Source organism: Pan paniscus, chromosome 17 (genome assembly GCF_029289425.2).
Source record: "Pan paniscus chromosome 17, NHGRI_mPanPan1-v2.0_pri, whole genome shotgun sequence".
NCBI lineage: Eukaryota > Metazoa > Chordata > Mammalia > Primates > Hominidae > Pan > Pan paniscus.
This window is the reverse complement of record NC_073266.2, coordinates 43,437,658-43,561,313: the sequence shown is the minus strand read 5'-3', so window position 1 is coordinate 43,561,313 and position 123,656 is coordinate 43,437,658. Positions and strand designations below refer to the sequence as shown.

The following is a 123,656-nucleotide window of genomic DNA, read 5'->3' as shown; positions in this document are numbered from 1 at the left end:
GCATTGTTTATTTTTATAGTTAACAAAAACCATAAGAAACAGTTTAATGCCTAGAAGCTGCAAGCGATTGCAGTTTTGATAGTTTGGACCAAATCTCCCATTGAAAACAACTAGAAATACTTGTCTAAGATATATTTTTTAAATGTATATGCTGACTGTAAAGAACTAACAAGGAATGAGGGTTTGTGGTGCCAAGATAAAGAAAAGTAGGAAAACCCAGAAGGTTAAGTGAGGAGTAAAGCAGACCTTTCATAGACCTTTGGAATTCAAAGCCTATTATGGTATAGGGGTGATGGTAAATGTCTAAGTTTTTGTTTAGAACCCAAAGAGCCACAGCCCAGAAGTAGGATTGAACCAAAAATAGATCTATTCTACACTTGGCTGTGGTCTCTGCACAGATCAGCCTCTACTCACTCATGCACCTTGCTCTGCTTCTTCTCTGACCACGTGTGACAAACCCAGTATGGCTGAGATTGATAAATTCAGTAAGTAAAAATTGAAGAGAACAAAAACAAGACTAAAATCCACTGCCTTCCAAAGAAATGATTATACAGGAGAGACAATTATGCAAATAGTAATGAGGACTGTGCTGCCAATATACGCTACATCCCACAAGCATTGCCTTCTTATTTTACTCCTTTTAGCTGTTTTACTTTATAAGATGCAGAGAAGTGGGACTGAGTTTAAATGACTGTGCTACTACTCTTCACATCAAAGAATCAAGAACTATTGAAAACAAAGTCTATACCTGCCTCTCCTATCTGCCTGTCTGACTGGCAGGGAGCAAAATGAACTTCCTTCAGTATTGGTGAAGGAAGAAGCAGGGTGGGATGATGTTGAAATCTAGAGTAAAAACTGTCCAAGGTGTCCTGTAATGCTGAAAAATGCAGTTTAATCAGAGTGCCTTTAAAAAATGATTTTAGTTATTTGTATACACAATTTCTTAAATAAAATTTAGCCTCTTCGAAAAAAAATAGACCTATTCTCATGGGTACTAATAATACCCAGTTTTAAATAATCTCAATCCATAATTGGAATAAAGCCGTAGTTTTCAAACTGTGGCCCACACATTTTTGGAGGTGCTCAAAAACCTTTCAAGGGATTGACAATGAGAAAACTATAGTAAAAATATTAAGACAGTACTTGCCCTTTTCACTGTGCAGATATTTGCATTGACAGTGCAAAAGCAATGATGGGTAAAGCTACTGAAACCTTAATATAACTCAAGGCAGTAGCATTAAACTTATTCTATGGGTTCAGTATTCCTTATCCAAAATGCTTGGGACCAGAAATGTTTCAGATTTTGGATTTTTTACATATTTTGGAATAATTGTATATACATAATGAAATATATTGGGAATAAGACCCAAGTTTAAACACGAAATTCATTTTTATTATGCTTTATAAACATAGCTTGAAGGTAATTTTATAAAATATTTTAAAATAATTTTGTGCATAAAACAAATGTTGTGTATATTGAGCCATAAGAAAGCAAAGATGTCATTATTTCAGACTGGACAATCTGGTTGTTTGACACCCCCAGCATTCCTGACTGAATTTATATGCTACTGATGAGCAATCATTTTCTTACACGTATTCACATAAAAGTAATTAACAATAAACAATATGACATACCATTAATACAGTGAAAAAATAACGCTTTCAGGGCAATGAATCAGCACAGTATCATTACCAGAATGCCCATTAGTTGTCAAACAACAGCAACAACAAACAACAACAGGCTTTCAATCTCCACCTGCTATGCTCTGATTTGACTGAAAGGTTACAATGCACTGTAATTTTTTTTTTTAAGTGAGAAGAAACGTCAGAAGCAGTTCAGGGACCAGGAAGTGGGTCCTCTAGGAATAAGGAGGCATTCTGCTGGATGCTTTTTAAAAAGGTTTCCTCCAGAGTCATCTGCCTCATTAATAACTGTTTTTGTGTTAGAAGTCTCTCTTTGATTTTATAAACGGACATGACTTCTTGTTCTGTTATGAATGCATCTGCTTTAGTTCTTCAATAAGCCCATTACACATTTTCACCATGTTGTCTACAGGCACTTTTTCTTTAGTGTTAACGACATCACCTTCTTCGTCACTGTTATCACAGTCACCTTGATTCAGAACCATTTAGCATTTATCATTAGCCAATGAATGAACATCTGGAGCCTCGTTATCAATGTTAAAAACTTCTTTGATATCCACTTCTTCCAGCTAAGTGACTGTATTAGGCTGTTCTTGCATTGCTATAAAGAAATACCCGAGCAGGATAATTTATAAAGAAAAGAGGTTTAATTGGCCTAGGTTCTGTGTAGGAAGCTGTATTAGGATTCTCTAGAGGGACAGAACTAATACATATATTATATATATATATAACATATATATGTATATGTGTATATATATGTATATATGAGTTTATTAAGTATTAACTCACATGATCACAAGGTCCCACAATAGGCCATCTGCAGGCTGACGAGCAAGGAGAGCCAGTATGAGTTCCAGAACTGAAGAACTTGAAGTCTGATGTTCAAGAACAGGAAGCATCCAGCATGGGAGAAAGATGTAGGCTGGGAGGCTAGGCCAGTTCCTCTTTTCACATTTTTCTGCCTGCTTAGCTTATATTCTAGCCATGCTGGCAGGTGATTAGATTGTACCCATCCAGATTAAGGGTGGGTCTGCCTTTCCCAACCCACTGACTCAAATGTTAACCTCCTTTGGCAACACCCTCACAGACACACCCAGGATCAATACTTTGTATCCTTCAATCCAATTAAGTTGACACTCAGTATTAACCATCACAGAAGCATAACAGCTTCTGCTTCTGGGGAGGCCTGAGGAAGCTTCCAATCATGGTGGCAGGCAAAGGAGGAGCAGGCATCTCACATAAGAAGAGCAGGGGCAAGAGAGAGTGAGGAGGGAGGTGCCACACACTTTTAAATGACTAGATCTCGTGAGAACTCGCTGTCATGAGAGCAGCACCTAGGGGATGGTGCTAAACTATTCATGAAGGAGCCACCCTCATGATTCAGTCACCTCCCACCAGGCCCCACCTCCAAATTACGATTTGACATGAGATTTGGCTGGGACACAGATCCAAACCATACCAGTGATGGACTCTGAAGATGTATTTTTGCATATCTAAGGAGGGCAGATGTCATTTTTTTCCTCACTTGACATATGAAATCCTTCAAAGTCACTATTTTGTTCATCATCATGACTGAACATAGTCACAGGCCACAGGTTGTGCCAGGCATGCACAACTGTGTCTTCAGTTACTGTTCCTAGCGTCGGCAACAGCGTGTATGGCATCCTTTATGCTAAACTCCTTTGAAAACCTTCCTAACCCATGACTCTGTTCACTGCTGCTGGCATGCTGCTCAAGAAAGTGTTTTTAAAATATGTATATTTCACTGGTCTAAGGATACCCTGGTCAAATGGCTGAATTAATGAAGTCACATTTGCAGGAAAATACATAGCATAAATACTATTATTATTACTATGTTTTTTGAGACAGAGTCTCTGTTGTCCAGGCTGGAGTGCAGTGGCGCAATTTCAGCTCACTGCAACCTCCACCTCCTGGGTTCAAGTGATTCTCCTGCTGCCTCAGCCTCTCAGATAGCTGTGATTACAGGCATGCACCACTATGCCGGGCTAATTTTTGTATTTTTAGTAGAGACGAGGTTTCGCCATATTGGCCAGGCTGGTCTTGATCTCCTGACCTCAGGCGATCCACCTGCCTTGGCCTCTCAAACTGCTGGGATTACAGGTGTGAGCCACTGCGCCTGGCTATACATATTTTTTAAGAGAATTTCAGCTGGAGGATGAGCAGAACTGTTGTCAAAGAGTAAAAAAACTTTCAGTTGTCATTCAGTGTAGTTTGCCTGCAGTGAGCATGAGCTGCTGGTACAAAATGTTTGTAAAACCAATCTGAAGAGATGTCTCTGGTGATCCATGACTTTTTCTTAGCATAATAATGGACTGGTAAGAGTTCACTCCTTGAAAACAGCAAGAATGCAAGTTTTTGTCTATCACGTCAAGTTTATATTTATATATGTCTGCTACATTAGCACATCCCAACACAGTTATTCGTCCTTGACATCCTTAATTCTTTTAGGGGCTGTTTCATCAGCTATAATCAGGTTCTTTCTGGTGCAGTAATGCCAAAACAATGATGTTTTATCAGCATTATAGACTTGTTCTGGGATAAGATTTTCATCAGCAGTAACTCTGGGATAAGATTTTTATCAGCAATGACTTTGGCAAAGTTGTGAATGATTTTTTCCACTGCTTTGTGGTCATCAGATACTTTATCACCACAGAACTTTAAAATTTTAATGCCATGTTGTTTCTTAAATTTCTGCAACCAGCTTGTTGAGTATTCACAGTCCTCCTCAGTTTTCAGTTCATCATGATAGATCTTTGCTTGTTTCCTGATCAGCATACCATTAAGACGCATGTGTTTACTGCCACACCAGTGGATCCACTCTTTCAATACATAATTGTGATCCTCATTTTTAGCTTTATGTAGCATTTTTCTATTTTTGTTTAACTTCTGTTAATCATTTTCAGCATAAAACCTCAACAGTTTATTTTTCTGTTTCTTCAGGTCATAGATAGTGGTCATTCCAACACCATACTCTTGTAATTCATTTAACACTTACACAGCTGTCCAGTTTTTCCAACGGTTTGACTTTTTATGCTATAGATAAACACAAATGCTTTCTTTTTTTTTTTTGACATTTTCTGTAATATTTTTGTACCACAGAGGAGAGAATAAGCAAAAAACAAAAACAAAAACCAGTGGGTAATACACATAGATCTTGGCCCATGTAGAGCACGGTGGGGTACCTGGTATTGGTGCATCTGGCCTGCATATGTGCAATTTTATTATTATTTGTGATCGTGCTTGGGTGGGGAATCTGGGCGTGTGTGGAAAAAATATAGCTGAAGGGGGCTGAGAGGAATTTTTTCCATTGGAAACACTGAATAAACTGTATTGTGCACTGTGTTTTGATTGCAACTTGTCATATGAAGCCAGGTGTGGAATTTTCCACTTGTGGCATCACATCAGTACTCAAAATGTTTCAGATTTTGGAGCACTTCAGATTTTGTATTTTTGGATTAGGGTATTCCACCTTTAATACACATTATATTCTTTACCACTTTTTCATTTTCATGAAAAAAAGCCAATTTAATTCTAGAAGGTCATTGTATACATAGTAAATTATTATATTCGGTTTTGACTTTGAGTAACTATTTTTTTTGATATTCAGAATGACAAAATGAGAAGTACACATAAAGCACTTCTGCTGCTGCCTTCAAAGTAAGATGGTTAGCTTGAAGAAAAAGTAGTTGTGTGAATCTTTGCGTTGCTAGCTGAACCATCTCCCTTTCTCGTGGAACACTATTTGTACTTTAAAGAATGATGGACAGGCTGTTCATGGTGGCTCACGCCTGTAATCCCAGCATCTTGGGAGGCCAGGGTGGAGGATTTCCTGAAGCCAGGAGTTTAAGGCCAGCTTGGGCAACAAAGTGAGACCTCATCTCTACATAAAATTTTTTTTAAATTAGGTATGCATCTGTAGTTGCAGCTACTTGGAAAGATTGCTTGATCCCAGGAGTTCAAGGCTGCAGTAAGCTATGATTGTGCCACTGCACTGTAGCCTGTCTGAGAGAGTGAAACCCTATCTCTAAAAAAAATTAATAATTTAAAAAATGAACAAATTTTGGTTATTTAGAGTTAGATACTTATGCAGACATTTGAAAATGAACAAAGTGAGCTTGTCACTTAAAAAAGAAACAAAACAGGTCTTATCAGTTTCCTAGGATAAAATTCAAGTTTTTAGTAAGAAAGTTTTGAAGAGTTTTATTCATCATGATGAGGCTTGACAACTTCTGAATACTTACTTTACTTTAGAGATCTGATTGATACTGATATTTATAAATGTGATTTTCGATATAGTACATTTAGAAGATATGCATAACTCTCTGAATCAGTATTTTCCAATAACCAAAGCATGATACACACTTATGCATCATAAGTTAAAGAGACATTCACATAGATAGAACAATGTATTTTAATTTTTTTTTTTTTTTTTTTGAGATAGAGTCTCACTCTATTGCCCAGGATGGAATGCAGTGGCGTGATCTCGGCTCGCTGCAACCTCTGCTTCCCAGGTTCAAGCAATTCTCCTGCCTCAGCCTCCCAAGTAGCTGGGATTACAGGCACATGCCACCACACCTGGCTAATTTTTGTATTATTTAGTAGAGATGGGGTTTCACCGTGTTGGACAGGCTGGTCTTGAACTCCTGACCTCAGGTAATCTGCCTGCCTTGGCCTCCCAAAGTGCTGGGATTAGAGGCATGAGTCATCGCACCCAGCCAGAACAATGTATTTTAATGTAAAAAAGTACTAAAAGTTCATAGATATCCTTTTACATTACACATTTCTTTGTATTTCCAACTTTTATTTTAAGTTCAGGGGTATGTGTGCTGGATGTGCAGATTTGTTACCTAGGTAAATGTGTGCCATGGTGGTTTGCTGCACAGATCATCCCATCACCCACATATTAAGCCCAGCATCCACTAGCTGTTCTGATTTTCTCATGATCCTCTCCCTCCTCCCAACTCTCAACCTTCCAATAGGCCCCAGTGTATGTTGTTCCCCGCAATGTGTCCATGTGTTCTCATCATTTAGCTCCCACTTATAAGTGAGAACATGTGGTATTTGGTTTTCTGTTCCTGCATTAGTTTGCTAAGGATAATGGCCTCTGGCTCCATCCATGTCCCTGTAAAGGACATGATCTCATTCCTTTTTATGGCTGCATAGTATTCCATAGTGTATATATACCACATTTTCTTTATTCAATCTATTATTGTTGGGCATTAGGTTGATTCCATGCCTTTGCTATTGTGAATAGTGCTGCAATGAACATACACATGCTTGTGTCTTTATGATAGAATGATTTACATTTCTTTGGGCATATACCCAGTAATGGGATTGCTGGGTTGAATACTATTTCTGTCTCTAGATCTTTGAGGAATTGCCACACTGTCTTCCACAATGGTTGAATTAATTTACATGTCCCAACAACAGTGTAAAAACATTCCTTTTTCTAGCTAGCAGTCTATTTTATTAATTTTTTCAAAAAACTAGCTCCTGGATTTCTTGATTTTTTGAAGGTTTTTTTTGTGTCTGGATCTCCATCAGTTCAGCTCTTACCTTGATTTTTTTTTTTTAATCTTCTGCTAGCTTTGGGGTTTGTTTGCTCTTGGTTAGCTAGTTTTTTTAGTTGCAATGTTAGGTTATCAACTTGAGATCTTTTTAACTTTTTGATGTGGGCATTTAGTCCTATACATTTCCCTCTTAACACTGCTTTAGCTGCGTCCCAGAGATTCTGATACGTTGTGTCTTTGTTCTTATTAGTTTCAAAGAACTTGATTTCTGCCTTAATTTCATTACTTACCCAAAAGTCATTCAGGAGCAGCTTGTTTAATTTCCATGTAGTTGTAAGGTTTTGAGTGAATTTCTTAATCTTGGGTTCTAATTTGATTCTGGTGTGGTCCAAGAGACTGTTTGTTATGATTTCGGTTCTTTTACATTTGCTGAGGAGTGTTTTATTTCCGATTATGTGATCAATTTTAGAGTAAGTGCCATATGGTGATGAGAAGAATGTATATTCTGTTGTTTTGGGTTAGAGAGTCCTCCAGATATCTATCAGGTCCATTTGATCCAGAGCTGAGATCAGGACCTGAGTATCTTTGTAAATTTTCTGTCTTGTTGATCTGTCTAATATTGTCAGTGGGGTGTTAAAGTGTCCCACTATTATTGTGTGGGAGATAAAGTCTCTGAAGGTCTCTAAGAACTTGCTTTATGAATCTGGGTGCTCTTGTATTAGGTGCATATATATATTTAGGATAGTTAGGTCTTCTTGTTGAATTGAACCATTTATCATTATGTAATGCCGTTGTTTATCTTGTTTGATCTCTAAAGTCTGTTTTGTGAGAAACTAGGATTGCAACCCCTGCTCTTTTTTTTTTTTTTTCTTTTTTTTTCTTGTCATCATGATGCTAGCTGGTTATTTTGCAGACTTCTTCATGCGGTTGCCTCACGGTGTCACTGGTCTGTGTACTTCAGTATGTTTTTGTAGTGGCTGATAACAGTTTTTCCCTTCCATATTTAGTCCTTCGGAGCCTCTTGTAAGGCAGGTCTGGTGGTAATAAATTCCCTCAGCATTTGCTTGTCTGAAAAGGATCTTATTTCTCCTTTGCTTCTAAAGCTTAGTTCGGTCAGATATGAAATTCTGGGCTGGAGTTTTTTTTTGGAGACAGGGTCTCGCCGTGTTGCCCAGGCTAGAGTGCAGTGGCGCAATCTCAGCTCACTGCAACCTCCGCCTCCCAGGTTCAAGCAATTCTCCCACTTCAGCCTCCCGAGTAGCTGGGAGTACAGGCAGTGTGCCACCATGCCCGGCTAATTTTTGTATTTTTTGGTAGAGACAGGCTTTCACCATTTTGGCCAGATTGGTCTCAAACTCCTGGCCTCAAGTGATCTGCCCGCCTCAGCTTCCCAAAGTGCTGGGATTACAGATGTAAGCCACCTCACCTGGCCTGGAATTTCTTTTCTTTAAGAATGTTGAATATTTGCCCCCAATCCCTTCTGGCTTGTAGGATTTGTGCTAAGAGAGGTCCACTGTTAGTCTGATGGGCTTCCCTTTGTAGATGACCCAGCCTTTCTCTCTGGCTGCCCTTAACATTTTTTCTTTCATTTTGACCTTGGAGAATCTGACGATTGTGTACCTTGGGGATGATCTTCTCATGGAATATCTTACTGGGGTTCTCTGGATTTCCTGAATTTGAATTTTGGCCTGTCTAGCTAGGTTGGGGAAGTTCTCCTGGATGATATCATAAAATAGGTTTTCCATATTGATTCCATTCTTCCCATCTCTTTCAGGTACCCCAGTCAGTTGTAGATTTGGTCTCTTTACAAGCCCATATTTCTTGGAGGTTTTGTTCATTGCTTTTTATTCTTTTTTCTCTATTCTTGTCTACCTGTCATTTCAGAAAGACAGTCTTCAAGCTCTGAGATTCTTTTCTCCACTTGGTCTATTCTGCTGTTAATACTTGTAATTGCATTGTGAAGTTCTTGTAGTGTGTTTTTCAGCTCTATCGGGTCAGTTATGTTCCTCTCTATTCTGCCTATTTTGGCTGTCAGCTCTTGCATTGTTTTATCATGATTCTTGGCTTCCTTGCCTTCGGTTGCAACATGCTCCTTTAGCTCACTGAAGTTCATTTTTATCCACATTCTGAAGCCTGTTTCTGTCATTTCAGCCATCTCAGCCTCAGCCCAGTTCAGAACCCTTGCTGGGGAGGTGTTGTGGTCATTTGGATGAAAGAGGGCACTCTGGCTTTTTGAGTTTTAAGTGTGTTTTATGCTGATTCTTTCTCATCTTTGTGGGCTTATTGACTTTCAGTATTTAAGGTTGTTGACTTTTGGATGGGATTTTTGTGTTGTTGTTGTTGTTTGTTTATTTTTCTTTTAATAGTCTAGCCCCTTTTCTGTAGGGCTGCTGCAATTTACTGGTGGTCTGCTCCAGACCCTAGTCACCTTGGTTTTTCCAGTACCTGGAGGTATCACCAGTGAAGGCTATGAAACCATTGAGGTAGCAGCCTACCCCTTCCCTCTGGAAGCTTCATTGTAGAGGGGATACTGACCTGTTGTCCGCCCAAATGCACCTGTAGGAGGTTGCTGGAGACCCCGGTTGGGAGGTCTCACCCAGCCAGGAGGAACGAGATCAAGGATCTGTTTAAAGAAGCAGTCTGGCTGCATTTTGGTAGAACAGTTGTGCTGTGTTGGGGGATCCCTTCAGCCCCTGATCAGTTTGGGCTCTCTAAGAACTGCAGGCTGGATCAGCTGAGGTGTATAGCAGCAAAGGTAATGGCCCTCCTTGCCCTCCAGGCACTCCATCCCAGGGAGAAATTAGAACCTCTGTTCACTGTAGAACACTGGTGGGGGATAGCTGGAGGCCCCAGCTGGGAGGACCTGCCCAGTGAGGAAGAATGGATCAGGGTTTTTCTTAAAGAACCAGTCTGGCCATGCACTGAAAAAACAGCCGTGCTGTGCTGGGGAACCACCTATGCCTCAGTTGGCTTGGACCCTCCAAATCCTGCAGGCTGGAATAGCCAAGTTGCCCAAACAGCTAAGGTGGCAGCCTGTCCCGCCTCCCAGGTACTCCATCCCAGGGAGAAATCAAAACTCTGTCCATAGAATATAGGCAAGGGAGGCTGGAGGCCCCAGCTATGAGATCCTACCCAATGGGGAGGAATGGATCGGGGTCCCACTTAAGGAAGCAGCCTGGCTATACTTTGGGAAAACAGTTGTGCTGTGCTTGGGGGTCCCTTCCTGTCTGGACCATTTGGATGCCCCAAAGTTGGCAGGTTGGAATGGCTGTGTGGTCCAATCAACAAAGGTGGTGGCCCACCCCTTCCCCCAGGCACTCCATCCTAGCGAGAGATCAGAGCACTGTCTATAGAATATGGGTGGGGGTGGCTGAAGGCCCTGGCTAGGAGATCCTGCCCCATGAGGAGGAATTGGATCGGGGTCCTGCTTAAATAAGCAGTCTGGCCATGTTTTGGTAAAGCAGCTGTGCTATGTTGGGGGATCCCTTTCTTGTCTGGACCATTTGGACTCTCCAAAGCCCATAGGCATGCTGGAACGGTTGAGTCTCCAACAGCAAAGATGGCAGTCCGTCCCCAGCCCCCTACCTCTGCCCCCACCCAGTCCCGGCTCTGTTCTGTCTCAGGCAGGGGCTACCCTGTTGCCAGTGGCTGGCTGGAATTCCAAGCCAGTCAGTCATATGAAGTGCTGTGGAAGTGAGGGCCCCTGGATTCAGCCCTCTTCCTAGGGGTATGTACCGACCTCCTACCTTGCCTGAGTTGCAGTCATTTTTGCTGGAGATCCCAGGGCTGGAATATGTAAAGCTCCTGGGTCTTTGTGAGTGCCTGAGCAGTTGCTTTGCTGAGGCTCTAGACAGCTTTGTGTGTTGGACCCCCAGGCCCTAGTGGAGTGGGTTTACGAGGGGGTCTCCTCATCCAAGGGTTGCAAAGATCCATGAAAGAAGTGTGGTTTCCTGGGTCACACATTCACTCACCGCTTCCCTTGGCTGAGGCCAGGGGTTCACTTGGCTCTGTGTAGCTCCTGGGTAGGCTGTCACCTTGCCCTGCTTTTCTCTGTTCTCTGTGGGTCGAGTTGTTTCCCTGATCAGTCCCAATGTGAGTACCTGGATGTTTCAGTCGAAGGTGCTGTATTTACTCACCCCTTTCATTCCTCTCTGACACAGCAGGAGCATTGCCATCTTGGACAAACAGCACCATTTCAAGTTCCCTTTGATTAAAAAACTGCCTAAATCCGGCCCCAAACACATCAGCCTAATGGCTAATGTCAGCATGACCATAAACCACAAAGACATCTCCGACCAAAAATATTCCAACCCCGAGATAAATTCCCTTCCACCCAGAAACATTCCGAGCCTGCGATAAGCTCTTCCTCCTTAAACCCTTAAATACACTTAGTCTGTAAGAGAGATGCTCCTGACCTAAATCGGCCGGAAGCCCCTCTCAGGTTTATTCTCCAAAAGAAATCTGTCTTTGTCTGTTGAGCCATTTTCATGTTTCTTTCTGCTTTCTCTGACCCTGGTACTCTCCATGAGTGCCAAGCACGGTAGCTGCTTCTAATTGACTATCTTGACCCCACTGAAACTAGGTTATACATTTTAACTTAAAGAAACTACCACTTTTTGAGTGTTGGTCTAGTATCAAGGAATATCCAGTGATTTGAAATCATTGAATGATTGATCTGAAGTTATCTAAAAAGGCTATTTAAATAATACTCCTCTCTTTTCTAATATATATCTTTGTGAGGCTAGATTTTTTCCCCATATTTCAACTAAAGTAACATTTTAGCCATTTGAATATAGAAGCAGATATGAGAATTCAGCTGTATTCTATTAAGCTAGACATTGAAGAGATTTGCAATGTCACTCTTTTCACTATATTTTTTAATTTGGAAAATATAGGTTTTTTAATAGAAATATATTAAATATGCCAATATGTAATGAGTTTATTTTTTCATTAATTAATAAGTAAGATATCAGGCTGTGCGTGGTGGCTCACGCCTGTAATCTCAGCACTTTGGGAGGCTGAGGCAGACATTCAGACTGAGGTCTGACTTGAGGTTAGGAGTTCAAGACCACCTGAGCAAGATGGTGAAACCCTGTCTCTACTAAAAATACAAAAATTAGCTGGGTGTGGTGACAGACGCCTGTAATCCCAGCTACTCAGAAAGCCGAGGCAGGAGAATCGCTTCAAAGTGGCATGCAAAGGTTGCAGTGAGCTGAGATCACGCCACTGCACCCCAGCCTGGGTGACAGAGCGAAACTCTGTCTCAAAATAAAAAAATAAATAAAGTATCTTTTAATTTCTATTTTGGTAATATTGATAGAACCCATGAGGGGAAAAAAAAGCTACTTGAGGTCTTCAATAATTTTAAAGAGGCAAAGTGTTCTTGAGACCAAAAGCTTTAAAGCACTAGGATAAAGCATTGCTAGTGTCCCTGGATGACTAACTGCCTTCCAGAAGCAAAAGTAAATCCTCTGTACAGGAAAATAATATCATGCAGAGTCTCAAATAATTGTTGCAATTTTTCATATGCAATATGCTCTGCTCCATCAAAAATAGCCATGCACACAAAAGACATGTTATCACCAAACAACAAGAGAAACAATAGACAATAGAAAGAGATGAATATAAAGTTCAGATAATGAATTTATCAGATATATATTTGTAAAACAATTAAGATAATTATATTCAAGGGATTAAAGACAAGATAGAGATTTTCAGCAGGGACTAAAAGTGTCAATAAACAGTCCATTGGAAATTGTAGAAGTGAAAACTACATTAATGGAAATTGAGAGCTCAATGAATGGATTTTAAAATGGGTCAACCTAGTTGAAGAGAGAAGTGAAGAGCTAGATGATAGTTAAAAAAAAAAAACTGTATCAAAGCGGCCAGAGATAAAATGATAACACTGAAAAAAAAATATTGGATGTGTTGAAAAATCTAATGTATGTATAGTTGGGGTACCAGAAGAATAGAGATTTTAAAATAGAGTAGAAACAACATTAAAAGATACTTGGTTTAGAATTTTTTCAAAACTGACAAAAGAATAAAGCAACAGATTCAGGAAAAACTGTTACCACCAAGCAGAATAAAATTCACACTTAGAAAAACCACAATAAATCTGCTGTAAACCAAAGACAATGAGAAAATCTTAACACTATCCAAAGGAAAAAAATAGACATATTTCCAAAAAAGGAGCCACAATAGGGCTGTCAGATGATATCCAGGCGGTTACAGTGGAATTCTATCTTCAACTTGCTAAAATGAAATAAATGCAAACATGATATTCTGTATTTAATAATGTTCCAAATTACAAGGCAAAATTAAGGTATTTTTCAAAAGCAGAAACCAGTCACCGACAGACACTCAGTAAAGGAAACACAAAAGAATCTTCTTTAGACAGAAAAAAATGATCAAAGATGGAAGTTTGGAGATGCAAGAAGAAATGAAGAGCATTAAGGATAATGTACATGCACAAATTCAAATAAACATTAAATAAACTCATGGGTTTATAAGAGTATTAACATTTGTGACAAAATAATATGTAAATTTGGTAAGGGGGCAAATGGAGTTAAAATGTTCTAACCTCCTTTCATTATTGCAGTAAGTAGTAAAACTTCTAATTTATATTCAACTCAAGTGGTCCAGAAGGCATGTTGTAATCTCTGGGAAAACCACTAAGAGAATCATATAAGAACGTTGGCTGGGCGTGGTGGCTCACGATTGTAATCCCAGCACTTTGAGAGGCCGAGGCAGGCGGGTCACTTGAGGTGAGGAGTTCAAGACCAGCCTGGCCAATATGGTCAAACCCTGTCCTTACTAAAAATACAAAAATTAGCAGGGCGCAGTGGTGTGCGCCTATAGTCCCGACTACTCGGGAGGCTGAGACAGGAGAATCACTTGAACCCAGGAGGCGGAGGTTGCAGTGAGCTGAGATCATGCCATTGCACTCCAGCCTGGGCATCTCAGCGAGACTCTGTCTCAAAAAAAAAAAAAAAAAGAAAAGAAAAGAAAAAAAATGGGCCCAGTAGCTCACGCCTGTAATCCCAGCACTTAGGGAGGCTGAGGCGGGCAGATCACAAGGTCAGGAGTTCAATACCAGCCTGACCAACATGGTGAAACCCCTTCTCTACTAAAAATACAAAAAATTAGCCAGGCATGGTGGTGCACAATTGTAATCCCAGCTACTTAGGCTGAGGCAGGAGAATCACTTGAACCCGAGAGGCGAGGTTGCATGAACTGAGATTGCGCCACTGCATTCCAGCCTGGGTGACAGATCGAGACTCCATCTCAAAAAAAAAAAAAAAAAAGAATCGTATAGGAATGTATAATCATAAATAATAAAATAATCTAAAGAACACATGAGAAGAGAGATAAAGGAACAATAAGAGACTTGGATAATAGCCAATAGTATTATAGTGGATTTAAAGATGCTATATTAATATTTATATTCTCTATAATGGAATGAGTTTTTTTAAACTTATATTATAAGTTCACGGATACATGTGCAGGTTTGTTAAATAGGTAAACTCAAGTCATGGGGGGTTTTGTTGTAAGGTTATTTCATCACCCAGGTATTAAGCCTAGTACTCATTAGTTATTTTTCCAGATCTTCTCCCTCCTCCCACCCTTTACCCTCTGGTAGGCTCCAGTGTCATTCCCCTCTATGTGTGTATGTGTTCTCATCATTTAGCTTCCACTTATAAGCTTCCACTTATAAGTATTATAAATACATGTGGTATTTGGCTTTGTTGCTGCAAAGGGCATAATCTCATTCTTTTTTATGGCTCCATAGTATTTCATGGTGTATGTGTTTCACATTATCTTTCTTCTGTCTGTCATTGATGGGCATTTAGGTTGATTCCCTGTCATTTCTGCTGTGACTTCTGCTGCTATGAATATATATGTGCACATGTCTTTATGATTTATATTCCTTTAGGTATATAGCCATTCATGGGATTGCTGGGTCTAATGGTAGCTCTGTTCTTAGCTCTTTGATGAATTGCCACATTACTTTCCACAATGGTTGAACTAATTTCTACTCCCACCAACAGTGTATAAGCTCTCCTTTTTCTCCACAGCCTCGCCAGCACCTGTTATTTTTGACATTTTCACCATAGTCATTCTCACTGGTGTGAGATGGGATCTTATTGTGGTTTTGGTTTCCATTTATCTAATGATCAGTGATGTTGAACTTTTTAAAATTAAATTAAATTAATTAATTAATTTATTTATTTATTTTTGAGATGGAGTCTCGCTCTGCTGCCCAGACTGGAGTGCAGTGGCGAGATCTCGGCTCACTGCAAGCTCTGCCTCCCAGGTTCATGCCCTTCTCCTGCCTCAGCCTCCCAAGTAGCTGGGACTACAGGTGCCCGCCACCACGCCCGGCTAATTTTTTGTATTTTTTTAGTAGAGAGGAGGATTCACCGTGTTAGCCAGGATGGTCTCGATCTCCTGACCTTATGATCTGCCTGCCTCGGCCTCCCAAAGTGCTGGGATTACAGGCGTGAGCCACTGCACCTGGCCAGCGGTGAGCTTTTTTATACACTTGTTGGCTGCGTGTATGTCTCCTTTTGAAAACTGTCTGTTCATGTCCTTTGCCCACTTTTTAATGGGGTTGTTTTTTTCTTGTAAATTTAAGTTCCTCATAGATGCTGGATATTAGACTTTTGTCAGATGTGTTTATTGAACAGATATTTCTTTCCCCATTGTTTATTTTTGTCAGCTGTTGAAGACCAGATGGATGTTAGGTATGAGGCTTATTTCTGGGCTCTCTATTCTGTTTTATTGGTCCATGTGTCTGTTTTTGTACCAGTACTGTGCTATTTTGGTTACTGTAGCCCTGTGGTATAGGTTGAAGTTGGGTAGCATGATGCCTCCAGCTTTCAACAGTCAAGCTGAGAGCCAAATCAGGAATGCAATCCCATTCACAATTGCTATAAAAAGAATAAAATACCTAGGAATACCCCTAACCAAGTGTATTAGTCCATTTTCACATTGCTATAAAGAGCTACCTGGGACTGGGTAGTTTATAACGAAAAGAGGTTTAATTGACTCACAGTTTTTCAGGCTATAGAGGAGGCAAGACTGGGTGAGGCCTTGGGAAACTTACAGTCACGACAGAAGGCAAAGGGGGAAGCACACACGTATTCATGTGACAGGAGAGAGAGAGAGAGAAGGGGGGGATGCCACACATTTTTAAACCATGAGATCTCATGAGAACTCACTCACTATCACAAGAACAGCAAGGGGGAAATCCGCCCCCATGATCCAGTCACCTCTGACCAAGTCCTTCCTCCAAAAGTGGGAATTACAAATCAATATGAGATTTAGTTGGGGATACAGAGCCAAACCATATCATTCCACCCCAGCCCCCCTTAAACCTCATGTCCTTCTCATGTTTCAGAACACAATCATGCCTTCCCAACAGTTCCTCAATGTCTTAACTCATTCCAGCATGAATTCAAAAGTCCAAGTCCAAAGTCTCATATGAGACAAGGCAAGTCCCTTCCACTTATGAGCCTGTAAAATCAAAAACAATTTAGTTACTTCCAAGATACAACAGGGGTACAGGCATTGGGTAAATGCTCCCATTTCAAATGGGAGAATTGGCCAATATAAAGGGGCTACAGTCTCCATGGAAGTCTGAAACCCAGCAGGGCAGTCATTAAATCTTAAAGCTCTGAAATAATCTCCTTTGACTCCATGTCTGACATGCAAGGCATGCTGATACAAGGGGTGGGCTCCCAAGGCCTTGGGCAGCTCCACAAGCCTAGGTGACAGAGCAAGACTCCGTCTCAAACAAAACAAAACAACATTAAAGAGTAAAGAAACTTTGAAAGTAAAATGATGAAAAAGATACATCATGCAAACACTAAACAAAGAAAGCTAGTGTAACAAAGTAGACGTTGGATCAAGATGCATAGCAAGAGAAACTGAAGGACATTTTGTAATGATAAAAGGTTTAGTTTACTGGGATACCTAACAATTCCTAATTTGTACCTAGTTCCAATCCTTGTTGTAGGAGATTTTAACAAAGTTGTTTTTTTTGGTAATTGATAAAATAAGCAGACAAAAAATTAAAACCGTATAGAATATTTAAACAACCCAACTAATAAACTTGGCATCTCTTTCACTTCTGTCTATCTCTCTGTCTCACACACATATCCCAAACAACTGTGGACTAAACATACATTTTGAGCAAATGTGGAACATTTACAAAAATTGGATATATGGTAGACCATGAGGCAAGTTTTGCAAATTGTAAAGCATTAAATGCATATAGAATGTTTGCATCCCTTCCCCTCGTGCAGTTAAGCCAGGAATCAGTTACCAGCACCATAACTAGAAATTGTTTCATAACATTTATTTTTGAGACAGGGCCTTACTCTGCCACCCAGGCTGGAGTGCAGTGGTACAGTCAGATCTCACCATAGCCTCGAACTCTTGGGCATAAGTGATCCTCCCACCTCAGCCTCCCAAGTAGCTGGGACCACAGGCACATGCCACCATGCCCACTTAGTTGAAAAAAATGCTCATGGGCCCAAGCAATCCTCCTGTCTTGGCCTCCCAAAGTGATTATAGGCATGAGTCACCATGCCCAGCCCACAACATTTTCAAAGTGTATTTGAAAAATTTGTAATGTATTTTGAAATAACCAAGGGTCAAAGAAGAATTCACAATGGAAATTAGAAAATATTTTGAACTGGATCATAACAAAAATATAATGTATTAAAACTTGTGTGATGCAGCCAAAGCAATGATCAGGAAGAAGATGATTGCATTAAGTGCACACATTAGAAAAGAAGAAAAACTAAAAATCAATTACCTCAGTATCAATTTGAAGATGTTATATTAAACAATAAGATACTTGAGATTCAGGAAAATGTCAAAACCCATTTCAAGGAAGCTAAGAATCACAATAAAATGATGCAAGTGCTCATAGATGAAATAGTTATTATAAAAAAGAACCAAACTGATCTGATAGAGCTGAAAAACAGACTGTAAAAATTGCATAATGTATTGTAAGTACTAACAGCAGAATAGACCAAGCTGAAAAAAGAATCTCCAAGCTCAAAGACTGGCTCTCTGAAATAATTTACTCAGTTAAAAATAAAGGAAAAAGAGTAAAAGAGAATGAACAAAACCTCCAAGAAATACATGTTTATGTAATGAGACCAATTCTATGACTGATTGGCATCCCTGAAAGAGATGAGGAGAAAGCAAACTTGCTTGCAGCTTGGAAAACATATATTAGGATTTCATGTATGAAAACTCCCCCAACCTTTCTAGAGAGGCCAGCATTCAAATCCAGGAAGTGAAGAGAACACCCATGAGTTATTACACAAGAAGACCATTCCCAAGACACATGATCATCAGATTCTCCAAGACTGAAATACAAGAAAAAAATGTTAAAGGCAGCTAAAGAGAAGGAGCAAGTTACTTACAAAGGGAACCCCATCAGGCTAACAGTGGACCTTTCACCAGAAACACCACACCACAAGCCAGAAGAGATTAGTAGCCTATATTCAAAATTCTTAAAAAACAACAACAACAACAATAATTTTGTATCCAGCCAAACTATGCTTCATAAGTGAAGGAGAAATAAGATCCTTTTCATTCAAGTAGATGCTGAGGGAACTTGTTACCACCAGACCTGCCTTACAAGAGGTCCTGAAAGGAGCACCAAATATTGAAAGGAATGACCATTACCAGCCACTACAAAAATACACTGAAGTACACAGACCAGTGACACTATAATGCACAAACAAGTCTATATAATATTACCAGTTAACAACACAAGTGCCTTTTAATTGGGGCCTTTAGCCCATTTATATTCAAGATTAGTATTGATATGCACAGATTGAGCCTGCAGATTTGATCCTGTGGGCAGATTGCTTGAGCTTAGGAGTTCAAGACCAGTCTGGGCAACATGGTGAAACACCATCCCTACAAAAAAATAGAAAAATTAAGCTGGGCATTGTGGCATGTGCCTGTGGTCCCAGCTATTTGGGGGGCTGAGGTAGGAGCCTGGGAAGTCGAGGCTGCAGTGAGCTGTGATCTTACCACTGCATTCTAGCCTGGGTGGCAGAGCAAGACCCTCTCTCAAAAACAGACAAACAAACAACAAAAAAGGAAGACCCAATGTTATACTCTCTGCAAGAGACCTGTCTCACACACAATGATATCCCATTGGCTCAAAATAAAGGGATGGAGAAAAACTACCAAGCAAATGGAAATCATAAAAAAAGCAGGAGTTGCAACCGTAGTTTCAGACAAAATAGACTTTAAACCAAACATATCAAAGAAGACTAAGAAAGACATTACATAATGGTAAAGCATTGAATTCAACAAGAAGACCTAACTATCCTAAATATATATGCACCCAACACAGGAGTGACCAGATTCATAAAGCAAGTTCTTGGAGACCTACAAAGAGACTTTGATTCCCACACAAAAATGTTGGGAGACGTCAACACCCGACTGACAGTATTAGATCATTGAGTCAGAAAATTAAGAAAGATATTGAGGACCTGAAGTGAACACTTGATGAAATTGACCTAATAGACAGCTATAGAACTCTCCACCCCAAAACAACAGAATATACATTCTTCTCATTGCCACATAGGACATATTCTAAAATTGGCCACACAATTGTACGTAAAATAATACTCAGCAAATTCAAAAAAACTGAAATCATCCCAACCACACTCTTGGACAACAGCACAATAAAAACAGAAATTAATACTAAGAAAATGACTCAAAACCATACAATTATACGGAGATTAAACAACCTCCTCCTGAGTGAGTTTTGGCTGAACAATTAAGGCATAAATCAAGACATTCTTTGAAACTAATGAGAACAAAGATAAAGCATATCAGAATCTCTTGGACACAGCTAAGTCAGTGTTAAGAGAGAAGTTTATAGCACTAAACGCCCACATCAAACGGTTAGAAAGATCTCAAATTGGCAACCTAACATCACAACTAGAAGAACTAGAGAAGCAAGAGCAAACCAATGCCAAAGCTAGCAGAATATAAGAAATCACTAAAGTCAGAGCTGAACTGAAGCAAATTGATATATGAAAAACCACAGAAAAGATCAATGAATCCAGGAATTGGCTGTTTGAAAAAATTAGTAAGATCAATAGACTGCTGGGTAGACTGATGAAGAAAACAAGAGGGAAGATACAAATAAACACAATTAGAAATGATAAAGGGGACATTACCATTCATCCTACAGAAATACAAAAAGCATCAGACACTACTATGAACACCTCTAAACACACAAACTAGAAAACTTAGAAGAAATGGATAAATTCCTGGACACAAACAATCTTCCAAGAATGGACCAGTAAAAAATTGAATCCCTGAACAGATCAATAATAAGTTCCAAAATTGAATCAGTAATAAAAAGCCTATCAACAACAACAAAAAAAAAGCCCAAGATCAGAAGGATTCACAGCCAAATTCTACCTAATGTATAATGAAGAGCTGGTGCCTTTACTACTGAAACTATTCCAAAAAATTGAGGAGGAAGGACTCCTCCCCAACTCACCGTATGAAGCCAGCATTATCCTGAATACTAAAACCTGGCAGAGACATGGCAAAACAAAACAAAACAAACTTCAGGCCAATATCCTTGATGAAAATTCATGCAAATATCCTTAACAGAATACTAGCAAACCAAATCCAACAACACATCAAAAAACTAATCCATCACAATGAATTAGGCTTAATCCCTGGGATGCAAGGTTGGTTCAACATATGCAAATTGATAAATTTGATGAACCACAGAAAAAGAATTAAAAACAGTCAAGGCATGGTGGCTCATGCCTGTAATCACAGCACTTTGGGAGGCTGAGGCGGATGGATTACCTAAGGTCAGGAGTTCGAGACCAGCCTGGCCAACATGGTGAAATCCCATCTCTTCTAAAAATACAAAAAATTAGCTGGGTATGGTGGCAGACACCTGTAATCCCAGCTCTCAGAGGCTGAGGCAGGAGAATTGCTTGAACCTGGGAGGTGGAGTTTGCAGTGAGCTGAGATTGTGCCATTGCACTCCAGCCTGGGCAACAAGAGTGAAACTCCGTATCAAAAAATAAAATAAAATAAAAATAAAAAAAATTAAAAACAAATCATGATTAATCGATGCAGGAAAGGCTTTCTATAAAATTCATTATTCCTTTATGTCAAAAATCCTCAATAAGGTAGGTAGTAAAGGAACATACTTAAAAACAATAGCCATCTTGAGAAATCCACAGTGAATTGAATGGGCAAAATCTGGAAATATTTCCCCCTGAAAACCAGCAAAAGACAAGGATGCCCTCTTTTACCACTCCTGTTCAACATAGTATTGGAAGTCCTGGCCAGTGCAATCAGATAAGAGAAAGAAATAATAGGCATCCAAATAGGAAGAGAGGAAGTCAGAATACTCTTGTTTGTAGATGACATAATTTTTTTTTTTCTTTTTGTGATGGAGTCTCACTCTGTTGCCCAAGGCGGAATGCAGTGGCGCGATCTCAGCTCACTGCAACCTCTGCCTCCTGGTTTCAAGCGATTCTCCTGCCTCAGCTTCCCGAGTAGCTGGGACTACAGGTGTACACCACCATGCCCAGCTAATTTTTCTGTTTTTAGTATATTTGGGGTTTCACTATGTTGGCCAGACTGGTCCTGAACTCCTGACCTCGTGATCTGCCCACTTCGGCCTCCCTAAGTGCTGGGATTACAGGCGTGAGCTACCACACCTGGCCATATGATTCTATATCTAGAAAACCCCATATTCTCTGCCCAAAACCTACTTGATCTGATAAACAACTTCAGCAAAGTTTCAGGATACAAAATCAACATAGAAAAATCAATAGCATTTCTCCCAACAACATCCCAGCTGACAGCCAGATCAGAAATGTAATCCCAGTTACAATTGCCACAAACAGAATAAAATACCTAGGAATACAGCTAACCAGGGAGGTAAAAGATCTCTACAATGAGAATTAAAAAACACTACTGAAATCAGAAATGACACAAACAAATGGAAAAACATTTTGTGCTTATGGATTGGAAGAATCAATATTGTGAAAATGGCCATATTGCCAAAGCAATTTAGAGGATTCAGTGCTATTTCTTTCAAACTACCAGTGACATTCTTCACAGAATTAGAAAACAGATGGTGGCTCACACCTGTAATTCCAGCACTTTGGGAGGCCAAAGCCAGTGGGTTACTTGAACTCAGGAGTTTGAGAGCCTACCTGGGCAACATGGTGAAACCGTTTCTAAAAAAAAAAAAAAAAACCCACTATTTAAAAATTCAGATGGAACCAAAAAAGAACTCAAATAGCTAAGCCAATTGTAAGCAACAAGAGCAAAGCTGAGTTATCACATTATCCAACTTCAAACTATACTAAAGGGCCACAGTAACCAAAACAGCATGGTAGTGGTACAAAAACAGACACATAAACCAATGGAACAGAATAGAGAGCTCAGAAATAAGGTCACACACATACAACAATTTGGTCTTTGACAAAGCTGACAAAAACAAACAATGGGGAAAAAAAGAGTCCCTAGTCAATAAATGTTGCTGGGATAACTGGCTAGCCATATGGAGAAAATTGAAACTGGCCCTCTATCTTACATCACATACAAAAATCAACTCAAAATGGATTAAAGACTTAAATGTAAAACCTAAAACTTTAAAAATTCTGGCAGATAACCTAGAAAATACCATTCTGGACATAGGAATGGGGCAAAGATTTCATGATGAAGATGCCAAAAGCAATTGCAACAAAAACAAAGATTCACAATTAGGATCTAATTAAACTAAAGAGCTTCTTCACATGGAAAGAAACTATCAACAGTGTAAACAGACAACCTACAGAATGGGAGAAAATGTTTGCAAACTATGCATCCAATGAAGGACTAAGATCCAACATCTGTAAGGGACTTAAACTAATTTACAAGAAAACAACAAACAACCCGATTAACAAGTAGGCAAAGGACATGAACAGACACTTTTCAAAGGAAGAGATACATGTGACCAATAAGTGTATGAAAAATGCCCAAAATCACTAATCATTAGATAAATGCAAATCAAAACTGCAATGAGATACCATTTCACAACAACCAGAATGGCTGTTGTGAAAAAGTAAAAAATAAGAGGTACTGGCAAGTTGGTGGAGAAAAGGGAATGCTTATACACTGTTGTGGGAGTGTAAATTGGTTCAGCCATTGTGGAAAGCAGTATGGTGATTCCTCAAAGAACTTCAAACAGAACTGTCATTCAACCCAGCAATCCCATTATTGATTGTATACCCAATGGAATCTAAATTATTCTATCAGAAGGACACATGCAGATGTATATTCACTGTAGCACATCTTTTACAATAGCAAAGACATGGAAATGCTAATTAATGATAAATGCTCATTAGTGATAAACTGGATAAAGAAAATGTGGTACATGTAGACCATGGAATACTCTGCAGTCATAAAAAAGAATGAGATTATGTCCTTTGCAGTAATGTGGATGGAGCTGGAGGCCATTATCTTGAGCAATGTAACACAGGAACAGAAAACCAAATACCACATGTTCTCACTTACTAGTGGGAGCTATACGATGAGAACACATGGATACTAGGATGGGAACAACAGACACTGGGGCCTACCAGAGTATGAAAAGTGGGAGGAGGGAGACGGAATAGAAAGAAAAAATACCCATTGGGTACTATGTTTATTACACAGGTGATGAAATTATTTGCACACCAAACCACCATGATACACAGTTTACCTACATATCAAACCTGCACATGTACCTAAACAAAAGTTAAAAAAAAAAAGGAAGATACATTTGAAAGGACAAGAAACAAACTAAAAAACAAAAACCTCCCCAAACCCAGGATATTAAACCCAAGAAAAGTGGAAGAAATGAAATAATAAACATAAGGATCGGCTGGGCGTGGTGGCTCATGCCTGTAATCCCAGCACTTTGGGAGGCTGAGGCGGGTGGATCACCTGAGGTCAGGAGTTCAAGACCAGCCTGGCCAGCATTGTGAAACTCTGTCTCTACTAAAAATACAAAAATTAGCTCAGTGTGGGTGTGGCTGCACGTGTAATCCCAGCTACTCGGGAGGCTGAGGCAGGAGAATCGCTTGAACCTGGGAGGCGGATGTTGCAGTGAGCCAAGATCACGCCGTTGCACTCCAGCCTGGGTGACAATTTTATGGCTGACTACTACTTGATTGTTTATACACGTCACACATTTTTTGAGACTCTGTCTCAAAAAAACAAACAAATAAAGATAAGGGTAGATAAAATGAAATAAAAAGTGTACAATAGAGAATGATAAGAAAGCTGAAGTTTGGATTGTTGAAGTCTAGTCTTGAACTCCTGGGCTCAAGCCATCTGCCCACATCGGCCTCCCAAAATGCTGGAATTACAGGTGTGAGCCACCATACCTGGCCAATTTTAGCTCTTAAATATAGGTCTTTGTTTATATTTACATATGGTATTAGGTAAAAGTCACCTTCATTCTTGTGTACATGGGTATTCAGTTGCCCAGGACCATTTCTTGACAAGACTGTTCTTTCTCAATGGAATTATGTACAAGTGGTGGCTTTTTAAAAGGTGTATTCTGGTATGTAATCTGAAACCTTATCAGTGATTTTTGTGTGTGTGTATTCTGTTACATTAAAGTTCATTGGTCTGTTTTGTACTTGAAATAGTTTCAAGTACTTGAAATAGTACTTTGAATTGTTTTGTATTCATCTTTGTTTTTATTTTCTGAAGTTGTTCAGGTGATTTTAGGTCCCTTAACAGCTGCCAAATAACTCATAATAAGTTTGTTAATTTTTACAAAATAAAGCTTGCACTCTATCTCTACTATCTGACACGTGAGAACACAGCAAAAAGATGGCCATCTGTGAACCAGGAAGAGGGCTCTCTCCAGAATTCCATCATGCTGGATCTCAAAACTTCCAGCCTTCAGATTGTGAGAAATAAATTTCTAGTGTTTAAACTATATAGTCTATGGTATTCTGTTATAGTAACCTGAACTAAGAGAGAAATTTTCTACTGTGCCATTTAACCCTCTGTTGTTTCTTTAATATATTTTAAAAAGTCATTTTCTTTATGGTTTCCTTGGGAATAACAAATAACCTCTTAATTTATAAGAATCTAGTTTGGCTTACTACCAACTAAGTTTCAAAGCACACCTATGTGTGCTCCAGTGTAGCTTGTCTTTCTCCACTTCTTTGTACTCTTTTTGTCATACACATTACATCATTATACTTTATCAGCCCATCAGCATAGCTTTATAATTGTTGCTTCATGTAGTTGTCTTTTAATATGAGAAGAGGAGAGAGTTACAAACAAAAATATATTTATACTGCCTCTTATATTTATCTATGTAGTTATCTTTGCCAGTACTCTTTATTTCTTTGTATAGATTCAAGTTACTTTCTAGTATCATTTTAGTTTAGCATGAAGGGTTCCCTTTAGTATTTCTTTCATGACAGGTCTGCTAGTGATAAATCCTCACAGTTTTTGTTTATATGGAAATATCTTAATTTCTCCCTTTTTTTGAAGGATAGTTTTGCTGCGTATCAAATTCTTTGTTAACATTTTTTCTTTTTTTTGAGAAATATTGATTTTGATGAAACATAATTTAAACTCTAGGCATCCACCGTCTTTCAGCCTAACATTAGCAAAATTGTTGATATAAGGCACAGTTTTTTCCCCATACTTGTTACCTGCCTCTAGCTTTTTTAAAAAAAGGTTTATGGAAATCTTAAAGATGAAAATAGAAGTCGAAGGCTGGGTGCAGTGGCTCATACCTGTAATTCCAGCACTTTGCAAGTCTGAGGTGGTAGAATCACTTGAGGCCAGGAGTTCAAGAGCAGTTTGGACAACATAGTGAGGCCTCATCTCTATTTTATTTAAAAAAAAAAAAAGTTCAAGATTTTAAAATGTGTTTTAAAACTCCTACAAAACTTGTCAAAGTTGTTCCTTATTTTACAAAATAGCAACCAGTAAGGACAATAAAGGATATTAAAAACCATTACAACAGCATTTAAAACATGCAGTTTGTTTGATGTTTACCTTAAAAACATAAGTTGTTTTAAATAAAAAAGGAATTTACAAGCTCTAGAAAGAGGCTTCACATTTTATGGCAATTTTTCTTCTGCCATCTTTTAGTTGACGGTAAAGAATGAGGAATTTGCTTCTGCTCCTACTGTCACTGTTTCTCAGTTTATAAAAGGGATTTTTTTGCTTCTAATCTGTCTGGGGACATCTGGCTGGGTAGGGAGTCATAGGGGGTGGGTTGTATCATTTGGAGGAGGGGCCTTGCTTAAATTTTCTTTACTCCCCTCACATGGGGAGATGGGGGAAGATATTGAGAACCTGTACTTGTCTATATAATGTATGAGAGTTTATAACATCATTTCCTGATCTCCCCTGAGGACTCTACTGCAATCACTGGGAGGGATTTAGTTAAGTGTGGTCCTGTCCTTAAGTGTTAGTAATATTAGCCCTGACTATAATGATGACATCATCCCTACTAATATCATCATCATTGTGGAAAATACTCTAAAAGGACCCTGGCAGCAGACTCTAGCCCTTAATTGAGGCAAGAGAAATGTGTTTAGTAAATGTAAGTGTTACCAGTGGAGGGTCTTGACTATGAGTCATCCAGGTTCTTGGTGTGTTGGACAAAGAATTTGGACAAAATACCAAACAGAGCAATGGGAGACGAAAGCATAGATTTATTGAAGTGAAAGTACACTCCATAGGGTGGGAGCAGGCTTGAACAAGCCAAGAGCCCCAGTTGCAAATCTTCTGGGGTTTAAGTACCCGTTAGAGATTTGCTATTTTTTACTAAGTAATGAAGACTTGGCCCATGACCAGTCGGACTCTGAAGTGAAGTTATACCTTACGCAAATGAAAACTTGGCCCTCAACCAATCTGAGGCTGATGTGAAGGCTTGGCCCTGGACCAGTCAGAGACTGAAGTGAAGTTACGCCCTCTGCAGGTGAAGACTTGGCCTGCGACCAATTGGAGGCTGAAGTAAAGGCTTCCTGTCTCTAGACCCTATTCTCCTGCCTCACAAGAACATTTGTGTGTGTGTGTGTGTGTGGCACACACACACACATAATGTCATGTATATACATAATATATATACATTATATATATATACACATTATATATATATATATATGATTCCCTCTTATGCTAGTGCTAGAAGAAGCATCCTAGGTCCTTAAAATGTCCCTTAGCTACATGTCTGCCTACAACTGCATGCTCCTATAAACATGGAATAGCAGACATTTTGAAACCTAAAGTTTTGGAATAACTGTCCTGGGTGATCTTTCAGCATTAACCCAAATATTGGAGAGCTGTTGGCAGTTTTGTTCTGTCCCCTGAGATTTCTGATGAGAAGTCAGTTGTTAATCTTATTAAGAATCCTGGCCGGGCACGGTGGCTCATGCCTGTAATCCCAGCACTTTGGGAGGCCCAAGCGGGTGGATCACGAGGTCAGGAGATCAAGACCATCCTGGCTAACACGGTGAAACCCCGTCTTTACTAAAAATACAAAAGAAAATTAGCCGAGCATGCTGGCAGGTGCCTGTAGTCCCAGCTACTCGAGGCTGAGGCAGGAGAATGGTGTGAACCCAGGAAGCAGAGCTTGCAGTGAGCCGAGATTGCACCACTGCACTCCAGCCTGGATGACAGAGCGAGACTCCATCTCAAAAAATATATATATATATTTTTGTATGTAATGAGCTCTTTTCTTGCTTTCAAGGCTATTTCTTTGTCTTTCAACAGTTTGACCATGTTTAGGCATGGATCTCTTTTGGGTTTATTTTACTTGGAATTTGTTGCGCTTCTTGAATACACAGTTTAATTTTTAAAAATCAAATTTAGAAATTATGGGAATTATTTGTTCAAATAATCTTTCTTTTTCTCTTCTTTTTTCTTCTGGAACTCCCATAATGTGTATGCTGGTGGGCTTGATGGTGTCCTGCAGGTCTCTATGGTTCTAAATACGGTTAATTTTTAAAAATTGATACATAATGATTGCCCATATTTCTGGTTTACATATGGTATTTTGACACATGCATACAATGTATAATGATCAAATCTGGGTAAGTGGGATATCTATCACCTCAAGCATTTATCATTTCTTGTGTTGGGAACATTCCAAATCTCTTCTAGCTACTTTGAAATATACAATAAGCTATTGTTAAATGTATTTACCCTACTGTGTTATAGAACACTAGAACGTCTTCCTTTCCACTGTAATTTTGTACTCATTAGCCAACTTCTCTTCATTTTCCTCTATTTTCTTTTTTTAATTTTTTTTTGAGTTGGAGTCTCACTCTCTCCCCCCAGACTGGAGTGCAGTGGCGCGATCTTGGCTCACTGCAAGCTCTGCCTCCCAGGTTCACGCCATTCTCCTGCCTCAGCCTCCTGAGTAGCTGGGACTACAGGTGCCCGCCACCATGCCCTGCTAATTTTTTGTATTTTTAGTGGAGACAGAATTTCATCATGTTAGCAAGGATGGTCTCGATCTCCTGACCTCGTGATCCACCCGCCTGGGCCTCCCAAAGTGCTGGGATTACAGGCGTGAGCCACCACGCCCGGCCATTTTCCTCTCTTTTCTATGCTTCCCGGACCGTTGTAACTGGCATTCTACTCTGTACCTCTATGAGATTAATTTTTGTTTGTTTGTTTAGCTCTTACATGTGAATGAGAACAAGTGATACTTGTCTTTCTGTGCCTGGCTTATTTTATTTATTATAATGTCCTCCAATTCTATTCATGTTGTGTCAAAGGATAGGATTTCATTTTTTTATGGCTGAATACTGCTTGATTGTTTATACACACCACACTTTTTTTTTAATCCATTCATCCATTGATGGACACTTACATTGATTTCATATCTCAACTATTGTGAATAGTGCTGCAATAAATGTGGGAGTGCAGATATCTCCTCAACATACTGATTTTCTTTCTTTTGGAAATATACCCAGCAATAGGATTGGTGGATCAGATGGTAGTACTGTTTTTAGGTTTTTTTCGAGGAGCCGCCATACTTTTTTTCATAATGGCTGTACTAATTTACATTTCCCTCAGCAGTGTGTAAGTTTCCTTTCTCCACATCTTTACCACAATTATCTTTTGTCTTTTTGAAAATAGCCATTCTAACTGGGGTGAGATAATATCTCACTGTGATTCTGATTTACATTTCTTCAGTGATTAGTGGAGTTGATCAATTGCATGTATTCTTTTGAGAAATGCCTATCAGATCATTTGTTCATTTTAAAATTGGATTGTATTTGCTTTTTTGCTATTGAGTTCCTTATATATTCTGGTTATTAATCCCTTATCAGATGAATAGTTTGCAAATATTTTCTCCCATTCCTTAGGTTGACTCTTCACTCTTGATTGTTTTCTTTGCTGTGCAGAAGTTTTTTAGCTTGATATAATCCAATTTGTCTATTTTTGCTTTTGTTGCCTGTGTTTCAGGGGTCTTATCCAAAAAATCTTGGCCCGGCCGGGCGTGGTGGCTCATGCCTGTAATCCCAGCACTTTGGAAGGCTGAGGTGGGCGGATCACGAGGTCAGGAGTTTGAGACCAGCCTGGCAAACATGGTGAAACCCTGTCTCTACAAAAATTAGCTGGGCATGGTGGTGCACGTACCAGTAATCCCAGGTACTTGGGAGGCTGAGGCAGGAGAATTGCTTGAACCTGGGAGGCGGAGGTTGCAGTGAGCCGAGATCATGTCACTGCAATGCAGCCTGGGTAACAGAGTCTGTCTCAAAAAAAAAAAAAAATTAAAAAAAAAATCTTGCCCAGATCAGTGTTCTGAAGCGTTCCCCAATGTTTTCTTCTAGTAGTTTCATGTCTTACATTTAACTCTTTAATCCATTTTGATTTGACTTTGTATATGGTGAGAGATTGTGGTCTAGTTTCATTTTGCATGTGGTTATCCCGTTTTCCTAGTACATTTTATTCAAGATAATGTCCTTTTCCCAATGTATGTTTTTGGCACCTTTGTTGAAAATGAGTTCACTGTAGATATGTGGATTTATTTCTGGCTTCTCTATTCTGTTCCATCGGTCTATGCATCTGTTTTTATGTTAGTACCATGTCTCTTTTTATGTTAGTACCATGTCGTTTTGGCTACTATAGCTTTGTATTAATAGTATATTTTGTATTAATAGTATTAATAATACATTTTGTATTAATAGTATATTTTGAAGGCAGATAGTGGGATGCCTCCAGCTTTGGTTTTCTTTCTTTCGTTTCTTTCTTTTGGTTTCTTTCTTTGGTTTTCTTTCTTTTCTTTCAAAGCTTAAGATTGCTTTGAGTATTAAGGATCTTTTTGTGGTTTCATACAGTTTGTTTTCTATTTCTGTAAAGAATGTCACTGGTATTTTAATGGGGATTGCATTGAATCTATAGATCACTTTGGATAGTATGGACATTTTGACAATATTAATTCTTCTAATTCATTAGCATGGAATATCTTTTCATTTTTTGGTGTTCTCTTCAATTTCTTTCATCAGTGTTTTACAGTTTTCTTTGTAGATATTTTTTACTTCTTTGCTTAAATTTATTCTTATATTTTGTTTTGTTTGGTAACTATTGTGAATGGGATTGTTTTCTTGATTTCTTTTTCAGATTGTTCACTGCATATATAAATGCTACTTTTTTGTATGTTGATTTTGTATCCTGCAACTTTACTGTATTCGATCTTATATGTTTCTAAATATAAAATCATGGTTCTGCAAACAAGTATAATTTGACTTTTTCCTTTCCAATTTGGATGCCCTGTCTTTCTTTCTCTTGCGTAACTGCTCTGGCTAGGGTTTCCAGTACTATGTTAAATAGGAGTAGTGAAAGTGGACATCCTTGTCTTTTTCCAGATTGTAGAGGAAAGGCTTTCAATTTTTCCCTGTTTAGTATGATGTTAGCTGCAGGTTGGTCATATATGGCCTTTATTGTTTTGAGGTATGTTTCTTCTATACCCAGTTTGTTGGGTTTTTTTTTTTTTTCATGAAGGAAGGGATGTTGAATTTTATCACATGCTTTTTTAGTATCTATTGAAATGATAATATGGTTTTTGTCTTTGTTCTGTTAATGTGATATATCACATTTATTGACTCATGTATGTTGAACCATACTTGCATCCCTGGCTAAATGAAGTTAACTTTTTCCTAATTATTTTTTCTGTTTCTCACACTATATAATCTCATTTGACATATCTGCAGTTTACTGATTTTTTTTCTTCTAGTTCTAATCTGCTTTTGAACCTTTCTCATGAATTTTTTATTTCAGATTTTGTGCATTTCAATGATTTTTTTGTTTTTTGTGGTTTTTAATAATATTTATCTTAATATTTTTGGGGGTGAGAAACATTGTTTTCATGTTTTTCTTTAATTCTTAAGTTTTTTTCAGTTTATTAATCCTTTTGTGAAAAATCTATGCAGTCAGCACAGATGAAGTCATTAGTCATTGCAGAATCCATACTCCTACTGTTACCCAATCTCTAGCTCACTTTTTGCTGGCACCATTGGCCTCTGCAGTCCACCTGACTTTCTTCATTCTGTTCTTGCATTTCTTTTGCTGTTTTCTTAAGGTCTTTTTCTTCTCATACAGGCCATGTCTTGTAAGTCTATATTTGCGTTCATTTTTCTTTGCATAATCCAAAGAATTATAAAATCATGCCAAAGCCAGTTGTCTTGCCACCACTAAAATAGGTTCTGAATCCAAATTCAAAGATGACATCCAGTGTGGTATTGTACATTTTGGCTAGTTTCCCCCAAATTTCTGTCTTAGGTACTGTTGCCTTCCCAGGGTGAAGGACACTGATGCCCATTTGTTTCCTCTGAAGTAGTTGGTAGGTCATGAACTTCCTCGTTGAAATAGTTACTGTTTTGTTTGTGATGGCAGTCGATCCTTAGGCAGCCAGGAAGCAGGGGAAAAGTTTCTTTAATTCTTGAAACATCATTTCTTTTAGTTCTTTGAATATATTTACTATGGGTGATTTAAAGCCTTTGTATAGCAAGTCTAATATCTGGGCTTCCTCAGGGGCAGTTTCTATTGATTGCTTTTTCCCCTTGTTTACAAGCCACACTTTCCTGATTTTTTTGCCTGACAATTTTTTTGTTGACAAGCGTGCATTTTCATGGTACCATTAATATGGCAACTCATAGTCTTCCCTTTCCATCGTTTGTTGTTGCTCTTCGATTAGGACTTTGCTGTGATAATTATCTAAAGTCTATATGAAATTTCTACTTCATTAGCTAGTTATCAGGTGATGTGTGGGTTAAGACTTCTTTTTAAATGCCTTGAACCAATATATCTCTCTCCCTTTGCCAGGGCTTTATGTATATGTTGGGGCATAATTTCAATTCTCCATCAGTTAAAAACTCTGCTTTCATTTTAACTTCCTGCTTTCTCAGATCCTCAGGGTCAAACAAAAGTGAGAGATTAGGGCCTTTGCAGGTTGTACCTGGGCATGTGCACAATTCTGCGTATGCATGTGGCCTTTTACAGCTCCAAGAATATGACAGAACTTTTCAAAGCAAGTCTCCTGTGTACATCTCATTTCCCTAATTTTCCTTTTCAGTTTTTTTTTTAACTTATTATTATTTTTTTGAGACAAGGTCTTGCTCTGTTGCTCAGGCTGGAGTGCAGTGGTGCAATCCCAGCTCACTGCAGCTTTGATCACCTGGGCTCAAGAAGCCTTAGGCTCCTGAGTAGCTGGGACTACAGGCACATGCCCCCATGCCCAGCTAATTTTATTTTTTATTTTTAGTAGAGATAAGGTCTCACTCTGTTGCCCAGGCTAGTCTTGAACTCCCACGCTCAAGCAGTCATCCCACCTTGTCCTCCCAAAGTGCTAGGATTATAGGCATGAGTCACCGCACCTGGCCTCTTTTTCAGTTTTTGGACCAGTCTCTTGTTTACTCCAAATGGGATCTCTGTCTCAGGCAGCTGCAATGTTAAGCAATTGCCACTGTATATTCTTAGGTCAAGTAAAGACATGTCCTACGAATCTAGTTTTGTCAGAGACCTACCTGACAGGTCAACTAGTGACAGATCTCTGGGGATGCAGCTTTGTTGTTATTAATTCCAACACTGTTCTGTCCCCTCCAGTGACTGGTATACCGCTGATTTTTACAAGTACCATGTACTTGTAAGTTGTTGTGAGTCTGCTGGTTTTCAAGTATGCCATGGAGCTTGGCAGAGATGGATGAGTATAGGGCAAGTTAAAAAGTTACAAAGCTCACTATTCTTACTGAGATTCAGCCATTTTCTTAAATATACACTAGGCTTTGCAAGACTTTGGTTAATTTAGGATTTCCGCAAAAGTTTATAAAGACCTTTTTTTCCCCGTTTTCCTGTTGTTTTATGGAGGATTGGATTTACTGAGGCAAAGTTCTAACTTCAACATTTAGGAAGTGAGGCAGGAGAATAGGGTTTGGAAACAGGGAGCCTTCAGCCTCTGATTGGTCACAGGCCAAGTCTTCATTTGCAATAGGGTGTAACTTCACTTCAGCCTCTGATTGGTCAGAAGCTGAACCTTCACCTCAGCCTCTGATTGATCATGAGCCAAGTCTTCATTTACATAGGGTGTAACCTATAGGAAACCTCTAAAGGGTATTTAAACCCCAGAAGATTTGCAACCAGGGCTCTTAAGCTGCTTGCTCAAGCCTGCTCCCACTCTGTAGAGTGTACTTTCACTTCAATAAATCTGTGCTTTTGTTGTTTCATTCTTTCATTGCTTTGTTTGTGCATTTTGTTCAATTCTTTGTTCAACATGACAAGAACCTGGACAACTCCTAGTCAAGACCCTCCACCAGTATCAGAAGTGCTTCTCCCAATGTCTGCCTTTTTTTGTGTGTGTGTGAGATGGAGCCTTGCTCTGTCACCCAGGTTGGACTGCAGTGGTGTGATCTCTGCTCACTGCAACCTCTGCCTCCCAGGTTCAAGCGAGTCTCCTGCCTCAGCCTCCCGAGTAGCTGGGACTATAGGTGCATGCCACCACATGTGGCTAATTTTTTGTATTTTTAGTAGAGATGGGGTTTCACTGTGTTGGCCAGAATGGTCTCATCCCTGGACTTCATGATCCACCCACCTCAGCCTCCCAAAGTGCTGGGATTACAGGCATGCGCCACTGTGCCCAGCCATGTCTGCCTTTTAACTGGAGTCTTTTGACTATTTATTTTTAGTATATCAATAGCTTGGCTTGAAATCTATTATCTTACTTTTTTTGTATTTGTTTCATAAAAGTTTTTTTCCTATCCTTTCTTGAGTTATTTGAATACTTCTTAGTATTCTGTTTTATCTTCCTTATTGACTTAATAGTTATACCAGTTTTGTTTGTAAATATGATTATTTTAAAGTTTATTGATGCTAGGAAGTATCATGTTGGGGTCCCTGGAGGTCCTCTGTATCCTTTTAGAGGTCCAAGGGGTTAAAAATATTTTTGTAATGACAATAGAGGTTTTTTGTCTTTTAAAATTCATTTTCTCTTATGAGTGTACAATAGTTTTTCCAGAGTATACATGATGTGTGATGATCTCATTCCCCTGACAGCTAATGGAGTCTCTGCTTATGTTTAAAAGTTTCCAAGTTTTAATTTTTAATTAGGTAAATATTAAGAGATATTACCCAGCTAAACAAAAGGGCTTTGAGGCACATGATAATTTTTAAGGATGCAAAGTATTTCTGAGACCATAGAGTTTGAGAACCACTGTTCCTGGGTTTGCAATGTGCATATTGAACTTATTATAGTGTACTTATAAATAAAATTGTACCCAACAGTGCAATTTTATTTTCTTCTATGTTTTGTACTGGCTTTAGCATGAGTTTTATCTCTATAGGGTATAATCTCCACAATATTATATTATTTTTCTTTTAAGGAAAACATATAATAAATATAACTGTTAGGTTAGTTTAAGACACCATATTTTGTAATATATTTAATAATTTATCAATTTTTACTGCATAATGTCTAATTCAAACATAAATGTTATATTGGAAAACAACATTGTATTGGCTTCCTATTGCTCATCTAACAAATTACGACAAATTTAGTGGTTTAAAACAACACATATTTATTAATATCATAGTTTTGGAGGTCACATGTCTGAAATAGGCCTCACTGGGCGAAAGTCACAGTGTCAGCAAAGCCAGGAATGGCCGATTTAATCTTTCTCTCAAGAAACCCTCTAATTCTGACTCTTCAGCCTCACAGATTCCCATTTAAGGACACTTATGATTTCACTGGGCTCACCTGGATAATCCACATTAATCGCAGTATCTCAAAGTCAGTTCATTAACCATCTTAATTCCATCTAAAACCTTAATTCCACTTTGCCATGGAACCTAACATAATCACAGGTTCTGGATTAGGAGGTCGTCATTTTTAAGGTGATGAAATTATTCTGCCTACTACACGCATTCGTAGCGAAATTAGTTAACAGATAGTATATTATAATCCTCTCTATAAATTGTGAACTAGTTCAAGAACAGTAATATTCTTTTACTAAGTGCAGAATAACCGCATATCATGCCCAAGGGCACAGAACATGCTAAATGTGAAAAAAGAACATTTGATATTTAAGGTCAGCAGATTTCCCAAGGGTAGACTGCCCTATCAAGTACTTTGGATTATAGTCCTAAAATGTCAATTTTTCCTAATTATATTATTACATTGCAAATCTTGTCCTTGTTTAGTAATTTACAATATCCCATTAATTTTTACACATTTTATATGTTAAAATTGAGACAGTCTTAAAGGATCTAATGGAAGGTAATTGTTTAATTAAGGGATCTAATGTAAGGCACAGAGGCTAGTGCATAATAAATGCTAAATAAAAAAACATTATTTGTAATAGCTTTTTAGATATGGCAGCTGTTTTTCAGGAAGTCCAGTGAGATACAGAAATGACCTGTCCAGTATTATGCCATGGGTAGAAGAATTGGGAACTCCAAACCTATGCATCTTTCACAAAGAGTGAAAGCTTTCCATAGGAACTAATTTTTTTAAAAAGCAATACTTTTCTATATCATTAAACCCAAAAATATAATTGATTCAGTTCATAATTAATTCTATATTTGGTACTATAAGAGGAGATGAAAATGCCTCCAATAGGCTTTGTTATAGTCTACTTTGAATGAAATCTTCCATAGTATCAAAAATAAAAGTCCTTTACGGAGAATTGGGAAAGGTGATTTGTTCTTGCCTGAATAATGATTATATAAATATATAGATGTATGCTTCTTTCTTTACAGTCTTGAAATCTGTGGGAGCCACAACTCAAATTGACTCATCAAATGCCACAGGGACTGTGAACAGAAATATTTTGAAAGATATTACCTGAAGGGTTTTGCTCTGAGCCCAGTTATGAGCAGACAGGCTTGGTCTATGCCTTCTCAATGTATTCTAAGAATTTATGACAGCTCAGGGGCTTAAAATATCAGCACATTTGGTAGTGCAGATACTCTATTAATTCTAAAACAATACATATTAAAGAAATGCTTGTATGAAAGCAAGATTATTTTAGTTACCTATTCGTACATATTTTTTGTGGATTAAGATAATTTTTAATGCCATGATTATATAGTTTCACTAAATATTGAACATATTACAGGAGCACTTCACTTTGTCAATTCATAAAAATATATTTAAGGAATACACGGTCAGGTGTGGTAGCTCATGTCTGTTCTCCTAGCACTTTGGGAGGCCAAGGTGGGTGGATCGAGACCAGGAGTAAAGGAGTTCAAGAACAGCCTGAAAAAAATGGTGAAACCCTGTCTCTATCAAAAAATACAAAAATTACCCAGGCATGGCGGTGCATGCCTGTAGTCCCAGCTACTCAGGAGGCTGAGGTGAGAGGATCGTTTCAGCCTGGGAAGTCGAGGCTGCAATGAGCTGAAATTGTGCCACACTCCAGCCTGGGTGACAGAGTGAGACCCTGCCTCAAATATATATGTGTGCGTGTGTATGGGGGGCGGGGTGTATTTTAAGGAGTACAAATTTATATAAAACAGTTTAAAAATTGAAACAAAAAATCAAACATGAACAATTTTATTTTTTTAATCTTTGTTAAATCTGCCTACTTCATATTCATTAGTGTGAGTAATCAAGAATTAACTGTTCACACAGATTATTTTTCTTATTCTGACCCACTCTATATGTTCTTCAATTTAGGATTCCAAACTCCTTCTACCTCTTGGTTATGTGAGTTGGATTCCTTCTTTAGATGTCTCTCATTCAAGAGCAGTTTAAATAGTGGGACTGATTTTTTTGGTTGGGGAGATGGTTGCCTGAGTAGCTTACCTTTAAGTCCTTAGAGTCCTTTCCCAGTCTTAGGCCAACTTCCCATATTTGTTCTCCTTTTCTTCGTAACTAAATGCTAGGGACTGTTTATTCTCCTTCTACCAACTCTGCTGCCACTCTGTCTACCTTGGGATTCCTCTTAAAACTAGTGGTCAGGTGAGACGGGACTTATTATGTTCCCCTAAGTATCCCCTAGCTCAGGACTCTTACATTACAAAGGCCCCAAAATTTTAAGAAAGATCTTCCAGGCTTCAGTCTCAATCTTTCCTCTTTCCGAATTTTCTATTTTTCCAGGTCAGGCTAACTGATTGGATTGATTGGGTTTTAGCAAGGAAGCTTGAGGGTGAAGTAGTTCTTTTTAAGTATCCTCTCTCAAGGAGATCATTTGTATTTCTGGCTGGACTTATAGAACAATGCTTTTCAACTGATTTCATGTGATCAGACACAGAAAATAATGGTATCTTTATGGCATACATGGTGTCACAGAAAAGACTGTGGCTATCCATGCCTACAGGCTATGGGTTCTCTGGGCCCTACCCTGCTACTCTGAAGAAATAAACATCTCAGGCCAACTGTAACCTGTTTTCAGTGGATTTCCCTTTCTCACCTTTGGGGAGCTGTAATTTAAATAAAGAAGGTAACTAGCTCCAGGTGCCTCCCTGGAATAGAAGCCCCCTTGGACTACTTATTTTTTTGCTGGGATATGGAAATTAGACAAGTGTTCCTACTGGTTCATGTTGCCCTTTGAAGTTTCAGTGCTATCTGCCAAATGCACAGAACTGGAGCAGTAGGACTATTTACGATTCATGTTTCCTATTGAAATACTGTTCTTAGCTACTAAGTACTAAGGTACTTTTGTGTAAAGCATTGAGACATGACTCTGCATGCTAGGTGTTGAGTGCACAGTGATAGTGGTAGACAAGTATTGGTTTCCAAATTTGACAGAAGTTTTCCAATTTGGTGTGATTACCTTAAGTCCAGCTATACCAGAGTGTTTTCTTCAAGGCTTACAATAGTGAAAGATAACAATTAAATTTTTAAGAGTAATTACTGTCAGTAGGAGCATAAACTTTCTTCCCTTTATTCTTATGACAGCTTGAGTCTTCATCCTTTACGTCCCAGTTTAAATATAATCGGGAAGACTTTTCACACTAACTCATGTAAGTGTCCCTGTCATTCTGTTAGTTCCCCCCCCTTTTTTTTGGCTAGTTTTTCTTGGGACTTTGCATATATACATATTTGTTTGTTTCTGGTCTGTTAGTCCCACTAGTGTATAAGCTCCTTGAGAGGAGGTTCCATGTCCAGCTTATTCACAATCGTACCCTAGGTTTCCAGTATAAAGCCTAACAAACAATGCATTTAATCAATGAAATTCTTGACATTTTTGTGAAGAGCATTTATTTGATACTTGATTTTTCTTTCTTTCTTTTTTTTTTTTTTGAGACAGGGTCTTGCTGTGTCACCCAGGGTGGAGTGTGGTGGGGCAGTCATGGCTTACTGCAGTCTCCACCCCCTGGGCTCAAGTGATTCTTCCACCTCAGCCTCCTTAGTAGCTGGAACTACAGGTGCACACCACCATACCCAGCCAATTTTTAAAATTCTTGTAGAGACAGAGGTCTCACTTTGTTGCCCAGGCTGGTCTCAAACTCCTGGCCTCAAGTGATTAAATTTTTAAAATAATGTATTTTTTCTTTATTTTTCCAATTTATATAAAAAATGGAAATATTTTTTATTATTCATTAACGTTGGGTAACACTTTATATAAACTTTCCCTTTGTGTTATATGGAAGTCTAAATTTACAGAATACTTTAAAACCCCACGGCAACACAAAACCCACATTTGTCCGTGTTCCTTCCATAATTTGAAAACTTTGCCTTTTTCCCTTACACTGACTTGAAGCCTGGCAGCTTGGGCCTAATTTACAAGGCACTAAGTAAGTACTCTCTTAAAAAACAGAGAGTGAGGATGCCCTGTTTCACAACTTAATTCCAAAAAGCCAAGTCAGACGAAATCGACCCACTTTCCTGCTAAGGGTTTGTCCCAAGAGGCGAGCTCTTCTCTGTCCGCTCCAGCCAAGCTGGCCGATTGCCCCTGAGCACTGGACACAACCTTGGTGTCCCGGTTTCGGGTCAGGGTTACTTTCCAATTGTTAGGCACGACTTTGTGCGTGCGTGCGAGACTGTGGACTCGGAGGTGCGCATTTGGGGCGTAGCCGAGCCATTTAAACCAGCGAATCCGCGTTCACCTTGTCCTTCCACCTCTGCCCTATCTCGGCAGATGCTCCACGGATTTGCACGAACTCCCGAGTCTTGACCTTCCTCCCCTCTCCGGGCTGCCGGGACAACTCGGGGCGGCCACTTCTTGCCAGGAGGCGTAAGTAAGGATGAAGTTGGAAAAACTGAACTAGGTCTAGGGCACGCTCTGCAACACAGTCGGGGAGACGCTTCAGAGGGCCGGAGAGGGAGGCAAGTTGCAACGGCGCGAAGGGGGCGGGCCGGCTTGGGCCGCTCGCATTTCCTGTGACAGGGGCTGCCCCAGCCTCTCCTTCTCCCGCGGCGGCGGGACCATTTCCTGAATCGCTGAAGCGGAGGGAGGACTAGGGCGCGACTCTACCATTAGCGCAAAGGGCCAGGGGGTGCCCATAAGGAGAGCTCGGGGGATGCGAGGACGGTCAAGAAAGTTCGGCCAGGGCTAGGGGTCCCCCAGAGTGCGCAGAAGCGAGACATCCCTGGGCCAGAGTGCCTCCTTCAGGCCTGCCCCGCCGCCCGTCCGCTTGGCCCCGGAGCATCCCCCCTCCCCGCATTCCCGAGGTGGTTCAGCCCGAGAGGCCGGCGTCTCTCCCCCAGTTTGCCGTTCACCCGGAGCGCCCGGGACTTGCCGATAGTGGTGACGGCGGCAACATGTCTGTGGCTTTCGCGGCCCCGAGGCAGCGAGGCAAGGGGGAGATCACTCCCGCTGCGATTCAGAAGGTGAAACCGCGCGGGGTTGCGGATGCCAGGCCCTTCCCGCCTCTGGGAGAGACAGATGCGGGGGGAAGGGCCGGGCCCGGAGTCGACCGGGCCGGGCCAGGGGCCGAGGCGGAGGCGGGCCTGCTGGGAATCAGCAGTGTTTGGGAACACGGACTGCTGGCTGTGCCTGAGTGGGTGGCGGAAGAGGGTGAACCGGTTTTTCTCGGAGTCTTTCACGCATTTACGCGTTTTTCTACAGACACAAAAGCCCAAACAGCCGCCGCCTGATTTCTCTAGGGATGGGGCGGCGTTCGGGCTGCGGGGCGCGTGCGCCCGGCGGCGGCCGCTCAGGGAAGGGCGTGTGTCGGACCGGCGGCCCCGCGCGTTGCTCCGGAGTTACTTTGGCGTCGCCCCGCCCCGCGTGCCGCGGCTGCTTCGTGCGGACCCCACCGCGGGTCGCGGCAGGCAGAGGGGAAGTCGGAGCGCTGGTCGCCGCCCTGCAAACTCAGCCGAGTTTGGGAGCTCGCAGGAGGACTTGGGGAACGCTGGAGGGAACCTTAGTATAGAGTTTGAGGAGCGGGCAAGGAAGGTCCCCATGGACTCTGGGGTTATCCCCAGAGCCTCTTCTTCCCTTCTGCATCGCCGCCTATTCATTTATTCTGCAGCAAATATTTATTGAGCGCCTATTTTAGGCGCTGAGGCTACTGTGGTGAGTCATGGTCCTTGCCTTCCTGGAGCTTACAGTCTAATGGTGGAGACTGTCGTGACCAGTTAATGTAAGTCGTGATAAATACACAGGGAGCTGCCTCCTTTTTAAAGGATAGAGCTGCTGTAGTCGCTGCTGTGTTACTGCCAGTCGGAACACAAAGGTTTTTTATTGTGCTCTACCCCTTGTTGCCTACAAGCAAGGCAGCATTCTAAATTTTACTGACCTAGACTTTCAGAAGTTGCTGCTGTATTTAGCAGTTTACTTTAAATATTTTTGTTTTGTTTTATGCTGTGTAGCAAAGATCAAAATAGGAAAAAAGGTCAAGTTTTAGTACCACTCAGACCACGTAGATTATGCTAATCGGTTTTTGTTTACTGTCAGGTTCTTCGTAGTGTGGCTTTTGACATTTGCCCAACTGTTGCTTTATTTTATGAACAAACGGGCTTGGCAGTGCCTGGAAATGCAGTGCTTTCATATAGTGCTCTGAGTTAAGTCTGCAGCCTGGCAAACAGCTCCAAGTACGCACTCACGCAAAACTGCGTTTCTGGAGGGCTCACCTTTTTTATTTTTGTACACAGGAAAAGTCCAGAGTTTTTCTTTTTTTCTATAGTTTCTGTTACATAAGTCTGAAGATATTTATCATGGATAATGATTAATTCGGAGGATGCTGATCAGTTATTTTCCATTCTCAGCTGAACAGAAAAATGGGCTCTAAATTAATTGCCTTATTCTACAATGGGAGAGATTGATATTAGATGTGAGACAGATATTTTAATGGTGAAGTTCAATAGTTTGAGGAATATACTGGAGATAATAAGTTGTGAAATCATTAGGTTGAGGACTGGATTCGTGCTTTTTAAGGACTTTTTTTGGTCATCCAATGGTTCTATTTAAGAAATAACTGCATTTATTAGCAGATCATGTTAGTGGTTTTTTTTTTCCCCCAGTAAGTGAAGATTATGATTCATGTGCATAAAAAAGTGACAGTTAATGTTAAATGGATGTTCCTTTTATTTAGATTGCGTGATTATGGTATTGTGCTAATACTTTTGAATACTGGTAGGGTGGGGCAGGTTCTGGAGGAGCATCTCCTGAGTCCCTTGATCTTACAGCTGAATCAGCCCCTGAAAACTTAAGTGACTTGCTCAAAATGGCAAAACTGGCACTGAAACTAACTGGCCTTTTAATTGCTACAATCAGTACTCTTTCTTCAGCTCCACTTTACTTAGATGAATTATTTAACCCTCAAAGCCAAGATTGCTTTGAATGTTAAAAGATGATAGAATGATAAATCGGTATGTTTTTCCTCTTAAACTTTTGAGACAGCATAATTATGAAGTAAACTCATAAAGTCTGTAACAAATATACATGCATAGAAATTATTATGTTTAATTATTATCTCATAATTGGAGAGTCACAAAACCATGCTGTTATAAAACTTGGAAACTAACCAGCTACCTCATCAAGACTCCTGGGCTGAAGTTTTCATGTATTTATTTCATTCTGGAGAAGGACAGAATTTTTCTTTACTGTTCCAAAGCATTAGAATGATGAAAAACCAACTCGGACTCTTAACTTTTAGTCTTAATTGGCTAAAGCTTCTATTACAGATAGCAGAGGTAATTAAATGTTTGATATAAAAGAATTCAGATTTTCCCTTCTGGGCTTGTTTATTCAGAGGGAGAATAATTGGAATATTAAAACATTATTGATTAAACACGATATCATTCCAAAGGTGTAAAAATAAGATTTTTTTGCGGTGAGCTGTCATATATATTAAAAGGACCCAAGGGGATTTAATTTCTGTATAGATGAAACATTTCTAGAAATCTGAAGGGAAAAAACTCAGTTATTGAAAAGATTGTCCGTATGAACTGTGAATGGCATATTTTTACAAGAGATTTAAACAGTACGTAATGAAATTTTATGCAAGAGAGCTGCTGATACACTAATCTTGCTTTAAATTATATTTGTTATTAAAATGAATTTTAAAATACTTTGTAACAGCGGGTAGCAACATTAACAGAAAGTCATTTTAAGGAAATTTTGTTTTTTTTGTGTTTCCATGTTTGCTTAATGATTTATGATAGTAATGATTGTTTGCAGGGGACAGTATTTTGTTAAGGGATACGCTTTAGAGTTCTTGTACAAACAGTATTTACTAATGCCCTCCCTTTCTGAATTTTCTAGTTTTTTATTTTACTTGATGCACTAGTTTTATGCTAAACCTTTTCTAATTCTGTTTCAGATGTTGGATGACAATAACCATCTTATTCAGTGTATAATGGACTCTCAGAATAAAGGAAAGACCTCAGAGTGTTCTCAGTAAGATTGATAAGAAACTTTTTTTTATTCAGTTTTTTGTATTGGTTAATTTTTTACTTTTTACTAACAGCTTTATTGAGATATAATTCACATACCATACAATTCACCTATTTTAATGTGTACAATTCAATGTTTTTTAGTATATTCATAGAGTTGTGCTGGTATTACGTGAGTCAGTTTTACAGCATTTTTAACATTCCCAAAAGACACTGGGTATCCTTTGGCAGTCACTATCCCCCACCCCTCACCCCGTGACAACCACTAATCTACTCTCTGTGTGAATTTGCCTGTTGTGACATTTCATATAAATGGATTGATATACTATGTGGTCAGTTTTGACTCACATTTTTCACTTAGTGTAATACTTCCGAGGTTCATCCATGTTGAACCATGTTTCAGTACCTCATTCCTTTTTATTGGCAAGTATTTTTTTCCGTTATGCAGCTGTACCACATTTTATTTATCCATCGGTGATGGCCATTTGCATTGTTTGTACTTTTGACTAATTTTGAATAATACTGCTATGAACATTTGTGTACAAGCTTTTGTATGACTTGTCAATTTATAAAAGAAAACTTTCTTTGGGAGGAGATTGGGTATCACTTCGTTTCTTATACTTCTTACCCTGCATTATACAATAATGACTTCAAATATATGTATAGTCTTATCTGTGGGAAAGTTAGATCTTCATTTATATAGGGTATTGAGTTGCATCCATGTATGTGGTGAAAACAAAGCTTATATCTAATAAATAGAGAACTGATTGTCATTCATAAGGGCCAAACTTTCTTACTTTGAAGTGATGTATCTGAAGTAAATAATATGCCCTAATAGAATCTGATGTGGTAGAATAAGTTGAATATATTATCAAAAGTAATTAGAATAGAACAGCACTGTCCATTAGAAATATAAATGGGAGCCACATGTGTGATTTTTAAATTTTCTAGTAGACACAGTAAATGAGTAAAAAGCAGATGACATTAGTATTAGTAATACATTTTATTTAACCTATTATTTCCAAAATAGTATCATTTCATCATACAATTAGCATAAAGATATTGAGATATATTGCATTCTTTTCTTTGTTGTTCTAAATCTTGGAAACCTATTGTGTATCTTGCTTTAATAACACATCTCATTTTGGATTAGCCATATTTTACTGTGTGTAGTGGCTGCTATATTGGTCAACACAGCTGTAGAATACAGTTGACCCTTGGTAGCCATGGTGAATCGATTCCAGGACTCCCCATGGATACCAAAGTCCCAGATGCCCGTGTCCCTGATATAAAATGGTGTAGGATTTGCATATCACCTACTCACGTCCTCCTGTAAACTTTAAATATCCTCTAGATTGCTCATAATACCTAATACAATGTAAATACTCTGTAAATACTTGTTATACTATATTGTTTAGGGAATAATAAGAAAAAAGCCTACATGTTCAGTAACAACCATCCATTTTTTTTTTTTTTTCAGAATATTTTCAATGCATGGTTGGTTAAAGGATGTGGAATCTGTGGATACTGAGGGCTGACTATTTTATTCTCACCCTTGTTTTGGGATGCATCTGTCTTTCCTAGAGACTTCACTGGTGTATCCTCAGGCAGATAATTCCCACCAACCTTGGCCCTTGCTTTGTTTGGTTTTCACATTGTATTGGTCTCTTGCTGTCATTTGATTTACCCTCTATTTAATTCCAAGTTTCCATTACTTTTTCCCCTTTGTTTAAAAGTATTTTTAAATGTAAAAAGTCATATATGGTTATCATAAAAAAAAATTATAAAGTATAAGTTTGTGGAGATAAGTCACCTTTTACATGCCACTGTCTTATCTCCTTCCCCTCCTTAGGGGTAACTGCTTCTAATGCTTTAGTATGTATCCTTCCAAACATTTTTCTGTGTATTTACATATATGCATTCATATTTATGCATACACGTTTATAGATATTGTTGTTTTTAATATTTATGTAGGTTCAGTTTTAGAAATGGAGTTACTGGGTTAAAGACCATACTAAGTTGCCAAATTAGCCAGCAAAAAGATTGTATTGGTTTGCTTTCTCCCAGCCAGGTTTTTAGAGTCCTAGCTTTCAGCTACCCCTGTGAGCAGTGGATATTAGACATCTTTAAAATATTTTTGCATATCCAGTTGCTGAAAAGTGGTGTCTTAAAGAACTTTTTGTTTTGGCCAGGCACGATGGTTCATGCCTGAAATCCCAGCACTTTGGGAGGCTAAGGTGGGAGGATTGCTTTGACGACATGAGTTTGAGAACAGCCTGGGCAACAGTGATATCTGTTTCTACTTAACGCCGCCAACAAGAAAAAACAAAAAGCCTTTTTGTTTTGAAATAATTTCACACTTACAAAAATGTTTCAAAGATAGTACAAAGAATTCCCGTATGTGCTGCATTGAATTTTTCAAACGATAACATAGCCCACTTGCTTTTTTATTCATTTCTCCCCCATATTGTTTTTTAGAAACATTTGAGAGTAATTGCAGATATGAATCCCTCTTACTTTTAATAACCTCAGTGTGTATTTCCTAAAAACAAGCACATATTCTTAAATTACCAGAGTATAATTGTTAAAATCAAGAATGCAATACTATTATCTAATATTTAGGGCTTTTTTGAATTTTGCCAGTTGTCCTATTAGTGCATATTTTCTGGTCCAGGGTCCAGTACAGGATCTGGTGTTGTATTTGTCTTGTCTCCTAAGTATACTTTAATCTGGGGGTCTTTTAAAAATATTCCATGATTTCGACATTATTGAATAGTATAGACCGGTAGTTTTGTGGAATGTCCCTCATTTAGGATATGACTGGTGTTTCCCATGATTAAATTCACACTATACACTTTTAGCAAAAGTACCACTGACGTGATATTGTGTCCTTCACAGTGCATCCTCAGTAGCCATATGTTAGTAGTTTGTCCCAATATTGGTGATAACTTTGATGACTTAGTTAAGGTGGTATCTTAACTAAGGTGGTATCATAACTTTATGGTTTGTTCACCATAAAGTTGCTATTTCTTGTAATTCATATGTCTCTAATACCTTGAGGCACATTTACATTGTTTCTCATCATACTTCAACACACTAATTTTAGCATCCACTAAAAATCCAATGATTTGCCTAAAATAGTTATCACTTTAAGTGGTTACCAAATGATGACTAAATCTATCATTCCTTTTACTTTTACTTAAGTCCTACTGTGAGGAAGAAATTTGTTCTTCTCCTATTCCTTCATTCTTCACTTATTTATCTCTAAATGGACTTAAACATTATTACTGTATTCTCTAGGTTATAATCTCTTACTTTATTATTTATTTTCTTTAATTCTTCCAGATCTGGCCAGTGGGAGCCCCTCAAGCTGGCTTCTTGATATGTCTTCATTATTTTTTGAACATTTACTTATTTTCTTATACCACAAAATGTTCTAGGCTCATCCTGGTTTTTTTTTCCTGTGCAGGTGGGTAGTCACCCATTTCTCCAAGCCCTGGTTCTTTTTTTGGAGAATGATGTTTAGAAACTAAGATCTGAGTGCTAGGTTATCTTACTGTTCAATCTCTTGTATGTTTTGCATTTTATATGATTGTTTCCATTACATATATTATTGCTTAGATGAATCTTGTGCATATATTTGAGAATGTTCTTTAAAAAATTAACTAGCTGATCTACTTCTTTGGTTTAACTGTGGATAGTAAGGAGATCAATTCCTCAAGTCAGCCATGGAATGTTAAAGCTTAGAGGCACTTATTAGAATACAATCATGCGCTACCTAATGCTCTTTTGGTCAACAATAGACCGAAAGATTATAATACCATATTTGTACTATAATACCCATAAGATTATAATACCATCTTCCTACTGCACCTTTTCTATTTGGGTAATTGTAGATAAACAAATACTTACCATTCAGTTCAGTACAGCCAACAGTATTCAGTACAGTAAAAGGCTTTTCAGGTTTGTAGCCTAGGAGCAATAAGCTATACTGTATAGCCTAGGTATGTAGTAAGCTATACCATCTAGGTTTGTGTGAGTACTCTTGATGATGTTCGCACAACAACGATGAAATCACCTAACAACACATTTCTCAGAATGTATCCCCATTGTTAAGTGATGAATAACTGAAATTATTTTTACCTTTGGTTTTTAAGAACTCCACACAGAGCCAAGGGTAGTATATGTCACGGATAGTGTATGTTTAGGTCTAGAACCAACTGAGTCAGCAAAATTTTCAACTTTTTCAAATATATATATATATGATCATTTCCCTCATTCTCTACATATTGGATTCGATCTCATTTTCTCACATATACTTGGTGAACAATTTAAGCAAATAGGGCTTAAACTGACTTAGGGAGAATCTTAAATTCTGCCCTTTTTGGTGGATTTAATTTTATTCTTTTGTTCTTCAGATATTCTTCTTTCTCAAGTTGTCAGTATTGGTTTGTGAATAAAGAGAAAAACAACTCCTCCTCTCGACCTTAACAGGTGTTCTTGTTTCTCATTGTAGGAGAAGCAAAAGGAAAATAAAGAGAAACGTTAATACATGACAGCCATCTGGGAATTGATACTCCAATTTTAAATTAACAACTCCTTAAGATGTGATAACTTTGCCTGAAACTGTGTTTTTTTTAAATTAAAAATAACTATGTATTTTATGAAAGCAGTATGTGCAAATTAGAAAACAAAAATATGTAAAAATAAGAGAATGAATACCATATTCTTACTACCCAAAGACTTTTCAGTGGTAGTACCTTTGTGTATGTTGCTTTATCAACGCTATCTGCAGACACACACAAATTCAAATATTACACTCATGAGTCAGTGGTCTGAATCACTTGTGGAGCGCATGTGCCTGGACTCTCTTCCTTTAAATTCTGGTAACACATGTGAGAATGTGTTACTGATTCACTGTGATGTTTAATTTGAGCATTTTCTAAATCAACCTATGTTTGCTTAAATCATTTCTTATTTTTTGCATTTTAGGGTGAGTCCAAACTATTCCAGAGTTGCATAAATCTCAAACAACAAAAAAAATTAGTGTCGATCATTCATCGTAATTTAAAAGAGTTGTTTAAATCTGTAACTTTTATTCTATAAAGTGCATTCCCGTTGTCTAATAAATATTCATAGCTTCTAGGTAAGGTTTATTTTATAAAATGAAATTACTTCCAGCTTAATTTTGTAATTATGTCAACAAATAGAGTGTCCATTTTACTTTATTCAAAGTAATTGATGAGTTACTCTTAGTGGCCTCTGTGGGAGGTGAACTGGCTCTTTTAATAGGTTAATAATCATGAGTATTTGAGAATATTTGTCATATTTACCAGGACAGTACCATCATCAAAAATAAAATACTAAATATATTTTATAACAGCCCTTAGCTTATATACTCCTTTTTTTCCTCATATCAACATATACTCTTTTTTTTTTGTTTTGTTTTTCGAGACATAATCTCACTCTTTTGCCCAGGCTGGAGTGCAAGTGGTATGATAATGGCTCACTGCAGCCTCAACCTCCTGTTCTCAAGTGATCCTCCCACCTTAGCCTCCTAAGTAGCTGGGACTACAGGTGCGTGCCACCATGCTCAGCTAATTTTTCACTTTTTCATAGGGATAGGGTCTCACTTTGTTGCCCAGGCTTGTCTTGAACTCCTAGGCTTAAGCGATCCTCCTGCCTCAGCCTCCCAAAGTGCTGGGATTACAGGTGTGAGCCACTGTGCCCAGCACAACATATACTGTTTTAGGAATAAAACATTAAGAAAGTAAACTGTTTCAGTGAGAAACGTAACTATATATAGAATAAAAATATTCAAAGTTTCTGAGGAAAATATATTTAATATCATTTTTATTATCATTTCAATATTGTCACCTGAGTCCAGATTCTCCTAGAGTATTTGCTGATTGCTTTTTAGGTGACCTATATACAAAGTTATAAAATAATATGAGTACTACTTTTTTGTTAATGTTCATCTTTGAACCTTGAGTCATCTTAGAATATGTTTAATTGGGCTGAGTGTGGTGACTCACGCCTGTAATCCCAGCACTTTGAGAGGCCGAGGCGGGCAGATCACCTGAGATCAGGAGTTCAAGACCAGCCTGGCCAACATGGTGAAACCCCATCTCTACTAAAAGTACAAAAATTGGCTGGACGTGGTGGTGGATACCTGTAATCCCAACTGCTTGGGAGGCTGAGGCAGGAGAATCACTTGAACCTGGGAGGCGGAGATTACAAGTGAGCCAAGATCGCACCACTGCACTCCAGCCTAGCTGACAGTGAGATTCTGTCTCAAAAGAAAAAAGAATATACTTATTTGATGAATGCTATAAAATAATGCAATTTTACAGAAAATAAACATACTGAAGTTAGAAAAGGCCAATTAAAATTTTTCATTTTTACCTACCTCCTTATACGAGGGAAAATGACTTGGAGGTATTAGGGCAATTGGAGAAATTTGAATGAGTTCTGTGGATTAAATAGTAATGATATATCAATGTTAATTTCCCCATGATGGTTGTCCTGTTATATGAGGGAATAGCCTTGTTTTGGGAAAGCCAGTACTGAAGTATTAGGAGTAATGTATTACTGACTCACAAATGGTTTTGGAAAAAAGTGAGTGCATATGTATGTCTGTGTGTGTTGGTGTGTGTATTTAGAGATGATAGGAAAAGTGTGGTAAAATGCTAATCATTAGAGTATCTGGGAGAAAAAATATACAAGACTTTTTGCTATTGAAACTTTTCTGTAAGTTTAAAATTATTTCACAATTAAAAATTGAAAAGATTTGACAGTTGAGAGAAGGTCGGGCAAATGTCTTAAAATGAAACTACTTCATAAAAGATGCTGGGTTTATAGATTTTAAAACTGCAGGCAACTTCAGTGTCCTGCTTTAACTCCATTATTTTACATATGAGACCTTAAGAGTGTGGCAGATTAGATGTAATAGTAGTTTCACACTGGCTTTGTCAAGTACTAATCAACATGATACTAAAATTTTTTCTTGAAGGGTCATGAATAAACCACATCTGTTAGTATGGTTTGGTCAGTGGTCCTCAGCAAATCTCATGTCGTGCAACCATACTAATACTCAAGCAAAGGAAAACTTGAAGGCCTAGACTGAAATAGGTTATGTGTTCTAATTAAAAATGGCTGGTTGGTTTTTTAAAAAATGGCAAGATATGGAACACTATATTTTAAGTTCCTTCCTAGATCTCTACAGAATAATGAAATAGTTCCAGCTAGTGGTCCCTGTTAGTGCTGCTTGAAGAATTTCAACAACACAATTAACCATTATGTATAATTTAGTACAATATAATTATTACTTTGTCCATTTAATGTAAAGTTCACTATCAAAGATGTATCATGTCTCATTGGGCAACATAGCGTCCATGTGACGCAAAGCATTAAAAGCATGGCCTTGTTTGTGAAAGCGTTATTTTAAGGTCAGCAAGAAATAGTGTTTTTTCCTTTCTTATTAAAAAAAAAAAAAGCTGTGAAACCTGTTGTTTGTAACAGGAGAAAAATAAGTAGCAAAGAATATGCTAGGATTCGACTGGGTACAGTGGCTCACGCCTGTAATCCCAGCACTTTGAGAGTCTGAGGCTGGCTGATTGCTTGAGCTCAGGAGTTTGAGAGCAGCCTGGGCAACATGGTGAAACCCTGTCTATTAAAAATGCAAAATTTAGCACCGTGTGGTGGTATGTGCCTGTGGGCCCAGCTACTTGGGAGGCTGAGGCGGGAGGATTGCTTGAGCCCAGGAGGTCAAGGCTGCAGTGAGCCATGATTACGCCACTGCACGCTCCAGCCTGGGCGACAGAGTGAGACCTTGTCTCAAAAAAACAAACAAAACCAAAAACGAACAAAAGAAAAACTCGGATTCCTTTTATGGTGTCTATTTTAGAAAATGAATTAATTTGGAATCTGAATTAGAGCACTTTAGCTGAAAAAACTTATTTATATTATTTTAATTTGTATTTAGCATTTTTAGTAAATGAAATTTTAAGAAAGCCTAACAATTTGATGCAGGTTTTAAGTTTGTACTCATGGGGCTTGTATGGCTGCACTGAGACAAAACACTAGTGATTGGATCACTGCTAATTTTAATATGGCTTTGTCAGTTAATTTGTTAAAATTGTGAAGAGAAGCTTAGCTAAACTAATTCATAGGTAAGATTACAATAAGCATGTTTAACCACATAATGCTGATAATGAATTTGCTTTATTTTTTTAAAGTTAATCTTGAGTGTTGTTGGTGTTATAACATTTCCTCCATCTTTTGTTTTAGCATATCTCTTTTTTTCTGTAGTTGGAGATTGCCTATTCATTGCCTTCTCTATATGCTGTGTCCTGATAGATGGGTAGTATAAACACAGTGGGCATAAGTTGTTGGTCATTGCTACAGTAGTGAAAAGGAAAAAAAGGTGTGGTTCCCACCTCCTTTCCTAAATTTTAGCAGAACATATTGACTGTACTTGGGTTTGAGGTTTTTAGCAAAATGAAAATGGCAGAAGGAAAGGGATAAGCATATTTCTTTTTTTTCTTTTTGAGATGGAGTCTCACTCTGTTCCCCAGGCTGGAGTGCAGTGGCATGATCTCGGCTCACTGCAACCTCTGCCTTCTGGGTTCAGGCAGTTGTCCTGCCTCAGCCTCCTGAGTAGCTGGAATTACAGGAGTGTGCCACCATGCCCAGCTAATTTTTGTATTTTTAGGAGAGATGGGGTTTCACCATGTTGGCCAGGCTGGTCTTGAACTCCTGACCTCAATTGATCTGCCCACCTTGGGCTCCTAAAGGGCTGGGATTATAGGTGTGAGCCACTGTGCCCAGCTGAGATAAGCACATTTCACTGGATTCCTTTATTTAGTTCTTTTTAAAAAAAACTCAGTGTACTAGTATGGGCCTATTACATATGTCAGTTATTCCATGTGTACAAGTTATCAACCTCTCTAAACATTAGTTTCTCATCTGTAAAATGGAGAAAAGAGCTCCTGCCTCGTAGTATTGGTTTGTGGATTGAAATATATATGCATATAAAAAATTATAACACTAGCATACATGGCAAGATCTCTGAGCTCATTATATTTAAATATTTATTATTTGGAACTTTTGCAGTGTAGGAAAAATTGAAGTGCTATTGATGTTCGGGTAACAAATTTTTAATGAAACTTTAGAAATGATTATAGTGCTGTTTGTACTTAGGCAGGTAGGAAGAAAATTATTTTTTAATACTGATACTTGTTTTGTTTTAATAGGTATCAGCAGATGTTGCACACAAACTTGGTATACCTTGCTACAATAGCAGATTCTAATCAAAATATGCAGTCTCTTTTACCAGCAGTAAGTACCTTTAAAATCATGTGAAGTAGACAATCTTTATAGTTACATATGGTATGGCACATTTTTGTTGAATGATTTTTAAGTTTTGTTTAGTAAATCCTGCTTTACTCTGAGAACATGAAAGTATTCTATGTTATCTAAAAGCTTTGTTTTGCTTTTATATTTAATTTGAATTCACCTAAAATTGATTCTGTCCCTGAGAAGGTTATATTCGTTTACCTGTTTACCTACCTACCTATTTTAATTTTTAATTGCACAAGTAATTTGTTAATCTGAAGTGTTTCACAGCAAGTCCCAGACATCTTACAGTTTGACCAGTAAATACTGTATTTCCATATGCATCTCTGTCAGACAGGACTATTCTCATACCCAACTAAGTTAACCATAATTTCTTTCTGTCTTACAATATTCAATCTATTTTCAATTTTTATCTGTTATCTAAAACAAACCTAAATGTTTTACACTTGATCTTAGCCAAAAGGCCGAGCAGCGATTAAAAACTCTAAATTTTTAAACAGTTGTTTGCCTGAGAATCCAAACAAGGTACACGTAGTGCATTGGTTGATATGTGTCTTAGTCTCTTTTAATCTGTATCATTTTATCTTTTTAAATCTTCATTTATTTGTTAAAGGAACTGGGTCATATACTGTGTAGAATTTTTAACATTCTGCATTTGGCTAATTGTATTCTCATGGTCCTTTAACGTGTTCCTTTGTTTCTCTTATTTCATGTAAACTGGTAATTAGAGAGGCTTAATTAGTGAGGTTTAGATTTTTGGTAAGAGTATTTTGTTGGCGGTGCTTTGTATTTCCCATAATATCAGATCAGGAAGAACATGTTTGGTTGTTCCATTTTTAGTAATGTTAAGATTGATCAGTGGGTATACTTGATACCAGCCTGATCAATCCATTATAAAGTTCTCTGTCTACCTATCACTTAATGGTTTTAATGGTCATTGATGCTTGTGGACCAGATCCTGTATTTCACTTTGGGATCACAGAATGGTGAATTTCTAATTCTATAATCCCTCTTGCATTTATTAGCTGTAATTATTTTAAAAAGATAAACTTCCTTTCATTAAATATTTGGTTATCCTGAAACTAGAGAGTCCCCATAGGAAAGTCATGATAAATGCTTGATTCTGTCCCTTTATCAATTTTCAGAATGAGTGGGTCTCTAGCAACCTGTGTAGGTTACCATTTTAATATTTTTGTTTTTATTATCTGAATTTAATACATTTTTGGATTTTTAATGTTTAAATCCCTTGCAGTCATTCTTTGTTAAGTTGAAATTTTGTTTCTCTGATCAATGGAAGCCTCTTCATTTGGCTCCTGTGTTCCTCTGACATGACTCAAGTATTTCATAGCTTCTTTGTTTTTGTGATTTGCTGTATGCTACTTTATATAAAACATATAACAGTGTAATGGTACCAAAACTAACACTAACAATAAGATGCTTGTCCCTAAGATACATCCCACTGGGGATATTTTAATCAGTATATTTAGTTTTGAAGTTGAAATAGTTCTTCATGTGGCAGTTGTCATCAACTTGACTACCAGCTAGGTAGAATTTATTTTCGTGAATAATGTGAGGAATAGGTTCAGTTTCATTTGTTTCCATGTGGATGGTTTTTTGTCCCATTATTATTTCTTGGAAAAACAAGATATTTTGTCATGCAATCTATGTTGTATCAGGTGTCCGTATATATGTGGGTCTGTGTCTGATCTGTTTATATCGTTTCCTTGGTCTGTTTTTATGAATTCCACTCTCTTGTTATACTTAATCTTATTCCTTTTTTTTTTTTTTCCCAAGAATATCTTGGCTGTTGGTTCTTCGCATTTCCATATACACTTAAACATCAGTATGTCAGGTTATATACACATATACGTAATCCTGTAGGGATTTTCATTCAGATTACCTTGACTGTAAATCAATTTGGGAAGACTTGATATCTTTACAAAATTGAGTTTTCCAAATCGTGAGCATTGCATATATTTTCATTTATTTAGTTCTTTAATGTCTGTCAATGAAGTTTTATGATTTTTCCCTGTAGATGGTTTGCACATCTCTCATTGGGCTTATTGCTAGATATTTAATACTTTATATTTTTTGAGGCCATTTTAAATCGAATCTTTGTCTTTTAAGTTTTATTTTCTAGCTGCATTTGCTGTTTACATGGAAATGCAATTAATTTGAATCTCACATTCTTGTTCAACTCTTGCTTCTGAGTTTTTCTGTACATGCTTTCAGTTTTCTGTATTCATGATCATATCATTTGTGAATAATCAGTTTTGTTTCTTTCTTGTCAATCCTTACACCTTTTATTTCTTTTTCTTGCCTTACTTCTCTGGCTATGACCTCCATTACATTCCTGAATAGAAGTGGTGATAGAGGACATCCTTGTCTTGTTCCTGATCTCAAAGGGAAAGCTTTCACTGTTTGACCATTAAGTATGATGTTTGCTGTAGTGTTTCATAGATAACTTGTCAGATTAAGGAAGCTCCTTTCTGTTTCTGATGTGCTAAGTAAAAATTTATATCTTGAATGGATGTTAAATTTTATCAAGTAGTTTTATTGCATCGAATGAGATGATTAGAAGACTTTTTCTTCTTTAATCTGTTAATGTGGTAAAATATACTGATATACTTTTAATGCTCAGTCAGTCTTGCATTCTTGTAATTAACCTACTTGTTGATGACCCACTTGGTCATGATGTTTTTAAAGAAATTGCTATATTCAGTTTGTTAAAATTTTGGTTAGGATTTTTGCATCTTTGTTTGTGAGTGTGATTGACCTGTAATTTTTCTTTCTTATAATGCCTTCGTCTGGTTTTTATTTTGAGGCTATGCTAGCTTTATAAAAGGAGCTGGAGAATTTTCTACTTTTTCTTATCCAGAAGAATTTACATAATATTTCTATTTCTTTGTTAAATGATTGGTACAATTCTTTAGAAAAGCCATCTGAATCTGAAGTTTTCTTTGCAAGGAAGTTTTTATTTACTTCTTTAATTGTTATAGGACAATTTCTATATTTTAGAAATTGCCTATTTTGGTAAGTTGTGGTTTTTAGCATTTTAATAAATTTGAACATTAATTAGCATGAAAATAAAGTAAAAGCTCTTGAAATAATCTTGTTTTCCTAATGTCAACACTATCTGTAGTGATAATTTTCTTTTTAATGTCATTATTTGTGACTTCTGCTTTGAAATATTTTTTGATCATTCTTGCCAGATGTTTATTATGGGTTTTTTAAGTCTTTTCAAAGAATCAACTTTTGGTTTTGATTGTGCTCTGTTGCAGCATTTTTCAAACCTTTTGGTCTCAGAACCCTGTTACGTTCTTAAAAATTACTGAGGACTTAAAAGAACTTGATGTAGGTTATATTGTTAATATAAATTATAAATTTTTCTCAGTTGTGAAATTAAAACAAATCTAAAAAATTTGTTAAAAATAATAAACTTATTGCATGTTAATATAAATAACATTCTTTAAAGGAAAAATAACTATCTTTGTGAGATGAATGGCGTCATGTTACGTTTTTGCAAGTTTCTGTTAAATGTCTGGCTTAATAGAAGACACTATATTTTCACATCTACTTCTGCATTCAGTCTATTGTAGTATCTTGTTTCGGTTGTAGCAGAAAATGCAGTCTCACACAGACATGTAGTTAGAAAGGGGAAGAATATTTTAATAGCCTTTTCAGATTTTTGGGGATAACCTTGTTTGATATTACAGCAGATCTCAGTAAGTTTTTTTTTTTTTTTTAAGGTTAGTTGTGGTGTGGAATCTTAAATTGTATCATTACATTTTTCTTACTCTGGTACATTTAAGCCCATTGGTCTTTATTACACTTTGAATAGATTTTTACTCATATAATTTTATAACATCATGCTTTGGTGATTTGGAAAGTATAAGTTTACTGAGTTAAACAGTTCTTCCAAACATTAACATTTTTCTGTGTGATACCAAAGACTACATTGGTTAAAATCACCTCTAATCTCATCAGAAAAGTGCCTAAGTATGGGGATGCTGTCAAGCTCAAGGTCATAGATAAGTTTGCACATTCCAAGTTCTTGCTTGGAAATTCAAATGTGATCTCGGCAACAAATGTTATTAGTTGATTTTCTTGCTCACTATGTTTGTTTTTGAGAAAATGTCTGCCAAATACCCATGCCTAGATAATTACAGTTAACAATTGTTCTTTCAAGTAAAAATGGTATTCAGTGAAAACAGTGCCTAGTTCAGCTGGCAACTCAATCACAAACTGCTTTTTCTTGATTATTTTACTTTGTGACAGATAATGTTTTTTATTTTCCCATTTTGTCACTGAATATTTATTTACAAGACATGGAGAATTTACAAAATAATTTTTACTGCTTCATCAAGCACATTTTTAATTGAAACTATCTTTTTCTTTCTTCAACTGCAAGTGTGTGGCAGCCAGTAATACATTGACTAATAATAGTTTGATGTCATTGCCTTGATTCATAATGAGGTTCCAGCAATTATATCCACTATTGCTTTTGTACCATCATTATAAATGTGCACTTAGCATAAAAGGCAAACATCATCTTATGGAAATAGTTTTGCCCTTGGGCACCTCATGTATGTTTTTGTTTATGATTAATTTCTGATCTTTATGATTTTCTCCCTTTTACTTTCTTTTGGTATATTTTTTTCTGCTGAGTTTTAGATGAATGCCTCTTTCATCAATTTTCACCTTTCTAAGGATGCATTTAAAATGGACATAAGTTTTCCTCTAATCATAGTTCTGATATGTAGTATATTCATATTTATTTAATTCCAAATATTTTCTAATTTTCATAATTATTTTTTAATGCATTGGTTGATAAAAATACATTTCTTAATTTCCAAACATGGATATTTTATTTTCTTGATTTCTGGCTTTATTGCATTGTGGTTAAATAACATTTTACGATTTGAGTTCTTTGGAATTCCTTGAGATTTGTTTCAAGGTCCAGCATATGGTCAGTTTTTACAGATGTTCCATGTGTATTTAAAAAAAATATGTATTGTTTAGCCACTGAGAGCAGAGTTCTATATATGTCTATTAGGTTAGGTCAAGTGTGTTAATCTTGTTTGAATCCTCTGTAGCCTTAATGATTGTTGTTTTTTTAGTCTTTCCAATGTTTTGTTTGTTTGTTCTATCGATTACTGAGAGATGTATGTTTAAAATGTACAAGTCAAATTGTGGACTGACTGATTTTCCTTTTAGCTCTTTTAAGGTTTCTTTTTTTTTTTTTTGAGACGGAGTCTCGCTCTGTTGCCCAGGCTGGAGTGCAGTGGTGTGATCTCGGCTCACTGCAAGCTCCTCCTCTTGGGTTCACACCATTCTTCTACTTCAGCCTCCCTAGTAGCTGGGACTACAGGCGCCCGCCACTATGCCTGGCTAATTTTTTGTATTTTTAACAGAGAAGGGGTTTCACCTTGTCAGCCAGGATGGTCTCGATCTCCTGACCTCATGATCCGTCTGCCTTGGCCTCCCAAAGTGCTGCGTGCCGCCTGCAACATCATTGTGAATTATCCCTTCTTATCTTAGTAATGCTTTTAAAGTCTACTTTATCTGATATTAGCATAGCTAAATAAGCTTTCTTTGGTGTTTGCATGGTATTATCCTCCTTTCTGTTTTCTTGTGTTAGAGATACGATATTATGAGTAGGATGTAGATTTTTTTTTTTTTTAACTCAGTCTAGCAATGAAAGTGCTGGGATTACAGGTGTGAGCCACTGTGCCCGGCTAATAATTAATTTGTTTTTTATTATTCCTTTTTTTTCTTTCTAGTTGGGAAATCTTACATATTTACTATTCTTTTAGTGGTTACTGTATAGATTATAATATACATCCCAATCAAAGGACCATAAAATACTTCATTTCTGTTCCTTCCCTCAATGACCTTTTCGTTGTTGTTGTAATGTATTTTAAGTCTCTTTATGTTTCCACAAGTGGTTGTTATTACTTTTTTTTGAAGTCAGTATTCATTAGATCATCCACATAGTTACTTACCATTTCTGATGCTTTCTGTTCCTCCTTTCATTTATGACCTTCTAGCTTAGATCACTTTTTTTTTCACCTCCTAAAGAACATTCCTTAGTATTTCCTTTAGCACAGCTTTGCTGGTGAGACATACCTTCAGTATTTTTGTTTTGTTTTGGTCTGGGTCTGAAAATGCCTTTATTTCACCATCATTCTTTTTTTTTTCCTCTGGAGACAGCGTTTCACTCCGTCACCCAGGCCAGAGCGTAGGGGCATGATCATAGCTCACTGCAGCTTCGAACTTTTGGGCTCAAGAAATCTTCCTGCCATAGCCTCCTGAGAAGCTAGGACCACAGGCATACACCATCATGCCTGGCTGATTTTTGTATTTTTTGGAGAAATGGGATCTTATATCGCCCGGGCTAGTCTTAAACTCCTGGCCTCGAGTGATTCTCCTGCCTTGGCCTCCCAAAGTTCTGGGATTGTAGGCATGAGCCACCACACCTGGCTCACCATGATTCTTAGAAGATATTTTCCAAGGACAGATACTAGGTTAGTTGTTGTTTACTTAGCACATTACATTTATCCTTGCGTTGTTTTCTGTCTTGTATCTATTGAAAATTCAGATATCAATGTAATTGTTGATATTTTGAACATAATCTGCTTATTTGACTGCATTTAAGAGTTTTGCTTTGTCTAGGATTTTTAGTGGTTTTAGTATGTTTAGGTGTGGATTTCTGTTTTCTTTAATTTTTTTTTTTCTCACACTGTAGTTAGATATTGGAAGATTTCTTTCTAATTATCTTGCTTGGTGCCTGTTGGGATTTCTGACATCTGTAGGTTCATGTCTTTCATCAGTTTTGGGAGTTTTCAGTCATTATCTCTTCAAGCAAATAATTCTTCCATAAGACTCCAGTTAAACTTAGACTAGACCTTGTAACTGTATCTTTATGTTTCTTAATCCCTTCAGACTTTTCCAACCATTTATCATTCTAAGTATATTTTTTTCTGACCAGTTTTCCAGTTCATTTTTCACTGGGCCTAATCTGTTATACCTATCCCTTGAGTTCCTAATATATATTTTTCTATTTCTAGAATTTCTATAAGTTCTTTTTTAGATCTGCTCTGGCATTTTAAAAATATTTTCTGCTCTTTGCTGAGAGGATGTTACTAACTATAGTTTGAGATACTTGAGTCTGAAAAAGAACTATTATGTTTTAGGATGATTTTACTTAAGTTTTCTAGAATGGGGTTTTTCACTTCATTTCAGTTGAATGGGGTGGGAATTAGAAATGTGTTCATAATTATATATAAGTTTAACTTTCAGTTTTTTCCCATGTCATCTCAAGAGAAGAATTATTTATTTATAGTTCTATTTCGTGTGTTTGGAACTGGCCAAGATTGAGCACTAGCTAGAATCTAAAAGTCAAGAATCTAAACACTGAGAATAAAAGGAGAAAAATAACTTCTAATGCCAGCGCACTAACACTTAGGCATTTTACTTCTTAGTTTCAGCCTTGTGTCTTTTTTCTTAATGCCAAAGCATTATAACTTTATAATGGAACTACTCTTCACCTTACACATATTTTAACAGACTTGTTTTCTTAATTTTAAGCCAGGAGACAGCAAATAGCAAAAATGGGAGAAGTTGTTCTATAAGCAGACATATATACATGCAGTGTTACCTGACAGCCAAGATGGCATAGAAGTAGACATAAAATTTATAAAAAGCTGACAATTCAAAATGTGCACTACTCTGGCTCCATTTAGTGTAGATAGATCGGGTCCTATCTTGGTAAACCTTGCAGGCATCATTTAAATGTTGGTTCTCAGTTGGTGTTTACTTTCTGAAACAACAAACTATTGACATAATTATTTTCATAATTAGGAACCATTTTTAATTTATTTTTATAGGTTTGTGGGTACAAGTGCAGTTTTGTTACGTGGATTTCTTGTGTGGTGGTGAAGGCTGAGCTTTTAGTGTACCCATTACCCCCAGTAAGGAACACTGTACCCAATAGGTCATTTTTCAATCCTCATCCCCTCCCCGCACCTAGGAACAATTTTACCGGTAGAAAGTGTGACTATTTTTTTGTGTATGCAGATTTTTCCTTCTCAAACATACTTTGAAGAAATGGCATTTCTATGTTTTAATTTCATATTAGTTACTGTTAATTTATTTTTTATCATTTGCTAGTATTAGCATATACAAAGTGTAGGCACCATTTGTTTAGAAAAGAATTATGAGAGAACAATTTCATTCAAGAAAAGTTTTTATTCATTAATGTTTCTTTGAGAAAAACTTGGGGAGAAAATAGTTCTTTCTATTGTGGTAGTTCATTTTAAGGCTCACAGTCTGAAAATATTTCTGTATAATCAAACATTTTTAAGCTAGAAAGAACCTAGATAATCATATAGTCTAGTGTTTCTTAGCCTTGGCTACACATTAGAATTATGTGGAAAACTTTAAAAAACTTCCAGTAACTTAATCGATCTGGGCTGAGGGCCCTGTCACAGTATTTCTTTCTTTTTCTTTTTCTTTTTTTTTTACTTTGGTAGGTCTTTGTGGCAGACCTGTCGCAGTATTTCAAAAGCTTCTTAGGTAATTCTAATGTACAGTTAGGTATAAAGAACCTTAAATTTATCTGCCTTTCAAATGGAGTATCCAATGACATTTTGAGAATTTCAGAAAAATATTCTGAAAAAAATTCCTGTTCCTGTGGTGTCAGCTTCATTTGATACTGTTTAACATTAATCATTTTTATAATATGAGAAAGATAATACTTATTATATATTTTATTAGAATGCTGTAAAACAGTTCATGGTGTCCAACATGTAAAGGTACTCAGTGAATATTGGCGATGATGACGATAATAAAGATATAGGTACACATTGGAGGATATCAATGGAAAGGGGCATTAGATTCTGGAGTATTTGAAGTAGAACTAACAGGATTCAGTTACTGAGTAGATATAAAGTGTAGAAGAGAGTGTTTGGAGACTCAACTGATGGTGATGCCATCCACTAAGTTGAGTACATAAAAGCATGTCTTGATTTTAAAAGGCTGAAAGCTGATTGGAATTCCTTATCTTGTTTTTACTTAATTCATTATGAGTACTGCGTTTGAAATATCCCCAGTTTAGCCAAATATACTTCGTGAATTTTAAATTTATTTAAATATATACTTAAAATTTTTGTAAGTATCTTTACAAAGATATCTGTACAAAAAATAAAAGTCTGACCTGTTAATAAAAATTGATTGAGGCTATGTAGTCTTACATTTTATATATTGTTTGAAATTAAGTTGCATTTTTTTTGGTAACATCATATTTGACATTCTGAGCAGAGCCCTTGGGTAGCATGTGATTAGCTGTTTCTTCCACACGCTTTAGTAAAGATGATAATATTAGTCTTCAGGTTCAGCAACTGTCCTGGCAAAGCATCTGTTAAGGTACTTCTCTGACTAACATTTGATCTTACAGAGTTTCCTTTTTACAGGTGTGATTCAAGTAAGGTGAAGGAACACATGCTTAGAGCTGTGGAACATTTTGAAGATTAGCAGGTTGTATTACATTTGTAACATTTACTAAATTTTTAGCATAGGTAACTTTGTTATGGTTAGAACACCAAGGACTACAAAAAGCCATACAAAAACCTACTGTCACTTCTGTCTTCCACCTGCTTTTTATGCAATAAAAGCCAATATAAATATATACCTTGCTGTTTTCTACACAAGTAGAACTTGCCCTGTACCCTGTTCTGTACCTTGTTTTTTAATTACAGTAAAAAAAAGAAAGCATCTATATTCTCATTTAAAGTTATAGAAATAACTTTTCTTAAAATTTCGTATTTTAATAATGTTTTCAGTGTTTGATAAACAGGATAATGTTATCTTATTTCAGGGATCCCCAAACCCTAGGCCATGGACTGATATGGGTCTGTGGCCTGTTAGGAACTGGGCCGCAAAGCAGGAGGTTAGCAGCAGGTGAGAGAGCATTACTGCCTGAGCTCTGCCTTCTGTCAGATCAGTGGCAGCATTAGATTCTCAGGAAGGTGAACCCTATTGTGAACTGTGCATGCAAGGGATCTAAGTTGCATGCTCCTTATGATAATCTAATGCCTGATGATCTGAGGTGGAATAGTTTTATCCCGAAATCATCCCTCGCCTCCCCCTCCCACCATCCGGCCACCATCAGTGGAAAAATTGCCTTCTACAAAATCAGTCCCTGGTGCCAAAAAGGTTGGGGACCACTGGTCTTTTTGGTAAGCATGATAATACTATTTTCTCCTTTGAAACTTATTCTTTAGCTTCCATGATAGTTATCTTTTTCTCTCTCTGGCTGCTCAGCTCGTCATCTTTACCACGCCCATTAAATGTTGCTATTCCATTCTTGAACATTTTCTCGTTATATGCACTCTTCCTGGGAGATTTTATCCAAACTCATGGATTCCTATATTCTTGACTTCAGGTGTTCCATCTAAACATTGATGGTTGCCAAATACAGATCTTTTTTATGAGTATGAGCCATGAATCCAGCTTCCAATAGACATATCCATTTGGACATTCCACAGGCCTCTCAAAACAATATGGACAAAACTCATTTCTCCTCAGTTCCCCCTCTGTTGTTCCCTGCTGTAAAAAGGGGGAAAAAGTTCACAGCCAGTATTTTCATATTTTCTGTCTCAAGCAAGTAGTATTAAAAACACTTAGTTCTCTTAGTCATAAGCTTGGTGGTCATCTCAGAGTTTTCCCCTTTCTTTCACCTGCCATAGCTTGGTGTCCACGTGTTTTTCTTTCACTGGTACCTAGCATGGTGCTGCACAATTAAAGGTGTCTAGTTAAAACATTTTGATATTTAAAAACAGGAAGCAACACTGTGGGTGAAATGTCTCTGAAGTGTTATTTTTGTGAGTTTTAGTACAAATTAAGACATCAGTATCTTTCTGATATTGAGGTGAGGAAGGCTGTGTTGAGAATAAAAAGCAAAAGAGAAAAGTATAAAGAAAAATAATTGATTCCTTTAAGAATGTATAACAAAACTTTTTATATACCAAAAAATTCTATAATTGAAAGACAACTCAATAGTTATTTTACAGTATAACCTGCTGTTTTAGAAATACTTTGTATTCAGAGTACATTTGAAACAGCAGAAGATGTGATTACTTCTGCCGTTAAGGATTATGGAAAGTTCCACAAAGGCAGTATTCCTGTATTTCATAGATAATTTGTCTATGGGGGCACATTTTTCTGAATTGATACTATACGGAGCATTTTACCAACATCATTGCCTACCTTCTTTTTCAAATATCTTAGGAAAAAAAATCATGTTTACTGTTTGCTGGACAGTATATATAAAATTCAGAAGACTAATTGAGTCCAGATAGGTAAAGAGATTGAATATATCTTACTGTGAAGAACAGAAATGTGCGTGTGTGTGTGTGTGTGCGCACAAATTTCCAGAACTATATTAAAATCAGCGAAAGTAACTTGCAAAAATGCTAGGGAACTGAAAGACTGTCCCTTTGACATTAGGGATGACTCCATGGTTTTCAGAAGGACAACTGGAAAGATGGAATTACCATCACTGAAACTACGGATAAGGCGGCTTGAGGGTGAAGGGAAATATCAGAGATTTCATGTCTGATAGACTTCAAATGGAGATGTGAAGGTGGAGTAGGCAATTTTGATAATTAAAAAACATGAAAGTTGGCAGAATGATACTGCCTCCTGATTTAATTCTCAAAGTGTTCATACTGCAAAATCATTTTTCATTCAACAAATATTTATTGAGTACCTCTATTTGCTACTAGATGATTGGGGGCTCCAGTAATAAGCAAATATAATCATGGGCGCAGTCCTTACAGAACTTAAACCTGTAACGGGGAAGACATACCTTAAATCATTACACAAACACATTTGAAATTACAGCCGTAGTAAGTGTTATGAAGGAAGAATATCTGAAAATGTTGGAGCAGACAGTTGGGGACCTTATAATTCTGGTGCTCAGGGAAAAAGTGACATGAGGTGTAATTCACATGCAATAGAATTCATTCATTTTAAGTATATAGATAGATTAGTTTTGACAAATCCACGTAATCACCACTATAATCAAGATAACAATGTTTATCCCCAAGAGGTTTTCCAAATATCCCTTTTCTGCCCATTTTTAAATTAAGTTCTGTGTATGTAGACTGAAAAAAAGGGCTTAAAATTTTTAAATGATCATATATATATAAATATATATATATATGGATTTGTAGGCATTCTTTATATATTCTGGAACAAGTCTTTTGTTGGCTATATATATTGCAGATATCTTCTCCCAGTTTGAAAATTGTCTTTTTATTCTCTGTGGTGTCTGATGAACAGTTTCTAATTTAAATGAAGTCCAACTTACCAATATTTTGAAGGGATAATTCTGTATCCTGTTAAAGAAATATTTTCCTGTGTCATAGTCATGATAATATGAAGATACATGTATATTTTCTTGTATAAGTTAGTTTATTCATGATCCATTGCAAATTAAATTTGTATATAATCTGAGATAGGACTCAAGTTTCTTCTTTTCTCCATGTGATAGTTGATCCAGCACCATTTATTGGAAAGATCATTCTTTAACGATTAAATGTAAGTTGTTTCGTTGTGATAGTATATGTGGGTTGTTTCTTAATTCTCTGTTCTGTTGGTCTGTTTGTCTGTCGTTGTATTAATTATGTCTTATTTATTGTAGCTTGTGATAAATCTTTGTATATTCTAGTGTTCTTCCCCAAGATTTTCCTGGCCATTCTGGGTCCTTTGCATTTTCATGCAAAGTTTAGAATCGGCTTGTGAGTCTGCAAAAAGTCTGTGGAATTTTTATTGGGATTGCATGGAATCTTGAGGTCAACATCAGGGAATTTGATTATCCTCTACAATATTATTAATAAATCTTCCAGTCAACAAAGATGGCATATCCTTCCATTTTGTGAACTCTTTCTCTCAACAGTATTTCAGTGTAGAGGTATTGCACATTTGTTAGATTTATTCCTAGTGTTTTGAGTTTTTTTGGATGCTATTATGCCATCAGTTTTTAAATTTCACTTTCTAATTGTTTTTTGGAAATATATAGAAATATAGTTGATCTTTATACATTGACCTTAGTTATTATATTCACTTATTCTAATGGTTTATTATAGATTCTCTTAGGTTTTCTATGCACTTAATTATGTCATCAGCAAATAATGACAATTGTAAGTCTTCTTTTTAAATCATTATTTCTTTTTACTTTGTTTTCTATTTTCTTTTAGTCTTTATACCATTGATTTGTGTTGGCTTATTTATTTTGTTGAATAGAAATGGTGATGTATATTCTTGTCTTATTCCTGAATTCAAGGGGAAAGAATCCAGTATTTCATTAGTAAGATGACATTGGCTGTAAAATTTTTGTTTTAAGAGTGCTCCTTTTATTCTTAGTTTCTGAAAGATTTTATTGTGAGTAGGTATTGAATTTCATTAAGTTCTTTTTCTTTATCTGTTGAGATGATTATATGGATTTTACTTTGATGATTTGGTGAATTACACTGATTAATTTTCAAAAGTTAAATCAACTTACATTCCTGTAATAAATTTCATTGGTTATAATGTATTATCTTTTTAATAAGTCTGGATTTGATTTGCTAAAATTTTGTTTAACATTTTTGTGTCTGTGTTCATGAGAGATGTTTTGACCTGTCGTTTTCCTTATGTCCTTGTCAGGTTTTGGTAGTTTCATAAAGAATTGGGAACTGATCCCCTTCTTTTTGTTTTCTGGAACAAAAAATTGGTGTGAGGTATTATTTATTCTTAATGGTTTAGAAGAATTCTCTATTGAAGGTATCTGAGTCAGGAGATTACTTCAGGGAAGATTTTAAATGATGGATTCAGTTTCTCTAATAAATAGAGGATTGTTTCAGTTTTCTATTTCCTGTGTCAGTTTCTATAAGCTATGTTTTTCAAAGAAGTTGTCCATTTTACCTAAATTATTAAATACATTATCATAAAGTTGTTCTTAATATCTCATTTTCCTTTTACTGCCCATATTAATATCCCCTTATTTTCCTTTTACTGTCCATAGCATATGTACTGATGCCCCCCCTTTTAATTTTTCTAAAATTGGAATTTCTGTCTTTTCTTGATTATTTCTGCTAAGGGTTATTAATTATTAATATTCTCAAACAGCCAGCTTTTGGCTTAATTTTCTCTTAATGCTTTTTATTTCATTGAGTTTTGTTCTTGTTTACATTATTTCCTTCTTTGTACTACTTTGGGTTTGATTTGCCATCTTTAGCTACTGAAAATAAAGGATGATAGTGTTATTTTTCAACTTTCCTTCTTGTAAATACGCATTTTAAAGCTATAAATGGTCCTGTAAGCATAGCTTAAACTGCATCTCACAAATTTTGATATTACATTTTCATTACCAATTAAAAATATTTTAAAATTTCCATTGTGATTTCTTCTTTTATGAATAATTTTGTTACTGATTTCTTCTTATTATTATTTTTTTCTTTTTGGAGATGGAGTCTCGCTCTGTCGCCCAGGCTGAAGTGCAGTAGCATGGTCGGCTCACTGCCAGCTCCACCTCCCGCGTTCACACCATTGTCCTGCCTCAGCCTCCTGAGTAGCTGGGACTACAGGCGCCCGCCACCACGCCCGGCTAATTTTTTGTATTTTTAGTAGAGGCAGGGTTTCACCTTGTTAGCCAGGATGGTCTCGATCTCCTGACCTCGTGATCCACCCGCCTTGGCCTCCCAAACTGCTGGGATTACAGGCATGAACCACCGCACCCGGCCTACTGATTTCTAATTTAATTCCACTGTGCTCAGAAAATATATTTTATATGATTTCAATCTTTTGATATTTATTGACTTGCTTTATGGCCCAGTATGTGATTCAGTTCAGTCAACATTCCTTGAGTACTTGAGAACAATGTGTATTGAACAGTTATTGGATTCTGTAAATACAAATTAGTCAAACAAATTGGTTACTAGTAATGTCAAAATTTTTTTATATTCATAGGGTTTTTTTTCTTCTATAAATTACTGAGAGAAGTATCTTAAAATCTCCAACTGTTATTTTGGATTATTCTGTTTTTCCTTTTAGTTCTGTCAACTTTTACTTTATAAATTTTTGAAGCAGTGTTGTGAGATGTATACACATTTATGATTGTTAAACATTCCTGTTGAACTTTTATCGTAATAAAGCATCTCTGTTTATCCCTAATAATTTAAGCCAGCTATTCAGTATTAACGTAGCAACATCATCATACTGTTAATTAGTATTTGCATGATATCTTTTTCCATTTTTTTCTTTTAATATATCTGTTCCCTTGACTTTAAAGTAGTTGTGTTGTACACAGAATATAGTTGTGTGTTTTGAAATCCAATCTAATGTATTTGTTATTTAATTGGAATGATGGGTCCATTTACATTTAATGTAGAACATGATATAGTAGGATTTGTGTCTTACAAGGCAGATTTTTTTTTCTATTTGTTCCTTTCTTTAATCAAGCATAATTTTTTCTATTTGATTTTACATATAATTTTACAGTGTACATCTTTAATATGTGTGCATGTATTTTTAAGTAGTTGCCCTAGAGATTAAAATATTCTTCATTAAAATATTAAAATATTAGTTTATCAGGTTGTAGTCTAAATTTATACTTTTAACACTTGTTGAAAAATGCAAGAACCTTATAACGGTTTAATTTCATTTACCTCGCTGTCTTTTTCTTTTTTTAGACAGTCTTGCTCTGTTGCCCAGGCTGGAGTGTAGTGGTGTGATCTTAGGTCACTGCAACCTCCGTTTCCTGTGCTCAAGCATCTCTCCTGCCTCAGCCTCTCGAGTTAGCTGGGATTACAGGTGCCTGCCACCACGCCTGCTAATTTTTGTATTTTTAGTACAGATTGGGTTTCATCATGTTGGCCAGGCTGGCCTCGATCTCCTGGCCTCAAGGGATTCCCCCGCCTCGGCCTTCCAAAGTGCTGGGATTACAGGCATGACCCACCTCACCCGGCCTGACCTAGTCTTTTGTGTGTCTTGTCCTATACTTTATTTTTCTACATTTGTTTAAACCAGTAGAGTCATTATTACTGTTATTTTAAATGTTAATATATATTTATCCACATATACTTTTCCATTCCTCTTAACTAACTCCTCTAGTTCTATGCTTCCATGTGGGGTCATTTTCTTTTAGCTTGATATATTTTGTTCTCTTATAACAAGTGTTTTCTTAACTTTTGTTCATCTAAACTTATTTTTATTTCATCTTCATGTTAGAAGGTATTTTTTTCTTAGTGTGGAATTCTGGGCTGGTTGGTTGATTTTCTTTTTTTTTTGTCTTAGCACTTTACAGATGTCATTTTGTCATCTTCATTTTCTATTATTTCTGATGAAAAATTAGTTGTTAGTTTTATTGCTGTTCCCTTCCAGGTGATATGTCTTATTTTCACTGACTGCTTTTAAGATTTTTTCTGACTTTAGTTTTTAATACTTTGATATATCTGGGTTCAATTCATTACTTCATTAAATCTCTGTTTTGCTGTTTCTAAACTAATGATTTCTTAATTTCAATGATTATATTTTCCTTTTCTGGAATTGTCATTTGACTTTCTTACAGAATTACAGGGCTTTGCTGAAATTCTCCATCTGTCCTGTGTTTGTTTATTTATTTATTTTTTTTTTGAGATGGAGTCTCGCTCTGTGGCCCAGGCTGGAGTGCAGTGGCACGATCTCGGCTCACTGCAGCCTTCGCCTCCTGAGTTCTAGCAATTCTCCTGTCTCAGCCTCTCGAGTAGCTGGGCCTACAGGTGCACGCCAGCACGTCTGGCTAATTTTTTGTATTTTTAGTAGAGACAGGGTTTCACCGTGTTAGCCAGGATGGTCTCGATCTCCTTACCTCGTGATCCACCTGCCTCAGCCACCCAAAGTGCTGGGATTACAGGCGTGGGCCACTGTGTCCAGCCTTATTTATTTCTTGAACATACCAATCACAGTTATTTTAAGTCTTTAGTAACTCCATAATCTGTTTTTTTTTTTTTTTTTTTTTTTGAGACAAAGTTTTGCTCTGTCTCCCAGGCTGGAGTGCAGTGATGCGATCTCAGCTCACTGCAGCCTCCACCTGCCAGGTGCAAGCGATTCTCGTTTCTCAACCTCCCAAGTATCAGGGACTACAGGCACGTGCCACTGCGCCTGGCTGATTTTTTTTTTTTTTTTTTTTTTTTTTGGTATTTTTAGTAGAGACAGAGTTTCACCATGTTGGCCAGGCAGGTCTTGAGCTTCTGGCTTCGAGTGATCTGCCTGCCTTGGCCTCCCAAAGTGCTGGGATTACAGGCATGAGCCACCACATCTGGCCTGGAACTCCAAAATCTGAATGACTTAGGTGTCTTTTTAAATTTTCTGTTATTTCTCTTGGTTGTCCATTCTTTTTTTAATTGAGATACAGTTTATATAAGATTTACCATTTTAACCATTTTAAAGTACAGAATTCAGTGGTTTTTAGTATATTCACGATTATGTAAGCATCATAACTATCTAATTTCAGAATGTTTTCACTACCCTAATAAAGTGAAAACTGTTGGCAGTCAATCTCAATTCTCCCCCTCTCCCCATCCCTTGGCAACAGCAAATCTACTTTCTGTCTCTCTGAATTTGCCTAGTCTGGACATTTCTTATAAATAGAATCATAAAATTTATGTGGCCTTTTGTGTCCATCTTCTTTCACTTGGCATAATGTTTTCAAGGTGCATCCATGTTGTAGCATGTATAAGTATTTCTTCTTTGTGGCTGAATAATATTCCATTGTATTCATATGCCACGTTTTGTTTATCCATTCATCAGTAGGTGGACATTTGAGTTTTTTCCAGTTTTTAACTATTATGAATAATGCCACTGTGAACATTTGTGTAGAAATTTTGCGTGAATGTATGTTTTCAATTCTTTTTAGTATGTACCAGGAATGGAGTTGCTACATCATATGGTAACTGTTTAAGTTCTTGAGGAACTGTCAAACTCTTTTCCACAGTGGCTGTACCCTTTTACATTTCCACCAGCATATATGAGAGTTGCAATTTCTATACATTGTTCACAACACTTGTTATTTTTCTGGACTTTTAATTTTTATGTTATTGTAGCTATCAAAGTGGGTGTTGGTCATTTATTTTTGTTTTTTAGAAAGCCTTGCAATTTTTAAGAGTGTTAGACCTTGTAGTTGAACAATTATAGAAGCTCTAGTTTGTGTTACTTTGCTCCAAAGAGAATTAAGTTTTCCTTTGGTATGTGAAGTACTAGGAGGTTACCTTGAATCTATTAAAGGTTGGTTATAAGACTTTTTAGGGCTGATCTATTTCAATTTCGACCTTACTCTTAAGGAGTAGCTGGCCCTTCTGTAGTCTCATCAGGGAGTTGGAGTTATTTATGAAGGCTCCTCTAACTTGGTGGGGCCTACACTCCAGTCTTTGTCTCCATAGCAGTGAGCAGCAGCTGGAATCTCTGCTGAGCTCTTTAGCCTCCTACCTGCTATTTCGACTAGTTTTCTTGAATGTTTCCCCTCTTGTGGTCCTTTCTCTCTGGAAATTTATTCTTTAGTTTCCAGCTCTTTGATAGTCAAAAATTCTGATCCTTTTTTTTCCTTAGTCCAATTGGACTGCACTTTCTACTTGAGCTGTATTTCCCTGTTACTCAGCAAACTCAAGGAAAAAGCCAAGATAATTGTGGAGCTGGTCTTACATGCTTCCGTTCTTTCAGGAGTTGTAGCCCCTTCTGTTCCTCTTTGTGTAAGTCACTCTTTAGTGGCTTCAAACAGTTTTTACTTTTTGTCTAGATTTTATGAGTTTTATTTAGCTGAGGGTTAGTTTGATACAAGTTATTCTAGCATGGTGGTAACAGTAATGATGTTTTATTAGTTGAATTACAAGAAAATGACCTCACTATTAAGAGTGAGAACATGAATTTTTAACAGAAAATTTGGACAAGAATAGAGGAAGGAGGATTTCTGTTTTCAGACAGAAGAGGGCTAAGGTAGCCAGGTTTGAAGGATGATAAATAAGGATGATTAAAAGTTAGATAATATGACTCAAATTAGTGTTTTTTGTTTGTTTTTTTGTTTGTTTTGGTGAAAACTGAACAAGGTTTTTAAGTGTTTAAAGAATACAAGTTGGAGAAATAATATGAGAATTTAAGAGAAAATAAGAGCATTCATCTGGATTTAGTTGTGAAGAAATTAAAATTCTGATTTTAAAATGTGTGCTATTAGAGTAGACTTGTTTATTTCTGTAAATGTTAGTGATTATTAACCGTTTGGAGGTTTGAGTATTTAAATGTGATGGCCAAATAACAATGTGTATCTATTAAGTGTGCCAAAGAGAATTGTGTTCACAAAATGGAAAGGTATACAGTAACTGGCCATTTTTAAATGTAGGAGGAAGAGAACAACTGATAATACAGGAATGGACATTACATTTAGAACATCAGAGTACAGAAAGAAGGCAGAAATAGATTCCTAAAGAATAATGCCTCCCTCTCCTCCTACAAGATTAAAAATGGGGGATTGGAGCGAAACTAACCGTTTGCTTTCTCCACCAAAATATCCCTAAGAAGGGACCCAGGTGTGGCAGACCACCTCATATCTGTTTTTCCTTTTGCCCTTTTGTGAACTCTGAAGGTTAGTCAGTGGTTTTCTTCAAAATTGCATTAGGAAATTTGCCAAGGGCATCCTTTTGAGGCAGCTGTCTCTGTACCCTTGGAGGCCATCAGTAATGTTTCCTATCTATAGCAGTAGTCGGCACAAAAATGTTGAACTGTTGTCTTCATGTTTTAAAACATTCCTCTGCTGCCACTATCCTCCACCCCGAAATAGTGTAAAATATGGCACGTTTTGGGACTTAGAGTCCTTTCATCATTTTTTGTTACTGTACATTTTTAGGTAAAATCCATCATTAATAATAAGTATATCCAATACATCAATAATGAAAGGACATTTAATTTTTTTCACATAATTTAGATAATAATAGACACATTAGAAATGCTTAATATATAAATAAATGAGAATTTTTTGTATAGAATGTTAACATTTTAATTTTCACTACTGAGATTTTATAAAGTAAATATGCTTTAAAGTTTTGGGGGTTATTAACTATGTTCATGATGAAAATGCATTAGAAGAATTCGAAATGCATTTGTGTTTTTGTTCTTACTGCAATTTAGTAACATAAGCAACTCTTTTACCCTATGCATCTTTCGTATATTAGTCTGTTTCTCTTGTTTTACTAAACTGTCTTCTTTCAGCCACCCACACAGAATATGCCTATGGGTCCTGGAGGGATGAATCAGAGCGGCCCTCCCCCACCTCCACGCTCTCACAACATGCCTTCAGATGGAATGGTAGGTGGGGGTCCTCCTGCACCGCACATGCAGAACCAGATGAACGGCCAGATGCCTGGTAAGTTTTTCTCCTCTAAGACATTAACACCAGAGTTGCTTAGCAACTGAAACGACATGGGGGCTCAAGGGATACTAGATTGTTGATGACAAAACTGCTTTGAATGCCCCCGAGTACAAGCTCTCTTAGAGTTTGTTAGCTACAGAGCTACGTGACCTGTATTCAGTGTTTATCAGGCTGCCCTTGGGCTTTGATGTAGCTGACACACACCATTCCTCTGATGAACAGAACTGGCTAAATTTAGTCTGTCTGAAACTGCAATACAGTTGGCTTTAGAAGCTTTTTGGAAAAAAAGGCGTTGCACCATGGCTTAAGAATTAAAGTCTGTTTAAAAAAGATATTATAACATTTCCCTGAGTTTTTATTTACTTAAATATTGATTGATCTCAGAAACAGTATCACTGGGAAAAACACATGGGGAAAGAAAACAGTCTCTGAAGTGCTGGTGTATTTAGTATTTCCTTATTGATATTGAAGCTGAATCTAAATTTTTTTAATACATAGGTTTATAGCATAACATAAATATTGGAATTGATTTTAAAGCAAAAATTAAAGGCTGAAAAATAATGTAAACTTCCTTACATTATTTATACACTGAGCCATTCTCTTTTCTATTTGTCAATTTTAAGTGTAGGGTCACTAGGTTGATATGTTTTAAGACATTGGATGCTGATTTAGTTACCTTTGGCTGGTTTGAAATTTTAATCATACAAGTACCTTTACACTATTTTGTTTTTGTAACAGTAGCATCAACCCATGGCCGTAATTTTTGGTAGAATATTATCTACATTAGGTATCAGAATATTTTTACTTTCTAAGACAAAAGTTATTTTCATTGATAAAGAAGACATTATACAACTAGCAGTAATGGAAATAAAATAACAGAACAATTATTAAAATTAGTAATTAGCATCTTTAGGATACTGTTTTCTGTAGCCGATTGTGTTGATTGATAGCATTGGTGTCCAAGGATGATGGGTGCAGTAAGGAAACAAAAGAGAACACAGAGCAAAAGAGGTAAGGTAGCCTGGCTTATAGAAGATTGAGGTGTGACTGATCATATAGGAGGGCAGTGGTGTTTCAGTGGCTGTCTCCTATTTCCTGCTAAGGCTTGCAACATATATGGCACACATCCAGTATGGAGGTAGGAATAAAGACATCACTGCTTTTCAGTTTGTAGTCATATTGTAGTCAAGAGAAAGCTTCTTGCCAAGTCCACATTTAGTTCACCAGGACACACTGTTTTTAGAACTGGAAAGGTAGTGATAGTGCAGGTTAGCTAGTTAGGAGTTTTGTGACTTTTTATGATGGTACTTTGAATTAGGATTTTGACTTAAATTCTCTGTGTAACATTGAAGCCTAAGGCCAAAGAAGCATTTGAGCAGCAGTACAGTTATGGTTAACATGACATTTTGGTTTTGTGTAAGGCCTTCTGAAGTATATTCTTTTATAAGCTAGTTATTATCAACCACTTATGACCTGGGTTGTTCAGAATACTATAGAGCTTCCGAAACAATAGTTAAGAATTTCTCCAGGCCAGGCGCGGTGGCTCACGCCTGTAATCCCAGCACTTTGGGAGGCCAAGGCGGGTGGATCACGAGGTCAAGAGATCGAGACCATCCTGGCCAACATGATGAAATCCCGTCTCTACTAAAAATACAAAAAATTAGCTGGATGTGGTATTGCACGTCTGTAATCCCAGCTACTCAGGAGGCTGAGGCAGGAGAATCACTTGAACCCAGGAGGCGGAGGTTGCAGTGAGCCGAAATCACGCCACTGCACCCCAGCCTGGCGACAGAGTGAGACTCCATAAAAAAAAAAAACCAAAAAAAAACCCCAGAAAGAATTTCTCCTAACAATAGTTACGGAGTTACAGTTAAGTGTAGGAGAAATTGGAAGGCCAGTAACTTATATTTTCTTTATTTGTTCCTTATAGCATTTAGCCAACCTTTTTATGCACACAAATTTGCATCTTGGCTGTTTCCTATTTCAGTTTGGTTTTTAATGTATATTTCATTATGTAGACTCAGTTTTAGAGCTACTTATGTTCTCATTGATCTGGGTCAAGTCACTACTCAGCCTCAGGTTCCCTTTTTTAAAAATTACTATTTTTTTCTTTTTGAGACAGAGTTTTGCTCTTGTCGCCTAGGTTGGGGTGCAGTGGCACAATCTCGGCTCACTGCAACCTCTGCCTCCCGGGTTCAAGCGATTCTCCTGCCTCATCCTCCCGAGTAGCTGGGATTACAGGCGCACAACACCACACCTGGCTAATTTTCGTATTTTTAATAGAGATGGGGTTTCACCATGTTGGCCAGGCTGGTCTCAAATTCCTGACATCAGGTGATCCACCCGCTTCGGCCTCCCAAAGTGCTGGGATTGCAGGCATGAGCCACCGAGTCCAGCCTAAAAAATTAATTGATTTTTTAAAAACTAGGTAATACATGCCTATGGGACCAAAATCAAAGGATACCAAAGGATGCCTAGCCGCCACCTCTCCAGACAGTTCTAGAGAGGCATTGGTTTCTAGTTGTCCTTCAAGAGATATTCTCTCGCTGGGCATGATGGCTCAAGCCTGTAATCCCAGCACTTTGGGAGGCTGAGGTGGGTGGATCAGTTGAGGTCAGGAGTTCAAGACCAGCCTGACCAGTGAGGTTAAACCTCATCTCTACTAAAAATACAAAATTAGCTGGCGTGGTGGCACACACTTGTAATCCCAGCTACTTGGGAAGCTGAGACAGGAGAATCGCTTGAACCCGGGAAGTGGAGGTTGCAGTAAACCAAGATTGCACCATTGCACTCCAGCCTGGGCAACAAGAATGAGACTCTGTCTCAAAAAAAAAAAAAAAAGAGAGAGATTTTCTCTATATAAAATAATGCATGTATATTTCGTTTATTTTTATTCTTTTTTTTTAAAGTACAAATGATAGCACTCATTAAATACTATTATGTATCTTTTCTTTCTCAAAGATATATCTTGGAGACCATTATTTTATTCCATATGTAAATAGATGCCTTATTCTTTTTGGTCTCTATCATGTTCTTTTTTACAAGTTTAATTTATTCGAACATTTAGGATGGAAACATAGGCTTCTAGTCTTTTGTTATTATGAATTATACTGTCATGAATTTGCCGTAAAAATATATATACACATATATATGTGTTCTGTGTGTCAATACACATGCACACAAAAATTTGTATATCTCTAGCATAAATTCCTGGAACTGAAATTGCTGGGTTAAAGGTATATATATTTTAAAATTTGACAGTTAGTGCCAAATTGCTTTGTGTAAAAATAGTAATATTCATCAGTTCTGCATTTATGAATTTCACATCCACGGATTTAACCAACAGTGGATTGAAAATACTTGGAAAAACAAATTGTGACTGTATTGAACATGTACATACTTTTTTTTTCTTGTCATTATTGCCTAAACACAGTATAGTGACTATGTACATAGCATTTACATTGTGTTAGGTAGTACATGTAATGTAGAGATGATTTAAAGTATATGAGAGGATGTACATAGGTTATGTGGAAATACTGTGTCATTTTATGTCAGGGACATGAGCATTTACGGATTTTGAAATCTGTGGGTGGTTCTGGAACCAATCTCCCGCAGATATTGAGGGACAACTACTTTATTTGAATTGTTGTTTGTCATCACAAATTTCCTCAAGCTTGATCCCACCCTTGATTCCACAAGCTTGATTCCCCATGAAATATAAGTAAGATTTCTGTTCCTTCAACAATGGATGAAAGTGCTTCTTTCTTCACAATATAGTTAGATCGAACTTTTGATTTTTGAGAATCTGAGAGGTGAAAGTTCGGTCTCATAGTTTTAATTTGCCTTCCTATTTTAAGTGAAGCAATCAATCTTTTAATGTTGATGAACCTTTTTGTAGTTTTTGTGTGAACTAGTCATTCCCTCATTATGTCCTTTGCCCATTCTTTTACTGGTGGTGGTCTTTTACTTACTTCATATGTTAAGTAATTAATTTGGTCTGGGTCTGCGATCTATCTTATAAATAATATTTTCTTATTTACCTTTTTATTATTTAATTTTGAGTTTTTTATGTCGTGCAAATTTTTAAATTTTGTATAGTCTAATTTATCAATGTTTTATGGCTCAGGGTTTTCTGGCATACTTAAGAAGGTCCTTCCATTATTATTTTTAAAATTCTCCTTTTTGAAATTCTTTTATGGTTTCTTCTTTTTAAATGTTTAAGTTTTCTATTCATCTAGAATTAGTTAGTGGAACAAATGAGATAGTGATCCAACTTGTTTTTTCCAGATGGCTCCCCAGTTGTCACAATACCATTTACTGAATTAGTTTTCTATTGCTCACTAATACTTAATATTACTGTGATTATTTACTCAGCTATGTATTTGGGTCTACTTTTAGACTCTGTTCTGTTCAATCGATCTGTTAGTCTATTCATTTATGTTCATAGTTAATTACTCCAACCTTATGATATGTTTTGCTCTTTTATGAAGAAGCTAGTCCTCCCTTCTTTTTCAGAGTGCTCCTGACTTCAAAAGCATCAATTTCTTAATCCAAAAATGGGAATAACTACTTCACAGTATTTGCTGTCTTTTCCTATAAACCATTTACTTTGCTATCGATTAATTATTGTTTGGTATTACTATAATAATGCAAAAAAAATTATTTCCAGGTACTTTTGTATGGACCATCTGTTTAACTTTCATATTTTGCTTCTCATCATTTTTCTTCAAAGGGCCTAACCATATGCCTATGCAGGGACCTGGACCCAATCAACTCAATATGACAAACAGTTCCATGAATATGCCTTCAAGTAGCCATGGATCCATGGGAGGTTACAACCATTCTGTGCCATCATCACAGAGCATGCCAGTACAGAATCAGATGACAATGAGTCAGGGACAACCAATGGGAAACTATGGTCCCAGACCAAATATGAATATGCAGCCAAACCAAGGTAACTAAGCTTTATGTCCTTCTTGACTAGAGTGCTCTATTAGCCTTTGAAAAGTAAAATGATTGTTGTCAGGTTCTTAGCTGGTTCATAAAAATAAAAATTTAAAGTGAGTGACAGTCATGCCCATAAAAAGGAGATGTTGAGTTTGAAGCTAGTTTAAATCTCTTTGCTCAATGTAGCTTTTTAAGCTTATTTATTTTTATGTCTTTTGGACAGTTTGTTTGAGGTTCTGTATTGTTGAGAATTGTTTTTTAAAGCCAGTCAATGAAGAACCAAACATTTGGTTTAGCTAGAAAGTTGAGAAAATAAACACCTGCTCCTTCATTTTACTTATTAAGGATGTATTAATTTATATGAATTCCCCTTGATTTATATGGATGTTTTCTGATGCTGTGTTTCAGCGTTAAAAGGTAATTCTAAAATAATTTGCCATTAGAATGTTCAGTGGAGGTGCTGCTGTACTTGTCTTAGAGTGATGTAAGTCCATTAAAGTTTATTACCAATCTCAGAATGAAATTGTACCATGTTTCTCTTTTAAGTATTCTGTGAATAATAACTAAAAGCCAGTAAGTGGCGCTCTGTTCTGCTAATTGACTGTTAAAACATTTGGCTTATTTCCAGGTTAATGCTATTTCAGTTACAAAATGTAATGATAGAATTAAATGTATTTGGAATAAAATTTTCTAGATTTTGATTTATAAAATAAACAGAGCACTAAAATGTACCCAGATAAAAGAAGTTAGTGTTAATCTGTTGATAATTCCTTATGATGAAATAATATAATTTTAAAATAATACAGATTTTTAATAATTTTCATGAGATATACTGAAAGCAAAAGGAGATAATAGAAAAAATTGCCAATCATTGTAGCTTCACAAAACTGGCACTTGCTACATTTTTTTCCCCCAAAGTTACTTAATGCTTATGATAGAATTATTTTTTTGTTTTTATTAGGTCAATTAAAAGTCCAAACAACAGCAAGATCCAGTCAGTGCTAGATCAGAAGGGAGTTCATGTGTTTCTCTATACAGTTTGGTTACCAGGAGAGAGAACAGGAAAATTGATGATTCTGACAGCAACTCCATTAATGATGGCACACTTCTTAACTTCTTAGAAACCTATAGTTAAGAAAAGGTATGGTGTGCACAAAAAATGGATGTTGCTGCAGCATGGTTTGATATGACATAATAAGATTCGAAGAAAAAAATAATGCATATAGCAATGTGCATATTGACTTTTTGGAGAAAAGTATTGAGGTGTTTTTAGAAATTTTTTGTTCTTAGGGACCAACTTTTATTTTTAAAAATGTCGTATTTTGTAAGTATGTGTAGGTCTTCCTTTTACTATAGTACAGTAGTTATATCACTTTTTGCCTTGTTCTCATAGTTATAAATTTCTTCTTTTTTATTTTTATTTTTTGTATTTTGTTAAAAGAATAGAAACAACGTCTTGGTATGTTGCCCAGGCTGGTCTTGAACACCTGGGCTTAAGTGATCACCTGCCTTGGCCTCCCAAAGTCCTGGGATTACAGGCATGAGCCACTGCACCTGGTCAGTTTATGAACTTCTTAATAGAAAATAGGCTGTACAGAAATGACCAGGTAGAGATCTGAAGAGATTAAAGACAATTTTCAAAAAGAAAATATGGTTAAAATCATTGAGGAAATTTTTATTTGTTTATTTATTTTTTATTTTTTTTGAGACGGCGTCTGGCTCTGTTGCCCAGGCTGGAGTGCAGTGGCACAATCTCTGCTCACTGCAAGCTCCGCCTCCCGGGTTCACACCATTCTCCTGCCTCAGCCTCCCAAGTAGCTGGGAGTACAGGCGCCCACCACTACGCCCGGCTAATTTTTTTTTTGTATTTTTAGTAGAGACGGGGTTTCACCGGAAATCTTTATTGTTTTAAAAATATCTTTAGGACAAATAAAAATCTTCATTTAAATTTTGATATTTCAGAATCAAAAGAACACAAAATTACAGTTACCAAAAAAGAAAGTTATACAGTGTTCTGGCAGCATCTAGTTTTTTAATCATATGAGTTTCTTATAAAAGCATTTTAATTATATGTTACCTTTTAATAAAGAAGTTCATGGTGAGTTTTATTAATGAATTTTTTTACTAGATGCTAGAGGATGATTGAAGAGTTTTATTAATGAAGTTTTAATATTCATTTCATTATAAAACATTTTCTTAGTTTTTATAAAAATAAGCTGCATATTTTACATTGAAAGTTTTTCTGTTTATTATTATTTATTTTTATTTGTTTTAATTCAGCAACTAAGCTAGTATTGCAAAATGTTTTTCTCTGTGTTCTCTTAGAGGGTCTATTGCTTCCAGGTGAGCGCTTTAGCACAAATTTTTTTTTTTTTTTGAGATGGAGTCTCACTTTTTGTCGCCCAGGCTGGAGTGCAGAAGTGCAGTCTCGGCTCACTGCTGCTTCCGCCTCCTGGGTTCAAGCATTTCTCCTGCCTCAGCCTTCCTAGGGGCTGGGATGACAGGTGCCTGCCACCACGCCCAGCTAATTTTTGTATTTTAGTAGAGACATGTTGGCCAGGTTGGTCTTGAACTCCTGACCTCAAGCCATCCATCCACCTCAGCCTCCCGAAGTGTTGGGATTACAGGCGCAAGCCACTGCGCTGGGCCCAATTTTTATGTTAATTTGTTTCTTAAACTGCTGGCAAAATGTTGCTTAAGTATAATAGTCAATCCAACATATATTTTCCCATGTTATTGTCACTGTTACCCAGATAAAGTTTATTTTTTTGTCATTTTGAACCTTAAGAGAAAGATCTGGCTGGGCGTTGATGCCCTTGCTTGTAACCTCAACACTTTGGGAGGCTGAAATGGGAGGATCACTTGACCCCAGGAGTTGAAGACCAGCCTGGGCAAGATGGCGAGACTTGCATTTTTTACAAAAAGAAATGTGAAAATTAGCTGGGCGTGGTAGCTTGTGCCTGCAGTCCCAGCTACTTGGAGGTGGAGGCAGGAGGTTCACTTGATCACAGGACTTCGAGGCTGTAGTGAGTTTGCTGGTGTCACTGCACTCCAGCTTGGGTGACAGAGCAAGACCGTCTCTAAAAAAACAAAAAGAGTAACTCCAGTTTTCAGAGTAAACCACCATCTTCCTGCATAAACTTATTTGCATATAGAGCATAAACTTCACTAGAATTCAACAAGCTCTATAAAAGCAGGAAGTGTGCTCTCTGCTGTATCCCAGGTGCCTAGAAAAATGTCTGAGGATGGACACACAAAATCTTATTTATTTCTTTCATTTCTTCAGTAAAAAGCAAGTGTTATATGATCACCTGTCTGAAAAATGTTTATTTAATAAAGCAACAAGTACATTCAGTGTATGAAAAGGCAAATTGTGTAGAAGGGATTTCTGAAGATGTTATATTGGACAGATATCTGTGTATTTTTCATTATCAGTCATTAGTAATTATAGCTTTCCACATTTAACAGAATTTTACTAATTATATATTCAAATATAAAGAATTTTACAAATTGCAGTGCTTGTGTTAAAGAATGTTTTGTAAGTTCCATGTGTGTAATTCTTTAGATTTGGATATGTCTTGGCCCCCTGTAGCTTACTGTATGTGGGACCTTTGACTAAATTACTTGATTTCTCCAAGTAAGATTAAGTGAAATGATGCATGTAAAAATCCTGACTTGGTAATCATTTGCATAATTTTTATAAAATCAGTTGGCCAATCATCAAGCTTTTTAAAAAAGGTGAACACAAAAACATTTGAGATTGGTTTATCAGCTACTGTCTTATTTTAGCCACAGCATCTAATTTATTTCTGGGTGTTTTAATAGTATTAAGAAAGTGTTGATTCACGTGGCTAAGTTGCAAATGACAATATCTTCAAAACACTGTGCTTTCTGTCAGTATACTCTTTGGTTAGACTGACCCAGAGGCTTGACATGAAAGTAGAAGGAGATTTTTCTTTCAGTACCTAAACTGTTCACATTCGTTATATAAGTATGAAGGGCAAAGAACATGTATTGCCACAGCTGAGATTGTTTTCTCTTATTATTATCTTATTATCTCTTACTATTACACAATGGATTATTAAGAGAGCCCAAAAGGAGGTGCTTGAGATAGGCCTAGCATTTACTTTTACATATGTATTTTTACATGGTAGTTTATTTCCTTGTACCTCCGCTATTCGTATATATAGATCTTTCTCATTTTTTAAATGGCAACATTCTTTGTATGGATGTATTATAATACAACAAAGCCATTTTCACTTTTGATAGATGTTTCTAGTCTTTTACAAATACTTCTGGAAAAAATGTCTTTGTAGCTATGTCTTTGATTACTTGTACAAGATTTTTGTAGGATAAATTCTAGAAATAGAATTATTAAAATATATGAATACTTGAAATACGTGAGAGACATTGCCAAATTGTTTTCAATAAAGGTTGCATGAGGCCACATTCACATTCCTACAGCATATAAAAGTGCTTACTTTACTACATACCCAGTTACAGTCTTCCTATTTGCTAAATATGTAGGGGAAAACTGTAAACTTAATTTCTTCAATTATTAGTCAGGTTGCATAACTTTGTATGTTTATTTGCTGTTTGCATGTTTTCTATGAATTGCCTGTTCATGTCATATATTCTGTGGTTTGTCTGTTATTGAAGGAGTTGTTTATAGGTTAAGTCTGTTTGCCTTATGTGAATTTCACATGTAAAAACATTTTGTTAGTTTTAAGAGGTAGGAATTTAACTTTTATTTGTTGTTGTTTTTTGAGACGGAGTCTCGCTCTGTCGCCCAGGCTGGAGTGCAGTGGCATGATCTCGGTTCACTGCAAGCTCTGCCTCCTGGGTTCATGCCATTCTCCTGCCTCAGTGTCCCAGGTAGCTGGGACTACAGGTGCCCGCCACCATGCCCGGCTAATTTTTTTTGTATTTTTGGTAGAGACGGGGTTTCACCGTGTTAGCCAGGATGGTCTCAATCTCCTGACCTTGTGATCTGCCCGCCTTGGCCTCCCAAAGTGCTGGGATTACAGGCATGAGCCACCGCGCCCGGCTGGAATTTAACTTTTTAAAATAGTTTGTTTTAGTGATAGGATTCTGAAATGGTAATATTCATGAAAAAATGTGATTATTTCCCAATTATATCAGAACTTTGACCCAGCATTTGCTAAGTTATGGTATTAATAGATTTACTAATTACTAGTAAAATACTTTGGAAGGTTCAGCATGCTTATTAGACTATTAAAAGGCCTGAGAAGATTTTTATTAAAGAAACTGATTTGATTTCAGTTAACATGAGTATATTACCATGGAGCTTTTCTTCTTCTTCTTCTTCTTCTTCTTTTTTTTTTTTTTTTGGCATATTACTTACCAAAGGTAACAGCTAATATTCAGTAAGTACCTGTTAGTGCCAGGTGCTAACAGAAACAAAACTATCAAAATGCTTTGCATGTCTTTAATTCTCACATCCTTGAGGTAGTAGGTAAGGTACTATTACTATCATTCTGTGCATGAGGAAACAGACATCCTATGGAAATACAGGCAGGCCTTGCTGTATGCAATTCTGATATACATGAATATCAGTTACTGCAGTTAAGCTAAATAACACCTGTTCCCCCAGCACCACCATTTGAATTTCAGTTACCATAGCACATTAAGAGTAATTGTATAAAGTATGAACTCTTAGCTGCTCTTTCTTCAGTCTACAAATCACTACATAAATAACAGATGCCTGTCATGATAAGTGATGGATGTTACTTTTAGATTTTGTCAGTGATTGGTCACTGTGCATCTGTCAGTTCATGCACATACAGCAAAGCTTGTTGTTGTGTTGCTTCCTTGGCTCCCAGCAGTAAACCTATATGAGATTTTACAAACCTGGATAATTGAAAGAGGGACTTGGCCAACATAGATAAAAGTGCAACAAAGAAATGAAAAATGATAATGCTAGAAATGAAACCCAAATTCAGTGTAAATGGAGTACTGAAGAAATTGCTGACTGTGGAAATGTTGACATTGCTGCCATTTCAGAGAATCTGGATATGCACTGCAGGTGCTTAAAGAAGGAGAACTCATTGATACAAATGAGAGAAGTAGTTGTGATGAAAAGGATGAAAATGTCCCAGAGGAAGCAAGACTGGCAAAATATTTCACATTAAAGAAATTCTTGGAAATATTTCACAACTTTGAAAGTGTAAAGGATAAAATGTTGGATGCCAATCCAAACTTAGAAAGGAGTGTGACAATTTGCTAAGCCGTGGAAAAGAGACTTACTCTAAATCGTCATATATACCATTAGGAGAAGGGAACTACTTTTCAAATTATTCTTGACAGGATTTTTACAAAGAAGTGAAACACTTCAATTCTCAGTGTTTCTTTTTTTTTTCTACTTTTTTTTTTTTTTTTTTTTGAGACGGAGTCTTCCTCTGTCACCCAGGCTGGAGTGCAGTGGTGCAATCTTGGCTCATTGCAACCTCCACTTCCCAGGTTCAAGTGTTTCGATTCTCCTGCCTCAGCTTCCCGAGTAGCTGGGATTACAGGCACATGCTACCATGTCCAGCACATTTTTGTATTTTTAGTAGAGATGGGGTTTCACTATATTGGCCAGGCTGGTCTTGAACTCCTGACCTCAAGTGATCCACCCACCTAGGCCTCCCAAAGTACTGGGAGTACATACAGGCGTGAGCCACTGCATCTGGCCAATTCTCAATGTTTCTAATGTTTAAAATTACAGTGAATTAAATATTTTCTCATTTCCCTATGTATTTTAACTGACAGTAATAGAGTTTTCAGTGTTTTGACCAAAATTTTAAAGGCCATGGAATAATTATGATTTTTTTCCCTACTGATTATTAAGATCGTTTTGCATGATTTCTGCTTGCATGGTCATTGATATGGTCTGATCCTACTATGCAAAGTGAAGACTATAAGGTTTTATAGACACTTTGGGAAATGCTAGTAAGCTCCTAACAATATGAATGTTATAAGGTTAAAAGCTCCTCATTTATCTTAAGGATTCAGATACAAATATGTCAGATGATATGTGTTACGAAGAGAAATATGCAAAGGAAAAGGAAAAAGAAAAATAAAGATGTATGCCATTTTAGGGTGGTGAGCAGATACCTAGAAAAAGAATGTGGCACAGGCAGATGGAACAGCAAGTATGCACTGGAGCATACTTGGTGTGTTTGAAGTATAGCAAGGAGACCCGTCGAACTGGAGCGGAGTGAGTGAAAGTGGGAAGTCATAAGAAATAAGGTCCAAGAGATAGTTGAAGGCTAGGCCTTGAAAGTCTTTTAGTCCATAAGGATTTTAGATTTTATTCTGTGGAAGGAGATATACTGCTGGAAAGTTTTGAGCACTGGAATAACATGATCTGAATATATGGTTTTCAAAAAATGCCTTTGGGCAGCTGTATAGAAAATGGGCTGTAATTGGGCAAGGGTGAAATAGGGAGACCTGTTAAAAGGCTCTTGTTGTATTTAAGAGATGATCGTGGCTTCAAATAGTATGGTAGCTATGGAGGTAATCAGAAGTAGTCAATTTTGGGATATTTACCATGTATTTTGAAGGTAGAGCGGATTTGCTGACTGATCAAATGTGGAGGACAAATGCAAAGTTTGTGTTGTCCTCTCCTTGAACAGTCACTATGTGTTGTGTTCCTCTCACAGATGTGTGATAATACACACAGGGTATATTGCTGACCAGGGGAGTTTCCCTTAGCCTTAGTGTTCAGAGTTTTTATTGGGACTGTATTATGTAGATTTGATTAATCGCTTGTCCATGTGGTTGATCTCAGTCTCCAATCTCGATCCTTTACCCTCCTGCTTGGCCCAAAACCCCCATCCAGGATGAAAGGAGCTACAGGAAATCCCAATTAAGTAAATTTACTAAATTTTTCTGATTTTTTTCTGATTTTAGTAATCAGTAAATATTTCTGATTATTAAAATAACTAATGTTAAATTTGAAAAATCTTGGCCAGGTGTGGTGGCTCATGCTTGTAATCCCAGCACTTTGGGATGCCGAGGTGGGTGGATCACCTGAGGTCAGGAGTTTGAGACCAACCTGGCCAACATAATGAAACCCTGTCTCTACTAAAAATACAAAAATTAGCCGGACGTGGTGGTGTGCAACTGTAGTCTCAGCTTCTCGGGAGGCTGAGGCAGGAGAATCGCTTGAACCTGGGAGGCGGAGGTTGCAGTCAGCCGAGATTGTACCATGCACTCCAGCCTGGGTGACAGAGCAAGACTCTGTCTCAAAAAAAAAAAAATCTAAAAAAATATTAAAAGCATACAACATAAAATAAAAAACACCTCTTACTTCACTATATTTTAAATTATTAGGCAAATTCACTTAAGTATAGTAGCCTATACTTAGAATCCTTTAAGCAGTACTACTTATAATTACATAATTTTAAAAAATATGTGTTTAATTATTTTTCTTTAGACTCTGAGTTCTATGAAGTGAAGAACTGTGTCTTATTCTGTTCACTGCTTTATCCTATTTGTTGACTGATTAGCTAGATAGGTATCCTCTTGCTGTAAGTGTCCCCTGAGGGACAAAACTGCCCACAGTTGAGAATAACCAGCTTGAAGAAATGGTTAGTATGAATAACTGTGTGTAAAGATGGTCTGTGTCACTAAAGAAACAAATGACAATAACAAAATTGTTATTGATATTATTTTTAATACCTTTTAAAACTTTTATGAGATTTTTTCTAAAGTTCTAATGTTATGAAAGATTTTGTATCTTTTAATGAGCTGTTGTTCTCTTTACTTGCTAGAATCATGTTTCCATTTTTTCATTGGTTGCTGGAAACTCAGCTAAATTTGTGCTTGGCTGCAGTGACCTTACTGAACTGGGCTAGTCATCCTACATTTTCTTACTTGCTCTTGTTCTTTTATCCTTGATATTGTATCTAAACATCTTATTAACTACTAAAAATTCTTGATGTGGACAGGTGTATAATTTAGGTAAGTAAAGAATCCTATTCTTTTTAAGCAGCTATTTAAGCAGATAGTAAGTTAGCTAATTGAGTTTTTTGGAATACAGGGATTCTTGCAAATAAATTATTAGAAATAACTCCAAATAAGAGCTATAATTGGGTTAGTTTGAGATTAAATGGTTAAGGAACAAATAGTAAAATGTAAGCAGTAAATGATGAAATATGAATGTGAAAATAGGCCTGAGGAGGGTATTATCTATGGAGTTTCATGGTCTTAAGATAGGTGGGGTGAAGAAATTTCTTATATTTTAAGGTTTTTATATTACAGTGATAGAGATATATTATACAGAACTGTTTTCATGGGAGATAGTGGCATGGGAAAAGTACGATTTGAATTTGGAGAGGAAGTACACATAGTGATTAAGAGCACGGGCTTTGGACCATTTAGTAGCCATGCTACTTTAGAGCCTTTCGTAGCAGTACAGCTTTGGGTAAGGTCCTTAATGTTTGTGAGCCTTAAATGTTGTTGTCTGTGAAGAAGTCGATAATAATACTACCCGTTTCATAGGGCTTTGGGGAAGATAAATAATACAGGTAAAGCTATTAGCTTAGTGCCTGGCTAATAATAAGTGTTCATTAAATGTTAGCTGTCATTTTAAACAATATTATTTAAAATAATTTGTAGATTAATGATACAATTTTTATAAAATTTTAGTGTATTGGTTTGCATCTGAAGATGTGAAATACATGTGTATATGTATGAATGTTCTATATATATAGAATATTTGTAAAATTACATTATTCAGAATTGACAGATTAAAACAATGTTTTCCTTATAGTTAAGTATTTAAAAATTATTTTTTTCAGTCTACCTAATTGTATGTCACTATAGACAGTGACAGTGCTCATCACATCTCTATATTACCATGGCTCCTAGCCTGGGGTGTTGTACCTAATAAGTACTCAATAAATTTGATCCTTGACTTCAAAAAAAAAATTTTTTTTTTTTTTGACCACCGACTTAAGATAAAATTAAGTATTAACCATCTCATTGGAGAAAAGAATGCCAATAATATAAAATATGGTAATTTGGGAGGTTTTTACATGTGTTTAAAATAAAGGATGTTATTTTCATAGAATATCTATTAGAATATAAAACTCAAAATGGGAAGAAATAATGTGCTAATGATAAGTGTTTGTTATATGCCCTTGCAAAACACTTGCAAAAATATATTCTGGGTAATTAAGACATCAGTAGGGTCTTTGCATATGTATTATCACGCTTTGTAGTGCGTCTTAACATCAAAATTGTTTATGTAAAAGGTGAAGAATAACCTTAAAGTCTGTAGTAATGTATGATACCATTGTTTGCAGAAAATGGTTGTAGAAGATGCATTTTATAATGCTATTTCACTCTGCAGTACAAATTTTTAGAACATATTTTGGGGTAACCTTTTGAGTTTGCTTCTCTTAGTTTCATTAGTATCTTAAGAGATAATATACATTGCCAGTGTAGCATAATTTCATTATCCTAAGAAGGAAAATAATATACTTCCTAAACAATCAGAATTGAAGTCATAGTCATAATTTTTTTTTTCTTTAATGGATAAGGCTTCAAGGAAAATTATGAAATGTATTGTGCTTTAGTAGTGTTAGCTGACTGCATTCTCTCTGTGGTTTAGGCTTGATCATGAATGATGTTGGGATCCTCTGAGGGAGAGAAGTGACAGTAAAAGAAGGGTAGTAATTGAGCTCTTCGGGATTGGAACTGCTCACAGTCCCAAAAGATAAAGCACAAGTGGCATGGTCTTTTCTGTCTAGGGCTTAAGCTACAATAACTTTGCTTTCCTTTAGAGCAAGGTTTAGTGTTTTGTTATGTATCTTTTTGGATTTTTTTTTCTTTTGGCTATTGTGGTTTTGCTTTCTTTTTGTTTCTAATATTATAGGTTTTAGTTATATAGTTACCTTCTGTTAAGACAAGAGGTCTTTAGACAGTGTTGGAGAAGAAAAGGCAAAACCTTCATTTACTGAAAATGAATTACATAAATGTCCGATCAGGTTACCTATTAAATTATGAATGTTAGTGTTTAATAGTTTAGTATATGCAACATATATTTGAAAATTATAACTGCTATTAAACTAGTGTTTTGGAACTTTTTTGTTGCAAATTATTTGCTTCGGAACTACTGAATTTGTTTTGTGTTTTGTTTTGTTTTGGTTTTTGAGGCAGAGTTTCACACTTGTCGCCCAGGCTGGAGTGCAGTGACATGATCTCAGCTTACTGCAACCTCTGCCTCCCGGGTTCAAGCGATTCTCCTGCCTCAGCCTCCCCAATAGCTGGGATTACAGGTGTGCACCACCATGCCTGGCTAATTTTTGTACATTTTAGTAGAGTTGGGGTTTCACCATGTTGGCCAGGCTGGTCTCGAACTCCTGACCTCAGGTGATCCACCCACCTTAGCCTCCCAAAGTGCTGGGATTACAGGTGTGAGCCACCACTCCTGGCTTACGAATTTGTTATAGCTTATGTTTTAATAGAGGCAATGAAAAATAGAACAAACATGTGCTTCAAAATAAAATTTGAGGTTTGTCTTATTCTCAGTTTTTATCTATTAGCTGTGTAATCTTGATTTTTAGATTCCTTGGCTAAAAAAATTGAGAATTAGGGTCCTTACCTCTGGTAATTGTTAGGAGTTTGTAGGAAATGACTGTGAAACCATGTAACTGGCAGTGTTGTAGGGTACCTTCAGTATTAAGTTCTCTTCACCTCTACTCTCACCCAGCCACTTTGTCTCTACTAAGACTGTATTTCCTTGTTGAAAGAAAGGTCCCAGAGTTTTTGAGAGGCTTACATTCACATTTATGAGAATAAAATTGAAAAGAAGGAAAAAAGAAACAGAAGCACGGAAGGCAAATAGGAGAAAAACAGTTATCTCTGATAAAGTACTCCTTCAGATAAAACAGTTCTTCTGATTGGAAATGTGAAGTCTTTCTGCTTACATCATTGCTGCTGTTGTAAGTCAGTAATATATTTGAAGAGGTGGGCTTGTTTTGTTTTTAATTGTTTGTTAAGTAATTAAATAGTGAACTTTTGGCTCATTTGGGCAGTTTCATCTGTGAAACCTTTCCAGGCTGTCTAGTACTTTGCCTTTTGTACTTAAATTTTCTCCATGTCACTCAAGGGGGAGGAGGAGTATGTAGCTATATAAGCAGCAAGTTGGGAAAGGACTCATCCATACTTCTGAGACAGTAATGTTATAATGACAAAATGATGAGTTCCCCATACCGTAACTTGGCCCAGTAAACCTCTCAGGAGCTGCTTAACATTGTTAGATGGCAATGTGGGACTTTATGGCCATTGTTTATTGTTTCCTGTGATACATTTTTACTGTTGCCAGTGTGATACTATAGCAGTGGTAGTTTGGCTACCCCAGTATTGCTCACTTTGGAAACTCTGTAGTTCAGATTTCTTAGACTACAGCTTGTTGCATGTCTCTGCCTGTTTTTAGAGGTGTGAGAGGCTTTATGTAATGTATGTGTCTTTTAACATACTAAGCAGTATAGCCATTTGATTTCAAGGAGGCCTTTTTAGGTTATAAATCTTGTAGTTGGGAAAGGGAAAGAAGACTTTTTAAGATTTTGTCCTAAATTAAAGCTTATGAAATTCTATTCAGTGTTTGTATAGTTTTCCTGTCTACCATTATATAATGAGTGAGTATTGAAAAAGAGAACAAAGTAAAAATCTAGAGATTTGGTTTCTTTTCCTTAGTTTGACCACTGTTTTGCTGTGTGATTTTGTAAAGTTTACTTTTGGTGTATTTTCCAGTGTAGCATAAGGATGATATCTTCTCAAGAAAGATGGTATAGGTAAATACTAGATAGTGTGTAATGGAAAATACACACATTCAGGATGTTCATATATTATATGCATTTTATTTTAAAAAATGACTAAGAATCATCTTCCAGTGGATTTCAAGTTCACCACCATGGATTGGTTATTTTCTTTTGTTTGCAGATTATTTTAGGCATGTGAATTTTAATTCAAAGACTTATTTTTATTATTTGAAATCAGTTTTTACTGCATTTAATTATATATTTTTGGGACTATGTGATAAAAGATTATCTTATTTCTCTTGAGATGTTAAAGTTATATACAAAAAATTATGTGTATAATGTTGTGTCTTGTTTCAGGTCCAATGATGCATCAGCAGCCTCCTTCTCAGCAATACAATATGCCACAGGGAGGCGGACAGCATTACCAAGGACAGCAGCCACCTATGGGAATGATGGGTCAAGTTAACCAAGGCAATCATATGATGGGTCAGAGACAGATTCCTCCCTATAGACCTCCTCAACAGGGTAAGATTCCATTTGGAAAATTTGCTACTTAATGTAATTGAAAGGCTTTAAATTTTAATGACCTTTTAATCTAGACAAAGTCAGGGCGTTTTCTTTTTTTTTTTTTTTTTTTTGACAAAAGGTAGGGTTCTAGTAGGTACAAAGGGGTCACGAAGAAGATAGGAACTTCTTATCTGTTATTTTCTGGAATAAGTTATACCATACAATTTTATATCGAAAGCTCACTAATTCACAGCAGAAAATACTGTTCTGTTTTTGAAAAGTTATAAAGGGTCAGGAATAAACCCAATTTTACTTCACAGCACTGTAGTATCAAAATTAAAAGGAAATAAATTTGCTACTAGTTTGAACCTATTTTTAAGAAGTTAGCATTTGTTTTTCTGAGTTGGTATTTTTTGATACTGCATGTATGGTGTTAACATTGATTTTAGTAAATGTGGTCTGTGGAGCTGCTGTGTATGTATGCATATGTATATGAATAGCTAAAAGTATCTGAAATGCCAAATTATGAGATGGGAATCTATAGTTGAGAAATAATCTTTCATAATATCAAATTAGAAAGAAAGCCTTTGATGACATAGAGAACTCATTATTTATATCTTGACTGGTTGTGGTTTTTCAGGCCCACCACAGCAGTACTCAGGCCAGGAAGACTATTACGGGGACCAATACAGTCATGGTGGACAAGGTCCTCCAGAAGGCATGAACCAGCAATATTACCCTGATGGTAATCTCTCCTGATGTTAACTTTCCCATTTTCTATCCCTGCCTAATATTAATGTAGAGAGTTATTTAAAACATTTCAGTGAGGACGAAGAAACTAACAATTTGTTTCTTCTAAATTTTGAAACACTTCAGTACTCTAAAGTACCAATGATAGCATTAGTTTATAATCTAATTCAAAGTATATTTTAGGTGTTCCATTAGTACCATCAGGAATCACAGTCTGTCATTGGAATCCTTATGTAAAAGAGGATCTTTTTGTAATATGTTTAGGGTTGTTTGATTTCAGCCAAAGCTTACATTTATTGATTTACTTTTTTTTAATAAGAGCTTCATTAAGATATAATTCACCTGCCATAAAGTTCACCCATTAGTTGACTTGTATTAATTGTACAAATACATAGAGTATATAGTTCTTAAGTTATTTTTCCAAGTCTCATCATTTTAATTAATGTTTCATACTTCTCAACAAACTAAGGTTTACATTAGTGCTTGCCTTTGAGAAAAATTTGGGAGACTAAATTATATCCATAATATAGCCATATAGAGATTGAGTAGAATGGGAAAGGCAATTTGGAAATAAGATTTTTAGTTAGGGTTTTTTGTTTTTTGTTTTTTTGTAGAAGGTGGCTTGTGAAAAATTGGTTAGTAAGATGCACTGTACTTTAGGAAAATTTGAATAGCAATAATCCAAGCATACAAGTAGGTTTTCACAGTACAGTTTCATCAATTTTTCTGTATGCTTGAAAATTTTATAATACAATGTAGAAGAAAAAATAATTCAGAAATACATTACAAAATGATGTGGGTTGTTAGGATTTGCCAAAAGCCTTATTCATGTATATGATCCTTTGATGTAAATATAAATTACTGAACAGAGAAACTAAGAAACTTAAAGCTAAAGTATTAGCAGCCATTGACTAGCAGCCCATGTAAGCTAGCAAGAAGATACAATTTAGGATATTTGAAAAAACATCTCACCTGTCATTTTTTGTTAATACATAAAACATAAAGGTACATTTGTACTTAAGGACATTGGTTTTTGTTTTGTTTTTTCTTTTCATATGTAAACATGGTATTAAGATTTTTTAAATTAAAAACTTTAATAAGATTGCTGTAGACTATACGTATTTTAAAGACGTGAAATCTACTTTGTTAAATTATATGTATTAAGAAGTCTGCTGAAAATAAATGATTGTTTCTATTTTTTAATTTTTAATTACATTTTAAAGAGTTAAACTTGACATTGTTGTTTTGATCCTGGGTATCTCTTGAAATGTGACATGTGTATTGTTATAACCTTTCTGTTCAAAATATATTGGTTTGTTATTTTGTCAATATCAAAACATTAAGGTTACTTTAATTCATTTTATTAGTGGATTTTAATTTGAAGGGTATCATTTTTGCATAGGTGTGTATTACTTTATATCTGACATTTACATAGAGTATTCTATTTATGTCGACAATTAATATTTGTAAACAACATTGGCTCTTTTCTCTCATGTCCGGATATTTATGTTAGTAAATATATAGATTAAGAATTGGCAAACTTTTTCTGTAAAGGGCCAGATAATAAATACTTTAGTCTTTGTGGGCCATATGGTTTTGGTCTCAGCTACTGAACTCATATTGTAGCATGAAAGCAGCTATGGACAATACTGAAATGAATAGGCATGACTGTATTCCAATAAAATTTTATTTACAAAAACTTGCCACTGGCCATATTAAGACTGCAGGCCATAGTTTGCCAACCCTTCATGTAGGTATTTATGAGGTGGCTTGGGAACATTAGAATACTAGAGCACTGAGTATAATGTTCATTTGTAATTTTATTCCTGTGTCCTTAATTAGGCATTTTTGTAAAATTGAGTTTAGATTTTAGGTAACTAAAAGGTTATTTCCTACATTTTCTTAGTGAAACTTTAAAAAAAAGAATGAGAGTATTATTTTTCACTAGAGTCCAATTATCTTGCAGGTAAAATTTATTGTGCTTTAAAACTAAAGATATACTCTGTCAACACAATATTAATTTTATGAAGATGTATGTTTATGATACTTGAAATATTTTCTAAAGATTTCCAAAATGGCAGCATTAAGATATATAATTTTGCATCTGAAGATACTTTGAGATACTTAACTTTATGCAAGTAAATGTTAGAACTTGAAAATTTTTCAGTTTCTTTCAGGGGAAAAACTTATGGAACTCTTTTATATTTTGCATTGTTTTTAGCATATGCTGTGGAATTGGAGACCAGCAGAACAGGTGTTTGACAAAATATGATAATTGCTTCCTTTGTTCATTCTAATTTAATTTAGGTTATTTACATGTGAAAGACTTTTATTCTCTTTTTTTTTAAATGGGAGATAGTTTTTTTTTCCCTCAATGAGGATTATCAGATTTAAGACAATAAGTGTAATGTTTCTAAAACTACTGCTTTTTGCTTTTAAAAAAATTTGCACGTTATCTCAATATGAAAACAATCACATTGGTAAATCTTTGGCTAATGCAATTGAAATTATTTTTTATGTTCCATTTCTTTTTCTTTTTTTTCAATTTTATCTGAAAGTTTAAATATTTTTAGGGTTTTCACTCAGTGGCCATTAACGTTTCTTCCTGTCTCTTGTCGAATTGATGTAGGTCATAATGATTACGGTTATCAGCAACCGTCGTATCCTGAACAAGGCTACGATAGGCCTTATGAGGATTCCTCACAACATTACTACGAAGGAGGTATCTATATACCTTCACACACATACACATATATATCCCCTTCTACAGGAATGAAAATTCTTGCATAAGAAACTTCTACCCATGCAAAGCTCTTGTAGAATACTAGTTGCTGGCTTTCTTGAAAGTTGCAGGGAGCCCAAAACAATCAAAATAATTTCCTTACAAATATTTAAAATGTATAACCATGACTTGCCATTTCTAACAATAATAAAAAGACTAAAACATTAAAGATAATTTTTTCCTCAGTGGAAATTTTCTATTTGAACATAAATCCATCAAACTTTTTTTTCTCGTGTGTGTTTACATATGTATAATTTTACATATAAGTATAGTGCCTTTAGGAAACAGCTTGCTGATCTCGTGTAGCTAGTGTGTGCTCTTGTAGCTGTCTTTAATTTTGTCTTTTTTATTTTATTTAGCATAGTCATGATCTTATGACTGTGATGTTCCAGTAAATGTAATGCTCGTATGGCAGAGACGCTGAAAATGCTGCAGTTCAACCTTGCAAAATTGGCTTTAACTGCAGTTTGTTTGGCCGAAATCCTTCTGTTTGGTTTGAGTTTTTTCTTTGTTTTGTTAACTTCTAAAAATCAATATGGCATTTCATTTTGTTCTTGTGTTGTTGGCTATGCATCTTAGAGGGAAAAAAGTTACTTAAGCAGACTTCTCAGTTTTTTTTCCTCTTCTCCAATTATCCTGTAGGAAATTCACAGTATGGCCAACAGCAAGATGCATACCAGGGACCACCTCCACAACAGGGATATCCACCCCAGCAGCAGCAGTACCCAGGGCAGCAAGGTTACCCAGGACAGCAGCAGGGCTACGGTAAAGCTTTGTACAGTGTATTTTTATCACCAAAAAAATGTGCTGATTGTTTTAAAATATGGAAGTGGATATTTAATACTTATTTTTACAAGAATTATCACTTGAAATTCAGTTTTAGACTAGTCTACTGTTAAAATGTTGGTTTAAAATGTTGCTCTTAGATAAACTAGTAATCCATTTAAAAAGAACAACAAACTGGAGATGGTTCATTGACCAAAGGTAATGTGTGGAGTCATTTAAAAGACAAGAAAAATGAACTATCAGACGTATTTGTCATGCCTAGCCCTGTGTGTGCTGGGAAAACTGATGATTGGGTAATTATTGACCATATGTATATAATCTGCTTAGCAAATTTATTTTGAAAAACTAGTGGCCAATACAGTTTTTTTTAAGACATACTGATTTTTTTTTTTGAGTACAAATGAGATCTATGCAGAATGCATAAAGAAAATGTTTTTGTCATTCCCTAAATAGCAATATACATATCCATCGGGATGAATTATTGCAGCTGTGTATCATACAGAATTTGGGGGAAGTGTAGCAATATTTTCCTATTATATACTCACTTATAATACCTGCTACCTGGATATCTGACTTTAACTTCTTAGATAGGGAGTGGGGAATGACGAGGACCTGATATTTCAGTCTTAACTCTCAGGCTACTATAACCACTTTAGATATAACTCTATTGAAAGAAAAGTAGCTGCTTATGAATACTGACTCCGTCTCTTCCTAACAGGGTCTCTTTCACATCGGTAATATCTTATTATTTTTATTCATTGACTTAAGCTCTGCCATTGCTGTGGACATCTTTGTCTACCTGTGATAGCAAATCTTAGAACTCAGGTCAGACTGAAATTCTCTTGCCCCCTCAGCATACGTGTTGAAACTCAGTCAGATATTGGGAGTCAGGTATTTTTCTAAAAATGTCAAGTTCTGATTTCCAGATTCTAGATGTGACTTTAGAAATATTCCATGGATTTTTTTTCTTTCATAAAGGAACTTTCTTGCCCTTCCCAAATGGCCTTTTCATTTTGTGACTACTTAGTATTTATACTTTGAATAAATACAGTATTCTGGTTTTATTGCCTTTGGATGAAAACAGATGTAATGCAGCTAAATCAGGTAAATTCATTGAGTTAAGATAAATACCTTCAATGGTAAGAGAGGGTGAAAGAAAGCTTAATTTTTGTTGAAGTATTATAGTTAAATGCTGTTTTGTTAGACATCAGGAATCCTAAGAGAAATTTCTATTTTGTTTATCCATAGGCTTGTGTTGTCCAAAAAAAACTTTATTTCCACTAGAAATAAAGTTTTAATAATTGAATATATAATAAATAATAGGCTGATATAATTTATTTAAGCTTGAAAACTTGTTCTCTTTTGACACTTTTCTCTGAAATCAGTGTTTTTATGGCAGGTTTTGAATGGCTACGATAGAAAACATTTAAGTGTCAAAGCTTTTCAGCTTATGCTTTTTTTTTTTTTTTGGACGGAGTTTCACTCTTATTGCCTAACCTGGAGTGCAGTGGTGCGATCTCTGCTCACTGCAGCCTCTGCCTCCCGGGTTCAAGCGATTCTCCTGTCAACCTCCCGAGTAGCTGGGATTACAGTCACATGCTACCATACCCGGCTAATTTTTGTACTTTTAGTAGAGATGGGGTTTCATCATATTGGTCAGGCTGGTCTCAAACTCCTGACCTCAGGTGATCCTCCCACCTCAGCCTCCCAGAGTGCTGGGATTACAGGTGTAAGCCACTGCGCCCAGCCCAACTTACGCTTTTTAAAGCATTCTTTACAGTGGAAAGTAGTAGAGTTTATAAAACAGACATATTGTTTAGCAAGCCAAGTCAGTCCCTTGCCATCTCTGGAATTTGTAATCATTTTTATGGGTAAAGTATTAAAGGTGATTAATTCTCAGTGTGACTTTTGAATCAAGTTTTTTCACATGTAACCTGTGGGTTTTCAAGTTTTTAGTTTCTGTTTTAAAATATTTTGGTAATAAATTTGTCAATGCATAGTATAGACATATACTTTTGGTGATTGCAAATAAAAATCTAGAGTCATACAGTTGTAAATATCGTTTATTCCTCCACTTTATTCAGAAGTTATTTCAGTATTTTTCTTTGAATCTGCCTCTTGCTTTCTCTTTTTCCTCTTGCTTGTGCTGGTTAACGCTATCAGACGTATTGATTAATTTTCTTATCATCATGGAGTTAACCTCCTTTACAACTCCCTGAGTCTTTTTTACCCATTTTGAAATATATTTTGTAATGGCTAGGGCATAGTACGATAATTATAGTGAAGTAACATTACGGTATTTTTACTCTTATTATTACCATCCAGATTTATTTCAGAAAGCATTTGAGGAAATCAAGGTACCAAACTATCTTTTTTTAGCTTAGATAGAAAAATACAGTAACATCTCTCTAGTTCACATCCTTCCCTGAGTTCTAGGGACTTACCTTTTTATGTGGGTTTTTGTTGTGTACATTATTTTCAGGTCCTTCACAGGGTGGTCCAGGTCCTCAGTATCCTAACTACCCACAGGGACAAGGTCAGCAGTATGGAGGATATAGACCAACACAGCCTGGACCACCACAGCCACCCCAGCAGAGGCCTTATGGATATGACCAGGTAAGTAGTTTGACCGGCTGCAGAATTGCCACATTGTTTCTTCACTCTTGATTAGGTGAACTTTTTTTAAAAATTTATTTAACTTGAAGCCTCATGTTTCCCTCATGAGGGAATGTTTATGGCACATTTGTTAACAAAAAGTGTATCACTTTTGAGATTCATGCTGTTTAATAACAAAGTTGATCATAGTTACTCTATCATATAAAACATGGCCTTATCATAAGACAACAACATATATATTCTGTCTCTCTCTCTCCCCCTCTTGCTCTGTGGTCTTTACCCTCAGGCATACTTTGTTTACTGAGGTAAAGTATAGATAGAGAGTTTATCATATTTACCATTTTTGAGTGTACATACAGTTCAACGTTAATAAATTCATTTGGTTCCCCCTCCGTGATCCCTTCTCATCCCTTTTCTTCCCAACCTCTGGTAACCTTAGTGATTTCTATGATCCTCCCTGATGTTTATTGCTGAGACTTTGCCTTGACCTACTGAGATGTGGAGTCCATCTGTGTCGATGCTTTCATGAGCACTCCACTTCACTCCAGCATATCCACTACACTTCCTTCACACCCATAATATCCCATCTCTTTAAATTCAAACTTTCCGCCCTCTGTTGCCTCCTTCCACACACGTAACTATTATTTCAACTGTTATTTCTCCCCTGTCATTCTTCTTTCAGATATGTAGAAGTGTATCTCATCCTAGGATGACTGTATTCCCTTGAACCCAGTGTTCATTTAACTTTCTTATTTTTGTCATTAAACTCCTCAGACTTGTACCACAGTCATCGTTTTATGAATGTACTCATATATACTCTGAATTATTATGGAAATGATTTATTATTATGGCAGTTCCTTTAGGCTGGTTTCAGGTTTGTCTGCACTTTTCAGTGAAGGTGGTCTGGTTTGTTCACCACTTAAGCTATCTAAAATAAATTATTTTTTAACATGGAACTGTCTTTAATATGCAGTTTAGGCTTTCAGGGCCAACGTCAGTATCTGGTTTGAGGAAAAACTCAGATGCAGTGGTAACTAGAATTTGAGGCATGAGCAGTTCTTTTATCAGCCCTCTCTCATGCCTACAACCCTCTTGTATTGACACTTCTTATTTAAGACAAAGGAGATACAAAAAGCATAAGAACAGATAAGTAATATTTTTCAAAAATATCCTCAAACAAAACAAAAGGATCAGTTGGAGGTTTTATTAAGTTTTAGAAGTGAAATAAGTCATGGCTAGTGAGTATTTAAAGGCAGGATTCCTGAGCAGATAAAATTTAGGCTCATTGTAATCTGCAGGTGAACTTTTTAAAAAGTGAGATTCTGTCCATGTATTCCATCACTCAACAAATATTTATTCTCCACGTGTTTGATACTGCAGTAGGTCCTACGGAGGTAAAATAGTCAACCAGCTGTCTTGATCTTCCTTGACCTCACTTTAGCTATTGGCACATTTTCCTTTTTCATTTTTAAATGGTCTTCTTTAGTTTCTATATTTCTGAACCATTTTGTTCCTCTCACGTTTACATTGATTCATTCTTTATTGTTTTTATTGGTTTTCCTTTTTATTTTACCGTAATATCAATTCTTGACTCTGTATTTTTTTTTCTAGCCTCTGAATCATACTGCCCTCTATTTTCAGTATTCTTAGCTCTTACTTCTCAACCCAGTTTCAGCTCCTTTTTATCCAAATGTACAGAACATCTCTTGTCTTTGGATTCCCTCAGCTTTAGCATGTTGTAGACTAAACTGATCATTTTCCTTTCTAAGTCAATATATTTCCAAATCTCCCAAACTTCAAGCCATTCATTAAGCAAATGTTTATTGAGCAACCATTATATGCCAAGTGCCATGCTAAGATTGGGAACATATTGGGAAATAAGATAGACATGGACTCAGCCTTTATGAACTTAAGTGTAGATGGCATACAGGCGGGTAAACATATGATATGATACAGTGTGATAAGTACTTAGATAAGGAAAGCTAAGATTTATGTGGAAGGAGCTTCTAACTCAGATCTTGAGAAATATTCCTTCGGAAATATTATATATAAGTGTGAAGTACCAAGGATGAGCCAATATTAGCCAAGTAGATGTGGATGATGAAAGAAGAGCATTCACAAAGGGACTAGTGTTAAACCATGTGTAGTTCAGTAAAGCAGAAGCATGGGGAAGAAGAGACAAGACTGGAGAGAGGTGTTGGAGTTAGCTTAGGAAGGCTCTTACAAGCCATATTAGGGGACTTGAACTTTATCCTGACATCAGTGTGGAGCTTGAAAAGCAGTGTATATAAAGTGTGTAGCAGTGGCTAGCACTTGGTAGCTATGATAGATACATGATTTACTTCTTTTATCATCATAATTATTCCACTCTCTAAAGTTCTCAGGAATTTGGGACTATACTGTGTGGATAAAGACTCATGGTGTTTGAGTAGTTGCCAACCACTTCTCCTTCCCCACTAGAAAAGAATATGAGGGGGGGACCATTTTAGCTATTTTAGTGCCAGTAGTGTTTCTACATTAACCTAATGTTTAACCTTATCTTTAGCCCCCACCCAAAGACCTATTGATCTCTTTATTTTAGGAAAAATAGTTCGTTCACCTCTTGATGGTTGAGGCAATGGAAAACTAACGAAGATTCTGAAACCCAATACTAACATAATTATAGTTGTAGTTTAGGCAGATGAATCTTACAGCAATATGCAAGATAAAAGGGGAGAAATTAAAAGGGTGGAAATTGTTAGGATACTTCCCCATCGGTCCTCCCTATCCCGGTAAACAGTGGTTCCATTCTTCCTGTTCCTCAGGTTAAAAATCTAGAGTCATCTTTGACTCCCCTCTTTGCAAAGCAGACATCCAATTAGCAAACCCCTTCACCTCTTCCTTCAAAATATATCTAATATCTAGCCATTTTTCACAGTCTCCTTTCACCCAAGTCAAAAGTCACAACTAGCACTCATCTGGACTGTTGCAATATATCCTCCTTTTTGCTTTTCTTGATTTTATCGTGCCTCCTCTACAAGATACTCTGCACATGGGACCCAGAGTAATGTTTTAAAGACATTAGTCACCTCTCTGCTTACAACCCTGTGGTGTTTTAAGTAAAAGCCATATGATATACTGGCCTACAAGGCCATATAGGACTTGTGCTCCCACCTCCTATGCTACCCTCCTTGTGCCTGCATATTTATATCCCAACCACTTGCTGCCCTCATTCACTCTGCTTCAGTCACACTGGCCTATTTGCTGTTCCTTACATGCATCAAGTGAGTTTCTACCTGAGAATCTTTGTATTTGCTGCCCCTTTTTCTGCCTGAATGCCCGCAGTGCCTCCAACCTCACTTTATTAAAATCTCTGCTTAAATGTCATCATGTCATATCAGAGAGTCCTTCACTGACCACCTAAGTAAGACATAACACCCTCCATTGCATCACTCTTTTTCCCTACCCTTTTCATAGTTTTTTGAACAGCTTAATTGAAGTATAATTTATATACCATTAAACTGCATGTAATAAAAGTGTACAGTTTGATCTTTTTTGACACGTATATACACACCTGTGAAACCATCAGCAGAATCGAAGTAATGGGGTATCTATCATGCCCAGAAGTTTTCCCTGTGCCCCTTTGAAATCCCTCCACTTGCATCCCTTCTCCAGACATTGTTACTGATCTTTTAACTAAACTGTGGATTAGTTTACATTTTCCAAAATTGTATAGAAATTGAATAATATAGTATGTTCTGGTTTTTATCTGGCTTCTTTTACTCAGCATAATTGTTTTGATACTTATGTTGTTTGTGCCAGTAATTGTTTATTGCTAAGTAGTGTTCCATTATATGGCTATTTGTTTGTCCATTGAGATGGGGCATTTGGGTTTACAGACACAGTACTATGAACATTCATGGACAAGTCCCTGGGGACATTTTTCTTGGGTAAATACCTAGGAGTGGAATGGTTGGATCATATGATAGGTATATATTTAATTCAACAAACTGCCAGAATGTTTTCCGAAGTAGTTGTACCATTGTACATTCCTATCATTTTACATTCTTACCAGCAGTGTATGATTTCACCCATATCCTTGCTAACTCATTGCCAATATTTGGTATGAATCAGTCTTTTAAATTTTATTTATTCTAATAGGTGTGTTATAACACCTCATGACTTTAATTTGAGTATCCCTAAGGACAAATGATGTTGACCATCTTCTCTCACTTATTTGCTCCCTATATTTCTTCTTTTCAGGAGTGTCTGTTTAAATCTTTTGCTCATTTTTAAATTGGAGGTTCTTTTTTTTTTTATTATTGAGTATTAAGAGGCCTTTGTATATCCTAGATACAAGTCCTTAATCAGGTATCATTTGCACATATTTTCATCCTGTCTGTTTTTTCATTCTATAAATAGTGTCTTTCAAAGACAGGAGAGTCTAAATTTTGATGAAGCTTAGTTTATCAGTTTTTTCTTTATGGATTATGCTTTTGGGATCATGTGTAAGAAATCTTTACCTAACTGAAGGTCACAAAGATTTTCTCCTGTACTTTCTTCTAGAAGTTATATAATTTTAGAGTTTACATTTAAGTCTATGATTCATTTTGAGTTGATTTTTATGTATGGTGTGAAGTATGAAATAAAGTTTGCATGGCTTTTTTTCTTTCTGATGCATAGCTAATTTTCTCAGCGTCATTTGTTGAAAAGACTGTCTTTTTTTTTTTTTTTTTAGACGAGTCTCGCTCTGTCACCACCAGGCTGGTGTGCAGTGGCGCGATCTCAGCTCACTGCAACCACCGCCTTCCGGGTTCAAGCGATTCTCCTGCCTTAGCCTCATGAGTAGCGAGGACTACAGGTGTGCGCTACCATGCCCAGCTAATTTTAATTATTTATTTATTTATTTGTATTTGTATTTTTAGTTGAGACAGGGTTTCACCTTGTTGGCTAGGATGGTCTTGATCTCCTGACCTCGTGATCCCCCTGCTTCGGCCTCCTAGAGTGCTGGGATTACAGGCGTGAGCCACCGTGCCCAGCCAAAAACTATCTTTTACCTACTGGATTGTCGTTTTACCTTTGCAAAAAATCAGTTGTCCATAAACATGTGTCTGTTTCTGAACTCTATTCTGTTCCATTGATCTGTTTATGTATCTTTATGCCAGTACCACACTGTCGTCATTAGTATAGTTTTATAAGTTTTATAGTTTTAAAATAAGTTTTATAATCAGGTAGTATTAGTTTTTGAACTTCGTTCTTTTTATACAAAGTTGTTTGGCACTGTAAGTTCTTTGGATTCCATATAAATTTTAGAATCAGCTTGTCAGTTTGTACGTAAAAGCTTACTAGGAGTTTCATTGTAATTGCCATGAATTTATAGATTAATTTGGGGAGAACTGACAGTATTATTTAGTCTTCCAACCTATGAACATGGCATATGTCCCTTAAAATTTTTTTAACAGTGTCATATAATTTTCACTATATAGGTCTTACATTTATTTTTCTAAGTATTTTATGTGTTTTGATGCTATTGTAAATTTTTTAAAATTTTAGTTTCCAGTTATTAGTTGCTAGTATATACAAATACAGCTTATTTTTGTGTATTGATATTTTATCAAAACTATAACTTTACTAAAATCACATCTAGTAGTGTTTTTGTAGATTTCATTGAATATTCAAACATAGAAATCATGTTGTCTGTGAATAAAGACAGTCTCCTTCCTTTTCAATCTGAATGCTCCCCCATGTTCCTTCCCCACCCTCCTGCTTGCCTCAACTAGAAACTCCAATACCATGTTAAATAAAAATGGTGAGAGTAGACATCTTTTGTCTTGTTCCTGATCTTAGAGGGAAAGTTGTCATTTTTCATCCTTATATAAGATGTTCATGTAGGGTTTTTTGTAGATGTCCTTTATCAGGTGTTATATTTCTAGTTTGCTGAGAATTTTTATTGGGAATGAATGTTGAATTTTGTCACATGATTTTTCCTTATCTATTGAGGGAATTATGGTTTTCCTTTTTTAGTTTGCTAATTTTTGAATTACATTGTTTGAGTTTCAAATGTGAACCAACTTCATACCTGGGATAAAATCTATTTGGTCATGATATATATCCTTTTTATATATTGGGTTGATTAGCTAAAATTTTGTTAAGAATTTCTACATCTGCATCGCTTGAGTCCAGGAGTTCAAGACCAGTCTGGGCAACAAAGCAAGACCCCCCACCTCTATAAAAATCTAGCCAGTCATGGTGGCATATGCCTGTAGTCCCAGTCAGATGTGTCCTGACTTAACAGTGGTTCAACTTAGGTTTTTTGACTTCACAATGCTGTGAAAAGTGGTGTGCATTTAGTAGAAATTCTACTTCCAGTAACTGTACAATCATTCTGTTTTATATTTTCAGTGCAGTGTTTAATAAATTACATGAGGTATGCAAAACTTAGGATATTTTCAACTTACAGTGGGTTAATTGGGACATAACCCCATGGCAAGTCAAGGAACATCTGTGTTTTCATGACAAATTTTGGAATCTGTTTTTTTTTTTCTTGTAACGTGTTTGTCTGGTTTTGTTACTGAGGTAGCACTGGTTTCATAGAGTGAGTTGGGAAGAATTTCCTCCCTTCAGAAAATTGGCATTATTCTTTCTAAAATGTTTGGTGCAAAGTTACCAGTGAAGCCATCTGGGTTTGTAGTTTTTTTTGTGAGAAATTTTTAAATTATAAATTTAACTTATGAAATATAGGGGGTATTCAGGTTATCTATTTTTTTCTTGAGTAAATGTTTTGTGTGTTTTTCATAGGAGTTGTCCATTTTATCTGTGTTGTTGAATAATTTCTTTATCATCACTCAATATCTCCATAATCTGTAGTGATATTACCTCTCTCATTTCTGATATTAATAATTTGTGTATTCTCTCTTTGTCCTCATTTATCTGGCTAGTTTTAATCTACCTATTCATTTTTCTCAAAAAGCAGCTCTTGATTTTATTTATTGGCTTTTGCCCATTTGCTTTTCTGTTTCTTTGATTTCTGCCCAGAACTTTATTATTTCTTTTTTTCTGCTTACTTGGGTTTTATTTGTTCTTATTTTTCCAGTTTCTTAAGATTGAAGTTGTAGTCCCATTGATTTAAGAACTGTCTTTCTTTCTAATATAGATGTTTCTTTCTAAGTACTCTTAAACTGCATCTGATGCTGTTATTTTTAATCAGTTCAAAATACATCCTGGTTTCACTTTTTATTTCTTTTTTGACCCACAACACATCAGAAGTGTGCAATTTCATTTTCAAATATTTGGAGATTTTCAAATCTTTCTGATGAATTTACTCCTTTACCATTATCAAATAACTGTCTTTATCCCTGCCAATATTTTTTGCTCTGAAATCTAGTTTGTCTAGTATCAATACTGCGATACCACTTTTCTTTTGATTAGTATTAGAATAATATATTTTTCATCCTTTTAACATTATTTGTTTTTATATTTAAATTATATTTCAAGTAGACAGCATATGTAGTCAGTCGGATCTTGCTTTTTTTAAATCCAGCCTGCCAATTGCTGCCTTTAAATTGGGGTTTTTGACATGTTTAGTGTGATTATGGATATGATTAAGTATATCATCTTTATTTTTTCTATTTGTCACATCTGGTTTTTGTTCTCCTTTTCCTCTTTTGCTGCCTTCCTTTGATTTTTCTCCTGTTTTTAACAAAAACATCTTTATTGAGATATAAATCACATATCATACAAGTCACCATTCTAAAGTATACCATTCAGTGGTTTTTAAGCATATTCAAAAAGGTAGACTGGGGGTGGTGGCTCACGCCTATAATTACAGCACTTTGGGAAGCTAAGGCAGGAGGATTGCTTGAGCCCAGGAGTTGAAGACCAACCTGGGCAACAAAGCGAGACCCCCACCTCTACAAAAAACTAGCCAGGCATGATGGCATGTGCCTGTAGTCCCAGCTCTTCAGGAGGCTGAGGCAGAAGATTGCGTGAACCCAGGAGGTCGAGGCTGCAGTGAGTTGTGATTGTGTCACTATACTCCAGGCTGAGTGACAGAGCTAATATCCTGTCCCCCAAAAAAAGTGCAGCCATCACCACCCTCTAATTTTAAAACATTTTCACTAGCCTGATAAACTGTATACCTATTAGCAGTCACTCCTCATTCCCCTTTAACTACTCAGCCTTAAATACTTAAATACTCAGTCTGTAATTTCGTTTTCAAATATTTGGAGATTTTCCAGCAACAGTAGTTTACTTTCTGTCTCTATAGATTTGTCTATTCAGTACATTTAAGATAAATGGAATCATACAATATGTGGAGTTTTGTGACTGGTGTTTTGTTTTTTTACTTAAAATAATATTTTCAAGGTTCGTCTGTGTAGCGTGTATCACTGTCTTCAAGTGATAGTATGCCTATATATAGTGTAAGAACCTTAAGGTAGTCTGCTTTTCTTCTCTATCTTTGTGTTATTGTTACAAATTTTACTTCTGTATATGTTATAAACCCCACAGTGTATTGAATTTATTTTTGTCTAAAAAAATCAGTTAAAGATACTTAAATAATAAGGAAAAAAAATTTTTAAATTGACCCATGTAGTTACCGTTTTTGGTACTCTTCATTATTTATGTATGGATTCATAGTACCATCTGGTATCATTTTTGTTTGCCTGAAGGATGTTAACATTTCTTGAAATGCAGGTGTACTGGTAATAATCAGCTTTTGTATGTCTGAAAAAAATGTTTATTTCGCCTTTATTTTTGAAAGATATTTTCTCTGGGTATAGAATTCTAGGCGGACAGTTTGTTTTTGTTTTCTTTCCATACTTTAAAGATGCTCCACTCTTTTCTTCCTTACATTGCTTCCAAGGAGACATTTGCTGTCATTTATCTTTGTTCTTTTGTAGTTAATATGTCTTTTTTCTCTGTTTTTAAGATTTTCCCTTTATCAAATTGTTTGATTGAAGAAATTTCTCTCTTGCCCAAATTGTTTTGAGCAATTTGATGAGAGCATGCATTGGTGTTGATTTCTTCATGTTTCTTATGCTTGGAGTTTGTTGAGTGTTATCTCAGACTTTGTCATTTTCATCTCTACAAGTTTGGTTTAGGTCTTTTTAATATCTTCCGTGTCTGTCCTTAATTGTTTTGAACATATGGAATACAAATATAATTCTTTTAATATCCTCTTCTGCCAACTCTAATAATCTGTGTCATTTTAGGGTCAGTTTATTCAGTTTTTTTTCTCTGTCCTTTGTGTGCGTGATAATCTTTGATTGGATTCCAGACATTGTGAATTTTATGTTGGGTGATGAAGATATATGTATACCTAGAGATATTCTTAAGCTTTGCTTTGGGATTCAGTTTAATAAGTTACAAACAGTTTGAACTTTCTGAAATTGCTTTTAAGATATTTTAGGCAGGACAAAGAGCAGTGTTTAGTCCTGGGCTAAATACTCATCACTGATAAGGTAAGAGCCTTTTGGGTGTTTTGCCCAATGCCCTTTGAATTGTAAGGCTTTTTACTCTGGCTGGTGGGAATAAGCACTGTTTCTGTTCCTATGTGACAAACAAGTATTGTTTCCCCTAATCCTTTTGGGTGTTTCTTGCCTCAGTCTTGGGTATTTTCCTCACACATTTGCATATCTGTACTATGCTGAATAGGAGGAGGGTTCCTCTGCACATCTCCACAGTTGTCTCTTTAGGCAGATATTTCTTCTAGGGTACTCTGTCCTGTTAACTCTAGCTACCTTTTTCTCTCCAGACTCTAAGCCTTATCTCCTTAAGTCAGAACATCTGGCAGACTCAGCCTCAGTTCCCCTTCGTGCACTGCAGACTGGAAACTCTCAAGGTAGTTAGCTGTGGTAGTCAGAGGGCTGGCCTCATTTGTTTACCATGTCTCAGGGATCATTGTCCTTTGTTGGCTCTGTCCTGTGTGTCCTGAATATGATTATCATATGCTTTGTGTAGTTTTTTTTTTTTTTATTGTTTCAGGCTGCCAGATAAATCCATCTTGAATAGAAACATGCATTAATTTTTCAACATAACATTTCTCTTCATTTGACAGATTATTTTGTTACTGTTTATTGTCATAGTCTTCTTCCCCAGGAATGTAACCTCTTTAAAAGCATCGCTTTGTCTGTTTTTATTACTGTTGAGTCTCTGTCACCTAGTAGAGCACAGCACATAATCAGTAAATATTGGTGAATAAAGTATAAACAACTGAGTAAATAAGGCCATTACTTTCTAGATTTGAATGCGTGATCACAAGACCAGAGTTAAGAGGAAACCCCTAAAATGTTGTGAAGGAATAATGTTAAGATTTTAAACTGATTAGGTAAATAGAATGAAGGAAAGAAATGTAAAGATTTTGGTATTGCTCAGATTTCTACCTTAGGAACTCTTCTCATTCAATATACTCTCCCTAGGCATTCTCATTTATTCACAAGATCTCAGTTCACCATGCTGTTGACTCCCAAATCTCTATTTATAGTCTCAATCTCTCTTCTGGAAATTAGATGCCTACTCGACAGCTCTGCTTAGATGTATCATAGGTATTAATTCAGCAGAAACAAAATAAATTTATAATTTTTTCTACCAAAACTTTCTGTGTTCTTTATCAAAGAGAGGGGTACTATCACCAAGCTAGAATGCCAAGTGCCTTTTTGATATTTAAGTGTCCCTCCTTTTCCTCCCTCGTCTAATAAATGACAAATGTTATTGATCTTCCTTTTTGAAAAGCTTTTGAACCCATTCATTTCTTTCTAACCTACACCCTTATCTTAGTTTAGACCATGTTCATCTCCTGTCTTCATCGCAGTAGGATCTTCCATACTGTCTTCTTTCCCATTAAAATTCTTTATACTGTAGTCAGAGGAATTTTTTTTTAAAATTGAAGAAGCAAAGAGAGAGAAGGTGAGGCTTAGAGTGTTCAAGTGATTTACTCAAGACGACAGAACTCAGGAGTGGTGAAGCTGCATGACTACTGCTGAGTGCTGAAAGCCCATGCTCTGTTCACTGTACCATGCTGCCACCCATACTGTTAATGAGTACTTGAGTAGTTCACAGAGCATTTTCATGTTTTTCTTCTTGAATAACTTTTTAAAATAGAGATTATAATTACCCTTGTCAGATGATAAAATTGAAACTCAAGGGAGGTTAAGCAACTTGCCCAAGGATAAGAAGCTGTTAAGTGGTGACGTTAGCACTAGAAATTGGTTTCTGGCTCCAAAACCCGTACTTTTAATTCTTAATGCCACCTTGGAATTTGTTAATGGTTGCAGATACACAGCCTACCTTTTTAGGCATGATTGTGATTTTGTTTGGTCCTAGCATTGTGATCAAGTATGGGCCAAGTTACTTAGACTCTCAGTGCCTCCATTTCTTCTTCTATAAAATGGAGGTAATATTTACTATATATAGATGGACACAAAGCATTTAATACAATGTGTGACACATACTGAGGTATTATTATCAGGGTATATTATTAGCTTCTACTCCTCATTATTGCGTATTCTTTCTTCCCACTTCCCTAAGCATTGTATGTTTTATCCTCCGTGCCTTTGTTTCAGCTATTTCTTCTATTTGAATTGCCCCCTTTTCTTTTCTTCTTTTCTGCTATTCAGATCTTACTGTTTTCTCAAGGCTCCCACATTCTTGGGAATATTTTTCTAATTAATTTAGGCTATGTTAACCTTTTCCTTTCTGAACTCTCTTAAGTTTTCTAAGACTTAGAGAACTTACCTGTTTTGTAATTATACCTTAATTTCTGAGTCTTCTCTGTTTTCCATATTTTTGATGATGATGAGTATTTGTTCCATAAGTGTTCACAGTTGCTTGGATATAATTTATTTGGTATACATTATTGACCTGGTCTCTTTCTTCAAGTAGTTCATAATACAGTAGATAAATTATAGCTTATATACTATGGTACAGTGGTTCTTAACCTCTCTTCTGCTTTCACATCATTTATATTTGCAACTCACTTTCATCATTAGCATCTCATTTTATACATTGACTAGGGGAGCATTTCCCTCCATCATTGAGAGTCACTGATTTATAATTCTAAAAAGCGCTTTCTCATGTCCTCTCTTATTTAAGCATCATAACAAACAGATGAGGTACAGGAATTAATGTAGCCATTAACAGAAGGGAAATTGTGATCCAGAGATGTATATGTTACTCTCCCACTGATGATTGAAGAAACCGAGTCTCACAGAGGTTTTTTTAGACTCAAATAAGAAGTTAGCAATAGAGTTGGAACTTAAACTCAGATTTAGTATTTAGACAATCTAACAATGGAATAATAAGCTCCAGTATGCTAACCAATAACTTTCTTATTTTAAACCTTTTATTATGTTTATTTTAAACACATATAGAAAAGAGAGTAATATAGTGAACCCCTGTGTACCCATCACCCAACTTCATCAGTTTATCAACATTTTGCCAATGTTGTTCTGTCTACCCCTCTACACTATTTTTTTCAGAGTATTTTAGAGCAAATCTTAGATGTGATATCATTTTACTCATAAATCCTTCAAGATGATCATTGATTTAAATTTAGCTGAATATAACTATGTAAAACACACTAGTGTAAAATCCCTAATCTCTCTTTTTTTTTTTTTTTTTTTTTTTGAGACAGAGTTGCTCTGTTGCTTAAGCTAGAGTGCAGTGCAACCTCCACCTTCTGGGTTCATGCAGTTCTCTTGCCTCGGCCTCCCAAGTAGCTGGGATTACAGATGTGCGCCACCACGCCCAGCTAATTTTTGTATTTTTAGTAAAGACGGGGTTTCACCATGTTAGTCAGGCTGGTCTCGAACTCCTGACCTCAAGTGAATCACCCGCCTTGGCCTCCCAAAGTGCTGGGATTACAGGTGTGAGTCACCATGCCTGGCCCATAAAATCCCTAATTCTGTTTAATTCATTATTCCATCATATATATGGTGACATTCAACACATTATCATGTGTATTTACTTCTGTGGAAATGTAGATTTTTAGGGTACCGTTTCTTATGGTAGAGAAGTATTTCAAGTCTAGAATGTTTTTGAGTTATATTGTTGTGACGTGGAGAGAGAGTTGTTTAGCCAAAGGAAACAGTTAACTAATTATATGCTTCCAGTGAGTCATGCTTTTTGAAAATTAGTGCTTTTATGAACATCTGTTTTAAACACATTTAAGAAATTTTTAATAAAATACATATTTCATAGTATGTCTTTCTTTTTTTCTACCTTCTGTTTTAGAGGAAAAGATGTTGCTTATCTTCTCCAAAAGTTAATCTGAACAGATGTATACTGGACATTGTTTACCCCCCACTCACAGAATTGTGCTGCTTCATCATGTCCCTTCGTGCTGCTTCATCATGTCCCTTTTGTCTATATTCCCTTTCTGTCTCATCCTGTCATCCTGAGGGTCTTCAAGTCTACCTTATTAAGAAAACAAAACAGACAACACAAAACAACTTTCCTTGATTTTATGTCCCTGTGGCCTGTCTAAATACCTCTGCTGAACTTTGTTGACCTCAGGGAAAGGCTCAATTATTTTGGTATGGATAGAAGATTCTTTACCTTTTATGTCCCACATACCTTTCCATTTTCACTTGCCACTTATTGCAAATACCCTTGATGTTCATTTGTAATAATTATAACAAGCTAAACACTCACAAAGTTGTCACACTAGCATATGATTTACACCCTAATATATATATTATTACATCAGAGTTTAGAACTAGAACTTCTCACTCAATGCCTGCTCAATTCATTCAACAAAATTCACTAAACATTTAAGTTCCCACTCTGACAAGTATTATTCTAGGCTCATTTGCTAATCCCTAGCATATTTTGGACTATGAAATTCATTTGCAATTGAATATAATATCAGAAGAAATTACAGGGTGATACTGTATACCTAACGATATAAAAAAATTTTGTTTATTGTAGGTACGGCTGCTTTTTTGTGGTATGACAGTGTTAGAAATGATTCGTTTGTAATCTTCTTTGCCTGTTATGGTCAAACTATTATCTAATTATATTTTTAAATTTATCTTTTAGGGACAGTATGGAAATTACCAGCAGTGAAAAAGTACTTACATTCCAGTAGCCAGTATCTATTAGCAGCCATATTGTCACCTCAGCACTGTGGACACCTCCCTGTGAAGAGATCCTTCCATTCCATCTAGTTTTTGGAAAAACCTTGTGGATAAGTGGCTGTTTCATCAGTAAGCAGCCTTTGTGGTTTAGTTATAAAAGGCTTTAGTAGCTCAAAAATACTCTTGATTTCACATTTCTACTCTAGATGGCAACATTGGACAGAAAATGCAATGACATAACCAATTCGTAATGATTTTGGAACTGTGTTTCAAATGGACTGTTACAGACTGAAAGGTGTGAACAGCTTTGTATGTTTATGAAGGGTAAGGGAATTTAATACTTTTCCACAGATTTTTTTGTAAGGGGAAGAGGGAAATGTACACTTTTTACAGCAGCAATATTTTGTATATTATGTTTATTTCATGTGAATATGCAAGGCGGTACACTACGCACTGGACAGCATCAGAAATCCTCTGTTAATGTGGACTGGAGCATGGTAGATGCTTGATTGTTTTGGTCTCAAAATGGTGTGCTATAAAGATAAAGGTGAGGGGAAGACAAAGCACACCATATGTCCACTGTTCTGTTCTCATAGAGGAAATTCAAATCCCTTTTATCTATTAGATAATCAAGGGCACTGTGATACAGTTTTGAGTAAAAAGACATTTTTTAAAAGCCTTCCAGTTTTGTGGATTAAACCTTTTTATAAAGATCATTTATAATACTGTTTTAAAATGTGAGGCAATAAGAATTACTTTGTGTTGGATCTGAGGAGGCTTTGGTAAAACAGTTTCATCTAAATGAAAGTGGTAATCCTCTTCTAAAATAGCAATAACTGAAAATGAAAGTGTTAATTTTACCTTGTTTGAGTTATCAGGGAACTTAGTAAGTAATATCAAAGCATTTTATAAATGATATCAAAGAAGAGTCAACATTGATCCAGTCATTTTATTTTGTAACATTGAGGGATAATTGGTTATTAAACTGAATAGTTCAGGAGACTTGACAAACCTTTGTTTCAACTTTCTTATCTGGAAATAATATCATTTATAAAGGGACACTTTTATGTTTTTCCCTTTTTTATGTTGGTTAATATAACACAAAGAGATATTTAGGAAAATGCTTATTGATGAGGTTTATTCTATCTGTTTTTAAAGCACAGAGGTTGCATTCTAGATAACCTTGTTTATTAGCATGGCATATTTTAATCATTATTTGAGACTGTCCTGTGCCTGATTATTTTAGCTAAATTCAGGGAGATTGCGTGGGGCAGGAAAGCATGCATTGAAAAATTTCTAACCACGGTTATTTAAGCATAATCTGAAAACATCTAGCCCAAAGGTAAGTTGCTATTTTCATCACAGTTGCCTATGCCCAGGGAATAAGATGTATTCTTTATAATTGAATTGGTTTTTCCCACGTCTAACTGGAAACAAAACAGAAGGGGCGTCATAAATTTGAATAAGCAGAACATACTGTTCTCAACATACTGTAATCAAAAGGAGGAATTTCAGTGGGTCTCTGTGTGTGTATGAGAGAGAGAGTGTGTGTTTGTGTGTTTCAAGGTCAGAACAGGTTTTTTTGTTTTTGTTTTTTGTTCTTTGTTTTTTTTTTTTTTGAGATGGAGTCTTGCTCTTGTCGCCCAGGCTGGAGTGCAGTGGCGCAATCTCAGCTCACTGCAACCTCCGCCTCCCAGGTTCAAGCAGTTCTCCTGCCTCAGCCTACTGAGTAGCTGGGATGACAGGCACCCGCCACCACACCCAGCTAATTTTTGTACTTTTAGTAGAGACGAGGTTTCGCCATGTTGGCCAGGCTGATCTCGAACTCCTGACCTCAGGTGATCCACCCGCCTCGGCCTTCCAAAGTGCTGGGATTACAGGCGTGAGCCACCGTGCCTGGCCAGAATAGGTTTTTTCTTTCAACTTGATCAGTAGAAAATGGACATCAAGTTTGAACAGATAAATCATGGACAGCCTTATTGTGATTGAAATGCTTGTAGGTTCTGTGCCAATTTTCCACCACTGTGTACTTTGTTGCTATTTAAAACTGTATCAACTCTAACGGAAGAATAAATTATTTGTGATTTTAATTTTCTCATTTGTTTCTTTAAATTAGATCTCTTTGACTCTCTTGTCTTGTCTGGAGACTATGCTGTGGGTTTTTATATAAGTTAGTCCAGTATAAGCAGACTATATTTGTATTCTAGGACTTTATCAAAATTCTCTTGCCATGCCCAAGTTAATTAGAATTAACCGTTCAGTAATCAGCATGTTGTGTAGGCTGTTTGTTACAGAATTCTTTCTCCGAAAATGAAGTCCATGAGGCTATAATCAAGATGACTGAATTAGATAAATGAGTTGAGGAGACAAAATTGTACTGAACCCAACCTGGTGTAGTACGTTATCTCATTTGAAATAAGCTCAACTGACATTAAGAAATAATTTGTCTTGCCAACCCATCTTCTGTTGTCTTATTCTCCTTTTAATGGAAACTAAAATTGCAATTTTAATAAGCAGAATTTCCTCCAGGACTTTCTTCCTGGAGACTAGTGCATTTGCAAGGTTTAATTGTTTTATAACAGTCCTATTTTGTAAAAGTTTTTAATTGGTGGTGACAAAAATTACCTTACTCCTCTGATACCTAGTAAGAGGAATAACTTTACCAGTAGCTGTCTACTAGATTTGACATTTCTGTACAGACTATATATTCTACAACTGAAATTTGCATTTTATCAAAGTAATAATATCATACTATCCCATAAAATTCCAGAAACAAAGTATTACCAAGAAAAGAATGGGGTCACTATTAAACATTTCAAAATATGCTAAGTGTGTTAGTTCTGTTATTTGGGAATATGTTATTATTCTGTAGCATTATTCAGGTGGCACATTGTTTTTGGTTTTGTCTTAAAATTTTTTAATGGAATTTTTAAACATACACCCAAGTGTAGAGCAGAGTATGGTGCGATGGTCCCCCATGTAATGGTAACCCAATTTATATACTTAGCAACTCATGGCGAAACTTCTGATTGTTCATACACTAACCCCCAAATAGAAGCAAACGCTATATTATTTAATCACTTAAATATTCCAGTAAACATATCTAAAAGTACTTGAAGATTCTTCTTGCTCCTAAATTCTGTGTTTTCAATGTTAACATTGAATTAGAAACCATCTGAGAATTTGTACGTATAAGTCATTGCCTTTTCTTTCATTTTAAAAAGTCATTCATGTTAAATAAAAGATTAATAGACATACATTATACAAAGAGTTAACATTTTTCATAATTTCATCCATTAAAAGTCACAATTATTAAAAATTTGGTACTTTTCTTCCAGTTTAACTTTACACAATAAGCCAACCTATATGTTGTTTTTTAAAACAAAAACGGAATTATACTACATACTATTCTGCAACTTTCTTTTCTTTTTAACTTAGAAATATCTTGAATGCTCCCTGTTCCCTTGTTGCCTCTTAATTTTTTACTGTTGTAGAAACAAAGCTTTTATAAGCTATATTGCAGAGTTGTTTTTTTGGGGTTTTTTGTGTGCTGTTGGGGTATTTCTTTACAGTAAATTTTTAATATCTTAGATGTAAGGCTATGGATGTTGAAAAAAGTATCACCATAAAAGTTATATCACTGGCAACACCAGTTTCATTAGTCTTACTAATTTTTGCAATTCTCATCAATTTTTTAAAATGTTCTCTCTGAATTTTATTTGAATTGCATTTATTTGTAAGTTGAGCATCAATTTAAGTACCTATTACACTTTCTTTTTGGCTATGAAATGCCTTTTAATGTTCTTTGTCTGTTTTTCTGTTGGGGTGTTTGTTGTGTAAGAGAGAGGAAATTACACACACACACACAGAGATGTGTGCACATACATGTAAAATTACATATGTCCCTGCACAGTTAATCCTTTGTCTCTTCTATTGTTGCAGGTCTCTTCTGTCCATTATTTTGTAACTTATGATGTCTTTCACTGTATTAAAGCTTTAAGATTTTATGTAGTCAAAAGTTTGGTTTATGACTCCCCCCAACTAACAAATTTGTAAAAATATTCCTCATATTTGCTTCCATTTTTCTGAAACTTATTGTACATGATATAATTTAGGACATTAATTTTTTTCTTATGGATAACATTGCTTAAGCATCATTTATTGTATCATTTTTCTTCCAGTGATTTGAGAAGCCACTCTATTCCTTTAATTTAAAAAATTAATTATAGTTAAAGCTATTTATTTATGTTTTATGTATTCCATTTCAAGGACTAGTTAAATGCATTTAACTGTCTAATTTAATTGGCATAAACTTGTGAGTTGTTTTTCTCTAACACAGTGTTTTTTTATTTGATAAAAGTTATCTGCAAAATTATACATAATCACTAGCTTTTTTGTTGTTTGTTTTTGGTAAAGACAGAGTCTTGCTTTGTTTCCCAGGCTGCAGTGCAGTGGTCCCATCTTGGCTCACTGCAGCCTCCGCCGCTCAGGTTCAAGCGATTGTGGTGCCTCAGCCTCTTAAGTAGCTGGGATTACAGGAGTATGCCACCATGCCTGGCCAAATTTTTTTGTATTTTTAGTAGCGATGGGGTTTTGCCATATTGGCTGGTCTCGAACTCTGACTTCAAGTTATCCGCCCACCTCAGCCTTCCAAAGTCCTGGGATTGATTACAGGCATGAGCCACCATGCCTGGCCCTTAGCTTCTTAATAGTAAGAAAATTATTGAAGTGTGTTTTTATAAAGAATGACTACAACTTTTAGAGATTTTTGCTTGTTGATGTTTAAAAGCTCTTTAATTTTTTTGTGCCCTGCTAATGGACTGTCTTTTTAGCTGCCCCAAAGTATCTCTGTTTGATTACTAAAGAAATCAGTAGAAAACTTTTATTGTTTACAAATTGAAGTCTCAGAAATAGACAATGCAATATAATTTTCATTAATAAAGACCTATAATTAGAGTGACAATGTAATTTATTGCCCAATTTGATAACCTTGAGAATGGGAGATTGTTTTACATATATATACACACACATATGTATATATGTACAAACGTGTGTTCATTACATATATAAACACAAATACAGGTGCATATATGTGTGTATATGTGTATTATATATGCGTATATGTTAGATATATGAGTATATATTTTTTATTTTGTCTTTTCCTGATAGAGATCCATAGTTTAAAAACTTAGAGCCGGGCATGGTGGCTCATGCCTGTAATCTCAGCACTTTGGGAGGCCAAGGCAGGCAGATCACCTGAGGTCGGGAGTTCAAGACCAGCCTGACCAACATGGAGAAACCCCGTCTCTACTGAAAATCCAAAATTAGCTGGGGTGGTGGCACATGCCTGTAATCCCAGATACTCAGGAGGCTGAGGCAGGAGAATCGCTTGAACCCGGGAGGGTGGAGGTTGCAGTGAGCTGAGATTGTGCCATCTGCACTCTAGCCTGGGCAACAAGAGCGAAACTCCGTCTCAAAAAAAAAAAAAAGAACTTAGATATGTGAGTTGATGCATTTATGTTATAATTTTGAACTGTGATATCATCCTGAGAGGGTTTCTCATGATATAGTATATTAAAATATTATTTAATATTAAAATAGATGAAAAAGAAATCCTGAATGTTCTGAAAGGTTATCATTTTTGTTCTCTCCTAGGAATAATGATTTTCCTCCATTATTATTATTTTTATTTATTTATTTATTTTTTGAGACGGAGTCTCGCTGTGTTGCCCAGGCTGGAGTGCAGTAGTGCTATCTCAGCTCACTGCAAGCACCGCCTCCTGGATTCACAGCATTCTCCTGCTTCAGCCTCCTGAGTAGCTGGGACTACAGGCACCTGCCACCACGCCCAGCTAATTTTTTTTTGTATTTTTAGTAGAGACGGGGTTTGACGGTGTTAGCCAGGATGGTCTCGATCTCCTGACCTCGTGATCCGCCCACCTCAGCCTCCCAAAGTGCTGGGATTACAGGCATGAGCCACCGTGCCCGGCCCCTCCATTATTGTTTTGGGTGGGTGCATGGTTGCCTACCTAGAGACATTTAACATCCTCCTTTGCAGCTTGGTGTGGTCATATGACTTTAAGTTCAACCCAGGAGGCTATGAGTTGTAATGTGTACACCTTCTAGACCACATTCTTAAAACGGTGCTTTCGTTTTTCTTTTCTTTTTTCCATGGGCTGGAACATGACCTATTGTTAGGGAGCTTTGGCTTTATAGATAGAAAGATACTCCAGAGAATGACAGTGTAGGTAGATAGAAGCAAAAGTCCCCTGAAAATGGTTGTCATGAAGCCCTCTCCTCTCCCGCTTATCAGCTTGGACTTCGACATGAGAGAAGTAACACTTCTATGTTATTAAGCCCTTTGTGATAGGAGCAAATCCTGTACTCTGATGTAGGGTGATGCAGTAGTGGCCAATTCATATTACTCTATGATATGCTCTGTATGGAATCAATTTTTAGGAATGACAAGTGAGTGTACTGTGTGTTTAGCATACATTATAGTAATTCCTTTCATGTTTGTGACTAGTGAAATAGGCCAAAATTATGTAGCATTTTCTGTACGATCACTCTCTGCTTTCCATCAGTTGAATGAATGGGAATGCCACATTTAATAACAATAAGTTTGGTTAATTTGAAAGTATTGGTAATATAGTTAATATTGATCTTTTTTGGCATATGTATAATTATAAATTTTATAAATATCATGTTTTCTATGTACTTATTTTGAGCATTTTGTAGGTAGGACCTCATAAAATCTCTCAAGATTTCAACTTCGTTTTGACTTATCACTTTAATCGATTCTTTGAATTTTTTTCTCTAATGCTTTCTTGCTGCTTCCTTAGTTTTCTGACTTTGACTCTATGGCATGTGTACTTTGATTCTAGTTTCTCTGCCATCTTTTCTTTGAGGATAAAAAAACATGCACCAAAAGTATTTTGATTTTACTTTAATAGCTCTTATTCAGCTTAGGTAAAATGTAAAGAGTTTTATGTCTACAGAAGCTGTAACTATATTAGCTATGGAATGATATTTAGAAATGATATTTATCAGGACTTCTGGTATCAGTGGACCAAAATACTGCATATAGCTATCAAGGATTTTACCTTCTTTTCTATCAATATGGCTATACTAGGGAATTCTGTCTGTTATTGCCTTGAAAATTAAGAGCAAGGAAGTGTAGTTTGGCTTTCTCTTCAGCACTAATATTCTTTCCAAAGAAATCTTATTTCCTGTTCATTAATTTCAGTATTCCATTCTTTCCCAAGATCTTGCTTCACAGCAAGCTTTCATACTTCAAGCTCTACATGTTAGTGTTCAGTCCTCATTCCCACATAAACACAACCATTTTGAAAACATGAACTGATATTAATTACCCCCTTGGCACCAAAAAGTCAGGATTTCCTGATGCGGCACGCTAATGTAAAATGCATTAGTGCAAACGGTGGCTCCAAGGGGTAATACTCTCTAAATAAACACAGCATTTTTTTTTAATTCACAACTCTGGGGCTAGTCTGAAAGTTATTCATCCTCCACACCCCCCCAAAAAGCATTTTGATTTTTAATAAGTTATAACTGGGATTTTTATAAGAAGAAATTGAATTCCAAGCTGGAAATCAGTGGCACTTAACTCTTTTTGGTTCTGTGAAATAAAATTCTACCTGAATGTTCAGGTGATTAAGTGGCTTTGAACCATAATTTTCAACAATCTATTGGAAGATAATAACAGTTCATGTTTAGTCAGTATCACTAAAAATGTGTATCTTACATTTTTACTTAATAAATTCTTTATTTCAAATAGTCATTCAAGGTCAGAAAGTGTGTGTGTTTTGGTGTATGTGTTTATTTGAATATTCTATATAAAGACTTCTGATCAAGAAGGCATTATATCATACTTTGATGTAACCCACCATACACATAATACTGCTACTACTAACAGAAACCAACCAAAGAAGAATTAAAGTACAGAGAGTCAGGTTCAAAGAAGGTAAGCATCTCTATGGACCAAAAGCGGAATAAAAATGTAAATAGGGAAGGCAGAAACCATGAGCCTCCTGGGTTCTGAGTGTAGAAGTTGACAGTGAAACTCGAGAAATTGGTTCCTGTGGAGTAATTGAGCCAAAAAATACTATACATAATCATATAATAAGATAATGGAGCCAGGTTTGCTGCTTTAAGGCAGAGGCTAGAATGTGACTCTCTCCCACTTTCCCTCCTGTTTATAAAAGAAAACTAACAAAAGCTCCCTTCTTGCTAGCCACCACCTAGGGCCTTGTTTTGAAGAAGCTGGACATAATGATGCTAGAAGATACATATTTAGCCTCTCGATCTAGAACGAAACCAAGCTATTTTGAAGCTTAGTATTGGATTTTAAATAATTTCTAAAATCATTAGGAGAATAGGAAGAAATTTTCTCAAAGTTTTGATTCTAGACTTGATTTGGGATCTGGGAGACAAAGGGATGCACAGAAGGAAGCAGGAAGGGTGGGGAAGAGAGAAAAAAAAAATGAACCTCCTGCTTTAAGCCCATGAACCAAACTTTCAAAATATGTTAACAAACTAACTTGGAACCTGCATTCAAACCACATAACTCATTTTATTTAAACGTCTGACAGATTTTAAAATAATGTATTTTAGAATGTTTAAAGAGATAACCCATCCATCCACATAGATTTTCAGATATTATAAAACAAAAACAAGTGAAATAACAGGTACGTGTAAAAACCATTTGGAAATCGTATAAGTGCAACATAGTGAGACCTTGTCTCTACTTACAAAAAAAAAATTGTTTTTAATTAGCTGGGTGTTGCACCTGGAGTCCCAGCTACTCCAGAGACTGGGGCCAGAGGATCACTTGAACACAGCAGGTGAAGCTGCAGTGATCTATGATCACACCACTGCAGAATAGCCTGGGTGATAAAGCAAGACATTGTCTCTTAAAAAAAAAAAAAAAAAGCTTTTGAGTGAAAAATGTAGTAATTGGACCAGCTCAATTGGCATAAACTATAGGCTGGACACAGTTAAGAAAATCTGTGAAACAGATGAAGGTATGAGAAATTGCCCCATACCAGAGCACCAAGAAATAAGATTTTAAAAAATGTATATATATATGAAGGAAAAATTAAGACATGAGTGCAGAGTTTTAATATGGGAGCTTCAGCAAAAGGAAATTGAAGCATTGGTTAAAAAAATATATATATATAAAAAGCAATGAAAGCTCACAGTTTTCCACAACTGAGTCTGTGAATACACGGATTGTAACTTAACCAAGTTCCAACGAGGGTGAATAAAAATGAATCCTGTCCATATTTAGACACATTATATTGCTGTTAAGAAAAAATCTCAAAACTACCTGAAAGAAAAGGCACATTACCTATAAAGAAAATTTAGACAGAATTCTCTGCAATAATCAAAAGATAGGAGAGTTAAATACTGAGGGAAAATAAGTCTAAATGTTACACCCAGCTAAACTATTAGGTTGGTGCAAAAGTAATCGCAGTTTTTGCCACTGAAAGTAATGGTAAAAAGCACAATAACTTTTGCACCAACTTATATAATTCTGAAGTGAGGGCAAAATGAACATTTTCAGGCTTGCAAAGACCAAGAGAATTCATCATCCATGGAAGATGTACTGGAGCAAAAGAAAATAATACAGTAGAAAGGTTTAGGATGTAAACAAGAATAGAGACTATATAAAATTTGTCAAAACATAATTATGGGTAGGGAACATTACTTTTTTGGGTGTGAGAAAGGGTACAGTTAAGTGTGATAGGTTGGTTCCATTAATGGCCTCATTTTTTAGCCCTCTAAGTCCATGACCCCTTTTTATATAAAAGTCAGACAGATTTTAAAATATGTTTCTCTCAGGAGTGGGACTTACTTTCCTGCCACTTGATTCTGCTTGGCCATGTAACTTGCTTTGACCAAGGGTATGTTGTTGACTCATAAGGAAGTTTGTAAAAGTGCTTGTGGAGTTCTGCTTCCACTCTTGTACCTCTGCCCTTGCCATGGAAACCTGCCCAGGCTAACCTGCTGGAGGAATGTGAGAGACACATGGGGCAAAGCCGAACTGGCACAACCAACACCAGCTAACCCCTAACCAAAATCAGTAGAGCCACCTAGCCAACCAGCCTGCTGACTGCAGAAGCATAAGCAAGTCTAGCACAGATCAGCTGGACTATGCAAACTCTTAAGCTAAATAAATGTTTATTGTTATACAAGCTGCTGATTTGTTTGTGTGTGTGGTTCTTTGTTATGCAGCATTACTGTGGCAATAAATAGCTGATACAATACTAAGATACAATGACAAGATAGGAAGCATGACCAATGAATAGATTATAGGTCATGATAAAGGGTTGCATGCATGCAACTAAAGGGTTAACATGCTAAAGGGTTTTCATGGTCAGGAGAATAGGAAAACTGAAAAACTTAGTTGGAAAATTTTCAGGTAAAACAACAAAACGTAGGCCAGGCATGGTGGCTCACACCTGTGATTCCAACACTTTGGGAGGCTGAGGCAGGCAGATCACTTGAGGCCAGTAGTTTGAGACCATCCTGGCCTACGTAGCAAAACCCTGTCTCTAATAAAAATACAAAATATTACCTGGGCATGGTGGCATACGCCTGTAATCCCAGCTACACAGGAGGCTGAATGAGGCATGAGAATCGCTTGAATCTGGGAGGTGGGAGGTTGCAGTGAGCCGAGATCGCACCACTACGCTCCATCCTGAGCAACAGAGCTAGACTCTCTCAAATAATAATAAAATGTAAAAGTCATTTTTAAAAGAAGACATACAATTCAGAAATTTAGAGCCAGTAAAGAGAAGAAAGGAAAAAAGCATGAGAATAGAGAAAATGTACTCGTCCAATGGGAGGAATGAATGGAGAAAAAAGTGGGGAAGGTGGTTAAGAAATACAAAAGAAGATAAAATGGTGTAAATACATCAGTAATCACAATAAATGTAAATAGATTAAACTCATTTAAGGACATTAGGTTGGGTGGACCCCAACTTCTGCTTATTAAGAGATGTTACTAAAAATACAACAAAAATCTAGAAGTTAGATACAGGTATATTATCAAACTGTGAGGCAAAAACATTAATAGGGATAAGAAAGGATCCTAAGTATTTAAGATATAACTTTGGATTATA

General features: G+C 36.4%; 1 protein-coding gene and 1 pseudogene across 4 annotated transcripts; one reads left to right on the top strand and one right to left on the bottom strand.

The window, feature by feature from the left end:
* Nucleotides 1-29,360: 29,360 nt before the first annotated feature.
* Nucleotides 29,361-33,408, bottom strand: LOC100975520 (small ribosomal subunit protein eS24-like; annotated as a pseudogene).
* A 6,122-nt stretch (nucleotides 33,409-39,530) lies between these two features.
* On the top strand, nucleotides 39,531-114,599 carry SS18 (SS18 subunit of BAF chromatin remodeling complex). Of its 4 annotated transcripts, none has more exons than XM_003830276.6 (11): nucleotides 39,531-39,895; nucleotides 43,428-43,504; nucleotides 52,755-52,839; nucleotides 73,135-73,288; nucleotides 78,027-78,248; nucleotides 91,372-91,539; nucleotides 92,162-92,266; nucleotides 94,901-94,993; nucleotides 95,696-95,818; nucleotides 98,322-98,455; nucleotides 112,472-114,599. In XM_003830276.6, exons 2-11 carry the CDS (start codon nucleotides 43,428-43,430, stop codon nucleotides 112,496-112,498), a joined length of 1,188 nt encoding a protein of 395 aa, XP_003830324.1. In that variant the 5' UTR covers nucleotides 39,531-39,895; the 3' UTR covers nucleotides 112,499-114,599. The 4 variants fall into 4 exon arrangements, with proteins under 4 accessions (XP_003830324.1, XP_003830323.1, XP_003830322.1 ...); XM_003830275.5 differs by lacking the exon at nucleotides 39,531-39,895 and adding an exon at nucleotides 40,094-40,491; XM_003830274.7 differs by lacking the exons at nucleotides 39,531-39,895; nucleotides 94,901-94,993 and adding an exon at nucleotides 40,095-40,491.
* The last annotated feature ends 9,057 nt before the right edge of the window (nucleotides 114,600-123,656 follow it).

What these genes read in the sequence shown, in the direction of transcription:
- SS18 (XM_003830275.5), top strand. Translation starts at nt 40,423, where the DNA reads ATGTCTGTGGCTTTCGCGGCCCCGAGGCAGCGAGGCAAGGGGGAGATC. An exon ending in CTCCCGCTGCGATTCAGAAG is followed by an intron (nt 40,492 to 43,427) that starts GTGAAACCGCGC and finishes ATTCTGTTTCAG; the next exon opens with ATGTTGGATGACAATAACCA. An exon ending in AAGACCTCAGAGTGTTCTCA is followed by an intron (nt 43,505 to 52,754) that starts GTAAGATTGATA and finishes TTGTTTTAATAG; the next exon opens with GTATCAGCAGATGTTGCACA.